The 144179-nt window shown below is 40.8% G+C and overlaps 1 protein-coding gene across 8 annotated transcripts; it reads right to left on the reverse strand.

Annotated features, from left to right (window-relative positions):
* Positions 1-24088: 24088 nt before the first annotated feature.
* VRK1 (VRK serine/threonine kinase 1) lies at positions 24089-119171 on the reverse strand. 8 transcript variants are annotated; one of them, XM_019952579.3, is made up of 15 exons: positions 119068-119169; positions 93392-93508; positions 91973-92143; positions 86353-86517; positions 81526-81581; positions 73471-73540; positions 72455-72542; positions 67878-67986; positions 67666-67758; positions 65126-65258; positions 64212-64332; positions 63858-63916; positions 59910-60088; positions 46867-46957; positions 41166-41607 (listed from the first exon to the last, which is right to left on the reverse strand). In XM_019952579.3, exons 4-15 carry the CDS (start codon positions 86510-86512, stop codon positions 41576-41578), a joined length of 1191 nt encoding a protein of 396 aa, XP_019808138.1. In that variant the 5' UTR covers positions 86513-86517; positions 91973-92143; positions 93392-93508; positions 119068-119169; the 3' UTR covers positions 41166-41575. The 8 variants fall into 8 exon arrangements, with proteins under 8 accessions (XP_033706540.1, XP_019808138.1, XP_019808134.1 ...); XM_019952575.3 differs by lacking the exon at positions 91973-92143; XM_033850648.2 differs by lacking the exons at positions 91973-92143; positions 119068-119169 and adding an exon at positions 112968-113062.
* Positions 119172-144179: the final 25008 nt, after the last annotated feature.

The raw sequence follows: 144179 nt of genomic DNA on the forward strand, positions 1-144179 counted from the left end.
AACTATGTGTGAAAGATATTTTGCGTAATTGAAATTTGGAACAGGTGTAGGAAGGAAAAAAGAGCCTTCCTGATGGAGGTGAAGGGAACTGCAATAAGATCTCTCGTTAAAATTAGAAAGCTATAGTAGGAAGGACTGGGGAGGGGCTCTGTCATGGAGGAATCCCACATATGAGAGCATCAAACACGATGGGCAGAGAAGTCGAGAGCTCCAAGGAAGATGTCCTCATGGCCCCAGGCACAGCATGGTCACTCCTGAAAGTATCTTCATTTGCTCCCTTGTCCGTGGCCCACCTGCCCCACTGGAAGGGGAGAATTAGGGGTCTTGTTCACCAGTGTGTCCCTATAGCCACGGCACCCCAAAGAGGGCCGGGTACATAGTAGGCACTCAATAAATGCCTGTTAAATAAGCAAGGAAGCCATGAATACATCTCTCGCTGGAGGGAAGCGGAAGGGGGAAGGAATTAGCATTAAATGAGCACTTACTGTGTGGGGCAGTTGCATGATTGGGTTCGTTCCTCACACACACTCTTGGGGTTTGGGGTTTGACTCCCAGTGCACAGGGGAGGATCCTGGGGCTGGAAAACACTAAGATCACACAGGTACAAAGCCGTGGAGACAAGAGCCTCCCTCAGGCCTGGGCTCCGTCCACTGCACCCCGGACCCGTCTCCTACAGCTAATACCAACACCCTGAATAAAGGGGGCGTGATGTCTGGGCGCCCGGAACATCATAAACCCCCCAAATGAACAGCACCGCCATGATCAAAGGAGCAGTCAGAAACAAAGCTGTTTTCAAAAAAGAAAAGGGGATCCGAGTAGCCAGGGGAGGCCGTTCGTCAGGGGAGCTCATTTTCCCGACAGCTGCATGGAAACTTGAACTTTGGCCTCTCAACCTGAACTTCGACTTGGCCTAATTCTATATCAAGCAACAACAGTTTGCCATCTGTCCTGGGTCTGGCCGGCAGAGGACCTCAAAGGGCAGATTTCATCTCCCCTCGCTTGGCCTTGACATTCAAATCCTGTCTGTTCTTACTTAAGAAACAATAACGGCATTTATGTCCCAGCCCCTCACAGATGGCTGGACAGCCACCTGCTCCCTCGTCTGCCCCTCCATCTGAGAGAGTCGGGAAGGGACGGTCACTTTCAACTGAGGATGAAGCTGACAAAAGCCCTCGTAGACAGAGAGCATTTTAATTAGGACGTGACAGATGAAACTCATGCACCTTTGCCCTAAGCGTCAACTGGAAAAGCCCCATGGAGAGAACATGGACTTGGGAATCAGGCTATTGCTGGACCCTGGCTCCCTCCATACTAGCTGTGTGACCCTAGACAAGATAATTTACTTCTCTGTTCAGCTGTCTTAGCTACAAAAATAACTCCTTCCCTGGAGTTACTGAAGATTTAATTTAATGGTATAATATATGTAAATCACCTCAGATCAGACACAGAAGGAGCTTCTTAAACAGTAGGTATTATTGTTAGTAGATTACTTAGGCTCTCAGCAAATGTGTCTTAAGCCAAAGAGGTCTCCAGAAACGCAGCTGTAAATCTTTTTCTTTGTTGAACTAAGCTCTTCCCAGAAATTGTCCAGAAAGTCAGTTCATCACAGGGTTGTGAGAGACCTTAGAAGCCAGTTGATCTGCCCACTTTACAGACAGGGAAACCAAGGACCAGAGAAAAGTGTTGGCCAGGACCACCCAGTGAGTCAATGGCAGAGCCAAGAGTGGAACCCCAGATCCCTGAGTTTTCCATCTTCACTTCCCCAGCTCTTTACATTCTGTATCAGTTACTGTTGCTGCATAACAAATATCTCCCAAATTTAGTGACTTAAAACAACAACTGTGTTCTTATCTGTATTCATTTGCTGGGCTGCCAAAGCAAAATGCCACAGACTGGGTGGCTTAAACGACAGAGATTTATTTTCTCATAGTTCTGGAGGATGGAAGTCCAAGATCAAGGTGTCAACAAGTTTGTTTTCTCCTGAGACCTCTCTCCTTGTCTTGCAGATGGCCACCTTCTCGCTGTGTCCCCTTGTGTTCTTTCCTCTGTGCACACACAGCCCTGGTGTCTCTTCCTCTTCTTATTAGGACACCAGTCATACTGGAATTAGGGCCCCACCCTTATGACCTCATTTAACCTTAATCACCTCTTTAAAGGCCTGATCTCCAAATACAATCGCATTCTAAGGTACTGGGGGTTAGGACTGTAGCATATAATTTGGAGGAGGTGGACACCATTTAGCCCATGGCAGTATCTTTCACGGTTTCTTCAGGTCAGGAGTTTGGGAGGGCCCAGAGGGCAGTTCTGCTAAGGGTTTCTCATGCTATAGCGGTCAGATGGTGGCTGAGATAGAATGTTGGGGACTGGAGTATGTGGGGACTGGTGGGCATTTCTTTCTCTTCACATAGTCTCAGGGATTCTCCAGGGGGACTAGTTAGGGGGACTAGTTAGGGTTTCCCCAGGCAGCAGGATGGTTTACATGGCAGCACAGGGCTCTGACTCAAGTGACCAGCCAACAAGCTGGCAGGTGTGCAGTCAGGCAGGGCATCACTTCCGCCCCCTTCTGTGGGTCACACGTCATGAGCTGTACCGGGTTGGAGAGTGTCCCCTCAAATCCATGTATGCCCAGAACCTCAGCATGTCACTTTATTTGGACATAGGGTCTTTGCAGGTGGTTAAAATGAGGTCCTACCGGAGTAGGGTGGGCTGTCAGTCCAGTATGATGGGTGTCTTTACAAGGAGAGGGGGATTCAGATCCAGAAACACGGAGGAGACTCAAGGGGAAAAGACCACGTGAAGACAGAGGCAGAGACTGGAAGAATACAGCCCCAAGGAACTCCAAGGATGGCCGGCCGCCACCAGAAACTAGGAAGAGGCAAAGAAGGAGTCTCCCCTAGAGCCTTCAGAGGGAGCGTGGCCCTGCCAACACCTTGAGCCGTTGATGTTCCTGAATAACCAACAGGGGAATAAATTCTTGTTGTTTTAAGCCACTCAGTTTGGGTAATTTGTTACGGCAGCCCCAGGAAACCAAAGACACAAGCCCACCCAGATTCAAAGGGAAGGGAATCCGACTCCACCTCTGGAGGGAAAGTGGTGAAGTTCTAGAAGATCACAGAACTTGTAGTGATCACTTCTCAACAGTACAATCTGCTCCAGACTCTGAGTCGATTAGATGACTGTGACTTAAGTCACAGGCCTCCAGACCCACCTGAGCCAATCCAAGCTCTCTGGGGTGGACCACTCCCAGCCTAAGGAGCTCCTGAACCATTAACATGGTGGCAAGAATAGAGGCTGGCTCAGGTGGGCAGAGAAGCTGGGGAGGAATGGCCTCTGGACCAGCATGAAACAAGCCAACTCCCCTTGAAGCCTGAAAAGGGAGAGTTACCAGGCGATGCCAGGAGCTTAAGGAAGATCTCATCTTTCCAGGGCTGGCTGGGGCTAAAGAGGAGGGTCTTTCTGATTCTAGAGGTGCTCTGCCCACCTGGAGCTGTTCCAGGCTGCCAGCCCAAGCTGCTGTCCTGCCCTCTTACCACCACGCCCTTCACTGGGTCCAGCAGGACCTGCATTTTGATCTCAAATGCCAACCTTTAGGTTTCGGTGACGAGGGAGACCTCCAGCTTCCTAGGGCTATGTGCTGGGACCAGTGCCCAGTGGTCTCAGCAGTAAATCCTAACCATTCAATCAGCTGGGATGCTGAGGGCTGCAATAAACCAAAGCTCTCCCTTGAGCTGCCTCGATCTCAAAGGAAATGTTTCACTTCCTAAACGTGTAAGACCAGAAGTGGGGCAAACTTCAGGCATACTGTATTCGTTAAGGAAACCCTAGTGCAAGCAAAAGCAAACTCACAAGTGATTAATGGCTCCAGGTACCATAGAGGTTTATTTCTTATTCATGTAAAGCCCAAAGCAGGATCCTGACTGGCAGGTGTCTCTTCTTCAAGGTGTGATTCAGGGACCCAGGGTCCTTCCATCCCCTGGCTTCTGTATCTTTAACATGTGGCCTCCATTATCACCACGCTCGACTGCATCACTCTTGCAGACAGGGAAAAAGTCATAAATGATAAATGATGAGCTCAAGGGTAGGGAGTTGCTTACTTCCTGTCTCCCCAACAAGAATGCAGGCTCCATGAGGGCAGAAAGTTGAGTCTGTTTTATGCTCTAATGTATCACCAGTGCCATGCAGTGCTTGGAACATTGCAGACCATCAATAAGTCTGTGTTGGACAAATGAATAAAAGGGCTACTAGGGCAATCAGGACTGCATGTCTCCTGACTCACACCCAGCAGGAGAAGGAGAAGGGATTTTAAAAATAATGTTCCTCCAGCCATGGAACATAGGTTTTCCTTTTCTGGCTCTTGAATCTGGCCAGGCCAGTTTAGGAGGCATGCTACCCCAAGACTAGGATCCACCACCCTCAGTGAGTTGGCTCTTGTTTTCAAGCTGATCCCTCATGGTTGCAAGATGGCTGCCATAGCCCCAAGCATTACAACTTCACACTATAGCATCCAAAGAAAGAAATAAAAAGGAGGACTCTAGCAAAAGGAGCTCCCCATATACACCTCTCTCTTCTTGTCAGAGAAGAAAATCTTTCCCAGAAGCTTTCCTGTGCCCCTCATAATCCAGAATAGGAAGACGTGACCTTCCCTAGCTGCAAGGGAGCTGGGAAAAGGGAATATCAGGATTTTTGAGCCTCCAGCATGGAATGTGGGCAAGGGTGAGGGGTAGACAGCCAGTAGGGTTTGCCACACAGCCTTAACGCAAGACCAGCTCAAAGTGGGGCCCTGTAGAAGCTGCATGGAGGAGGTATCCAGGCTATCCTGGGACAGGTGTCAGGCAAGGTCAGAACCAGCACAAGCCACACAACATTCCTAGTTAATTAACTGGGAAAGAGATGGGTTCTGTGCCCAAGTCTCCACCGCCCAGCCCAGCATCCTCCCCCTAGCTCCAGTAAGCCCTACTCACTCCATGGGAAGTGAGCAGGAAGGTCCTGGGAACAGCCCATGAGCAGGCTCAGAGGTACACCCCTCCCATAAGAAGAAGCACAAGAATGGAGATAAAACACTTTGCTGCTTTTGATCAAACCCTGAACACTGTAATGGCTCCAAGGCAGAAACGGCAAACATCACTGTTCACACACCTCATGGTATCCCTATGTCCTCCTGAAGCTGTTTTCCTCCTGTTTAATTTCTCCCTCTTGGGGCCACTGTAATATACAGTACAATATATTTTTTCCTGGAAAGGACAGCTATTCTGTCAGCATTACAAGGCACCTTCAATTCGAATTCAACTTGTAACCACAGCTGAGGACGATCTCACTTTTAGTCACTATTATGTGGAATGTTATTCATTACTTCTTAATTCCAGCAATATATTTTCTATTAATGTATATCTTTTGTGACTCTTTTTCTTTTAACACGATTGAATTCTTCTCTACCGCACTATTACGTGAGGAGAACACACGGGCTGAACTCCAGAGTGTCTTTGACTTCTTGGGAAAGAAGAAGCAAAACGGAATTGAATTGAGGCTCTTTTCCCCAGGCCTGTCCTCAGGACTGCCGAGACCCCGCTTCCTTCACCCCCTGACCTGCCTAATGAGTGCGGGGCTCCGAGGGGCCACAGGGCAGGGTTGGTCTTCCTGAGCGTCCCGAGCTTTGGGGCTCAGTGGGCCATGCAAGTACAAGTCTAAGACAGAGAGGAGTTTGGTGACCCTGGACACACCCTCATGGGAGGGATAGCCTGCTCTGGCCAAGGGAGCAGTTACAAGTGATGACAAGTGGAAGCTGCCTTGGCATGTGGGAGAGTCAGGCTGGGAGCAGAGCAGGAAAGCCACTGAGCCCAGGGAGCCCCCATGAGCCTCGGTGCTGGTCTCCTCAACGTGGGTTCATCCCCCAGGGCAGTGGGAAGGTTGCAGTCTCCCCTGGTCACCGTGCATGGCCACCTCTGAAGGGCAGGGCTCTCTACCTGGGAGTCTTGGCTGGTCTTCAGAAGAAGCAGAATCTGCCAACAGGGGACGCTGCTCTCAGGACCTGATAGTTTGGGAAGGAAGAAAGGCAAGAAATGCCTCCTAACCTCAAGGCCTGGCCAATGCCACCTCCTCCAGGAAGCCTTCCTTATCCCTCCACCCCATCCCTGTTGCTCCTCTCACACTATGCACTGGGGGTCTGTGCGTCTCTGCCACACCCAAGCTTTTCTCATTCATCAGTGAAAGCCCAGAGCCTAATTTCTACCCAATGCTCAGAAAATACTAGCTGACTTGATTGAGACAGCCAGGGACGCAGACACAGGTAAACGTAAAGTTCAACAGCGCTGGCCTTGGCAGCAGCAAGTGGGTCTGGTGAGGGCTCCTTCAATACACAGCTCCTTGAAGAACTGATTTAGTGATTTAGAGGAAGGCAAGGCACATCAAGGGCCAGGTCATGGCCAAGTGGTCATTTGGAAAGCTGAATCCCATCATTTCCCCATCACATGGAGAGTCTGTAATTAACCAGCTCCTGGAAGGCACCTTGCCATTTACAAAGAGCTCTGGGGGACAGGAAGGAAAAATACATTTGAAATGCTTATGCTAGCATTGGGTTAGTATCTAGAATGGGCACGAAACTCCTGCAAATCAGTAAGAAAAGGAGAGCAGACCTAATAGAAAAATGGACAAAAGAAAAGAAACTGCAACATACAGAGGAAGAAAACGAAAGAACCAACAAGTAGGTGAAGAGGTGCCCAGGCACATGAGTTTCAGGGAGATGCTGCTTAAAACGAATCTCGCACCGCACACACAGTAGACTGGAAACAGCCAGAAAGCCGAGTTATGCCAAGTGCTGGCAATGATGTGGGCAACGGCAACAATTATTCAATTTAGATTTCTGAGACTCAAACAATCCCACTTCTGGGTTTACAGCCCCAAGGAATTCTTACCCTGACCCAGAAGGGACCTTGAGGGCGTTCACTGCAGCATTACAATGTTATTACAATGTTTCACTGAAACAAAGGCTCACTGAACCTTGAGAAGGACCAGTGTTTTATGTATGTCCAAGAAAGGGAAAAAGATCTGCCAGTTAAACAAGGACAAAATGCTTTCTCATCACTTAGAATTTTTATACTCATGAAAAGGGCTCTTTTTAGACTTGTTTAGACATAACTCTTCTTAAAAATTATTTTTCACTCTTAGGCACACGTAAAAAGGAAAACATACATGAAACTAATTGAATGAAGTCTTCCTAGCCTCCTTCCTGTCCAGAGCTCACCTATGACTCAGAGTTCTCAGTACCTGTCTCTTTCCAAACTGCGTTGCTTTCAGAGAACTGATCACCAAGCGTTTCTTAAATGAGTGCTCTGCTATTTTCTCCAGACTCTCTTCAGGCTTCAGTCACCCTTGCACGAGCTCCAGCTCTGGTCCTGAGGATGTTTGTGAGGGGCGAGCAGTGGCAACTACATCACACTTGCCAATAGCGAGTGCAAGAGACCACCCGATTTCAGAGACTTTAACTAAAAACGTGCATCTGAGAATCCCTGAAACTTGGTATCTGTGGACTTGGCAGTCATCTGGGAATGATGGGAGAGATGAGGTGGAGACTAGGCAGCGGCTAGAAGCACCGGGCAGGATGCACACACATGACTGCTTGTGTAAATCAAAACAATAATTCTCACTAAACCTATTGGGATGGTTGTCTACTGGAGGGAAAGATAAAGAAAGAGGGGCATGGGGAGAAAGTGGAGGAAGTAACTAAGTAATTAACAACAGGAACAACAGTGACAAAAACAAGAGAGGGGTCTTGAAAATATCAAAGAAAATATCAAATATCACATGTTCTGTTCATTTAATCCTCACAACTCTGACCACCTCCAGTTGGTGAAACTGAGGTTCTCAGAGAGTGGGATGGAGAAACAGGTCCAGGAAGAGGAAAACTCCCATTTATTGGGCACCTATTGTATGCCAGGTGCTCATTTAATCTCCTAACCATCTGCCCAGGTAGGCATGAATGTCCACACTCTATAGATGCAGAAACCGAGGTTCAGAGAGGGAAGCTTTCTTGCTTGGGGACATACAGCTCATAGGGACCAGGCTGAGATTTGAGCCTGGAGATGAGACTCCAAAACTTATGTCTCTCCTCAAGTTGCCTATTTCACTGCATGCCCATTAAAGGCTCAGGGCAGGAGAGGGAGGCAGAAAAAATTCTGAGGAATTGGAGCCCAAGGCCACGTCTGCAGAGAGTAGAAGAGCTCTGCACATTGGAAGAGGACGGGGATGGGGAGCTCCAGCCAGCGGAGGAGACCAACCGCACATCACACTGTGAGACTACGAGGTCAGATGGCTTCACTCACAGGGGGTTAACCTGCAGACACATATGTGTGGCTGTAGCCACAGAGCAGGCTTGGTGGACAGACCACCGTGGGCGTCTCTGCCACATCCACACTCTGCCCGGAACTCCAGGCAAGTCTCAGAGTATCTGAGCCCCGTGCATCCTTGCTTCCAGCCGCCTTACACACACTTTTGCGCCCAGTCTTGGAGGCAGGTGGGGAGACTGGCACCCAAGGGACAGTTCCGATACAACGGGGTTAGTATTAAATTATGTGCAAGTTGAAAGTCAGGGGGGCTTCTTGGAAGAAGCAGTCTTTGAGATGGTGGGAAAGAAGAGTGACAGCAGCTTGCCAAGGGATGTTGACGGAGAGTGAACACCAAACCCAAAGGGCTGTGCCAGCACTGTCCTTGCACAGCCGCCCTGTGCCACAGGGAAGGTGCTGCCTGCATCGCACTGGTGAGAGATTTGAGTCTCAGAGACACACAAGGACTCACTCTGTGTACCTCTAAACCCTGCGCCCTTCCTGCTGTATCCCAACGCCCTGCAGATAGTCGAGGTAAAATAACCACTGGGGCACAGGTGCCCATCAAAAGGGAAGCAAGCTGGGGGGACCTCAAACAGCTGCCTGTAAGTGGAGCTGAAGGCTCCAATGGAGACAGTGGTCATGAGATGGGTTGGGGGGGTGGCAGGAGACTTTGTTCAAAGCTCTGACAAGTCCTCCCCGACCCCCGCACATAAAATGCAGCCCCCATCCCCATCTTAGCATCCTCATTCCATTTCCAGCCAGGGAGGGAGACAAATCCCAGCTCACACCATGCAATCACATTCCAGTCAGGCAGCTTCACTGGCCCCTGGCCTTTCTTTCCTTCCAACGTACTAGCTAGTTTACTTATTTACTTGTACTGTTTCTCTCGCAGGAGAAGGGATTTGGGTCTGCTCTCTTCTTTGCCACATCTCCTGGATCTAGAACAACGTTTGCATATAGGCAGCCTCAGTAAAAGCTTTATTGAATGAATGAAATCATGCCCGTCTTACACACATGCTAAGGTATTACGTAGTAGCTCCTTTCCCGAGGCCCCAGAGTGGCCAGTGGAGGGTCTGAGCAGGGCTGGGGCATGCTCAGATCTGCAGGAGTGGGCAATGGTTAGCAGCCAGGCTGCCAGGGTGTGACTCTTACCCCTGCAACAGGCCAGCCTTGTAATTTTGTGCAGGTCACTGAATCTTAGCTTCCTCATGTGCAAAATGGGGATGAAAATAATATGTCCTTCAGGGTGTTTTGTGAGCAAGAAATGAGTTAATACACGTGATGTTCACAACAGTGCCTGGCACTTAGTAAATGTTATAGAAGTGTTAGCTATGTACTTAGTAAATGTTATAGAAGTGTTAGCTATGTACTTAGTAAATGTTATAGAAGTGTTAGCTATGTATCAGTTAGTGTTTGCTGTGTAACAAACTACCCAAAGTAGTGACTTAAAACAGCAATCATTTATTTAACGCACAATTCTGTCCTTTGGCAATTTGGATGTTCCTCAACTGCAAGGTCCTTCTGCTGGTCTGACTGGGCTCACTGGTGTGTGTGCTGGCAATCAGTGACCTCACTCACATGTTGTGTAAAGGGTGACCTTGGTGTGTGTCTCACCTTCTGGCAGGCTTTTTCACGTGGTGTCTCAGGCTTTTTCATGTGGTGGCGGCCGTGGTGTTTCCAAGCTCCTGTTTGCATCATTTTGCTAATATCTTATTGGCCAAAGTATAGTCACCCCCATTTCAAGTAGAGGAAGAGACTGTACCTCTTGATGGGAGGGCAGGGATTTGTGGCTGTTCTTGAAATCCACCGCTGCCCTTACTTGTTCAGAAAGGCCAAAGGCATGGAAAGGGAACTCAGAAAACCTCTGCCAACGGCCAGATTTGATAGAAGACTGGGAGCCCTCAGGGGTGTGAGAAATGGGAAAGCAGCCTGTCCTACTCCTTAAACTTACCTCCCAGTCCTCCGTCATAAAAACCAGTTATTTTTAGTGGTAAGTGAGCTAATGCCAGAAATTGATTTCTGCTCTGTCTCAAATGGTCCTTAAACTTTGGGGGATGGAGATGGGAATGGGGATGGGGATGGAGTGCAGGCTCAGAGCAGACCCTCTTTCAGGGGTGGTCCGCCTCTGCCTGAGCCATCCTTCTGAGGGCGGCACTCTCATCCTCAGTCTGCACGATCCAGGCTGTAAAAGCCCAATCTCAGTGCCTTCTCAAACAATAATTTGAAATCAATGAATTCTGCTCTAACGTACTCCTCCCCCATGATTACTGAGCTCTAGACATGGGGAAACAGACATTTCTCCACTGAGCCCTCGGTCCGTGATTACCATTATTGCATAATTGGGGACATCAAAGGCAACAGAGGGCTGCAAGCTGCCAGGCCCAAGCTCCCGCTCAAATGACACCCTGAGCTCAGCTGCTGGGAGATGGGGAAATGTTGGTAATTGAGGCTAAAGACTGGTCTGTGTTGCTTTCTAATTTTCTACAGTTAGTTCTTTTTCATTCTGCAGTTGGATCCTTTTGGTAATTGACTTTCATATACTACTGGTTATGTATTGCACTTAAATGGGAGTGTTTCTGGCAGGGCTGAGCTGCATGATGGATCTAGAAGTGAATTTCATTAGGTGAGTCAGCTCTGCAGATCTGGCCACCCCCAACAGTGCCCGCCACACGCCAGTGCTCAAACAACACGAGCCACCAGATACGTTCACACAATTATCAGTGGACAGAAACCATGGCATGATCCACCTGTGCGTATAGCAACCATGCACATGATCACAGAATCCCCACGTCTTTTCTCTCACTTTACAAGATCCGGTGAGCTTAGAAGGACAAGAGATAAGTGAGGAAACTGAGACTCAGTTTCAAAGTTGGATCAGTCCTTCCCAATGCACTTTCTTGCATACCTACTCTATGTCAAGCAGGAAATACAGCCACGAATAAGGAAAGGTGTTCACAGCATGGGGGTGGGGTGGGGAGAGAGAACAAGCAAACAAATTGTAGTCATGCATCGGGAAAGTCTACATGACAGGGATTTATAGAAATGCAAGATGGGGCAGAGAGGAGAGTAACTCTCCACGGGCAGTGGGGAGGTAAAAGTCAAGTTAAGTCTTGAAGGATACCTAGGAATCAAGCTGGTGGAGAGGGAGTTAAGGCACCCCAGTTAGAGCAGCAAACAAATGTGCTGCCTATTTCAGGGAAGGGAAGAAATTCCCCAGGATGCACGTGCCACGAGCATGGCAGAGTGGACTGATCTCAAGTCCCTGGCCTTGACAACATCCACAGTTTTTGTGGGCGTCTGCTACCCAACTGTTTTGCAAATATGTCACCCACTTCCGTGTCTACATGGAACCTTTCATGACACCCTCTTGGGAAGCCACCTACTCATTTCATTGGGGCTGTCATCACTCCAACCTCATTTGGAGTCTTATTTTAGAATTGCCACTGGAGTCCATTTGTAAGCCATATAACGATTTTGTTTATATAGCAATACAATGTTTTTGATCCCAAGTGCTATATTCCTCAGCTCAACTATCCATTTTTTGCTAGATTTGGCTCCAAAGAATTTGGAACTATCTCCAAACATGAAATCCAGCCTCAAGAGTTGAGCATGGCCTCTGAACTGTGCATGCTCAAAGAAATGGGCAGGGGACCTGGTGCCCAAAGGCTGATGATTATGGGTGTCCATAAGTGTCTACATCATTCTGTGGGATTATTAAGCTGGCCCTGTCCCCACTCCCAACTTATTCACCCTTATCTAAACACACCCACTTTCACTTCCGATTCTTGTAGCTCAAGGTCAGCCAGAGGAACCAAAGACCCCAAGATTTGGATTGGGGGTTAAAGAGCTATAAGAGGTTATGCTTACTTTAGGAGAGAACATACCTATTAAGATACAAATAATACAGAATGTTTGTTTCCAAAAGTCTGATGAGTAATTAAAATCTACACCTCGTATGCAGACAATGCTGGGGAGGGTAGCAAAGCATTTTCCATTAAAAACGCTAGCAAAATCTGTTTCAAGGGCACACAGTCCTGAACCCAGATGCATGAACCCAGAGCCGTTTCTAGACCAACGTGAGAGTTGCAAGATTCCCCTCCTGTTGTCATGCATGGGGGCACCTCCCCACGCCAGGCTGGTGTGTGAGCCCCCAGCCCAGAACCACCACCCCAGGAGCATACTGCAGTTCTAGGACGCCCACCTTGGCTCTCGGAATTACATGCTGTGAACTATTGAAAATAAAACCCTGGGACCACACAGAGCATCGGAAAGAAGGACTGGCATTTCCAGGCTGGGAATTCCAGATCGAGGCGCCTGGGTGGGGTCTGTGGTCCCCGCTCCCGAGGGCAACCGGGGCGGCTGGCTGCCCTGCTTTCCACGGGGGCTGACGAGCAGGATGACGCCGTCATTCACCAGGAAAAGTTCACTTCCCAAAATACCACACGCTGCAGGTAAATGGAAGAAAGGTCAGAGTGATGTAGGTGTGCATGTTATAAACCATCTCGTACATAAAAATTGCCTAATTACTGGGAAGATACGGAAGAGCACATACTACTCTGAACAGCGAAGCTTCGGGGCTGTGCAGGAGGGGAGAGCATCTTGGGATGTTGAGAACTTTAGACTTCCTCCAGCCGCAGAGAAGATGCCAAAATTCTTTATGCCCCCACCCCACTCCCACATTATTACATATAAAGCAACCTCTGTACAAATAGCAGGGAAACGTCATGTATATTTGAATCTTTTGTATTCATTTCATACTTAAGTGATGTGATTAATCATTGCTTCTTACTCTTTGCTCTTGGATTTTCATTATGAAGATTCAAAAGGTATAAATTTCATATATTAGGTTTTGGAAGCATGTATAGCATGATACTTGGAGGAATTACATTTTGTTGACTTCTGTCTATTTCAATCAGATTTTGAAATAAAATGGGTGAACACAGTGTTCCCCATCTCCTTTTATTTTGCTGGGTACCCAATCTCTCTGTGACCCAACTCAGCAAATATGGGTTCTTTACCATTCAATGATCAAATCCCTTCTGAAGCAATACAATTCTTCTTTTAAAAATAACTTCATAATTCATTTATCCCACCAAAAAATCATTTATTAAGTGTCTCTTATGTTCTAGACATTGGGCATCGTTCCAGTATTTCTGTGAACTTTTTGGAAAAAGACAACATATAGATACGTAATTATAAAAACAGTTGTTTATAAATGTAAAGCAGGGAGCAAAGAGTAGGGACATCTAAGCCAGGTTGATGGGATCAGGGAAGGCTCCCTGGAGGAAGTGAAGCCAGACTCTTAAAGAATTAATAGGAATCAGTTAATTGCAAAAGACGAGAAAGGGCTTTGGGGGCAGCAGGAGTGTCCCATGCAAAGACACGGAGGTTAATGGCAGAGTAGAAGGACGTGCTCTCACTGCCTCTTGTGAGAACACCAGAATCACAACTAGCTGCTGGACAATCATCAACAGGAAGACACTGGAACTCACCAAAAAAGATACCCCACATCCAAAGACAAAGGAGAAGCCACAATGAGAGGGTAGGAGGGGCGCAATCACAGTAAAATCAAATCCCATAACTGCTTGGTGGGTGACTCACAGACTGGAGATCAATTATACCACAGAAGTCCACCCACTGGAGTGAAGGTTCTCAGCCCCACGTCAGACTTCCCAACTTAGAGGTCTGGCAATGGGAGGAGGAATTCCTAGAGAATCAGACTTTGAAGCCTAGTGGGATTTGATTGCAGGACTTTGACAGGACTGGGGGAAACAGAGACTCCACTCTTGGAGGGCACACACGAAGTAGTGTGTGCATCGGGACCCAGGGGAAGGAGCAGTGACCCCAGGGGAGACTGAACCAGACCTACCTGTTGGAGGGTCTCCTGCAGAGGCAAGAGGTGGCTGTGGCTCACTGTGGGAACAAGGACACTGGCAGCAGAAGTTCTGGGAAGTGCTCCTTGGCATGAGCCCTCCCAGAGTCTGTCATTAGCCCCACCAAAGAGCCCAGGTAGGCTCCAGTGTTGGGTCACCTCAGGCCAAACAACCAACAGGGAGGGAACCCAGACCCACCCATCAGCAGTCAAGCGGATTAAAGTTTTACTGAGCTCTGCCCACCAGAGCAACACTCAGCCCTACCCACCACCAGTACCTCCCATCAAGCCTCTTAGATAGCCTCATCCACAAGAGGGCAGACAGCAGAAGCAAGAAGAACTACAATCCTGCAGCCTGTGGAACAAAAACCACATTCACAGAAAGACAGACAAGATGAAAAGGCAGAGGGCTATGTACCAGATGAAGAAACAAGATAAAACCCCAGAAAAACAACTAAATGAAGTGGAGATAGGAAACCTTCCAGAAAAATAATTCAGAATAATGATAGTAAAGATGATCCAGGACCTTGGAAAAAGAATGGAGGCAAAGATCGAGAAGATGCAAGTAATGTTTACCAAACACCTAGAAGAATTAAAGAACAAACAGAGATGAACAATACAATAACTGAAATGAAAACTACACTAGAAGGAATCAATAGGAGAATAACTGAGGCAGAAGAATGCATAAGTGACCTGGAAGACAGAAAGGTGGAATTCACTGCTGCGGAACAGACTAAAGAAAAAAGAATGAAAAGAAATGAGGACAGCCTAAGAGACCTTAAACGCAACAACAGTCACATTATAGGGGTCCCAGAAGGAGAAGAGAGAGAGAAAGGACCCGAAAAAATATTTGTAGAGATTATAGTTGAAAACTTCCCTAACATGGGAAAGGAAATAGCCACCCAAGTCCAGGAAGCACAGCGAGTCCCATACAGGATAAACCCTAGGAGAAACACGCTGAGACACATAGTAATCAAACTGGCAAAAATTAAAGACAAAGAAAAATTATTGAAAGCAGCAAGGGAAAAACGACAAATAACATACAAGGGAACTCCCATAAGGTTAACAGCTGATTTCTCAGCAGAAACTCTACAAGCCAGAAGGGAGTGGCATGATATACTTAAAGTGATGAAAGGGAAGAACCTACAACCAAGATTACTCTACCCGGCAAGGATCTCATTCAGATTTGATGGAGAAATCAAAAGCTTTACAGACAAGCAAAAGCTAAGAGAATTCAGCACCACCAAACCAGCTCTACAACAAATGCTAAAGGAATTTCTCTAAGTGGGAAACACAAGAGAAGAAAAGGACCTACAAAAACAAACCCAAAACAATTAAGAAAATGGTCATAGGAACATACATATCAATAATTACCTTAAACGTGAATGGATTAAATGCTCCAACCAAAAGACACAGGCTTGCTGAATGGATACAAAAACAAGACCCATATATATGCCTGTCTACAAGAGACCCACTTCAGACCTAGGGACACATACAGATTGAAAGTGAGGGGATGGAAAAAGATATTCCATGCAAATGGAAATCAAAAGAAACCTGGAGTAGCAATATTCACATCAGATAAAATAGACTTTAAAATAAAGAATGTTACAAGAGACAAAGAAGGACACTACATAATGATCAAGGGATCAATCCAAGAAAAAGATATAACAATTATAAATATATATGCACCCAACATAGGAGCACCTCAATACATAAGGCAACTACTAACAGCTATAAAAGAGGAAATCGATAGTAACACAATAATAGTGGGGGAATTTAACACCTCAATTACACCAATGGACAGATCATCCAAAATGAAAACAAATAAGAAAACACAAGTTTTAAATGACAAAATAGACCAGATAGATTTAATTGATATTTATAGGACATTCCATCCAACAACAGCAGATTACACTTTCTTCTCAAGTGCGCACGGAACATTCTCCAGAATAGATCACCTCTTGGGTCACAAATCAAGCCTCAGTAAATTTAAGAAAATTAAAATCATATCAAGCATCTTTTCTGACCACAACGATATGAGATTAAAAATGAATTACAGGGAAAAAAACGTAAAAAACACAAACACATGAAGGCTAAACAACACGTTGCTAAATAACCAAGAGATCACTGAAGAAATCAAAGAGGAAATCAAAAAATACCTACAGACAAATGACAATGAAAACACGACGATCCAAAACCTATGGGATGCGGCAAAAGCAGTTCTAAGAGGGAAGTTTATAGCTATACAAGCCTACCTCAAGAAACAAGAAAAATCTCAAATAAACAATCTAACCTTACACCTAAAGGAACTAGAGAAAGAAGAACAAACAAAACCCAACGTTAGCAGAAGGAAAGAAATCATAAAGATCAGAGCAGAAATAAATGAAATAGAAACAAAGAAAACAATAGCAAAGATCAATAAAACTAAAAGCTGGTGCTTTGAGAAGATAAACAAAATTGATAAACCATTAGCCAGACTCATCAAGAAAAAGAGGGAGAGGACTCAAATCAATAAAATTAGAAATGAAAAAGGAGTAGTTACAACAGACACTGCAGAAATACAAAGCATCCTAAGAGACTACTACAAGCAACTCTATGCCACTAAAATGGACAACCTGGAAGAAATGGACAAATTCTTAGAAAGGCATAAGCTTCCAAGATTGAACCAGGAAGAAATAGAAGATATGAACAGACCAATCACAAGTAATGAAATTGAAACTGTGATTAAAATTCTTCCAACAAACTAAAGTCCAGGACCAGAATTCATAGGTGAATTCTATCAAACATTTAGAGAAGCACTAACACCCATCCTTCTCAAACTCTTCCAAAAAATTTCAGAGGAAGGAACACTCCCAAACTCATCCTATGAGGCCACCATACCCTGATACCAAAACCAGACAAAGATACTACAAAAAAGGAAAATTACAGACCAATATCACTGATGAATATAAATGCAAAAATCCTGAACAAAATACTAGCAAACAGAATCCAACAACACATTAAAAGGATCACACACCATGATCAAGTGGGATTTATCCCAGGGATGCAAGGATTCTTCAATATATGCAAATCAATCAATGTGATACACCATATTAACAAATTGAAGAATAAAAGCCATATGATCATCTCAATAGATGCAGGAAAAGCTTTTGACAAAATTCACCACCATTTATGATAAAAACTCTCCAGAAAGTGGGCATAGAGGGAAACTACCTCAACATAATAAAGGCCATATACTACAAACCCACAGCAAACATCATTCTCAATGGTGAAAAACTGAAAGCATTTCCTCTAATATCAGGAACAAGACAAGGATGTCCACTCTCACCACTATTATTCAACATAGTTTTGGAAGTCCTAGCCACAGCAATCAGAGAAGAAAAAGAAATAAAAGGAATACAAATTGGAAAAGAAGAAGTAAAACTGTAACTGTTTGCAGATGACATGGTACTATACATAGAGAATCCTAAGGATGCCACCAGAAAACTACTAGAGCTAATCAATGAATAGTAAAGTATCAGGATACAAAATTAATGCACAGAAATCTCTTCATTCCTATACACTAAGGATGAAAAATCTGAAAGAGAAATTAAGGAAACACTCCCATTTACCCCTGCAACAGAAAGAATAAAATACCTAGGAATAAACCTACCTAGGGAGACAAAAGACCTGTATGCAGAAAACTATAAGACACTGATGAAAGAAATTAAAGATGATACCAACAGATGGAGAGATATACCATGTTCTTGGATTGGAAGAATCAATATTGTGAAAATGACTATACTACCCAAAGCAATCTACAGATTCAATGCAATCCCTATCAAATTACCAATGGCATTTTTTACAGAACTAGAACAAAAAATCTTAAAATTTGTATGGAGACACAAAAGACCCCGAATAGCCAAAGCAGTCTTGAGGGGAAAAAACAGAGTGGGAGGAATCAGACTCCCTGACTTCAGACTATACTACAAAGCTACAGTAATTAAGACAATATGGTACTGGCACAAAAACAGAAACATAGATCAATGGAACAAGATAGAAAGCCCAGAGATAAACCCATGCATCTATGGTGAACTAATCTATGACAAAGGAGGCAAGGATATACAATGTAGAAAAGATAGTCTCTTCAATAAGTGGTGCTGGGGAAACTGGACAGCTACATGTAAAAGAATGAAATTAGAACACTCCCTAACACCATACACAAAAATAAACTCAAAATGGATTCGAGACCTAAATTTAAGACTGGACACTGTAAAACTCTTAGAGGAAAACATATGAAGAACACTCTTTGACATAAATCACAGCAAGATCTTTTTTGATCCGCCTCCTAGAGTAATGGAAATAAAAATAAACAAATGGGACCTAATGAAACTTAAAAGCTTTTGCACAGCAAAGGAAACCATAAACAAGACGAAAAGACAACCCTCAAAATGGGAGAAAATATTTGCAAATGAGTCAACGGACAAAGGATTAATCTCCAAAATATATAAACAGCTCATGCAGCTCAATATTAAAGAAACAAACAACCCAATCCAAAAATTGGTAGAAGACCTAAATAGACATTTCCTCAAAGAAGACATACAGATGGCCAAGAAGCACATGAAAAGCTGCTCAACATCACTAATTATTAGAGAAATGCAAATCAAAACTACAATGAGGTATCACCTCACACAAGTTAGAATGGGAATCACCAGAAAATCTACAAACAACAAATGCTGGAGAGGGTGTGGAGAAAAGGGAACCCTCTTGCACCGTTGGTGGGAATGTAAATTGATACAGTCACTATGGAGAACAGTATGGAGGTTCCTTAAAAAACTAAAAATAGAATGGGCTTCCCTGGTGGCGCAGTGGTTGAGAGTCTGCCTGCCGATGCAGGGGACACGGGTTCGTGCCCCGGTCCGGGAAGATCCCACGTGCCATGGAGCGGCTAGGCCCGTGACCCATGGCCGCTGAGTCTGCACGTCTGGAGCCTGTGCTCTGCAACGGGAGAGGCCACAACAGTGAGAGGCCCGCGTACTGCAAAAAAAAAAACAAAAAACAAAACTAAAAATATAATTACTATATAATCCAGCAATCCCACTACTGGGCATATACCCAGAGAAAACCATAATTCAAAAGGACACATGCACCCCAATGTTCATTGCAGCACTATTTACAATAGCCAGGTCATGGAAGCAACCTAAATGTCCATCGAGAGATGAATGGATAAAGAAGTTGTGGTACATATATACAATGGAATATTACCCAGCCATAAAAAGGAACAAAATTGGGTCATTTGTTGAGACGTGGATGGATTTAGAGACTGTCATACAAAGTGAAGTGAGTCAGAAAGAGAAAAACAAATATCGTATATTAACGCATGTATGTGGAAGCTAGAAAAATGGTACAGATGAACCGGTTTGCAGGGCAGAAGTTGAGACACAGATGTAGAGAACAAACGTATGTACACCAAGCGGGGAAAGCCGCGGGGGCATGGGGATGGTGGTATGATGAATTGGGCGATTGGGATTGACATGTATACACTGATGTGTATAAAACTGATGACTAATAAGAACCTGTTGTATAAAAAAATAAAATTAAAAAAATTTTTAAAAAGACACGGAGGTTAGATGGAGCAGCTCATTTGAAGAACTGCTAGCCATTTAAAATGCATGACATCACCATGAACTATGAGTGGGAAGCCCTTTCTGGTTAGTTTTTCCTGTGCAATAAATAGAGCTCCTTCTTGAGTCTTTTTTCTTCTTCCCCTCAGGGTGTGATGATGAATCAGTGTCAAAAGTCTATACCATTTTTTAGGAAATAGCCACTATTAGAGAGAATACATAAGCCAGGGTAACAGAGATTTCTAGGGAGATGGATGGGATTTAGAGGACAAAGGGAAATGGGAAGCTCTTGGAAGAAGGGCTGGTGAAATGAGAATCCAGAGGCCACAGGAAGCGACCCCCTGACCATCACAGGAAAAATGGCAGATGCAAAATCCACCATGAAAAGGAGCTGGGTTCTGCAATCCCATCTCCCCAACGTGTGAACACACACACACACACATACATCTAGGGGTCACCTGGGATGGCTCTTGGGTCATTTGTTCAGGTAGAGGGTTGATTAGACCAGCAAAAGTGATTGTGTGCTTGGGGAAGGAACCCCAGAAATGAGGGCTACTCTGTCAGAAAGGAACACTTGCAGAGCAGAGACTGAGTTGTATACATGTCAGGACTCACCAGGATCCTAGTCACAGTATCAAGGGTATCCCCAAGATCCTATCTGTCCACTCAGGAATGAAAGTGTCATGGCTATGGGTGAAGGGGACAACTTGACCTCTTGAGGACTTCTGGAAATGTTGACTCTATGTGATGCCCACCCACAGACCATGTCTTGCAAATACCAACCAAGGCTTTCCATTCACTGGAACTTCTTAACCTGGTGGTGACTTTGAGCTGTTTTCTTTTTTTTTTAAATAAATTTATTTATTTTATTTTTATTTATTTTTGGCTGTGTTGGGTCTTTGTTGCTGCGCATGAGCTTTCTCTAGGTGCGGCAAGCTACTCTTCGTTGCAATGCGCAGGCTTCTCATTGCGGTGGCTTCTCTTGTTGCAGAGCACGGGCTCTAGAGCGCAGGCTCAGTAGTTGTGGCGCAGGGGCTTAGTTGCTCCGCGGCATGTGGGATCTTCCCGGACTAGGGCTCGAACCCGTGTCCCCTGCATTGGCAGACAGATTCTTAACCACTGCGCCACCAGGGAAGCCCTGAACTGTTTTCTTAATTTCTAATATTCCCATTTACCCAAAGCAAAGGGAAGTATCACAACCAGAACTCTTCTGAAAGGTCAATCTAGCCAAGGGAAATTCCTTATCAAATGTTATCAATTATGCCTACACCCCACTCAAACCATCTCTCTCAGTGATGAGTGCTGGCGATGCTGCCTGCTGTGTGGATCACAGGAGAAACAGACGGCCTGGGTCTGGTGCAAATGAACTCATCATCCCGGGTGGGGAAATGGGCTTTCACATAGGAAACAGCAACACACAACACAATGCAGACAAGAGCCTGAGATGTGTGCTGAACTGGAGCCGTGGTCATCAGACCTTTACTGAAAGTTCACTTGATCACTGGTTCATTCAACTCTCCATTATCTGATGTTTGCCAAGCATCTTCCAGGTGCCAAGAACCATGGGGGATGCAAGGGTGAAGCAGAGTGAACTGCTTCTTGCTGATGAGGGGCAACAAGTGAGAAGACTTGCCCACCCCGCAGGATGGGGGCTTAGGACAGCTGCACCCCCCATGCTGTGGAAACTTAGAGGAAGGAGAGCACCAGCCCGCCCGCACCCCAGGCAACCCACGTCTAATGACAGGGTGACACGGGGAAGGGCATACAGGGGAGCACAAAGGTTTGGGCCTCAGCCCCTTTGGGACTACCCTGCAGGGTAGGCCAGCTTCCCGGAGCTGCTGGGACCTTTGTGTGACCGCAGCATTGTCTAACCTTACCCTCCGCCTCGCCTGGTTCCTTCACTCCCCACGGGCGCTGATGTGCTGGGGCTGATCCTGGGCACCTCTTCCCAAGTCTGCATCCAGTCACATCAGGGCGACAGCTGGAAATCGGCCATGGGGGTAAATTTACACCATGGGAATTAGCAAGCTGCAGATCACGATCCCTTCCCACCAGAAAGTTGTGGTTAAACTTGTACCTGCACATGTGCCCGACTGTCAGCCCCCACTCAGTGAACTTCCTGCAGCAAGACCCCAGTTCAGCTCAGGATCCCTTCCCCAGAGACCCGGCTTAAGTCACCAGGTGACCTTAGGTGGGGCAGCTGTGCAACCCAAACCTGACTCAACACAGGGACTTCAGGCATTTCACCTAATCACACTGAGCCTTCTTTCTGCTTCTCCAATGAGAGGCTCGGCCTAGATGGGTGCGTTTTAGGCTGTGTTACATGGAGCACGGGATGCCCAGTGTGTCTGCAAGGCGGTGGAAAGGACACCTAATCCCAGCGAGGCCTACCCCTAAGCCCCAGCGTCCCCATCTAGTAAATGGGGACGAGGCCCTCGGGTTGTTACAACAAATGGGAAGACCAGCGCCCAGCCCAGGAGCGTCTCCCTGCACAGGAATGAAAGGCTCCCGGACAGTGCTCCCATGAGGATGGAATTCGTTATTCTCCCAGAACCCAGTGGCTCAAAAACATGCCAAGTGAGATGAAATAGCCGAGGCCCCTTCTCTGCAATGCAGCCCACAGCATAGAGAGAAACGGTAACCAACCAGTCCAAACGCAAGACTTTCACTCCCAACTTTTTCTTCTCTGTTGCCACTGTAAACAGAAGACAGAATTCTAGGAGAGGCTTTTAATGGCCAAAGAGGTCAATAAAACCATCCCTTTAGAAACACTCTGGTTTGCTTCTCACTGTCAGGCTACTGGCTAGTGCAGTGGAAAGGCCTGTCTTGGGCTTTGGCATCACACTCTTGCTTCGGAGAGGGGATGCGTTTTACCCCATTTATACGCATCCAGCTACAGTTGAGGGTTCATTGTTACCTTGCAGCGTGTTTGCTGCTGTGGTTCTCTTCCTGTGGAGGGTAATCAAGAGGATTTCTAGTAACCCAAGACGCAGTATCAGGCCTTCCTTGGAAGCAGATGAAAGCCATTTGTCTTTGGCATTCCGTTGTGCACCTGATTCCCAAATGATGTGTTTGGGAAGATGGTCTGAGACGTTGCTTCCATGTGGCTGTTTGGCAGTGTGCCTTCCCAAGCTCTGTCTCACATAATTTGAAAATTAGCAGCAGTTGCATTTCAGGTGGGGTGTAGCAGAAACACAAGACACCCAGTTTCATTGGAACTTCAGATAAATAATGAATCATGTTTTTTGGAGAAGCACGTCCCAGGCAGTACTGGGGAGATATTTACACTAAGAAGTTATGTGTTATCTGAAATTCAAATATAACTGGGCATCTTGTATTTTATCATGTTAGGGAACTTTCAGAAATCAAAAAGAGTAAGAGAAATCTGTGAGGTTCAACTTGACACAGCTGCAGCCAGTTTTCTGATTCCAGGTTATGGAAGATGTGCTTCATGTCCATTGTCTCCCCTGGCCAACGCTAACTCCTTGTATGCAGTAGCTAGAGGAGGGCCATCTATAAGAGAAGGTGGAGCATGGCAACATTCTCATGACCTGAAATGAGAACCTCCTAACTTAGAAACATCATGAACTTTAGAGGTATTGCTGGAGTAGTAGGGAGAAAGCAGAGGAAAGAGTCCTCCAGACTCCACACACGTTGAACATGGCTTTGGCCATATGGAGTGTCTTCTAAGTGATTTTAATTACTGCCCTGTGAGCAATTCCCGCCACTCTGTCCATCATTGCCATGTTCTTCCGGAAACAGAGGGGAGCTATGAGTTAAGAACCTCTGCCCTTTTCTAAGTTGGTTTATTTCTGGATTTGGTGCTTGATTTCCAAACAAGGACAGTGTACCACGTTATACCTGAGAAGTCAGCAGTGGGGTAGGGGGTGGGAGGAAGGGGTAGAGGAGAGTGAGAGCCAGAGCTAGAGAGATGGAGAGGGAAAGAGAGACAGAGGGGGGAGTGCAGAGAGAGATCTGAAACTGTGTGTAGCACAGGACTTGCCCTCAGCTATGGACAGAAGATGCTTGATGGATTCCCACCTGTATTCCTGGACCAACCACCAGAAGAGATGGCGGGGGGGCATCCAAAAGCTTCTATACTTCTGTTGACTACAGAAGCAGTGCTATCGTGGCTCACTTCTGCCACCAAGCCTTGCACCCAAGGGAGTTAATGACTGAGGCCGTTCTTGCAGCCCATTGGTAATTATAAAATAACAAAATCACTTTCCATAAGCTACAAGGAAATTCAAGTCTCATTACTTAACATTGTTACCATTTAGGCCATGATCTGACACCAATAATTTGTTATTTTCCACTTCCTCCTGCTTAGGTATGAAAGCCATTCATGTCCCTCACCAAGTATTCCCAGTTCTTCTTCCCACTGCAACCTGGGTCATGGAACCTGGAAAAGAACAACAACAACAAAACTGTGGTTTTTAAGCCACTGAGATTTTAGAACTGTTTAGAGTTGTTTGTTACCTGGCCCACACTAACTGATACAATCAGGGTTGAAAATATTTTGGAGGTGTGAGGGCCAGGTTGCAATGGCTGAGCACAGCACCGAGTTACCCTCAGAGATTGTGGCCACAGGGTACAGTGGCAAAAAGGGTGGCTCGGGAGGCAGACAAGTTTGGGCTCATATCACGTTGTATAACTCATTAACTGTGTGACTTTAGGCAAGTCATTTGACCTCTAAGCATCAGATTCCTGGAAAATCAGAGCAGCCTGATTTTCACTATGGTCACTTGTCACAAGGTCACTATGAAGATGAAATGAGATAATACATATAAAAGAGCACCATGCCTAGAACATAGTAAGCACTCAATAAATTAATAGTAAAATTTTATATTTATTATTACAAGATGGAGGCTCTAGGATAGGAACCCCACAACGATATTATTTAACAATCTCTCTCTCTCTCTCTTTTTGGCTGCAACACACAGCTTGTGGGATCTTAGTTCCCTGAAGAGGGATCTAACCCAGGCCCCCTGAAGTGAAAGGGCCAAGTCCTAACCACTGGACCGCTAGAAAAGTCCCATATTTAGCAATCTCTGCTTGAAGCTTCCAGAGGCGAGGCGTTTACTGCCTCACTAGGGCTGCTGGCTCCCTTTGGATCTGAGAGCTATCAGTCGCTTCTCTGTGTGGTGCCGTCTCCCTTTAACTTCCACCTCATCTGGCCTGGTTCTGTCTTCTCCAGGGACTGCAGTGACTCTTATTCTTCTTCCACACGACAGATTTTCAAATATTTTAGACACCAACCTTCTCCACCACACTCCCCACACTCTTCTCCAAAATAAATCATCCCAGTTTTTTCAGTGTTTCCTGGTGTGACATGGTTTCTTAAGCATTCTCCACCCTTCCCACCCTCTTTGGAAGCACCTCACGTTGTCCAGGTCCATGCAAATGGGGCACCAAGATGTGGTCTGTTGTGTGCAGAGTGAATCAGCCGAGCAGCCTCGGTGTGGACATCACCTTCCTGGCCCAGAAGATGGTCATCAGCTCAAGCCTCCTTCCTTTCCCCATGACCTGCTGCTGGGCCATGTCTTCATCCTATTCTTGGGTAACTGATTTTTTTTCCCGAATATTAACACTTGGCGGATTAATTTCATTTCCCAGTTTTCCTCATCCTCTAGCCAGTCATTCATTCATTCAGCAAATATTTATCCCACATCAACCACGTGCCAGATGCTGCGCTTATTACTGAGGCTCAAAGACCAAGACAAGAGGTTCACAGGCTGCTGAGGGAGACTGATGATCAGAAAGACGACCAGACTCTCCTGACTCTTGCTATCATCCAAAGTATAAGCTGCTACGGCTAGTAAATTATTTCATCTGTAGACATGATAAGCAGGTTTCTATGTCTTTATATAAAAGACAATGGAAATGTGGACAGAAGGACTGAGCATGACAGCAGGACAGAAGGGACTCCTCTGGGGGACCTCTGCCAGCCAGCTATGACTCCACCTGATTATACAATGCCCACCTTTCTTTTTTTTTTTTTAACAGGAACATAAACATTTAATCATATATATACTACAGAGCTTTTTAGGATACCCATATATACAAATATTTACTTCAAATGTACCCTTTTCTTTTGGGAGTGTGAATAGGTAACACATTTCTTTTTCTTATATATGGCACGTATATATTTTTATGAATAACTAAACATATTCATAATCTTAGACCTAAATTGTATATATATATTTTTTAATTTTATTTATTTTTTATACAGCAGGTTCTTCTTAGTCATCCATTTTATACACATCAGTGTATACATGTCAATCCCAATTGCCCAATTCATCACACCACCATCCCCACCCCCCAACGGCTTACCCCCCTTGGTATACATACGTTTGTTCTCTACATCTGTGTCTCAACTTCTACCCTGCAAACCGGTTCATCTGTACCATTTTTCTAGGTTCCACATACATGCGTTAATATACGATATTTGTTTTTCTCTTTCTGACTCACTTCACTTTGTATGACAGTCTCTAGATCCATCCACGTCTCAACAAATGACCCAATTTTGTTCCTTTTTATGGCTGAGTAATATTCCATTGTACATATGTACCACAACTTCTTTATCCATTCGTCTGTCAATGGACATTTAGGTTGCTTCCATGACCTGGCTATTGTAAATAGTGCTACAATGAACATCAGGGTGCAAGTGTCTTTTTGAATTATGGTTTTCTCAGGGTATATGCCCAGTAGTGGGATTGCTGGGTCGTATGGTAATTCTATTTTTAGTTTTTTAAGGAACCTCCATACTGTTCTCCATAGTGGCTGTATCAATTTACATTCCCACCAACAATGCAAGAGGGTTCCCTTTTCTCCACACCCTCTCCAGCATTTGTTGTTTGCAGGTTTTCTGACGATGCCCATTCTAATTGGTGTGAGGTGATACCTCATTGTAGTTTTGATTTGCATTTCTCTAATAATTAGTGATGTTGAGCAGCTTTTCATGTGCTTCTTGAATGCCCACATTTCTGCACATTCTCCAGGACCCTTTGCCTTAAAATAAAGTTTCACTCTTTTTATTCCTTCTAACTATTGGCAAAGTAAATATACAAGGGAGGGAGGGAGGGAGGGAGGGGGAAAGAAGGAAGGAAGGGAGGGAGGGAAGGGAGGAAGGAGGAGGAAGGAAAACTCAAAAATTAAAAAAAAAAAGGTTTAGGTTAGCATCATTTGTTTAAATAACTAAATCCAGAATATGGTGACAAATATGACATTTGAAGATTTGCCCATTCCCGGTCACTGGCATTTTTTACTTTTTTCATGATTACTCAAAAATCGTTTCCACTACCCATGCCAGCACATTCTGGTGTCCCCTAGGGTGCAGGAGGTCAGTGCTTGGACACCTGGATTCATATGCCGTGTACAACTATTCCTCCCAACTCCACACTTCTCTTGAGCTTTGAGCATCCCTTAGAGAAGTATTTTTCCTTTAATAGTTCTGCTTGTCCTTTCATCTGCCAACACTTACACGGTGCCTGGCAGACAGTGGGTACCCACTGACCTAGCAGAGCAGAGGAAGCCCCTGAAGGGCTTCCCTGAGCAGCACAGGGCTCCAGGTTCCTCGGGGAACTGGAGAGAGAGCTGCAGGGGCTGAAAACAAGGTAGCCCACTTGGACCCTAGCCTTCCTTCCCCACTCAGCATGGCCTAAATCATTTAAAATCATCTCTAAAAATGTTTAAGGATAAAATGAAGGAAACATCCCCAAAACTGGGATGAAATACATAAAGAAAAAACAGGAGAGGTCCAACAAGTAACTGCTAAGAGGTCCAAAAACATAAAACAGAGAAATTGGAGGGAAGGACATAATCAAAGAATACTTCTCAGAACTGAGAAACAAAGTCTTCTGGTAGGAAAGGGGCACAGAGCCCAAGCCACATCATGTGAAAATCTGAAACAGCTTCCTCAGTGGTCACCGCTGGTTTCTACTCTTGTTCCTCTGCAGCCTGTTCTCCCAGAACAGCTCAGGTGGTCTTTTAAAAGGGGAAAGTGGAGCCTATCACTCCTCTGTGTGTAACTTTCCAAGCACTTCTCATTTCAAGTAGAATAAAATCCCGACTCCTTTCCATAGCCCTGTGTGATGTGGTATGGCTTCTGCTGAACTGTCCAACTTCATTTTTGCGTCTTTTGTCCACCACTCCAGCCACACTCTACCCCCTGCACCTCAGACGCACTGAGCTCAGGACCTTTACTCTTCCATTTGCCTCTATCTAGAACCGTCTTCTCCAGGTGGCCCCCTCCTTCTTGCCCTCCATGTCTCAGCTCTGACATCATCTCGTCAGAGGGATCTTCCCTGGTCACCCTGACTAACATAGCACCCGCTGTCCAACAGACTTTCTCCAAATTCATTTTTCTCTTGTATATTCTTCACTGTACTGTCATAATCTGAAATTATTGTAGTTATTTGTATATTTCTTATCTTTTTTTTCCCTACAAGATTATAAACTCTGGAAAACCTCATCTGTCTTATTCACGCAGAACCTTCAGAGTTTTGAACAGTGCCTGGAACAAACTGAATGTTCAATATTTGACAAATAATTGAGTTCCCAGTACAGCAAATGACAAGAAGCCTCGCCAAGGTATGAAATATTATAACGGCAAGGGGGGTAAAGAGAAGATCCTAAGAGTCTGAAAGAGAAAAGGGAATCAGAATTCATTGGAATTCCCCTAAGCAACACTAAATGCCAGGAGACAGTAGTGCAACATTTTAAAATATGGAAGGAAAAGACTTTTCAACCTAGGCTTCTATACCTAGCCAAACTATCAGATGTGAAGAGACATTAAAGGTATCTATTTTCAGACATGCAAGGATTAAAAAAATTAATAATAACCTCCATCACATGTTTTTAAAGAAGCTTCTGGAGGATGTACTAGTGCAAAGAGACAAAATCAAGAAAGAAACTATAGAAACCAGGAACAAGAGATTCAATACAACAAAGTGGTAGAGAAGTTCAGTATTACAATGAGGGGGAGCCCTAGGTGAAGAGCTCTGCAGGAACTCGGGGACTAACTAGTATTCAACGGAGCGAGAAGGAAGGCTCCAGGAGGCAGGCCTCTAATTAGAAAAAGAAAGAATTTGATAGATTTTTTTGATATGATTGAAATAAACAATACCTACCTAATTGAAATAATATAAACACTGACTACCAATTTATCTAAAAACACATAATTTTATTGAGATGATAGGAAAGAGTAGAAGAAAGCAAAGATCTCTCATTTTTTTAACCATAACAAGAACACAATACTTGAGTTTTAAAATTGATAACTAGTAAGTTCATTGATGTCACAAGATTCAAGATCAACACAAAAAACTTAATTACATTTCTTTATACTAACAATGAACCTGTGGAAACCAAAATTAAAAACACAACACCATTTACAATTGCTCCAGAGGAAATAAAATACTTAGGTATACATTTAACAAAATATGTAGAGGATCTGCATACTGAAACTTAAATACTGATGAAAGAAATCAAAGACCTAAATAAATGGACAGACATACTGTGTTCACAGGTAGGACGACTCAACATAGTAAAGATGTTGATCCTCCCAAAATTAATCAAAGTTTTAATGTCACTTCTATTAAAATTCCAGCAAATTTTTTTCATAGACATGAGTTTATTCTAAAATTTATTATAGAAAGGCAAAGGTTCTAGAATAATTAAAACAACCTTGGGCTTCCCTGGTGGCGCAGTGGTTGAGAGTCCGCCTGCCGGTGCAGGGGACACGGGTTTGTGCCCCGGTCCAGGAGGATCCCACATGCTGCGGAGCGGCTGGGCCTGTGAGCCGTGGCCGCTGGGCCTGCGCGTCCAGAGCCTGTGCTCCATGGCGGGAGAGGCCACAACAGTGAGAGGCCCGTGTACCACAAAAAAAAAAAAAAAAAAAAAAAATCTTAAAAATGCACAAAGTGGGAGGAATCATTCTACCTAACATTAAGGCTTACTATATCTTACAATAATCAAAACAGCACATTGTATTGACAGAAGGATGAACACAGAGATCAATGGAACAGAAAAGAAAATCCACAGATACACCCACTTAAAATATGTCCAACTAATTTTTGACAAAGGTGCAAAAGCAATTCAACAGAGGAGGGGCAGTCTTTTCAAGAAATGGTTCTGGAACAACTGGATATCTATAGGCAAAAAAACTGAATCTTGACTTAAAACTCAGACTTTACACAAAAATTAACTCAGAATGGATGACAGACAAATGTGAAACACAAAAATAAAACTTTAGGGAAAAGTAGAAAATCTAGGGCTAGGCTGAGTTCTTAGACTTGATACCAAAAGCACAATCCATACAAGGCAAAATCCACAGTGGATGGGTGTTATAGAATGTTTGCATTCCCCCAAATTCATTATGTTCAATTCATACCCTCAATATGATGGCATTAGGAGGTGGGACCTTGGGAAGGTAGTTAGGGTTAGATGAAGTCATGAGGATGGAGCCCTCATAAATAGGATTAGTGCCCTTATAAGAGTACAAGGAAACTCACTTCCCCTCTCTGCTCTCCTCAATGTGAGGATAGAAGCAGCTGGTAGTCTGCAACCCAGAAGAGGGCCTTCATCAGAACCAGACCATGCTGGCACTCTGACCTCAGACTTCTAATCTATTTCTCCAGAACTCTGAGAAATAAGCCACCCAGTCTATGGTATCTTTATTATAAGCAGCCCAAGCTAAGACAATGGAGATCTCTTAAGTTTAGCATTCATAATTCAACTCTCTGGGCAAAAGAAACTTCTCTATGGAAATGGACTAGTCCAAGCAGAAAAAACCTTAGGATAATCACATGGTAGTGCATTGCTTCAAATCCTCTCTCATTCCAGCCCAAGCTGCAGTGACAGACTCCACACAGGCTTCCACCAGCTCGTGAGTGTAACCTGATGGCCTCTCTTATATTTCCTTCTTTGGGATTTGTATGAGATGCCTGCCAGGAAGAGCGGACCTTCCACATGTGCAACTCAGAAGTGTGGGAAGCTTCACACCCAAAGGAAGAGAGATGGGTTGGAGATTGTGAGATGCATTGCAATGGGCTCTTTGGAAGGTTCTGCAGGATGTGAGTGTCAGTCACTCTCAGGCGTAGCCAACTTGATGATGCATCCCTGTAACTGTGCTCCCTCCTTCCCTGTTTCCATTCCCTTGTCCCTCACCTCTGCTCCCTGGGACCACATTCACAAATAAATTACCTTCACATAAGCCTTCATCTCAGGTGCAGTTTTCTGAAGGTCTCAGGGTAAGGATGGGGTTCTTCTAAAAATGGCCGATTCAAGTCGCTCTCCATGGAAGCCCCAAAATGCCAGCTCTAAGCCCCTCCCCCTCACACACATAGACTCGGAACTCCCATTCACCTTTTAATGGCTTGCACTTATATATAAATAGAGAGCCAAGGAAGTGCCAGACATTCGAAGAAACCATCTAAAATAAAGTACAGGAACTTCCCTGGTGGTGCAGTGGTTGAGAATCCGCCTGCAAATGCAGGGCACACGGGTTCGAGCCCTGGTCCAGGAAGATCCTACATGCTGTTGAGCAACTAAGCCCATGTGCCACAACTACTGAACCTGTGCTCTAGAGCCCATGAGTCACAACTACTGAGCCTGAGTGCCACAACTACTGAAGCCCGCATGCCTAGAGCCTGAGCTCTGCAACGAGAAGCCACCGCAATGAGAAACCCACACACCACAAGGAAGAGTAAGCTGCACTCACCGCAACTAGAGAAAGTCCTTGCGCAGCAACAAAGACCCAACAACAAAGACCCAATGTAGCCATAAATTAATTAAATAGATAAAAATAAAATAAAGGACAAAGATCCAAACAAGAAGGGGGAGTGGGAATGCAATTTGTAGAAACAGAGACTATGTAGGAACAAAAAAGCTTCCAAATACTCTAATGAAAATCCTCAGCCATATAAGGAGATCCTGCACGCACGAGAAAGGACACTTGGAGAACAAAAAGCTCTTGGAAATTAAAAATATGACAGCAGAAATTTTTAAAAATCCTAAGAGTTAGAAGAAAATATTGAGGAAACCTCCCAGGAAGTAGAGGGAAAAAGACAAAAGAGACAGAAAGTAAGTGGGGGGAGAAGGAAGAAAGCTTAGAAGATCAGCCTATGATTCCCAATATCTGAACAGAAGCTCCAGAAAGAGAGAACAGAGTAGCTTCAAGTGCGCTCAACAGCAACTCTGGAACTAGAAGGTTATCAGAGTAATGCCTTCGAAACGTTGAAGAAAAATTATTTCCAATCCATAATTCTGTACAAGTCAAACTATCAGCCAAGAGGAAAGGTAGAACAAAGACATCCTCAGACATGCAAGAATTCAAAAAACTTACCTCCCACACACCTTTTTCTCAGGGAACTAATGGAGGATGTGCTCCTCCCGATAAGAGGGGTAAACCAAGGAGAAACACACTGGGCCAGGTAACAGGTGATCCAACACGAAAGAGATGCAAAGAGGAAACCCCAGGGTCAGCGGGGAAGAAGCGACCCAGGAAGACTGCTGCGCAGGTGGGTGAAGCTTTGAAAACCTGGGCCCCAGGCCTGCACTGGGTTCTAGAGCCAGCCACTTGCCTTCAGCATAGACAGGCAAAGCTGCAGTCTCTTCTACTGATGGAATCACTAAGAGATCTTCGAAAAGGATAATATAAAACCGACTGAATAATGAGATGATATACGCCCATTGTGAGCAGTTACATTAAAATAGGTGTTTGACCTCATAGCTTGGCTAGAGCCTTTATCCCAATAAATTGCAATATAGAAAAAATAAGAGTTTGCATTCTTTCTTTCCCCTTCCCCATCCCGCCCCCCTCCATTAATGGATATGCAGATTGTGGCTTTGGAAGGCTATCCAAACCTGTAACAGTTTTTATTTCTGGGGCGGGAACCTAGGGCTACGGAAAAGGAAAGGTTCTTAATTTTTTTGTCATGGATTCTTTCAGTTTTTCATGAAACAAAAACAGGATTATCTTCTATCCAGATTCCTTGGTGGTCCATAATCTTAAATTTAAGACTTCACCATTTACCTTTTTTGAATGAAAGTACTTTTATATATTCTTGATGCTGGAAGTTAATTTTTAGCATATATATTTAATATACATAATAGGTTCCCATATGTGATATGGTATGCTATTTTAAAATTTCTGCCAATTACTTTCTTTTTTCCCATCATCCTCTCTAGTTTTTTTTTTTGCAGTTGATGTAAAATACTATATGTTACAGGTGTACAATATAATCACTATTTACCTTTGTTCCTACTGATTTTTGTATCATGTACCATACATGTATTACCTATGAGTATCTCCTAAAAATTAGTTTAAAATAAAGTATGGGTAGGTGAGGTCTAACATATATTGTAGACATTATCACTTAAAGCCCACAAAGGCCATCCATCAACAGCTAGAGGGTCCCCTGAAAAACCACGGTAGGGCTGTTCCTGCCTTCAGTCTTCATGGGAGAAACCACCAACCCTGACCTCTTAAGAGAGTCTGTGACCCGATTTTCACAGCCAGTTCTATCTTTATCAAAGGCCAACTCGTTACCTATACATTTTTAATAGTATATTAATTTCACTGCATATCATCTAACACTGGATAAAATGATCTTGACCTCTTCCATCAGCTTCTGACAGAGGACAAAAACCACCAGAGAGGCCCTCCAGCATTTCTGGTCCTTTGTTAAGACAGGTGAAGCTCTTCATCTCTGTCAAGGAGGCCACACTCTCACTGATGGCAACCCAGCCATTTAGCCAAAGGCTAGAGAAGCAAATCCAGACAAAAGATCATATGTGAATGTGAGCTACTAAACATATTTAAAATGGAAATATAATTATAACGAACCCTTGGGTTTCACTAGAATTTGTCTGCCAGGTGGCCTTCGGTAGGGAGGATAGCACCACCAAAGCTTACAGCTTGACAGCAGTTCTGAGTAAGAGAAAAGCTAACCAGAAGAATGGCCAGACACTGGGGCATGGAAAGTATTCCAACCTGCCGCTTACTGCTTTAAAAATTAAGATTAAACTACAATTCCTAATATCTTCTGAATGGGGAAATAGAAAAAGCCACCATTTGGAGTTTAAGAAAAAAAAAAAAAGCCTGTATATTTTTGAGGCAGATAAACTCTTCATTTTAAAAGAGGACATCGGCAAATTCAACAGACTGGGGGTGGAGACGTTCTTCAGAGGCACTCAGCTGAGTCAGGGTGACAGGACCTATTTGCCTAGTAGTTTCTCTCCACATCTTCATTCCCAGGGTCCTGATGATTCAGAGAAAAAACCTCAACTGAACGTGCCTGCACCAGTCTAATTTCTTTTGACAGCCTGCTTCACAAATTCTAAAAAATTTTGAAATCAAGGATCTTTGAAAATGGAAAACAGACCCACTGTCCCAATATGGAGGGAGTGGGCACTCAATGAAGAAAGTAAAGTCTTGGCAAACCAATTTGCAAAGGGTTGGGGTGGGTGTGTGTGTCAGAGTTAGAAATGATCTGAATTAAAAACCACGAACAATGGGGACTATCAGTTAGGCACGAGGTCTGAGCCTATGTGCTGGCTCGTCTACAAATTTTTTTTTTTTTAACGTCTGGCAGAATGTTTTACAGACTTAAACCCAGCAAGACTACAATTCCACCAGAAGGTGCCTCAGATGGTTTTGCTAATAATTTTGATCAGCTGAAATGGAGAAAAACATCATTTCAATTATTCACTTTTCAAACCCGTCAACTTTAAGTTGGAATATTAAATGCCCCTCTTCCTCCCTGTACCGCCATCAACCAAATAAAACCAAACCCCAAAGAACCCTCACGGAGAGGAAAAGGCAGTTGGCAGTGACAGTTTTGGATATGTTCATGTACTAAAAATCTTGTTGATGTTAATTTCTTGCCCCTCAGGAAGTTGAGTTCAGCTTATGTGTAACTTTGGGGAGAGAAAGTTCCTTTAGAGAACTAGGGGGGAGGCTGGCATTGCTCCTGCTGCAAAGATGCAAGTGCGAACCACCATATATTGGCTTTTGTTTTAATAGCCTTTTAACCAACTTTGTTAATGGACTGAGTGCAATTTAGATATGGAACTTGGCTAAAACGTAGCTTCAACTGGCTATTAAAATTTAAGAGCCAACTAAGATAGCTAATTACAAAAAAGCTCCAGTGATAATGCTAAGCAGAATTAGTAATAGCAAATGACAGTCTGTCTGGTCTTATTCCCATAGGGAAAGAAACTCTTAACTGAAGTCAACCAGACACTGTGCAGCCAACCTAATTGCATTATTGGTATTATGGGATACAAATCCGGCAGCTCGCTGGGACAAAACAGAGAGGGAAGTCTCGAGGCAGAAAGCAACTGACCCTCTTTTCCATATCAGTTACAGCAGGTTCCGGGAAATTTTATTTTTATTCACAGTTGATGGGGAAGTGTTCTTTCCTGAGGAAACTCCCTGTAAAACCCTAGGGAGGAGTGAGGACGACAGGAAACAGACTCCAAAAAGCAGTTCAAAAGGAAAAGATCCTTCACCGACACAGGATGAGATTCTCCTGTTAGATATTTAGGTCTGAAAAAGACAACAATAAATATCAGACTGCTAAAAAGTTGAGCTTGTGGGGGGAAAATGTTTTACTTCTTTGCTTCATTACAGATACCCTCATTATGGCATCAGTGGAAGTGCAGGCTAGCTCTCCTGTGAAGATTTATCATGTGTGGTGGCCACTTTGAATTGGAGGTGCCGGAGTCTTTAACATTCCCTAGTCAAGTGTCTCCCTGCTGTGCCTGTAAATGTCAGTCCAGTTTTTTCACGGCTGTGCGCACAGATTAGAAACAGCAGGAGAGCTGGGGAGTATGACTACACCAGTCAGGACACTTGTCTTCGTGGCACTGCTCAAGTGATTCTTGGAATGCAGGACCCTGCTGTTTTCTAATATTTACACACAACTGGAGTCATCAAGAGCAGTAAATGCAGTCTAAAGGCATCTTGCTTCTTTTGTTAGGGACTATACATTCAAATAGGGATATCAACAACAATACCACCAAAAAAAAAACCCCGCGGTTTTAAAAAGTTTCATATTCCTCCCCCCACCTCCAATTTTGCTGCTAAAAGACCAACCAGGTATTCTCATGACTGTTCATTTAGCTCTTCTGTGTACATCACACAGTTCATTGGGAACAGCAGGGGTTCCGGATTCCTGACCTCAAATTGTGATTCTGCAGGCTGTGGCTCCTCTGACCTCCACAGGAACAGACAGGGCCTTGGGAACCATTTTGATATAATTTCAGCCACCTCTGCTTTCTGAACACTTTGCATGACAAATCAAAGACTTATTTTGGGCCTGTAGCACCTGGAATACAGATGACTTCTTTTTCAAAAGCATAGTTAGGAAGTTTAACAAAAGGTGTGTCGGTGGGAAGCCCACTGTGACTGCATGTGTATCTTAAGAAATGTCTAAATGATCCTTCCTATTTTTTTTTTTCTTTTTTTTGCGGTACGCGGGCCTCTCACTGCTGTGGCCTCTCCCGTTGTGGAGCACAGGCTCAGCGGCCATGGCTCACGGGCCCAGCCGCTCCGCAGCACGCGGGATCCTCCTGGACCAGGGCACGAACCCGCGTCCCCTGCATCGGCAGGTGGACTCTCAACCACTGCGCCACCAGGGAAGCCCTAAATGATCCTTCTTTAAATTATAAATTATAGGGTAAGTTACATATTTGTCTTAAGCTCTTAAACATCTGCCAAGGACTTTTACAGGAGAAATTTGAGGGGTGCTAGTCACCTTATTAAACCTATACAGTGATGTTTGTCAATTATTTCTCAATAAAACTGGAAAAAAAAAAACTTCAGGGGGCTGGTAGGAGGTGATGGGGTGTTACACAGAGACCACATCACACACCTTTGCAACCAGTGTTAAGCAGGTTAGGATGTGCACAATACTTCTCCGGCTGGACTGACTCATGCGTCAGCCCCAAAATGTTCTACAAGAGTTAATGAAATAAAGGAAGACAAAAAAACAAAAGCTCTTTTTTGGCGGGTTGGGGGGGGAGAACTAAAATGTTTAGAACATGAAAGTTTTCTTAAGGATCTTAAAGGCACATTCCTCTATCTAGAAAAGTTCAAGACGGAAACCATGACTCTCTTGGCCAGGCAATCTAACAGAATCAACATGTACTTCCAATTGTAACCTTCCCTGGATACATACTGCCCTAGAACTCTCCAGCGTTCAGGCTTAGCAGACCCTTCAGTCGTTCAGAACTCTTTTAAGTTCATATCCGACCCTTATAAGGAAAGTGTGAGGTATCTCTCACATCTGAGAATTATACCGAGAAGGCGCACCATGAACTTCTGTACTGTGCTTTTTATGTCAAGGTCAGAAAAAATATTAAATACAGCAATTTTTTAGTTATTAAACAATCTGTAGTCCAGGTGTTATAAGGTCTTCATTTACATAACTGTGATCACTTTTCACTTGCTTCTAAAAGATACCAGAAGCAGAAAGACAACCTACAGAAAAATGGAAACAGATTTCAGACTACTGTCCCACTTCCTCCCCAGCCCCCCACCCAAGGCGGGATCCGTGCCTTTAATATTCCTTCCTGCCTCTGTACTCCAGGCACAAAGATTACCTTATAGACCAACTCCACTGATAACTCAGACCCTTAAAAAACGGTTGACTTAACCAAGCCAAAAAGAGGAAAGAGTGTTTTGAAGATCCTCTGCAGTGGTTCATAAATAAAACTGTACTTGCTTAACGGAGAAATTTTACAGGTAACTTCATGACGAGTCAAAATTACAAAAATTCAGGAACACTACTCATAAGTTGCAAAATACTACTGCTATAATAAAACTCACCAACATATGAATAACACATTCTTAGTACAATGAAAATAGTAAGCATTTTATTTGTAAAGTAACACCCAAGTGATAAAGAGAGCTGCCTAAACCATCTGGTCAGCAGTATACTGCACAGAATCACTTCTTCAGTGTCTCTTGTATTCTTTATACCAGTAGAGGTTAATGAATCAGGGGTATATACAGAATAAACTGTGGAACTTTAAAAGACACACACACACAAAAGTTCACCAATGCAACTATTACAACTAGGAAAAATTATGTAAGCATGAAACAGGACTGAAAAATAACACAGCCAAAGGACAAGCGTTTGATTTTTGTGGTGGTGGTGAGATCATAAATGAATTTTCTCTTTCATTTTGATTTCTGTTAATGGGGTTTGGGCAGTAAATAAGAATTAATAAGTTAAATGGCACTAATTAAATCAGTGTGGTGCTGGCATAAGAACAGACAGACAGATCAATGAAATTGAACTGACAGAAACAGACCCTGGTATAAGAACTTAATCTGTAATAAAACAGGCAACACAAACCAGGATGGAAAGGGGGTGAGGAAGAGAATTTATTTAACGAATGGTAATGGAGCTACTGGTTAGCTATTTGGAGAAAAGTCCACTGTGATCCTTACTTCATGGCATACATACACCACATTAAATTTCACATGGAGTAAAAATTCAGAAGCATTAAAACACAAATCCTAGAAAAAACCCTGGTAAATATTTCTGATATCAGGATGGGAAATATTTTAAAACAGTAGCAGAAATGACAGTGAAAGAGATCAACAGATTAAAGCGATAAGAATTAAATCGTCAACAAAAAATAAACTGGAAGAAGTCAGCAACAAACATGACAGAGGTTAAGATCATTACTATATAAACAGTACAAACACACACATCAAAAAGCAAATAGAATGATTTGTTTAAAAATAAAAAATTGCTCAGGTTCACTAGCAATTAAAAAAAATTTACCTTATCAAATTATAAAAATTAGTAGCACTCAAGGTTGACAAAAATGTAAGTTGAGCACTGATTTCTGGGTAAAGTGTTAACTGACGGAGTTTTACAAAGCAAGTTGATAATGTGCACCAATAACCTTCCATTTTCATAGTCTTTCACCCAATGGTTCCCTTTTGAAAATCTAAGGAAATATTTGTACATGTAGACAAAGACTTACGCCCAATTTTATTCAAGAATATTGTTTATAATATCCCAATACTGAAAACAACTTAAACCTCCAACATTAGGGAAATGGTCATGAAATTATCACGAATCCATAAGAAAAAATATTATAGAAACATAAAAACTATATTTATGAAGTATTTGTAATAAGATGGAAAGTATTTAATGTTCACTTTAAAGAGCAGAATATAAAGCTTTTATAAAGTATGATATTTAAAGATAAAAATGCATAGAGAAGGCTGGAAAAAAACGTGTCAAAATGTTAACAGTGGTTGTCTGTGGGTGGTAGTAATATGGCTAGTGTGTCTTTTGACACTTTTCTGTATATTCTAAATTTTCTACAGTGATCAAGTACTATTAATACACTTTGATGACCAGATGAATATAGTTTTAAAGGATAAACAAGCACATACACACACGCACACAAATACATATAATGTATTTATATTTCCACCACTAATTCATTGCTATGCAACTTAGCTCTTGATATGCACATTTAAGTTAGTAATTCAAAGAAATAATTGGGGTTTTGTTGCCCTGGCCTATTAGGTTTGATTTGTCTTAAAAGATCACTATTGAAGAACACCCAGAAGATATTTTACATCAGGGCTTAGATGGTTATCAAAGATTTACCAGCTGCTGTCTAGAAAATATAGCACACATGTAGCTCCCATTGTCTGAAGGACAGGAGCCTGCACAGGGGTGGGTCCTCAACAGACTAGAAACCCTCAGCTCACTAAGGACATAAGAAAATGGCAGAGAAGGCAGGACACATGGGGCCAGGAACACGTCCATAAGGATGTTGGATTGTGAAGGGAGAATAAAGAAAGGCAAACCCACTGGATGCAGGGATTGGAAAGAAAACAAAAACAACACAAGATAAAAAACAGTAAGTATGGAACTGAAAAAGGCAAGGGAAAAAGCATAACTCTGGCGGACAAGGAGGTTATTAAACCACTTCTTTGAAATAAGGGGGGGTAAGAAAAACCAGAGTAAGGTAGGGAACAGAACAGCAGAACAAGGGGATAAGGGGATGCAGCCGATGAATCAAACTGGCTACTATGGCTATTAGTTTTTCATTTCTGCAGCCCTGCCAATAGAGCAACATTTGAGAAAATGCCAGCACTTATTAAAAACAATATGTGAGGAAATGTTTGTTTTCTTAATATTTAACCAACAGGTTTTGCTATGTTTTTGTGTTTTGAAAAATAAAAAAGGCTAAGGCACATACACAAAAACACACCACACACATTTTATCCTATTTTAAGCATCAATGTGTTTGAAACAGAACTTGAGAGTTGATTTAGATGTTACAAATAAACTTGGGACCATAACACTGATGAGGACTAAAATCCAACATTCTACAGAAAACAGGAGGAGGCTCTGCCCAAAATCTAGTTCTCTATTCTGTAAAGTCACAGAGCCCTAGAACTTCAGGAGGCATTTAAAAGATTAACCTTCAAAGGAAAGTCGGCAGATCTGCTTTGCGTTTTTCAGTATCCGACCACTGCAGTGATAAATGCTTCGTGTGACAACTAAATACCACATCAGAGAGCCAAAAGGTAAAGTGTGTTGGTTCAGAGTTGCTCAGAATTGGTACAACCCTGACAGTTTCTGACATGTCTACATCCACCTGTACTATTATTTACTTAGTATTTTCTTCAAATCAACTTGCTTTTCTAAAAACTGAAATACCTACTTTAGGCTTGTCCTAAGCAATAGAGAAATCACCAGTTTAACGTGCTATTTATATTCTAAATACATATTAAATAAATGCTTACATATTTAAATAAAAGTGTACCTATACACCATCTAAAAACATTGTACAGGCTACAAGTGGTAAGGTGTACAACCCCTAGAAAATCCAATCCAATCCCAATTTCTCTAACAAAGTAAATCTTGAAATTGTTCATGTTGAAATTCCAAGCTTTTGTTCCCAAGGCAACTATATATTCTATATCTTAAAATTTCTAATCACTAAAACTCTAAAGTGCTTGGTTTACTGTACAAATATTATACCATACCAAAAAATAAACTTGGAAGAAAAATAATCTCTTGTGAATGAATAAGCCATATATATATTTGACAGTATTTCCTTAAAGGAAGCCAGTCTAAAACAATCTTTGATCTGGCCACCACTTGATAATTGCCTGTTTTCTTACCATACAGCTTGCATACTTATGTAATTCTCAAGTAATCTTTCAAATACATGTATTTCATCTCTCAGATAAACTTACTACTCCATTTCTTCTTTCATAATCTTTTCTCTTCTTTGTACCTCTCATTTCCTAGAGCAGTGCTTAACAAATGCTTGTGGAACTGAGCAAAATCAATACAAAACAAATCTTATGCCCACAACAAATTTGTATCAAGCAAAAAGAGACCTTTATTTTAAGTTGTGTATTTCCTTAAAAGTAAGGATTTTGCCAAACATTTTATACACTGTAGGAAATATACAACGATTAGAAAAGTGCATGTCATAGTAATATTTCTTATATGTACCCCAGAACCTCAAACACACAGCATGGGACAGCTTCAAGGGTATAACCTTAATACTGTGAAATTTTATAAATTAGGCTTTAGTAAATTCTACAAGGTATTTAATAAAAAAAAGTCTGCTTTTCAAAGACATAGGTACTTCATTGTTTCCCCCACTCCACAAGACTCACATGAAAATAAAACACTTAATACAGAAAAAGAGGAAAAGTCAAATGAAAGAAGGAAAGAGTCAAATGAAAGGAAGAAAAGAAAAACTGGTTCACAGTATTTGATTTACTTCTGGACTCTCTTCCTGGTTCTCGAACCTTGAAGAGAAAACAAAGAGATTTAAATCACTAGTCATTAACTTACAAAAGCAAAAGAACAGAAATATAAGTATTTCCATATATGGTTATTAATATTTAAAAATCTAATTGACTATGATGATTTGTGGAGACGAAACTGATACACAAGTTATAACTGTTAATACCCTAAAAATCTTAGGAAATTGTGTTAATTTTTTTAGTGTGTCAAAAAATATGCTAACAAAGCCGACCTTCTAGTTTGAAGTTACACAGAATGCATCCACTGGTAAAAACATACCCCATTTACACTGGTCCTGAACTATTTCTCCCCCAAATTTTTATTGTACAATTAAAAACATTATCTCCTAATGTAAACTATAGCAACAAGATAGGTACTCCATAAGCAACAAGGACCTACTGTATAGCACAGGGAAGTCTGCTCAATATTATGGGAAAAATATTTGAAAAAGAATAGATATCTGTATGTGTATATATACAGATCACTTTTCTGTACACCTGAAACTAACACAACGTTGTTAATCAATTACACTCCAATATAAAATAAAAGTTAAAACAAAAAAAGATAGGTATTCCTTGGGGGGAAGCACTGAGGATATGCATATTATGGAAAGCAAGGCATTTTTCTAACTGTGTTGCTTTTTAAAGCCTGCTCCCTCTACTCTTTAGGCAGAAGAGCACTGGGCTAATCCAAATGCAAAGTCTTGTCCACGAGGGATTAAACAGACCCCAGCTAAGTCGCCTTCTAGAAAAGTATCACATCTGATACTGGCCTAAGTGCCTTATGACAGTTCCTCTCCAACTATTCCTGCGCTGGAAGAATGCAGTGCTTCTCTACCGGGAGCATGTGGATCCGCCTCCCCAAGGAGACTTTGTCTCCCACCCCACCCCAGGCCACCTCCACCGCGAGCACAGCAGAGTCAGAAGGACAAGCTTAGGCCCGATCACAACGGCCTGTGCTGGCAAGAGGAGTGTGCCTTCCATGGCCTCAGGCTTCCCTCTGCCAGGAGAGAGCGATGGTACCAGCGTGAGGGCAGCGTGGGGCCCACGATCAATCAATAAACACACTAAACAGCAAAGAGATCAGTACTTCTCTTCTGAAACATACAAAACATTCTTTGAATCTAGGACAAAATATCTACCACACATGTCTAATCATAAACAGTTTCTAAAGGCTTTCTGACTACAGGTTTATTTAGGTACTTAATTGGAAGATCAGTTTGTTATTTTTCCAAGTTCTAGTTTTTATTCAACTGCCATACATTTCAATTCATGCAAACTTCAAAGTTATACGAGTATCTTCTTTTCTCTGCATGGCCTACACTATGGTGGGTTTAAACTCTTTGAGTTTTTTCTTCAATTTTTGTGATATAGCCTTCTTTTAAAAATATCCCATGGTAGATTTTTAGGTTTTTACTTCAACAATTTTGAAATTAATTTTCCATAGAAAACTGAGAATGCTGTGATTGTCTGAAATTGGAATAACAGGATATCGCAAGATCAAGGTCCATAATCAATACTATAGTACATCTCCCTTTCAATAAAATTCGAATCTATAGTCACATTAAAAAGGACACTAGGGCTTCCCTGGTGGCGCAGTGGTTGAGAGTCCTTCTGCCGATGCAGGGGACGCAGGTTCGTGCCCCGGTCCGGGAAGATCCCACATGCCGCGGAGCGGCTGGGCCCGTGAGCCATGGCCGCTGAGCCTGCGCGTCCGGAGCCTGTGCTCCGCAACGGGAGAGGCCACAACAGTGAGAGGCCCGCGTATCGCGAAAAAAAAAAGGACACTAAGGTCAACGATTATTGCTATATTCTCATTAATGTCCTAATTTGACATTTTACTCTTAGATTAAATTCCGTTACTGCTTATCCCCATTCAATCTAGATTTAAAGTTTTTCACTGCAACTAAGAATGCCATCACCACCTGCAACTTATTATATAATCATATTATGCAACTTAGAGACTTTATCAGTTCAGTATTTTTCCTAATAATCAATTCTGACTGTTGCAGAAAAAAATCTATTTCTCCTCCCATCCCATATATACTCATTTTCATAATACTTTACTAGTGGTAAAAGGCCCAATCATAAGACTAATGTGTAAAACTTAATACTTGAAAAATAAAATATACAAGGTTGGGATACTCTTCTATGATTTTATAATGCAGAAGGAAAAAAACAGTGGGAAATTTCTTTGTAGGGTACCTTAAAAATATCTCTTTCTTGACTAGACCGCAACTATTCAAGGGGTAAACATAAGTCATGCTTTCCTCAAAGAATCCTCAAGAATGGTCCAAAATCCAAGGTACTTCAAAAACACCACCAAGAGTAGGCTGTTGAGTTCTGTCTGTTGTATGAACGGTAGGGACAAAGTATACTGGCCATAAATATCATGGCTGTATTAACTAATTTTTAGTACAGCTCTGAAATATTGGTCTGGTTTTGAAATGCCAGAATATGTGTAGTTTTTAAACGTTTATCATTTTGTGGGGAAAAAAATTACTTGGAGCAAATTACCAAATTTTCTCAATTGGTAAAAATCATGCCTTGCATAAAACTACAAGGATTAGAGGCCTCTGTTCTTCTTGAAAACGACCCCGTCACCCCTCTCTTTCTTTGAGAAAACCTACACAAGACACATTAGAAAGCTTTCAGAATGTGTTCTTACACAATAGACGCCCAGCTAGTCAAAATGAGTTTAGGTGTATCGAGAAAATTATACACTTTTTTTTTTTTTTTTTTTTGGCGGTACGGGGGCCTCTCACTGTTGTGGCCTCTCCCGTTGCGGAGCACAGGCTCCAGACGCGCAGGCTCAGCGGCCATGGCTCACAGGCCCAGCCGCTCCTTGGCATGTGGGATCTTCCCAGACCGGGGCACGAACCCACGTCCCCTGCATCGGCAGGCGGACTCTCAACCACCGCGCCACCAGAGAAGCCCTACACGTTTTTTAAATGGTCTAAATAGATATTAAAGGAAAGTTGTCCCCATTTTGCTAGGCACAGCATTCTGAGAGATCACACCGTGAGAAAAATCTCTTACCATATGTAAACCATAAATCGTGTTTGAAAATAAAATTGTTAATGAAGAAACTGACATTTCTAAAGCAGCTGTTAGAGGTGACCATTCTTGAAACATGTTTCTGATGCAAAATCTTAAAGCTCTAAAACACAGAATTCATTGAATTATATATTTCTTTAAAAAACTTCAAATGTAATAATGTGCCTTCTCATTCAGGTTACTTTAAACTGATGAATACATAAACATACATTTTCATGAACCCTTGGATTGCTTTAGTTTTCTTTGCTAGAAGCAATAACATTTTACTATCTCAGGTAATATTTCTCTCATTTATGAATATTTAGATAGTAAAATACCTTAACTAGCCTTATACTTTAGGGGGGGGAAAAGAATTACAATTGGAACAGTATTTAATTAAAGCAATTTAGAGTTTATATGAATAAAAGAATTTGATTATTTTTTATCTTCATTTTTTAATATCAAAAAGAAATCTGGATTATTCTCCTTAAATTAGTGATGGGGTCTACTCTCTTCTTTTGTCATTAATAAATAAAACAAAAGTACTAATATATTTTCTCACAGTAAAAACCATCAGTATAAGGACCTTAAATTAAAATTTTAGGTATAAGAAACATTTTTCGTAATTACAGTCAAATTTAAAATCACGTATGTATCAAAACAAATACCTCTGATGCTCACTAAGCAAAGTTCGGATAACAAATGACCTCTAGGCATGAGGAGACGCATGAGTCTTCCCTATGCACAGCTAGGAACTGGCTTTGGTCTAAATGGGTATCAACCTTACTATAACAACGTAAGCCCTTTCCTAAGCTAAAATCTCCTGTTTTAAAATGTAAGGGATTTGAGTAAGAATATTACTCTATCTTCATAAACGCTCCTTAACTTTGCTCCCACTCACTGCCACAGCCGCTGCTGCCGCCTCTGGCTGAGACATGCTTTGATGTGCTGCTCCTTGGGACTCCCCACCTCCTAGTAACAGAATGAACAAGACAGGGGAGAAAGGGGAAAAAAAACAAAAACAGGAGGGAATGGAAGATGGCAGCAGAAAAGTAAGAGGGACTATTTCAAAACCTTTAGCTTCCAGAGTGACGTTATACACTCGCTCTTCAATTATCCCAAGGATTCTCTTGGGTAAATTCAGATAAACCTAAGGACGTACTATCCATAATATATAATGAAGAAAATGTTAATAAAAGCAGGGTGAAGATGATTCTCTTTGAAAGTCAATTTTTGCCTTCCACAAACATGCATGGCTATCACTGTCAAAGGGAAGGTAAAAATACATCACTGGCCTAACTCTACTGGGCACTTACACTTTGATGAAATTTTTACCAAAAATAAGCCTCTTCTATTAGAAATCAGAAATATTTCAGGACCAATAAACTAATAAATAAATAAAAGGCAGACAGATAGAAGAGATATCTGGCGGGGGGTGGAAGTGGTACTGTAGCCAGCTCTGAATCTCTCCTCACTGAGGCAAGTAAACCATCTCTCACGAAACCTGGAACACATTTTCCCATCTTCTGAGCCCCACAGGTGTGCCTACACACCACAGACTGGCCATTTATTAACCAGACCAAAGTCCAACCTAGTCTTGCCCTTTGCAGATGCTGCCTTTGCTAATGTCACTTCTGGAACTACTCCATACTAAAAGTGCCTTCAGCACCAGTACATAAGCCATTGAAGAAATGACTTTACCTTGCTTTTTGCTTCAAGACCTTTGGGAAGTGATGATTCGAGGCTTTAATTCCTTGCATCCCAACTTGCTGAGAGAAAAGAAGAGTTGGCAGACTCTGCAGTAAGCCACGTACTAACCACCTGACTCCTGACATTCCCTCTCACGCCTAGAGTTCGGCGGTAAGTGTGGAGAACCGGAGAGATAGTAGCCTGAGAGGTAAGAGTTCTGGTCTCTACGTCTAACTCTTTCACAACAGTTCTGTCATTTAAATGCTCTGTGTCTTGGGCTCCATATCTGCAAAATGAGAGTAACTCCTGGTCTCAACTTCATGATTATTATAGACATGATTATAGTAAATAACACAATGTGAACAAAGGACATTGTGATACATACTGTATAAATATTAGATCTTCTCCTACATTTTTTAAATTATAAAATGAGAATGTTATGACCCAAATAGTTAACCCCTTATTCAGTGGGAGGAAATGAAATTTGTGTTTATTATATATAAGAAAAGAGCTAAGAGGCAAGACTGTTCAACTTACGGGTTTGTGTGGCCTCTTCTGTCTGTGTATCTGAGCATTCCATATCTTCAACGCCAGGTTGTGTGCTCTGCTCTATTTCTTTCTTTCTCTTCTTACGTATAAAAAATTAAACAAAAAAAAAAAAAAGAAAAAGATGTGGCATGATGGTCAATTAAGAAAATATACAGGGCTTCCCAGGTGGCGCAGTGGTTGAGAGTCCGCCTGCCAATGTAGGGGACATGGGTTCGTGTCCCGGTCCGGGAAGATCCCACGTGCCGCAGAGCGCCTGGGCCCGTGAGCCATGGCCACTGAGCCTGCACATCCGGAGCCTGTGCTCCGCAACGGGAGAAGCCACAACAGTGAGAGGCCCATGTACCGCAAAAAAAAAAAAAAAAGAAAATATACAAACTTATCAGATATTAGCATATATATATGAATCTATACAGGTGTGGGTATGTCAAAACATACAGGAAGAATACACACAACTTCCTGGTGGGGGTCACCTAAGGAAAGGGGTGGGGGGTGAAAGAAAAGGGGATTAAGGAAACCTTCAACTATACAGTTAGTCTGGAAGTGGGTATATTTCTTATATCCACCTCTAACTTTTTATGCCTCATATAATTTATTATTGAAAGCCATGTTTTAACCATCAGGACTGATCATACAGAAACTCTCTTTGAAAGCTGATACTTGCTCAGGCCAATGATACTTATTTGCCCCATTTTACGCTGTATGTGTGGGGTGGGGTAAATGTACTTGATAAATAGTAAAATATGTGCCTGGCCCATGTATCGCATCAGTGGTTATGCCCTCTAAACTGATGGGGAAATTCTGTGGATCAATAATGGCAAACTTCCAATAAATGTTTTATAATTTAAAGTTTAAGAGGGCCATAAACCTTACTGTAAAAGAAGAGTCTTAAAAGTACAAAGCGCTCCTAAAATCTCAAAAACAGGTTGGATTTTCCACCACTCTCTCAGGCCTTTCCTATTTTCTACATATTTTTCTAGTTGAGTGTTACTTAGGAGTTAATGCCTACGTTCTGTCACCATTCATTCTTCCCAAATGTTCATACAATTTCTTTTTCTTACTTTCTATCACTACATTTCCTAACTAGCTCAGTCCTGTGTAAAGTTTTAAAATACTTAACATCTCTATACGTAGGTATAACTATAGAAGGACATTAGTAAGGAATTGAAAACTTTGCACTTTTCATGCAACTTTGTCCCATGTAATCTCAAATTTAAATGTGTTAAAATCTACATCAGAATTCATTACTTCTCTAGGTTGCCTAAAATAAGTCTGTAGCATTCAGGAAATCATCTGATACTTCCCAAATTTCACAGATTCACGACACATCAGAATGTCCTCTTATATATTTTCCTAACAATATTAAGTTAAACTTTGCCTAAGAATTTTCCTCACTTCAGGCCATTTTGTGTACAGCTATAAAAGGGTATAATGTCTGCTGACAGGACATTGTTCTTTTGCCTAATGGCAACCATGGGTTCTGTTCCAAAGAGAACTACATGGGAAAGCACAACTCTACTCAAGCCGCGTTATGTTAAAACCTCCGAATGGTCAGAACTGTTATTATCTATGTATTACAGTTAATCCCACTGTTTCAAAATATTCTTAACGGTGGCTGTGGAAAGATTAAACCTCAGAGATTCCCATCATGGTCCTGAAGAAAATGCTTCACATATATAAACATAACATCTTGACTAAACCTTAAAAAACTTTCAAAGGCATTCATTTAGCAGATTTGTACATGGAGGTATTACTTCTCAAAAATAGCTGGAAGAGTGGCTGTAACTTCATATAACTGATGAGAGAAGGGGAGAGTGCCTTACATCTTTCTTTTCCAAAGTGTTGCTTCATGATTACTATCTAAACCCTGCTGGGCTGAACAGATTGGTTCGATAATTACATACAATAACTGCAGTGGGCAGGTAACCCTCAGCTGGCACAGGGCAGCTCCCCTGTGAGAACTTCCATATGCAAACTGCACTGATGGAGTGCATTAGGTACATCTTTCCTGCCGGTGCACAGGCCTGATTAACGCCAGCCAAGACTCCAAGGTTAGCATGTCAGCAGATTTGTGATGCATTAGGCAGGAATAAACACAGACACTTTTGTTCGTTCGGACCAAAATTAAGGAGGAATATTTCAGTACTATATTGCTTTCCATACAGGAGAGAATGCATTTTCCAGCTTTAGGAGGGCAGATTTTAAATGCTCATTATAAAGGGAGCGATCCAATATGTTCTACCTAAGAGCCTAGTGCATTCATCTTGTTTTCAAGCTTATTTAATAAAAAGGAGCTTTCTTAATCTCCGTGCAGGTAAATTACATAGGAATGAAAATCAGACAGTATTCAACCAACAAAAGAAACACCTGTATTTCAGCAGTATGTACTGGGGAAAGCACTGAATTTCATTAATCCACACTTCAACTGGGTATCTCTTGCCCAACTTTTCTGACAATGTATATATCAATAGTGTGGATAGAAAGGACCAACAGTCTACAGACTAAGATCAATTAACAACAACCTTCAAGTTAAATATCTAAGTCTGTTATTCATTGCATAAGGCGATGAGTAAAATTCCAAACAATTTGCTGCCAGCTTCTTTCTACTGATATCACCAAATGCTTCATTTTGTTATTTGACAACTTTTTAGGCTTCAAATAGTACATAGTTTGGTTCTCTTTAAACAGAAAATGGCTTCACAAAGTGCATTAATCTCTGATTTTGTCATATGCCATACCAGGTCTCACAGGTGCCTTTATTTACATTTATAAATGAAATCAAAATATTGCATGACACACAAGAATAATTCATAAAGTTAGGACAGAGTTTTCTTTTAATTCAGCATGGCTAAAATATCTTTAAAAACTAGGTTTATTTTAAAGGGCATTAGTGTATATATTACACATTGTATTTTTGCAGTGCTCAGACTGCTAGGCTAAAACTTAGTTAAATTAGCAGCTTCTCACTTCCAATTTAGAAACAGGAAGACAAATCAGCGAGATGCATCGGACTGATAATTTACTAACCATCTAAACAATGACTGGAGATTAGTTATAGACTTAAAGCTGTTTTAATGGAAAAGAGAATAAAAGTCTTCAGAGACAAAAACCAAACACAATTCTTCACATCCCAACTCAAACATCCAAAGATACCCTCTAAATGCTTTCAACAGCATCTGAGAGAAGCCAATCAGATTCATGCTTGCATCAAAGGAGATGGGTACTGAAGAACTGTTGTTGGTTTTTTCCCCCTTATTACAAAAGTCATGAATGTTCATTATAGAAACTTAGAAGGTACAGCCTAAAATGTTTAAATGGTACTGCACGTGTGTGTGTCAAAGAACAAAGAACTCTAAACACAAACATGAGACTGCAATACGCAGTTAATCTTATTGGACTCATTTGATTAAGGCCACTGAAATCATCATGCAAATGTACACCCTTTAAAAATTACTATTACATTCCTTAATAGTAAGCAAAAATAGAGTATGTTACTCAGTGTTAACTAAAAAGAAAAAGGACATATCTTCTATGAAGGTAAAGAAACGTATGTGCTACACCACAATATTTACAAAACCAGTGGATTTTAGTTAAACTGCCCTATGTAGACAGAAAAAACTGAGGCTGGGGACAAAAGAAAGCTGGGAGAAGCTGCTCAGTGTTTCTAGCTGGTGGTGGTGAGAAGACAAGAGCTAAGGGTTCTTGGTTCTTATTAGAACTTCTTTCCACAGAACCACGCTGCCCCCCACGGGACTTTTCGGTGTGAAGTGGCAGTTTCCAGCCGTGGTGCTTTCGTTGTAACCGATCCCTTCCTAGAGAGCTAGCGCAAACATACATACGTGTGTACTTGGCAAGCCCAGGGTCACACTCTACTTTTCGTCTCTCCCACCCTGGACACTCCTGGAGGGCAACGACTGGGGTTTTCCCCACACGCTATTATGTACCTTACACATACACAAATATCTAGGGGTCTGCACCTGCTGAGCAACTAGTCCACTACTATTGTAGTAATAAAGAGCTGACTACGTGTTTTACCAAAAGCCCCTCAAAAACTGTGTAATGTTTAAATGGACATTAAGTAATTACAGAAATGTTTTGAGAAAAAGCAGGAAAAGGTCAGACACAACTGAAAAGAGAACAGATGAAAAGATGGGAAGTGGGTCCGAAAGTGAGTAAGTGACTTAAATGAGAGATGAATTTGAAGAATGTTCTAAAAAACTGTTATGATACACTGAAGTGATTTATTATTTTAAACAAGTTTCCATGGTAAGGGCTGCGATAAGAATAACGCACACTACAATTTCCTTCCACAGTAACCCTGATTCTATCGGAACAGAGGTAGGAATCCCATCATGTATTTTCTAAGCACCTACTGTGTGCTGGGCACTGATTCAGGCTTCATTCTCATGGAGAAAAACAGACACTAACAAATCGTTAAAGCAAAAGAGTAATTTTAGCTTTTATAAAAACATTAAGCACACACAAGTTACATTTCTAAAACTATTTGCATTTATGTAAGCCCTATAAGAAGTCATTTCAGAGTTCCGTAAATGAGTCTTTTTGAGTAAGTGACCAATGTAATCCCACACACATGGGATTTCACTCTGTGAAATATCAATCCATCTGTAAATGTAACACAGGCATGAGTGCATGGCCAAACCCTGATTTTGTTTTTTGTTTAAATTTAGATATCTCTCCTGTCCACATATTTAATTATCTATTCTGAAGGTAGTTAATAATTAACATATTACTCGAGCAATTTTATCATTTATTAGCAGGTCTGGGGGTTTAGCAAAAAAAAAAGCATGACTAACAAAATGTGGAATACCTGTGTCCTTCACTAGTTCAAGCTTTCCCACTCTTATGCCATGAAGAATGAAGAATTTGCTGTAATTATCTGAAAATGGTGCACCAAAGATTATTGCTAACTCATGAGTTAGCAAATGATACCGATGCATTTGTATACTCTGTCAGAATAAATAAACAAATGAAAACACTGCACCTAGGTGGCAAGCAGAATTGACTGCTTGCTCCATGGGCAGCACACTTTTAGCAAAAGCACTGCTTTCACAAAGTACGCGTATTTGTCTACTTGCTTATCTGAAGCGAATGTGTGTCCCTTCTGAAGTTGGGCCTACTGAGGATCTAGAAACAAGCTGCTTCACAGCCCTACCATCACCCATCCTCCTAGAAAAAACACAGCCACTGAGGAGATAATGAGCTGAAAGAAAAGTTGAACCTGGTCACATGATCTTCCGGAGCACTACATGACTGAGAACTGACTCTCATCGAATTTTCATGTAATAATGGCAATCACAAACTGGAACGGTCTCCCAACAGCACTTCTGAAAACAGTAAATCCACCTTCCAAAGTTGGCAACAATGGCCTTTCGTGACTCTAATATCATTCATATCACAAGGACCACGAAACTTCCAATACGATCAAACCTATAGTCACTTAACAACTGAGAGATGTTTCCAGAGATTCAATAAACAAAGGTCTAAAGACTAATGGGTCACTGCATTCTCTTCTATGTTGGAATTAATATGACACTTCTTCATGCTTATTTTCCTCTGAAGGTTCCATGACCTGCACCATTAATATCAAACTTTTTAGCAAAGTTAAGGTATTTCAAGGGCAACTTATGGGGAGAGGCAAATGGGTAGCTAGTTATGGTTTATTTGTCTTTAATATTTTATACCTAAAATCACTAGGAGATTTTTAAGTGCCTTGAGCTCCTCTGAGGAAAAAAGCTATGTAAATGCGTAATAATAATTAATGGTTGCATGGCCCTGGACAAGTCATCTAACCTCTTCTGAATTTCACTTTCATCATTTGTAAGCAGATGTATCTCATTCAGTGCTGTAAAGTATATGTAAAATAATTTAATATTGACAGATTACAAAATACTATCAATACATAAATGTTCAATGATAACCTAAAGTTTAAAGGGTTGATATTCTATTACCAGCACTGAGCACCATCAAGTCCCCTGGAGAATTTTCAAACTTAAGAATTAAAAGCACAAGACTCTGAAGCTATAACACTGCAAAATGAAGAGGCCAATATTTATAAAACTACATATTTCAATGAAAACGAAACCCTATGTATGTACTAGTGGGGAATTAAATGCTCTCAAGCCACACTTGAGCAAGTTTCTTACAAAGTAAACCAAGCTACATTAGAGTTCCTATTAAAAACAGACTGCCTGACCTCCCCCCAATAAGGCTATGTCCACAAAATACATACTTCCTAAACTCATAGGGAGAAAACAGCGAACACAGAATTCTCTGGCACTCAGAAGTCCTCTGCTTAATGTCAACTACCTATGGTCCTTTAGTATCAATCAACAGCTTCAATGAAAAAAGTTAACTTCAAACTCATTAATGTGATTTATCCATTTTTAATATGAGTAAGTTATGGAGCTGCATTTTGGAACCTTTATTTCACAGTAATTACCATCTTGTCTTTGTTGCAAAATCAACTTTTACCAATTCCCCATCATTTACTATTCAAAACAATCAATTTGAACACACATACTCACCAAGTGAATGTAAGCCAGTCTTCATTCACATCTGCCCAATATACTCTATTTCATAAACTGAATTTTTAAGGATGTATGATCTTAGTTCAAAAGATTCAAATGAAAATGTTCTGCTATTTTCTTGACATCAAGAAACCAGAAAGACTTGAGAAAATGTAAAGTCAGTGAAACAACAGCATTAACAATAATATTGCAGTTAACATTTACTGATTACTTATTATGTGTTCAGCACTGTTCTAAGCACTTTCTAAATCTCATTTAACCCACACAACAATCTTATGAGCAAGACAGATAACATTATTTCCACAGAAAGACAGCTTTAAAAAAATGTATCCCTTATTAAACAGAAACTCACACAAATGTTTAACATAATTCCTAAAAACTAGTCATGATATCAAAGAAAAAGGGAATCCTGCTCTAATACTGTCCTTTGTGATCTAAGTTTTGAACATATCTTATAAGCATATCTTTTTGTTATGTCAAAAATAAATTCCCCTGGGTACCATTCAAGGCATTTATATGACGCCAAATTTCCTTCTATATCTCTTACAATAAAGATCGCAACATGGCATGTGTGAATAATTGCCTACATACATACATTGGTCATGTGGCTGATAAGTACTATTATTTAAAGTCTTTTAGACTTAAATGCCCAATATCTGCTTTGCCTATTTGCAAAAGGGTTGTTTTCTACATAGAAGCTAGAATTCCAAGGTAACTCAAATTTTGGTTTGCAGTGGTTCTCAACGATGTCTGTACAACGTAATCACCTAAAAATCCTGAGGCTCAGGTCCACCCCCAAAGTTTCTGATTTAATTGGTCTGGGGTGCAATCCAGACAATGGGATTTATAAAAGCTCCCAGGTGATTTTAATGTGCAGCCAAGGATGCCGCCCCTGCCTTTCATCTACATTAGAATCACCTGAGGCACTTGTGGTACGGTGCCCTCCCAGATCATAACATGCAAAAAATAGCTGAAGACTCCACTCTGAAAGAAAACACAGTCCTCCCCTCAAAAAGAAAATTTTATAAAATGCATTGGAGGCTTAAAAAAAAGATTTAAAAAATTGAGGAAATGAGAAATGATAATTTTTAAAAACCCAGAATAAACAAGGAAATGCAGAGCTAATAAATAGAAAAATAATCATTATAGAACTTACAAGTATACTAGAAACACTGAAAAAGAGCAGACTGAGCTGACAACTAAATGACATGAAGGAAACGTGTGGGATGATTACAGATGATAAAAAGAAATTGACTAAGAATTAAGCAGTTAGACATGGAAGATGTATATGATCTCTATATAGTCAGAGACAACTACAAACATCACTGAGATAAATGAAAGAACCTATATAAATATAGGGGTATACCATATTCATGGAACAGAAAAGAATACTGTGAAGATGTCAGTTTTTCCCAAAATGACAGTCAGTACAATCTCAATCAAAATCCCAGAAGAATTTTTGTGGAAATTAATAAGCTGATTCTAAAATTTATATGTCAAGTCAAAGAGCCAAAAACAGCAAAGACAATCTTAAAGAAGAATAAAGTTGGAGAACTTATACTATCAAATATCATTATGAAGCCAGTAGTTCAAACAGTGTGGCACTGACCCAAACACAGATGAGCAGGCCAATGGCACAGAACAGAGTGTCCAGAAACAGACCCGAACACATATGGTTACCTGAAAACCAGTCACATGCTGTGGGGACATTATAATCTTTTCAATAAATAGTTCAGATCAACTAGATATCCACAGGGGGTAAATAAACACCGACTCACACCATGCGCAAAATCAATTTCTGTTAAACTGTAGACCTAAATGAAAAAGATAAAATTTCTTGACAAAAGATTGTCTTCATGATCTTGAGGTAGACAAAATGTTCCTAAAATAGAATAAACAAAGCACTAGCCATAAACAAACAAAAACCTAATAAATTATGATTAATTAAAGCGAAGAACTTCTGTTCATCAAAAGATACCATACTAAGAGAGTGAAAAGATAAACCACAAGCTGTAAAAAAAATATGTGCAATACATATATTGCATATATATACAAAGTGCTTAACTCTGCAAATCAAAGGAAAGCAGACAACCCCAATTTTTTTTAATGGACAAAAGACTTGAAATGCACCTCACAAAAAAAGGATAATCAAGACTGACAGGCGGGCTTCCCTGGTGGCACAGTGGTTGAGAGTCCGCCTGCAGATGCAGGGGACATGGGTTCGTGCCCCGGTCCGGGAAGATCCCACATGCTGCGGAGCAGCTAGGCCTGTGAGTCATGGCCGCTGAGCCTGCGCGTCCGGAGCCTGTGCTCCGTAATGGGAGAGGCCACAACAGTGAGAGGCCCGCGTACCGCAGTAAAAAAAAAAAAAAAAAAAAGACTGACAGGCTATGGAAAGGTGTTCAAAATCAATATTCTCAAGGAGATCAAATTAAAACCATAAAGAAATACTAGTAAACATCTACCAAAATAGATAAAGTTAAACATAATGCAATAGCTAGTGTCAGTGAGCAACTGGAACTCTCATAAGCTGCTGTGGGAGAGTAAACTGGGCAAATTGCTTGGCGGTATCTACTAAAGCTACTAAGCATACGTAAACCCTACGCCCCAGGAATTCTACTATGTATACACCAAACTTGAAATAATTATATATGTTTCCCAAAAGAATTTATAAGAGTGTTCTTAACAGCATTATTGCAATCACCAAAAACTGGAAACAGTGCAAACATCCATCCACCAAGAGCAGAAGGGATAAATGAATCATGATATAGTCATATAATGGAGTACTACACAAGAATAAAAAAACAAAAGACTTTTGTTACTTGTGACAGCAAGGAAATTCAGAAATGCAAGGCAGAAATAGAGACACAGATGTAGAGAACAAATGTATGGACACCAAGGGGGGAAAGTGGCGGGGGAGGGGGTGGTGGAGTGATGAATTGGGAGACTGGGATTGACATGTATACATCAATATTTATAAAATAGATAACTAATAAGAACCTCCTGTTTAAAAAAATAAAATTCAGAAAGAAAAAAAGAAATACAAATGAATGAAAGACAGACACAAAAGTGTATAAAACGTATGGTGCTACTACTATGTTTTTCTTTAATAGCAAAACTAATTTATGGTGTTAGAAGTCATAAAATTGATTACTCTTACTGAAGGGGTAATAGCTGGGAGTAGGGTATGAGAAAGGTTTCTGGGGTTTCTGCAATGATCCATATTTTGATTTGGGTGACGTCTAAATGCATACGTTCACTTTGTAAAGTTCAAATTCCACAATTATTTGTGCACTTTTCTGTACATATGTCATAATCTCACTCAAAAATTTAGGGAAAAAATTACTTGACAAAATCCAACCAAATAAGACAAGATTCAAAATAAAGAACTCAATAATGGGGTATCTAAGGAAAGAAATTCTTAGTAAACACTGAGTCCACTTAGATACAGAACTAAGGCTAAACTACCATTAAAAAACAGAAAGAAATGTATCAACTGCAACAATTTAAATTTACATAATTAAAATACAGTTTCTATCATTCTATAACACAAAAACAGCTAGATAGATCTTCACCAAATTTAGATGGTATATTTGGGGGCAATCTGACCTTAACTATAGGCTACATGGTATAAATTTAATACTACATTAGGTGTGATCATCTCAAAGAGATAGAAAGTTGTCCACCAGAGGAGCTGCAGGCCACTGATGTGCATTGGAAGACCTTTCTCTGCTCTTGTTCAACTCTTTGTACCATGTTCCAGGCTGAGTGCCAGCAGGAATTTATTTATTATTTACTTAATAATGATTTTTAAGGGCATGGTGATACTTAGTGTCTTTCTACTTCAGATTTATGTCATCCCCAAATTCTGTGCTTTAAATACTCCTCTTAGGTTATTGAGACTAAAACCAGTTCAAAGTGGATACATTCATATTTCAGGATAGTTTCCCAATTTACTATACCATAATCAAGCACGGCTGTAAAAAAATGGATAGAAGGCTTGCTTCATTCCACTGTCGATCAATTCTTATAGGTTTTTTACCGTATCTCTTAGGAATATAAAGAGAAATATATATTGAATTGATTAAACTTATCCCTTTCAGAGATATGAGTGTCCTAAATACAAAGAACATATACTTTTATTTTAAAGTTTTAAAAAATTAAGACAGAGGAAAAGAAGGAGCAAGTATGCAATTACAAGGATTAATACAGTTTCTATGATGAAGCATTACATTCAGCTCTGAACTTCCTAGTAACCAGAGCAAAAAAGAATCTCAACTACATACTCCTTCCTAAAAAAGAGAAGGAATACTAATTTCTCAAAGAAGAGAGCTTTCTCTTGTGGGAGCCCCCAGACTGAAAAGCTGGATGGAGCTCTGCTCTTATCTGTTTTAGCTGTGGCGTATTTACAATTTATTTGAAGAAAATGTTCTGATGCTTTAAAAAGAAAAAGAAAGAAAGCTTAAAAAAAAAAAAACCTGCTCTGGTCCAACTCTTTCACTTTACAAACAAAAAACAAAAGGCCAACAAAATTAACAACTCACCTACAGTTACATGGTTATCAAGGAGCTTCATGATCTTACCTAATCTTAACTTTTATTAGTTTCTTTTTAATACAAAAACAATCCTATATCAGCTCTGAGGGGAAAAAAAGCAGCAAACTAATGAAGGAAATCTAACAGTTCAGCTTTTTATTCATTTCCTCCCCCTAAATGAAGCTTTATACATGTAGGGGATGATCTAACAAGAAATTTCCAGCTTTCTGAACTACCCAAGGACACAAGAGAATTATAAGGTCACAGATGTTAGCTCTGCAGCAGACTGACCTACTCAGCTGTAAAGTCAGCCAACACGCAGACACCAAATTTTCTCTAGCATGTAGGTACAAACAACAGTGATTTGCAAAGGAAAGGGGAATGGTACTGGACAAGTTCTTACCTCAACAGAGATCTTTACTTTTCAATCAGCAAAATTTTAGAGAAAAACACTACAGAAGCCAGCTATAAATATTAACGTACAAAAATCTGTCCTGAGCAAGGAGATGCATGCTGTATGTTTATACGTGTATGCAAACTGTAAGTTTACCACCTTACTCAAAAATTCCACTCAGCCTTCCATTTATCCTCTTCACTTAAAGCTGGATATGGCTTTCCACACGGTTGTTGACCACAAAAACACAAAAATGGAGCAGATGAAATTAAGACAAAACTTATGAAAGCAAAAAGATGTAAATATAGATGCATATGTATAATTTCAGATTCTGTGATGAAATTACAAAGACATCTACTATTAGCCAAAAAAGTCAAATTCATGATCCAATGTCAAAATTCCTATCTCCTTTGTAAGTTCTTTTAATATGCTGCTTCTTATTTTAAAGGGAGAAAATCTGTTTTTAACTCTTTATCTCATAGTTTGGAATATAAGATTTCCAAAGGAATCTACTGGAATTTACAGAGTTAACAACAATTAAAACAGTCAATAATGTAAAAAAATATTTTTCTTCTAAAAGCAGTTTTCCTTTCCCATGTAAAAGCAACTAGCACATTTTAGTAAACAATTTCAGATTGAAAAGGAAATTAAGGGCTTCCCTGGTGGCGCAGTGGTTGAGAGTCCGCCTGCCGATGCAGGGGACGCGGGTTCATGCCCCGGTCCAGGAAGATCTCACATGTTGCGGAGCGGCTGGGCCCGTGAGCCATGGCCGCTGAGCCTGCGTGTCCGGAGCCTGTGCTCCGCAACGGGAGAGGCCACAACAGTGAGAGGCCCGTGTACCGCAAAAAAAAAAAAAAAAAAAAAAAAAGGAAATTAAGTTGATCAATAATTATTAAAAATAACCAATAAGCTGATGTATACCTGCAAAATCTAAATTTTAAAGTGATACCAGGAGTTATTTACATGCCTGTGCAATATTTCTACCATAAAGTTTATTATTTAACATTTCTTTCCAAAAAATTAATTCCCTTATATACAGATACACAGCTTTACATAATGACATTTCTGTAAAGAGCAAAATAATGTTCAAATGGGAAACACAACACGACAACAAACAAGGAAACTTTCAAATGGTAATTTTTCAAAACCAATTTTCAAATAGTAAATACTTGGACCACACCAATGAACAAGGGAAAAGTGAAAGACAAGATCAACCCTAAGGGGTGACGTGGGAGAAAAGAACACACAGACTATGAATTGAGTGCCCCGCCCAAATCCCTCTGCCAGACATTAGTATCCTGAGTTAGAATCTCTTTAGGAATTTCCTAACTTGCTACTGGACATAAGAAATACATAAATATTCATTTTTCTACCACCCTCTACGTATTTTTCCATATCATAAAGAGTTTGCTTTTACATAATGATGAAAAATATTTAATTGCATAGCAATCTGTTATTATTTTCTTTCATGAGCTACTGGTTCTCTTACCTAAAATTAATACTTGTTGCAATTATAGTCACAGGACGCCCAAAGGAAAATTCAGTAACAAAACTCACCTTTGTTATTGTTTTTGCTTTCAAACTTCCATTCTCCACAACACTGAGGTCCAGCTTGCTGTCATCCTTACTTCCTATAGCTTTCAGTCCTTGCAAAAGAATATCTCGTAACTTTTGATAAAGAGGTTTTTCAGCATAATCCAGTAATTTCACTGTTTCCATGTACTTAGCAATTTCATCTGAAAGAATAACACAATTATTTTGTAATTTTTTGTCATAAATACAACATACTTTTCTAAGAAAATGATACACGGTTATACTAAAATTAGAATGCAAATGTATAGCTTGTTAAACATGTTTTTTTCAAACCTTCTTCAAAGGAAAGTATGCTTTTGAATTCAAGAATTGTCAGATAAGTCAAATAAAAAACGTATTTTGAGAAACAACGTAAAAAACATTTTTTAATCGTGAGATAGTAAGACAGAAGACATGCTTAACATTTAAATATATACAAAAAATAATTGCTGTAGTTTTAAAGCTATTTTTTTAAAAAGACCTAGAATAAAGATTATAAAGTAAAATGTGCTTAAGTATACAATAAATATCACAGCCAGTATTTTTTTTTGCCACAGAAGCCATTAGTTCTACAGAAGACAGCTGTATTCTTTGCGTAAATAAGAAATAAAACATATGAAAAACAGGTTGAAAAAAAGAAAAAGAAGCAAGGCCTGGTTTTCCCATAAGAGAAAAATCGACTTCTGAATGATGAAAGGTTTACTGTACACTGAGGCAGAACCAAACCCATAAAAAGAAATCTTACTAGTCAAGATCAACACTTTTCAACATCCATCTAAAAATCCATCTTTAGGCTAATGACTCATACATGTTATATCCCCAGCCCAGCCTTTCCACTGCTCTCCAGACTTGTATATCCACTGATTTCCACTGACTCATATCAAATCCCAACAAATGCAAATCCAAACTCCCGACCAACCCCTAAAACCTGTTCTCCCTGTGGTTTTCCCTGTCTTGGTTACTGAAAATTCCATCCTTCTAGCACCTCAAGCCAAGAATCCTCTTCCCACACCCCACATCCAATAAATCAAGAGATCATGTCAGTGCTACACACACACACGTACATACACATTCATTCATTCAGGTATTCATTAAGCACCCACCACATGCCAGGCATGTTTCTAAATACCTGGGTACATAAGAAAAAAGAAAAAAAAAATCCCTCCCTTCAACTTTCTTAATCTGAAAAAGGGGATCTATAGAAAACCTAAAGCAAACATTACCAAGTATGGTAAAATACTGAACACTTCCCTGATGAGAGAAGGAAATGGCAAGGAAGTCCACTTGCCCAGTTCCCATTCTGCCTGAAAGTCCTGTAGTTTTTAGCCAGTACAGTAAGGCAAGAAAAGAAACAGAAGGCATCACGAGTGGAATGGAAGATGTAAAACAGTTTATTCATGAACATGACAGTGGATGCAGAAAATCCTAAGGAATCTATAAGAAAACTTCTAGAACCAATATGTAAATTTAACAAGGTCACAGGATATAAGGTAAATATTTAGAAATCTATTTTACTTCTATATACTACCAACAAGCAATTAGAAAAATAAATTTTAATAAAAATATATCACTTAACAATAGCATCAAATACCTAATAACAATTATAATGAAAGATGGGCAAGATTTTTTCCAGATTAAAACTATAAAACACAGGTAACACAGAAACTGAGACCAAATTAAACAGAAGACATAAAGTATCAATAGTATAAAGATGCCAATGCTCCCCAGTTAGTCCAGAGTCCATGCAATCCCACTCAGAATTCCAGCAAATTGCAGAGGGACAGGATGTGTGCAGAACGGACAAGGTGATTCTAAAATGTACACAGATATACAAATGATCAAGCAAAACAGAAAGTCAAGTATAAAGAAGAAACAGTGCTAGAGGACTTAAACTACCATGTATCAAGACTTAAGATAAAGCTACAGTAATTAAGACAGTGGGGCCCAAGAAGAGAAAAAAGGAACAATGAAAGAGCCCAGAAACAGACTCACAAATCCACACCTGATTTAATACAAAGGCGGCATCACAGGGAAAGGCTGGTCTTTTCAAGAAAGGCTGCTGTTAACTCTGTTAACTATGCAAGGTGATAGATGTGTTAAATTATGTCAATCTTGGTAATCATTCTCCAATGTGTATGTACAGACAGGCACACCTCAGAGACATTGCAGGTTCAGTTCCAGACCACCGCAATAAAGTATCACAATAAAGCAAGTCACTTTAATTTTTTTTGTTCCCCAGTGCATATAAAAGTTATGTTTACACTATACTGTAGGCTATTAAGTGTGAAATAACATGATGTCTAAGAAAATGTAGGTACCTTAATTAAAAAAACACTTTATTGCTAAAAAAATGCCAACAATCGTCTGAGTTTCAGCGAGTCATAATTTTTTTGCAATGGTAACATCAAAGATCACTGATCACAAATCACCATAATAAATAGAATAATAATGAAACAGTTCGAAATATTGTGAGAATTACCCAAATGTGACACAGATAGGAAGTGAGCAAATGCTGCTGGAAAAATGGCACCAACAGACGCTCGACCCAGGGCTGTCACAAACCTTCAATGTGTAAAAAACACAGTATCGACCAAGTGCAATAAAGTGAACAGCTATAAAACGAGGTATGCCTGTATATCAAATCATCATGTTATACAATTATATTTTCAGTTATTCCTCAATAAAGTTAAAAAGTAAATAAAAACATCCAAAAAATGCAACAGTGGGAATTAATTTCACAAATGCAATACTGAGTGAAAGACAAAGAACTCCAATAGAAACCAGAACATTAAAAATCCCTGCCCTCATGAAAGTATCTATTTTGTTCACGCTATGATTCCATTTCTATATAGTTCAAAAACAAATCCTTAGTGTTGGAAGTTAGGCTAGTGATTCATTAGGCCAGTGGGAGAGGCTCGTGATTGGCAGGAGGCACCAGGGCGTGTTTCTGAAAAAGCCTATAACATTCTATTTCTAGATGTGGTTGGTAGGTTGCAAGTTTAAAAGGCATAAGGTCAGGGTGGACCTCCTGAAAAGGAGATAACTGAGCAAAGGCTTGAAAAGACTTCTAAATATATCCACACCGACCACTCCTCACTACCTGCACTGCTACTTCCCTTGCTTGGATTATTGCAGTAGCCTCCTACCAGCTCCTGTTTATACCCAGCCTTGCTTCCCTAGCAGTCGATCTTCACAACAGGAGGTGGAGAGAGTTCCCTTAAAGACAGACAATTCACGTCCCTCTCCTCCAAACCTCACATGCTCCTGCTCAAAGTAAAAGCCAAAGCCCTATGATGGCTTAAAAGCAGGCATCCCTCAAGTACACCAGGCACTCACGTTCCTTCTGCCTGGAAACGCTCTTCTCCAGACTTCCCCAGAGCTCGCTCCCTATCTCCTTCCTACAACTATTCAATTGTCACCTCCTCAGTGAGGCCATCCCTGGCCACCCTATTTACAATTCCAATCCACCTCCTCACTTCACTCCCCAACCCATCCCCACACCCCCTAACTCTACTCGCTGCTTTCTTCTTTCTGCCACAGTACTAACCATGCAATATACTGTGAAATTCACTCGTTTGTTTACTGTCTACCTTTCCCAACTAGAGCTTCATGAGGATAGGAAGTTTTATTTAATTTGTTCACTGGTGTATCCCTAGTGCCTAGAATGGTCCTTCTCACACAATAAAGCCTCAATAAAAAAAATAGTTGAATTACTGAATGAAATTCGGTTCCATTACTGAAAGCACTGAATGATAACTGAAGAAGGCCCACCTGTGGAAAGGTAAGTACCTGTTTCAGGAGAGCAGGCTGCAGTGGAATGATTACACTTAACAATGCCTAAGCTCCTACATTAAGGGATATTCCACAGACCTCAAGACTTTTTTTCTTGCAGAAAACAAGATTCCTAGGAACATTCAAGAAGTCTTTTCTTACCTGGCTTGTTCTTCTCAGGAAAACATTTGTCCATCAAACCTGCAATATTTTCTCTGTATCTGTTAAAAATTAAAGGCTGAGTCACTGTTTGAAACTTGATGCCATGGAAAGTTATTAATATTTAAAAACAGTAAAAAGCACATTAAGCAGCATTGTGCTACATCCTAAATACGCTTACGGACATTCTTCTAAAATAAATTCAACGAAAGACCAAGGAATCTCACTGTTTAACAAGTACTTTCTTATTTCTACACCAGTATCAGTTAAAACTATAGTCCCCATCAAGAAGTTCTGACTAAACATCTGCCTTATCATGATTTTGCCCCAAATAATTTATTATCAGTTTTCCTTTACCTAATTTTGGAATCTCTAACATAGTTGGGATCTTTCAAATTATCCTCCCAAGGAAGATGGCCACTAAGCCACTGGATCATGCAATAACCAAGGATTTCCAGGTCACCACGTCTTGATGGGGCTGTGAAACAAAAGAAGCAGACTCAGCACACTGAAACAATGTTTAAGGTAGAATTTCAGGTATATCTAAAGGAATAAGGTAAAAGGGTCAACTCTACAGTCTTGTTTTTCATCATCAAATCTTGACTCCATTTTGAAAAAAGCACCAAATACTGGGCAGTGTAAAAGAAATAATTTACCTCCAACTAATAATTTACTTTAAAACCCAAATTGGCAAACTCTACAGTTTCACACTGAGACTATTAGCCTAGGAAATAAATTATAAAACAATGACACGTTAAACAGTGCCCTTGGAAAATGTGAAGATATTAAAAACGCTGTAAGCTATCAAGAAGCCCAGAGAACTGGGGATCTTAGCTCCTCCACAGTGTTGGGTACAGAAGAAAAAGAAACGGAGCGCTGCAGAAACAGGCCAACTTAATAGGTGACAAAATAAAAGTCCACCTGTTACAAAGTTGTAGCTGCATAAGAACCTTACAGACTTTTAGGGGGAAAACCCCCCAACATTCCAATTAAGCTAAATAAAAGCAAAAGAAAGCCTTATTGCAGCTGACTGAACTACCTCCTCTACTGAAACCCTGGTGATCTTTGAAGGGTGGGAGGAAGACAGGGAGGAGACACAGGTGCCCTCACATTGCACAAAGGTAGGAGCCTAAGCTCTCCCTTCTTCCCCCATCCTATCCTGCCTCTTCAATTCTGATTTACTTGTCTAAGTGTTTACTGCAGAACAACTGTGTAGGAATTCAGTTGAAAGCACTGGCAATGTATCTCTTGTTCAGGTGCCACTGACGTACCCACACCATTGTGCGCATCGATGCTGGTGAATTCAATCGTGCCATCGTGACATCTTTTGGGGTCTTCTTTGTATTCTTTATGAATTCCTTCTGGGCAGTACCGATAAGCAAGGCCATAATCTACCAAGTACACCTGTAAATGTCCAAACACCAAGACAAATTAAAGGCAAAATGACTACACATATACTCCCTTTAAAGCCCAGAAACAGAATACTGTCACTTGAGGGTAGATTCATCCACAAGGCCATACTATAGCACCCCAAACAAGTTAGATCCAACACGCAAACAACAGCAAGCACTTAATTCTGAAAGACTTTTTAAAGAAAAACGTTAAATGACCATGTAGCTATAGTGCAGATATCACCCGACTTCTTTAGACAAGTATGTGTTACACCTGTAAATAATCTTGTCTCCTCAATTTGAGCAAGGATAATAAATCTTACACTTTTCCTTCCAGCATCTAAAACAAAACTGAGCACAGAGTAAACCATCAATACTTGTTGCAACACAACTGCTACACGCTGACTGTAAGACTCCAAACTTAGTTGACACATGTTAGTTATTCCCCTCTGTCTTCACTTCTAAAATAACCAAATATCAATTCACTTCATAAAGATATTTCACAGATTATAATAATGACCTGAAGACCTTTCAGATGAGGCTCTTAGCTACATTTAAATATTAAAGTCTTCATAATTAGAAATTTTAGTATTATATATACACATATCTATGGGAATGTATGTGTATACCTGATTAGCATACAAAGCTAATAAATTTGGCTTTCCTCTATTCCAGAGCCACATATTACATCTCTAATTCTGGGTGACTGTCTCACAGATGTACGTATCTGGTCACAGGAGGGAACTGAAGTAAAAATTTGGGGCTGGATCTAACACATACATCTAATACTAGAAAAATTATCCCATCCAAACATATGCCCAAAGGATAACCAAGCTGCAAAAATACTTCCATCTAAACAAAAGGCAGCATGTTTCAGTCAACTGCAAATGGAAATAAATTATATCTGTATTTATTACACAAGTGCCGTCTACTTCAACTAACAGCATCCTTCCCATTCAAGTCTCTAAGCTATGCTTTGTTTGTCGGCTTGCTTGCTTGCTTATTTTTAACCTAAACACATCTACAACAAGTTGCCTGGAAATTCTGTGATTGCCTTTAGGATTTCTCCATTAGCCTGCTCTAGACCAGAAACTTTTTTCTGTTCTGCATATACAGATTCCTTAGAGCTACTGTAACAGAGATGGGGAAGGGGAGGCAAATATAAGAGATGACAGGAAAACAAAGGGGAGCCAAAGGAAAAAGGGAAAATAAGCAAGAGGAAGTCAAAGTTAGGTCTGAGACAAAGAAGAATAAAGTACGGCATATCGACATACACAGTTAAAATGCTTCAATATTCCTTTCTTATACAAGATCAAGTAAGAAGTGAGAACACACATGAAATGGATTAAATACAGTGGCCCAACTATGTCAACGAAACCTTACTTTTACCAAAATCATGGAATCAGCTTCAAGAAAATTACAAATCCCTCTACTCCAACTAAACTGACCCAAATAAAGGTATAATAACATTAGCTTTTCTCCTTTCCTTAAAAAGTGAAAATAAATGCACATTTGAGGGCTTCCCAGGTGGCACAGTGGTTGAGAGTCCGCCTGCCGATGCAGGGGACACGGGTTCGTGCCCCGATCCGGGAAGATCCCACAAGCTGCGGAGCAGCTGGGCCCGTGAGCCATGGCCGCTGAGCCTGCGCGTCTGGAGCCTGTGCTCCACAACGGGAGAGGCCACAACGGTGAGGGGCCCACGTACCGAAAAAAAAAAAAAATGCACATTTGAATTCCAAACCCTACAAAATTTAGACAGCTAGGACATTTCTGTAAATCAACTGATTTCAATAATCAACATGTTAAAGACCAAATTCTCCAAGTAACAGAACACTTACATTTGATGGATTTCCTGAACAAAGGAAATTTAAAAAATGACAAAGCAGAAAGGCAAACATAATTCATTGGTGCACTATATAATTTTAAGCTTCCACCCTCAGATAGCTATTTGAAATTCATTTTGTATCACAAGTACTTCTTCTGAATATTATTTAGGGCAAAGTAGCCAACTTGATAAAGTGCCAACAAATCGCATCAAAAATGTAGAATGTTAACCAGATAAAAGTGTCAAGAAGAAATATTATTATTACCATATCTACTTGAAAAAGTAAAACTTCTGCATGGGTTCAAAAGTTCATAGCGGGCTTCCCTGGTGGTGCAGTGGTTGAGAGTCCGCCTGCCGATGCAGGGGACACGGGTTCGTGCCCCGGTCCGGGAAGATCCCACATGCCACGGAGTGGCTGGGCCCATGAGCCATGGCCGCTGGGCCTGCGCGTCTGGAGACTGTGCTCCGCAACAGAAGAGGCCACAACAGTGAGAGGCCCACGTACCGCAAAAAAAAAAAAAAAAAAGTTCATAGCAACCATATTTGTTTTCAAACAACAGGTTTTAAACAGTAAAAATTAAAGTTACAAAACTACCTGGTCAGGATTCTTGTAGCTGAGAAGAAGATTTGAGGCCTTGATATCTCCGTGTACGTACTCATGCTCGTGAATATATTCCAGAATATCCAGCTATAAAAGCATCATATAGAATAAATTAATGCAGTACCTAACACCAACCAGCAGAGGACCGAGCTTCAACACAACTAGCCTTTACTGGATTAAAAACGAGAAGAATGTAGCTCACATACAATTCTTAAGCTTAGCTGCAAGACAGTTTTCCGAGAAAACCTTTTGGCATTTGCTTCATATATTTTCTGAAGGTCACTCCCAAAGCGATCCATTATCATAAACCTGTAACTAAAGACAAACAAGAAAAGTCAATGAACAAAATGTAACTCAGGAAAACCTATTTTGCACTGAGTACTCTCCTTTCAAAGTAATTTTTTTCAAGGCAATGTTTACTAAGAAAGTAGAAAGACAAGACAAGGAAAGAAAGAAGGAAGGAAAGACAAACATTTGAAACAAGTTCTTCCAACTAGAAATCTCAAGAGCTGTGAGAGCTTTCCTGTCTTGACTTTTACTTTATGGGCTTCCTGGTCTCAGCAAGCTACATGAGACAATATTCAATGTAAGAAAACACCCACAGAGAAAAGACGACAGACACTTCAAGGTAAAGATAAAATAATCTGAGTAAGATTGATGTCACTAATTTTTGTCATAGTTAATGTTAATTTATGTTTCTGTATATTAGCTTCCCGCCTGTGACTGTTCTCTATTTTTTTTTTTTTTTGCGGTATGCGGGCCTCTCACTGTTGTGGCCTCTCCCGTTGCGGAGCACAGGCTCTGGACGCGAAGGCTCAGTGGCCCTGGCTCACGGGCCCAGCCGCTCCGCGGCATGTGGGATCTTCCCGGGCTGGGGCATGAACCCGTGTCCCCTGCATCGGCAGGCGGACTCTCAACCACTGCGCCACCAGGGAAGCCCTGTTCTCTATTTTTAAGGCACATTTTAGCAGTATTAACATTATGTTAAAATCAGGACTGTCAAGAGATGCTGTAACAGTAGCTAAATGCAATAAAACTGCTTAAATGGTATAAAAGAATTGTATACTAAGTACTCAACAAATAAGATTTGGGGAACAGTAAATATCCTGGAACAACATGAAGATTTTTGGTTTTGCCACAAACCAACTCTGTCACCTTGGCCAAGTCACGTTTCTTCTTTGGGCCCCAATTTCCATAGGTGTCAAACGAGAGGTAGGGCCTCATGCTTTCTAAGGTCTTTTCCAGCACCCAAATTCTAAGATTCAATAACCATGTGTTATATTTCAGTGTGTACTGAAAAACATCACCTAGTTGCAGTAACATGGTTCACCTTTTGCTCTGTAGACCACTTTTATCTTTATAGAGTTTTCCAGATTCTGAATTGTCTAGTTAAACCATTCAATAAATCAATAAAAGCCAAGAACACACTCAAAATGTATCAAAATATCTTCTAATGGGGATAAGATTAATAACCATCATAACAACAACAGCTGGCATTTGCTGAAGCCTTGGTATGAGAACAGCACTATTCTAAGCACTTTAGATGTATCAGTGCATTTAAACCTCACATCACCCTTATGAGGTAGGAGGTCCCATGAGCCCCATTTTACAGCAGAAGAAAACTGATCATTAGTAGTTTGTCTTCTAGGAAGTGGTGGATCCATGCTTCTGACCACCACACCAAACACATCGAAATAAATGAACATAAGTAGGACCCAAAAACCCCATTTATATATTTTAGGTTTCTAAGATAAAAATACAATATGAAAAGTTCAGTAAGGAAGGAAGAGCTAACATTTAGAAGACAACACGCGAAATAGAAAATTCAAGATTCTACCTATTTTTGAAGTAGAAGAGAATTAGAGATCTGTCTAAACATCTTTTAATAAAATAATTAATGTCTATAGCGGTAAATTGATTTGTCCAAAGTCACAGAATTAGTCAGTGGCAAAATGTCTTCATTCTTGTACGATTTTCAGTACCCTGACCTCTAAAATATTAGAGGGAACAGTAATTTTGACTTCCTGATTTCCTCTGTACAACAGGTTTTGAGAGGTTGAGGGATGAGACCAAGGACAAATGCACACATGTGATTTTACAAATAAGTGATGTGGTTGTGTAATTATTATGAAATAATATGTAGGTAACAAGAATACAATCTCTGCTGTTACTCTGAAAGGGAGCTAAAGCACACTTGGTTAATTGAACCAGAGATCTATTAATATATTACATGAAGTAGACCTTTGTTTTTATTCACAGATCACTCCACCACTGCTCTCAACAATCCCTTAATCGCCTCACCACGTCTAAATTATACACATCAAGTGAAGCATGATTCTGAATACTGCATATAAATTTTCACCACATTCTTCTGCAAGGATATGTCTACCACTGAGTACTAAAAGGAAAGCTACTTTTAAGTAACTTTTCTGAAGTAAAACCTTCGATGTATACTTTCCTGGGGACTTGGATAAAACAATGCAAATAATGGGAATATATAAATCAGTATAAATGATTTAATAATGATAGCAGCTAACATTTTTATGAGCCTAACACTGTTCTAAGCGCTTATATTCATATCACTTCAGATGAGTTAGAGGGGAAAGTAAGGATTTCTGGCAGGGGAGGGGGGCTGGAAGGACAATCTTACTTTCTATTTTTTTACTTTTGTAAGAACTTAAATGAGGGAATTCCCTGGCAGTCCAGTGGTCAGGTCTTGGCACTTTCACTCATGGGGCCCCAGGTTCAATCCCTGGTCGGGGAACTAAGATCCCACAAGATGTGCAGCACAGCCAAAAAAAAAAAGAACTAAGAGAACTAAAATGATTATTTTTAAGAGCTTCAACCTAAGAAGTAAATCAATATCTTGTAGGTGATCAATGTTCCCGTTTAGGAAATACTTCTAGGCACTCTGTGTTACAGAAGACACAGGCTGAGTTGTAAGGTCACCACAAGTCAATGGTGAGTCAGCTGTACCTCGAGGGTGTCTGTCCCTTTGTTCAAACACGTGCCACGTGCAGTAGCTTCCAACTACCTACTGCACACAGGCCCCAAAGAGCCCTTTCCTCCCCATCTTCATTACCTACCTCAGCCTCTTTCTCCAAGTTATTTCCTTCTTTCTCATGTGTGTGCAAGTCCCCCCTTTCTTTGTTAAAGAAAGATGGCCAATTATGCATAAAATAATGTCATGTCTGAAAAAAAAATTCATTAAAAAAAAAAGAAAGATGGCCAAGAGGCCAGCCAGCAGGCCAGAAGCCTATTATGACCCTATGTTCATGTTACTCCCGACTTGAGATGCTATTCCTTCTCTACAGTGATTTTTTAAACCAGCAGTTCTTAATATTTAAGGGATTAAAAACCCCTTTGAGAGTAAAAGCTAACACACATATTCTAAGAGCTTTGCATTTAATACCCCTTACTATGTGGATAGGTGTTACTCTATTTCACAGATGAGGAAACTGAGGCAAAAAGAAGTAACTTACCCAGTCACACACATTTTAAGGGGCAAAACACAGATTTGAAACCAAGTGTCTGCCTCTAGAATCCTTACTCTTAACTTAATCCTTGCTCTATACTATTTCTCCAGAAAATTTCTAAAAACTGTAGAAACTTGTCCCAGCAAAACCACATATAACAAAATGTTCTCTCGTCATTCCAGCGAGTTCCCACACTCCCTCAGAGGTGCCTGGGTTCCAGGATAAGAACTTCCTGGTGAACAACGCTGGCTGCCCCCCCAGCAGCTCCTCTGCTCTCCCTCTTCTCTGACAGAGCACCACTCTGGTTCAGGCTTTCCCCCCACTCATCATTGTGATCACTCTGCCCTTGCCAGTGGCTGGTTTAAGAATGAGCAGCGATAAAACTCTGACCAAGAAAACATGGGGGGAAGTCTGCCGCGAGACCCCTGGGAAAGGTTTCCCTGCCAGGAAAGTGAAACTCACAAGAAGCAATCCCATTTTCTGCTGTTGGGTACTATGTCTGCAGGTGAAGCCTAGAAATGGGCAGCCACCTTGAGACCATACAATGGAGAATTAATAGACAACAAAGCCAAGAGGGCAAAAGGGCAAGATAAAGGAAGCTGGGCACTTGACAATTACTTAAGAGAGCTGAGTCAGTTTTATCTTTACCTGCAGCTGAAAGCATCCTAACCAATATACCCCAGTTCCAACTAAATCTACTCTTCAAATCTCAGCTACCAGCATTGCTGAATGATGCTCCATTCATTCATTTAAATATTTTTAAAGTGTCAATTATGCATCAAAAGCATTGGAGGTTTTCTCCAACTCAACTCTGCCAGCAATATTCTCTCCATTCTGAACTCCTAAGACATGTTAAGAGTCAGAATCACACAAGTTGGCACTGAACTGGCGTCTGGTTGTCTCATACAGCTTTGTTTTTTCTCTTCAGCTAGACTGAAACCTCACAAAGGTGGGCAGATTATGTATCTAACAGAAAATGCCAAATTGAAGGCTGTGGGCTCCCTTTTACATAAATAACAAGGAATTTTCTGTTTGTTTGCTTATTCATTTTTAAGGGAAAAAAATAATGCAGGCAAGTTGGCTTTGTTCCTACTTGTCAGCTGGGTTCCAGGCAGCTGCTTCCACTCGGTACAAGTCCCCCAGACGAGAGAGAACACCTTGTTCGTCTCTGTTGAATACATTCCACACAACCCAGGTGAAGGCCAAGCAGTACTGTAGGTAGGTGCTCAGTACATAATTGTTGACTAAACAACTGAACTGCGAATGCTCAAAAAGGGAGGAGAAACACAAAACATGCATATTTTTACCTTTTTCCATTTTTTTCATGTAGACCAGACCCCCAATACTTAGGGACACCCAGGTACTTCAGTTTATGGGTACGAATCCATTTCTGAACTACAAATTAAAACACATGCTTGTGATTTCAATTTTGTTATACATCAGCAATTTTTCTCAGAAAAATCAAGAAGAGAACGCCTAAGATATACATGCAATAAGATTTCACCTTTATTCATAAAAAAAGAAAGTGAACAATACATTGTACCCAACAAATGAACAGTACTTTACAATCAAATCATTTTTATTAACCCACAAAATTGTGTTATCCTGTCCTAAACATTGTCTTTAAAATGAAAAACCTGCAGAAAACATTTTTTAAAAAGTCAAACCACATGCAATTACAATTAATATCTCCAATTATGTAAATGTTTACTTGTTTCCACAGAAAGACTTACTTTTTACACCTATCTAAATGTTTTTTTACCTCATTCTAAAATCCTCAACCAGGAAACCAAGTTCGAGGAGAGAGAGAAGCCCCTCGAGAGATTCCCAAGCCTGATACCATCCTACCAGGAGATTCCGTGGATTTTTAGAGGGGACGGAAGGTGAGAAGGGGACTGGAGGACAGGAGGACAAGGATAGCTAGAAGAGGTCCTGCTCTCTCCCTTGATAGTCTTCTAGTTCATAAGTGATGGAATCCCTGCAGGTTATGGTCTCCAGAATTTAGAAAAACACTCAAAAAAAGATTTGGAGACCCTTGAGGCATACTCATGGATTAGGGTTAATTCTCAACTTTTAACAATATTTCCTAAATCATATATTATTTATAAACTCTATATTATCAATATAAGTGAAATCTTATCATAATACACCTGTTAAGAGATCAAAATTCTTTCATACAAATCTCATTTAAATAGAATTTATCTGTGAAGTAAAAAGTAACAAAACATCATAATATAAGATCCAATGTTCTAGTCTTGGCTTAAACAAAACAAAACCAGTGGTCATTTTAAAAGCGCAAACGTATGTGTACTGTATTTCTTACTTTGTTCTGGTTTGGCAGCTCGCTGGTAGAACTTTAATTCAGTAAAAAGAGGTCCATTGTCACTGGGTTCCTTAAAACAAAAGAGTTCATTAGCACAAGCAGTAGTTAAAATTACTGAGTAATTTTCAATGAACCTTCAAAAAAGATTAATAAATCAATTTTCTTTCCAAACAATACGATTTTGATACTTTAGTTTATAAAATACATTTAAGATTAAGTAAAACTCTTCAAAAATATTTCAGATAGTCTCAGAAGAGTCCGTAAGTCTTATATTTCTCTCAAGTTCCATTTCTACATGTGATAAACTATACAAAATCAGATATACAGCTCAGTCTTTGCAGAAGTTTAAGAAAAACTGTTAACCTTATTTTCATCATTATTAAGCTTTCTCTTAAGTAAAGATCAGCAACCATGTTAACTGTTTCACCAAAGGGCTACAAGATATTTCTGAGATTTACTGAATAATAAAATTTCAATACCTGATTTAATCAATTAGTGGCAAAATCCCATTCCTTTCCTGTTTCTCGTTACAATTTTATCTATTATCAAAACTGGCAGAAAACCAACCTTATCACAAAGAAGAGTGTTCTGGAACTCCCAGAGCAAACAAGCACTGTCCATGTAACTGTATCCTTTCCTGACACGGATTCTCATGATTTTCAAACTAAGGAGCCCTACAATTTACTTCCCACATGATAATTTAAAGTCAAGAGGAAAATAAGGCTCAATAAGAATTGTTTTCCATCAACTTTACTAAACTACACTTGTTTCATATTCTTAAGGGATATTAACAGTTAAAATTATTTGCAAAGACTCTTATATTCACAAAAAGCTATTTGACAAGTGAGAAATATCAGCCTGTTGGGAGTTCTGCCTTGTTAAATAAATCTGGAGTGGTGAGAAAGATCTTATAATTTTGTGGACTTTTTATACAGCAAACTTTGTCTAAAACTGATTAATACTTGTTTGATATTTTATGCTGATATTATCTTGTTTATTGAGAATCTGAGGAAAATTTTGAAAAGTAGCAAAAACTCCAAATAAGGAAGCTAACATTTCTAAACTAATTTGGGGGCGGCTTTCCTTTTAGGAAGTACGGGAAGAAAGTTATTCTGGACAGAATATCGGTGTAACTGGAGTTCCAGGGTCAGTGATGCATTAGAAGTGATAAATGAGGTCTACTACCTTAACTGAGAGAAAATTTGTGAAAATATGTAGGCTTCTGCTACTGGAGATGCCTTTTGCAAATACATAAAATATGTTCACCTTTTTTTATTCAAGATACTCTCACTCTCATAGAAGTGAATTTTGCTCCTTAAGGTGTAAACAGAACTACTCTAAACGCACAGTTCTAATACCTCAGATTTCTTACAGTTCAGAAAAATAGGAATCCCTAGTTAAAGTACTTATAGGAAGATTGATTAGGCAATATGCAAAGAGTCAGGCCGCAGCCAGTTAAGAATACTGGACAGCAAAAGAGCAACGTATATAGCCCTGGGATCAGAACCTGAAAATAAGCTAGCCTTGTCTGTTACAAGTAAGTATACTTTACAGCCCAGCCTTGGAAGAGAATGGTATACAAGGGTTTGGCATGTCATTACCCCTTAAGAAGTAAAAACTAACCAATCTACTAAGGTATGCCAAATCTCTAATTTGTGGACTCATTACCTGGAGTTTCACCATAACCTGTGGTTCCTTTCCTTGCAGCAGTGGGAGCTAGACAGACACTTGTGAATGTTTAGAGCCCATGGCTGAGAACAGGCCTTCAGCAGGAGTAACAAACTCAGTGTAAGAATGAAAAAAGAAATGGAAATTCAGGAAAGGAATTTTGGTAAAGTTACTCTCCAAAGGCTAACTTTTAGAGTAGCTCATTAACACAATTCAGGTCTGAAAGGGGTTTTCTTAAGACTAATCCTGGCTTATTACCATCAGTATAAAAGTCTGATTTATTCAGTTTCAATCTATGTCATATCAACTTTAATTCTCAAGCTTTCCTTCAGGCAATAATTTATTAAACTTATAGTAATGAGAATCAACCTATATAAATCAGGCTATTATATTGAAAGCCCCATTACAATGAAGGCTCTTTGAGCTCATTTCATACTTTTTCTAATCCAATAAGATTCCATTATAACAAAATAAAGGAGCTACTTCCTTGGCATTGCACTCGAGCCAAAGCTAGCTATTTCTGTTAAAGAAAATACCTTAACTCATAACTAAAATTTTATTAACATATTTCAAATCTAAAATACTTTGCCAACTCTGTAATAGCCAAGATTTAGAAAAGAAATTGGGACTGACATTTTAACTGGAATATCACTAAACGTTTCTTTAAGACTTCTAAGTGTCAAAATGAAGATGACAACAGAAAAAAGATTAAAACGTGATATATTTCAATGGCACCATCTAAAAGCAACTGGCTGCCATTTAAAAATGAAGCTGTATAAAGTTTCTCCTTCCTACCAAAGAATTATGAGACATGAATTAAAAATTCAGGTCACTTCTCATAACATCAATGAGGGAAATTAAACATCAGTCTGCAAACTTTTTTCCAGAGAACTTCGGAACACAGATTTCTATCAGTACATGTTGGAAAAGGACTATGATATAAAGAACTGTTAGAATATAAGATCCAAAAGCCTGGCCTCCAATTCTGCTAGTAGCTCACTGGCATGACTGCAAAGGGTGATTGAAAGAACTAATTTATTATACAATCCATTAACCAGAAATCACAAGAGGAAATTTTTCTCCTTGCATTATCCAATATTATAATGATCAATTTACCATTTCTCTCTGCACATTTACTTTCCTGAACTAAAATACAGATAGTGTCTCCCAGTTATCCAGAGGCAGAGAATACAAGTTTGCCATCTCTTGTGACCCAGCACCACGACTCCAAGGCTGCTCCCGTAAAGCAGTAAGGATTAAGGCCCTAAACAAAACCAGACACAGTCATTCGGGAGGAGAGAAAATGTACTTAGTATGTACCGAAACACCTATCTTAAATATGTTAGTCTTAACTTCATTTCAAGACCAAATGTAAGAAATGTGTGGGTTAATATTTGGAGCTCTTTAACAAAGCAGATATCCGTATTAGAAGCAACCAAATGTTCTAACAAGTCTTCCACATTAACATGGAAGCCCTACCAGAAGCACAGGGTACTTGGTGCCGCTACTGAATAAAAGGATCCCCACACAAAGGTAAACATAAGCATGCGCACAGGAGTCCACTGAAAATAATTAAGGTGCTCTGTGCAACAGACTCTACCAGTGGTTCTCAACCTTGATGCACAAAAGAATCCCTTTAATGAGACTTTACTAAAAATACCAATAACCAGGCCCTGTACCAAGAGATTCTAATTATCCTGTAGAACCAGAGCTGAGAACCACTGTTTGATTTGATATGCTATTACACTATTAAGTCTAATTTCACATTAAAAATCAATTTGCCGGGGCTTCCCTGGTGGCGCAGTGGTTGAGAGTCCGCCTGCCGATGCAGGGGACGCGGGTTCGTGCCCCGGTCCGGGAGGATCACACACGCCGCGGAGCGGCTGGGCCCGTGAGCTATGGCCGCTGAGCCTGCGCATCCGGAGCCTGTGCTCCGCAATGGGAGAGGCCACAACAGTGAGAGGCCCGCGTACCACAAAAAAAAAAAAAAAATCAATTTGCCTTTGATTATTTCTTAAATAACATTTGCTGAGTTTTTTTCTTTCTCTAAAGATAAAATACGTGCTCACTTTAGAAAATATGAAAATATTTTGATATATTTTCTCCATATATAGCTATTTTATAAAATTACCTCTATACCATAAATAATTTTGTATCTTGCTTTTTTTTGGTAATTAATTATGAAATTTCCCCAAAGAGTAGTACATGTTCTTTGAAAACATGATATTTAATAGCTTCTGAGGTTAAAATGGCAAGTGTTTGTAAATAGTTCTGATTTTAATACTGGAAAGAAGTGATAATCATTTTATATATTTGGTGAACCATTTTGACTTTTAATACTACAAAGCTCTGAGAATATAAGAACTGCAGAATAGTAATGGACAGAGCTATGGCAATGCCTATCAGAAGCGAAGGTAAATCATGCATACAGGCCTGCACTAAAAGGCATAGACAAGAGGCAGAAGTAGGTGGCATCAGGAAGTTGTAAGGTGGTAAGCAATTATGCTTAAAAAGTTTTCAAAAGGATAACATAGGCATTAAGGGTGGCATAAAGAAAACAAAATTTAAAACAAGGTCCTTATCATCAAAAACTTAAAATCCAGGGCTTCCCTGGTGGCGCAGTGGTTGAGAGTCCGCCTGCTGATGCAGGGGACACGGGTTCGTGCCCCGGTCCGGGACGACCCCACATGCCGCGGAGCGGCTGGGCCTGTGAGCCATGGCCGCTGAGCCTGCGCGTCCGGGGCCTGTGCTCCGCAACGGGAGAGGCCACAACAGTGAGAGGCCCGCATACTGCAAAAAAACAAAACAAAACAAAACAAAACAAAAACCTTAAAATCCAGTTAGGGAGATAAAATAAACACATAAACTAAAACAAGTAGTGGCCTGAAAGGATATTAGCAAGTGAAATTGTAAAATAAATGGAAATAGAATGAGTGCTACAGAGGTTTAAAGGAATTCAGAAAAGACAGGTATTAGGGAAGAAACAAGCAAACAGCAGTCACTAAACGGTCCCTTAGAGAGGAAAGAAAAAGTCAACATTGTTTTGTTTATGGCATTCTTCCAGGATCACAAACCACAACCTTGAAAATGTTACTGAAATACTAAATGCAAAAGAGAAATCAACTGAATATTTATCATTGTCCTAATTACAAAGAGAAGGAGTAATATAGGCTAATGGAAACAGAACTAAATTAAGAGATGGGAGACACAGAGTACTGAACTAGGGTTGGTAACAACTGGTTTTAAACTTAGAAATGTAAAGTAATTTGCTACCTTAAGCAGTTAGGAAATACTTGTTTCTACCCATTCTCTTTCATAACTCTGTAAGTGAAAAAGATCGTAGAAGTAAAGCTACATACATTGAATAACAAATAAAACACTTAGGATTACTCATAATGAAGAAGAATATTGTCATTCTAAATAGAACACAATTTAAAGAAGCTCAGGTTATACAGAAGAAAAAAGACATGGTGACACAGCAGCCCCACCTATGAGGCACGGCTCAGGCACACTTTCCTTCCACGACACAGAAATGACCAGTGCAGGGGAAGAAGCTGCCGTGTGGTCAGAGGGAGCTGTGTTTTCTGAACCTCATGAAGGTGAGAAGTCATAAGGGGACTTGCTTTCTCCTCACAATGGACACTATTTAAAGATCCTAAAAAGAAACTAATCTTACCCATAGATTTTAATATTTTAATATTGTCATATCAAAGACAAATGCAGATAATATTCCATGCAAATTCCATGCAAATGACCCAATTTAATAGTAAGAACTTTTGTTCCTCTGATATAGCAGCAAACTAAATATTTCAAAAGGAATGTTATTCACTACTTCATGAAAAGGCATGAAGAAAAGTGAAATAGCAGGAGAAACAAACCAATAACCCGCCCCCCTAAAGTTACCAGCGTTACTTCTACCTACAGGCATGTGGAATAGCCGGCATCCAATTAGCCCTCCTACTGTAAACAAATACAAAAATTGGACAAAATATAGGAAATCACTATTCTCATACATTAGACAAAATAGGCAGTATAGGACTGTGACTTCTAAAGACAAGAAACAAGCAAAGTGAGCCCCATGACAGGACACTTACGATGCTGTGTGGCCAGAAGGGGAGACCAAACCCAGTGCACCAAAAACCCTGACACCAACACCAAACAATGAGATGGGAAATGTTTTAATCTTCAGAATATTAGAAAAAAACTAAAGACCAATATCCCTCATGAACAAAAAATAACAATCCTTAACAAAATATTAGCAAATCAATTCCAGCATTATGTAAAAAGCATAATACATCATAACTAAGTGGAGTGTATGTTAAGAATACAAAGTTAGTTCACCGCTCAGGTATCAATCAATATAACTGCCACATTAACAGAATAAAGGAAGAACATCCTATGATCCACCTCAGTAGATGCAGAAAAAGTATTCAGAAAGTAAACAGGCAAACTACAAACTGGGAGAAACGATTTACAACATATATATCTAAGAAAGAACTTGTATCCAGAACAACTCTCTTACTACCAAATTATAAAAAGCAAAACAACCTAGTTATTAAAAAAAAAAGGGGGGGGGGGTTGGCCACAAAAGACTGAAGAGGCACTCCACAAAGGAAAATATATGAATGGCCAATAAGCATGATGAAAAAGTGCTCAAAATCAGTCATTAAGTAAATATAAACTAAAACTATGAGACACTACTGTACTTTTGATATCATGGCTAAAACAAACACACCCGACAGCTCCAAGTGTTGAGGGGAACACGGAGCACCCAGAACTCTCATACGTTATGTAAAATGGTAAAAACCACTTTGGAAATCTGTCTGGTACTTCTTATAAATTTATAAGGTATTGATCCAAGAAAAACAAAAATACTTGTACAAGAATGTTTATAGAAGCTCTATTCATAACAGCCAAAAACTGGAAACAATCCATATGTCTATCAACAGGAGATGGAAAACAAACTCTAGTATGTCTATGATATAATATTACTGAGCAGTAGAACTGACCAAGCAATTGAAATGCCAACAATATAAATGAGCCTTCAAAACACTATGTTGAATGTAAGTAATCAGAGACAAAACAGTAATGTACTGTATAAATACCATTTATATGACATTCTAGAACAGGAGTAACTAACCCACAGCAAAACAAAAACAAAAAAAAACATAAAAAACCTCAGACAAACCGTTTCCTCCAAGGGTGTGGGAAATTAGGGGTTTGACCAGAAAAAGACAAAAGTAGTATTTTGGGGATGATGGAAATGCTCTATATTTTAATAGGGGTTGGGGTATACAGGTATATGCATTTGTCAAAAGTATTCAAATTGTGTTTATTTATTTCCTTGGAAAAACTATGCCTGAATAAAAAGTTGGTGAAAACAATCACTAAAACAATTCAGGCCCAAAAGAGTTATTAACTCATAAGAGATCAAATATATTCTTTTTTAAAAAGAGAGTAAAATAAAACAAATCAAACCAAAAGACCTTGGGGTGATTCTAATTCGAAAATCTGTAGCCTTTAGGAAAATAAAGCAGGGTGAGGGGACTTATGTGGTAATTTGCCCAAATAACAGACCCTGTTACCTCTTCTATTTAACAAAAACATGTTCTTCACATGTATTAAAGAACTTTGAAAGAGGGGACTTACAAATGTTGGCAAGCAAGAAGATGCATACTACCTTGCATCCTAACAAAAAAATAGTAGTTAAATTAACTACTAAAAATAGTAGTTAAAAAACATTAAAATGTTTAAATAGTAGTTAAAATATTTAGTGCACCAATATATAAATTGACCTGGCTATTCAGAGTATGCCTACGTTAGACAGGATACTGTCTACCTTCACTCATTACAAACTAATTTCAACGTCAGTATAGCAAAAAGAAGTTTCAAAGTGGCCACAAATAAATAATTTCATTTACTAAAATGAAAGGAGAGGAAAGATAATTGGAAATAAAAAGAAAAAATTGACCAAATGTAAGTTCAGAAGCAAATGCAAGATAAAATACAATAAAATTTCATTAAAGTAGTACAGTCTTGCAGGATATAAATATAAAAAGCATCTCATCTGTTGTAAATATAGCTGAAATAAAAAGAATGAGCTGAATATTTTTATTCCACATCTGCAAAACTCCAGGCTTTCATTCATTTTTTTCCACAGATACTAGTGCCACTCTAACTCAAAAGAGAGGGGAGAGAATTTTTGAACTCAAATTATTTAAAACTATAAAGCTACTTTTGTGTCTCATTTAGTATTTATGAAACATTACTAAAAATGTAGTAACTTATGGTTTAATTAATTCTAGTTATCAAAAAGAATGTTTTACAAAATAAATACTACAACTAAATCAACAGCAAAGAAAACAATCAGCTGAAATATTTCCTTACCACTTTTACAACACAGGGTGCATCGCTGCCCACCGATTTTGAAGAATTCACATCAGCTGTTTGAAAAAGTGACATATGTAATATCAGAACAAGAAGTCGCATTATTATAAATAGCCTGTTACTAACCCTTTATTAGTATTTAGATCTGTGTATCTATAACCTCTTAATAGAATAAATTTCAGTTCCCAAATGTGTGTCTCAGGATATCATTACTGTATATTTCATCAATTTTAAAATTTTTCACGATTTAATATGTCTGAAATTGGAAGGCATCTTACAATTGCTATCTTCAACATGATCAATTAAGTATGAAAAACTGAGTTAAAGACTTCTTTAATTCAAAAGTACTCATGGCCTTTGATATGCTAATGTATGCTGTGAATTCCCAAAAGGATGATGACTGATACAATTTCTTAAATTTAACAAACTAGGGAATCCTTTTAAGGAGCATTAGGAAGGTAAGAAAAGAGGGAGCTAAAGCTCTAAAAAACATTTGTTTGGGAGAAAAAAATTCATCAAGATCAACAGTTCAGGATACTGGCACGAGAACTTTGAACTGCCATCCAGAATAATTTTAATGTGGTATCATTTTACTTCATGCAAATAAAGGAGCACAGTTGCCCTGAAATGCTGAGTTAGGAATATAAGGTTGCCCATATTCATTAAACACATATTTTTTACCAGATACCTACTACATGCCCGTTTCCAGGAAATGGATTTAGCAGTAAACAGGAAAAAACAATCTCTACCCTTATGAAACTAACATTTCAGTGGTAGGATACAGACAACAATTAAAATATAAAGTATGTTTGATGGGAGTAAGTGCTAGAGAGGAAAAATTAAGCAGGAAGGGAAGGTAGAGAGTGTTGCAAGTTAGTAAGAGAAACCTCACTGACAGGGTGTCATTGAAGCACTGGTCTGAAGACTGTGAGGGAATAAGCCACGTAAATATCTGCGAGAACATTCCAGGCCGACCAGCACAAAGGCCCTGATGTAGCTGGAGAAGAGTAAGTGAGGTGGAAAGTAACAGGGGTCAGAGATCAGAAAAGCAGCAGAGAACAAATACAATGAAATGGATAGGTGACCTAAAGCTGTTGCTATGATTGAGATGGCGAGTCACTGGAAGGTTTTAAGAGAGGAATGGTAAGCTCAGACTTTGATTTTCTAAAGAATTCTCCAGGCGGCTTTGTGGAGAATGGAGGGTGGAGGGCAAGGGCAGAAGCAGGGAGATCAGTTAGGCTACTACAACACTCTGGGTGAGAAATGGTGGTGGCTTGAACCAGAGTGGTAGCAGACAAGGCGGTGATAAGTGGTCAGATTGTGGATGTATTTTTAAAGGAGAGCCAACAAGAATTGCTCATGAATTAGTTATAGAGGATAAGAGGGGAAAAAAGAGATAAGGATGACTCCAAGTTTTTGGCCTGAGCAACTGGAAAGAAAAAGTTGCTACTTACTAAGACAGAGAAAATTGCAGGAGGAGCTGGTGCTTTGGGGTGCCTTAAGTTTGAGATGCTTATTAAACATCCAAGTTCAGGTGTTAAATAGGCAGCTGACATACAAGTCTTGAGTTCAGAAAAGTGGTCCAAGTTGGAGAAAGAAATTTGAGAGTCATCAAGATAGAAATGCTATTCATTTAAAGCCATGAAAATGGAAGAACCCCTAGGGAATGAGTGCAGACAGAGAAAAGAAGAAATCCTAGGACTGAGCCCTAAGGCATTCTCACATTAGAAGCTGAAGAGATGAAGAGGGACAGGCAAAGGAAACCAAGAAACCACCAATCAGCTGGGAAGCAGCAGTATTGTGAAAAGGCTGAAGCTAAAATACTTCAGACTACAGAGGGAACACCAAGTCATAAAAATGGCTAAATGGGCAAATGAATAAGCCTGAGCTCCTTAAGGAACAGCCCCAAGGAACACATCACTTAGATACTGAATTAATAATAAAGCAAGGTTAAATTTTTTAAAATCAGCATTTAGTGCACAAAATATTAAAATAAGTATAGCATCCCAATAATACTGCACAATTCGAATGAGAAAAGGGGCAAAAGGGAAGTTCAATAGTTCATTCAAACAACACATACTGCAAAATATGCCAGGCACTAGGAAAACAATAAAAAGAAGAACTGTCTCACTGCCAAGGAGGACATGTTTATCCTGGAAGAAAGAAAAGTAATTCAGGGCAGCATGGAAAGTACTATGAAAGGGTTAACAGAGGGGTATTATACACAGATAGCACCTGCCCTAAGCTCAGCTTTGGAAAAATGAAGCAAAAGAAGAATCACACACAAAGATCAAGAGGCAAAGGGCAGCATGATAGTCAAAGAACAGATTTTTGAGGAAATAAAAGGGATGAAGAGAAAAGTTACATAGGGACCAAACTACGTGAAGGGTCTGGTATGCCATTCTCAAAGTTTGATACTTTATCCTAAGGGCACTGGGGAGCCATTAAAGAAGTTTAAAATAGACTAGATCACTCAAGCCACAGTGTGAATAATAGGATGCAAGGGGGCAAGGCTGAGCAGAGAAAATTCACAGCCATAGTGAGAATCCAGACAAGACATGAAAATGACCTGCACTAAGGCAGTATCAGCAGAGATAGAGAGAAATCAATGGATCTGAGAAGTCAGTTAAAGCAACAGGACCAGATGAAGTACTGGGAACACGAGTGAAGCAATACTTGAGAATGCCTTCCCAGTCTGGCTTGAGAGGTGTCATTCATTCAGATACTCCTCTCCTGATCATAAGAGAATCACGAGATGAAAGAGGATGATATAAATTTTAGACATGCCTGTGGGTCATCCAAATAGAGATTCCTTATAGGCCACTCACTGGCTATGGGCTTGGACTCAGGGGATCACGTCCTTAGCCACAGATAAAAGATCTGGAAATCAGCAGTAAAGAGACAGTAACATAAGCCAAGAGACTCGATGAGATCACTCGGAGAGACTAGACAGAAGGAAAAGTGAGCCAAGGAAGGAAAGCTGGAGAACACAGAAGTACTTACCAAGATGACTTAGCATAGCCAGAGCGGTAGGAGAAAAACAGAGGTGAAAGTATTGTTATCATGAAAGGCAATGGAAGCAACTTTTATGTGAAAGAAAGATGAACAGTATCAAATGCTGCAGAAAGTATCTAAACAAAATTCAGAAGCAACCTTTCAGCAGAAAATTATCATTAGAAATTGCTGATGATCTTGAATACGGCTGTTTTGGTGTCAGTGGGCAGAGAGATAAAGTGGAGGCAGCAGTATTAAAGCAAATCCCTTCTCCAGGTTGATCGATCCAGGTTTTAAAAAGCAAAGTTTTGCCACAGAAATGTGTCAAACCATTAGATTTAAAAAATATTATTAGGTGGCACTTTCTGATGATAAATACAAACACAAATAAAACAGCTAGCACACATGCAAAGCAAGCTGCAAATCTGCCAAAGGTTACAAAAGCAAACTAACTAATAATACAAAATGAAGAATTTGCTTGCTTTAAGACAAGTTCCCATCCCTAATACAGGATGTCCTAAGTCCACACATTCTGTGGTAGGGAGAGCTTATATTATCTGCCATCTCTAAATCACAAGGTCAAAAATATATACCTGGCTAATATAGCCCTAACCTTTCATGATTTATGAGGGCTTTCGGCTTAAGTCAGATAGCCTTGTTCACTGGAATGGGTTTGGTTCCAAACAAAACTAAAGAATCAACAACTATTTCCCCAAAGACAGGTGCCACTAACCTAGAGAGATTATAAAATACAGTAAAGCGCTGGTTTTTAAACTATGTTTCATGAACATACCTCTAGAGACTGCAGCTAACCAACTACAGCCCATTGGTCCCGGTTGAGTCAGACACCTCTTGAGTAAGAGCTGCTGCTCTTTCATCTATGTCAGTGGTTCTCAAACTTTCCCAGGCATTTGAATCCCCTGGAGGGCTTGTTCAATCACATTTCCTACAGGTGGGGATTTGTAGGTCTGGGGTGGGACCCGAAAAAGTACAGCTCTACTAAGTTTTCACGTGACGCTAATCTAGTATTAATATTAGTATTCTGAGTTAAGATGTTGCTTGAAAATAAAAAAGCGTTCACTGCTAAAAATAAAATTTTATAAACCGCATGGCAGAAATCAAACAATTAAATCAAGATTAGAGGTGGAGTAAGAATATATAACGGAAAAGTTAGAAAGAAATATCAAAAGCAATCATGAAATGCACTGTATCACTACTAACATTCCTGGTGAAGCAGACAGCTTTAGAAGTCATCATGTAAAATATTTTTTAAATCAACCAATTAGTTAACTTACAGAATCCCAGGGTTCCACAATGGGTCCCCCCAGATTTCAGGGTAAGTATGCTAATTAAATAGCACATTTCAGGCCTAATATGCAACTTCTAGGTCATTCTCCTAAATTCCACTATGATGACTATTAGGGTTGCATCAAAAGAGAAGGTAAATCCACACCTATTAAAGATCTGAAAATCTCCAAATTAAACCAAAACAAAGGGAATACATCCTAATTGGGTGGAGGTGGGGAAAGAAAGCTATGGCTTTCTTTGGGTCTCAAAGGAGATTAATATTATATAGAATATCTTAAAAATCTAAAGCCATATGCTCACTAATGACAATATTACAGATATTTTATCCTGTTTCTACTGTGATTAAATCAACTGTCTTCTCCACTCCCAGGTCACAGATGCATTTTTGCCTAATTATACAATATTTTGTTGACTGTAGATTATTAGAAACATCCTGTAAAAGTTTGCAACTAAGAAACTATCAATATTTTGATAACAAAGCATATACATCTTCGGACTGACAATTAGAAGTAGTCATACACTTACCAAGATATATACAACCAAAGCCACCTTGGCCAATGGATGATCCTAGTTTCCATTCCTTTTTGTTCATGTCAGTGATTATCTCCCCGGCTGCAAAATGTTCTGCAAGACGTCTCTTTGCAGGGCCCTGTCTTCCAGCTTGAGCTGCTTTTACACGAGGCATTTTCACTATAATACAAAACAAAGCAACATTCAATACTATAATCCTAGAAGTGCTAAAAACCTTTTCACTAAGGAAAGCTTCTGTGCAACAAAGATGCTATTCAAATTCCTACTTACTCCAAAACTTAAATAAAGGACATCTGTTAATTATAATTTATACGTGCTCAATCCTTTTGATTATCTCTTAACTTAGGAGAGGAAGCAATAAATAAAATGATCCATGCAATTACTTTCAAGAAAATATTTAAAGTTCCAGTGGTATAACATCATCTATGACTAAAAATGCTATTTAGCAACAACAAAAGAATTGCTCTATGAAGCTGAGGGGGAAAGGTACATCCAATTAGAATGCATACTCTATACAAATGCAATGAGGAGTTTACAAAGGTCAATGTTGATGGGATAAGAACACAATAGACACTGAAAACACAAGACAGTTAACATGAGAGGAAAGGGAAAGAGTATTTATGGCAAGACAGTAGATGCTTTACACATAGGCTTCCATCCATCCTCACGACTCCATGAAGATTACATTATCACCCCCATTTTACAGATGACAAAATTAAGGCTCAGCCAAGTTAAGCAACCTGTCCAAGGTCACATACCTACTAAGTGGCTGAACAATAGAAATCTGCACTGAGGATTCCCTGGCTCCAAAGCCTCACCAACATGACCCACAATTACAAAAGTCACCATAATGAAGGAGTGACCAGGAGAAATTACGGCTGTTTAGTCATTTGGGTTCACAGAAAAGGCAAAGCTGGTGATATCCAGCATTTGTATGTTTCCCTTCTCAGCAACTATCCTTTTGGAGATGAATTCCTATTTACTTTACTTACTAACAGACAAGCTTAGCATAGCATTCATGGAGAGCAGTGTTTCACTGCGAAAAGAGCACAGGTCTATAACGAAAAGACCTAGATTCGAGTGTAGGTATGAGGCCAGTTTTGGGTGATCTTGAACAAGTCACTTCTCTCTGGGCTTTAAGTGCCCTTAGACATAACTTACTTCACTGAGTGAAGGAAGGGTGGGTCAGGAATGGTGACCAGCAAGGCTAGCAAGCTGTAGAGTAAGGGCCAAGTTCTTGGGCAAGGGTATGAACCCAGTGGCCCAGAAAAAAAGGAAGTAACACACTTAAGACTGAAGAAAAGAAAGCATGAACCAGACTGTGTGTATGTGTGGTGTGTGTGATTTCAAACTCTCAGACTAATCTATTTTAATCTATTAATTGAAAAAGATTTAAAACAAATAGTTTTTAGGATCCTATAGTTCCCTAAAACTGTATTAGAGATACAGTAAAGAGGGTGATAAGAGTTGTAAGGTAGTCTGCAACATTTGAAATGGCTATTCAGCTGAAAGATGTCTGTTAAGATCCGACAATTTACATAAGTAGTTTGGTTTTGAGCCTAGATATTCTAAATACATACGTACTACATTAGATTGGAAATTGTTTTAGCAAATATCCACCCATATCACTCCACATACACAAACTCCGTTTATGCAAATGCTCTTTATTAATTTATTGGGAATTTTTAAATTTAACTTTTTCCTACAGAATACTGATGCATCTTCATTGTCTAAATCTTCTCTAAGTTAACAAAAGAATCTTCAAAATGAGTGTGTCCGTTATTTCTTCATATCAACTAATTCTCTTAATATGTTTGTAATCATTATAAAACTTTCCTGAATGGAATTTCAGGTGTAACCATGACAGCCCAGACTCAAAACACCAAAAAAGGTGACTTTTAGAGCTACAGTAGATTGCGTAAAAGAAATAACTAAGCCACACAGTACTTCCAAATACTAAAATGAATGCCTTCTAAATTTTATCCAGCTTTATCAAATCATCAGAGTAATGTCCTATTTGATGAGTTCCTTATTGTAAGAAGGAACTGTCTTCCTTATTAAGACAGTTTAAATGCTTTAATTCAAAAAGACTTTCCTGAACTTACAAAAAAAAAAGTGAAACCCCAAAGTGAAAGATCACACCACATACTAATCAACCCAGAATGACCAACACTAAGACGCAGCCTAGTCTAGTAAAATTACTGAACTTAATAGTAAAAGAAAATATTCTTTGTGCATGCAGGCCAAAAAACGATAGTTTATAAGGAAAGTAAAATCATATTGTCATCACTTTGACAGCGACATTTTATGACAGAAAAAAAAAAAGGAAGTAACATACTTAAGACTCAAGGAAAGAAAACCTGAACCAAAGAGTCTATACTCAGTTAAATTTCAAATCTAAAGACTTCAAAGTGTTATCAACACGGAAATGGGAAAAGGGAATAAGAATCTACTAGAGAACAAGCCTCAGATATCTAAAATCACTAAAGAAAAGCCACTATAAGAGCTGACAGTGAGCAGTAAATACTTATTTGTAGAACTGAGTTTCAACAAGGGTTATAAAGGAGAGGCTAGAATAGATAATGGGTATATGTTCTGACAATGTGGACATAGTACAATCGCAAAAAATGGGAAAACATGCAAAAAAAATCAACTTTTCAGTAATCATATTGTGGTGATACTTAGTTTTGTTAACTACAGCTATTGTGGTCACAGATGTGGAATAACGCAAATGAATAATTATGTGATGTTTTAATTCTATCATCACTGTGTCCTTAAAAATCAGGATTCAAATATGGAAGAAAAAGGATGCAGCTGAAAGAAGAGGTAGGATTATATTTGAAGTATTTTTTTAATTCAGAAGGTACGTTATCTTTTACAGAAACTATATACACACACACCTTTGTATTTCCTAGCCCCATTCACAAAAAAAAGCTTAGAAACAATAAACAACCCAATAGCAATGAGCATCCCTAGTACACAAACGGTATTCCTGAAATACCATTTCCTGTTGAAAGAAACCAGGTTCCTTGAAGAAATGACTGATTCCAGGTCTGGAGCTGGAAATGTACAAGATAAACCTGGAACACCTCGTCATTTCTAGATGTCAAGGAAGCTATCAAAAACTACTAGAGTTATGTCAAATATGTCTAAGGAGTCAACTTGAAAGATGTTCCCACTACCAAAGATGAGCCAATTTGAGTCAATAAATATAACCATAATGGACTGAAACACACAAAATGGGTAAAACCAAGAGTTCATAATAGTAAGAAAACTTAAGTGGTCATCTCTAGAGGATAACAGGAAACCACTCAATTTTGAAAACCAGTAAATAAAGGGAAAGAATCCAGCATCTATCCTTTCTTTCTTACATGAATTGTACCACTGGGTAACCAAATAGAAGATGAAGAGAAATTTCTCCTTACAGAAAAATTTCAGCTAATAAGTGAATAAGAATGGTTTTAGCTTAACACTAATTCCACCTCCTAATGCATTAATGGATCCAGACATTGCGCAACGACAGCTACTAACATCAAAATATGAGATATCCAGACAGTATATGCCTCCTGATAAAAAAACACGCCACTACCCATAAAGTAATCCTGCGAAGTAAGAAATAAAAAATAAACGGACCCTGAATATGATTTAGCCTATCAAGTCACTGGATATGAAGGGAACAGAAGAATATGATAAACTAACACAGGAATGCAATCGGCAAAATCCTAACTGCGGGAAGCCCTACAGTGCATATAACACCATTTCTTCAACAAATAAAGGGGGGGAAAGAAGAGATGAGGGAGAAGAAAACTAGATTTAAAAAGACTTCAAACAGGGCTTCCCTGGTGGCGCAGTGGTTGAGAGTCCGCCTGCCGATGCAGGGGACACGGGTTCGTGCCCCGGTCCGGGAGGATCCCACATGCCACGGAGCGGCTGGGCCCGTGAGCCATGGCTGCTGAGCCTGCACGTCCGGAGCCTGTGCTCCGCAACGGGAGAGGCCACGACAGTGAGAGGCCCGCGTACCGCAAAAAAAAAAAGACTTAAAAACAACATATCTAACAAAATCTGGCAAATCTAAACCACAGTGTTTAGGGATGCATATCTGAGTGCTAAAACTATAAAGAAAACGATTACCATAAAAGCTAGAACTTACTTTGGGGGAGCATAAGAAAGTTGTGATTAAGATGGGGCACATGGTGGGCTCAGTAATATCCCTTGACATAGGTGGTGGTTATAAAAGAACCTTCTAATTCATTTGGTCTATATTTGTTTAATAAGATTTTCTGTATTGTGAAATATTTTATGGTTTTTAAACATTAAAAAATTACTGCTCCTATAATTAACAATCTCCAAAGGATCAAAACTGGAAATCTTTTCATACTCCATGAGCTTGTCCAATCACACACATCCAAAAAAAAAAAAGAAAGAAAAGTCTCCAAAGTAAAATCTGTACTTCATTTCCTGTGAACTATTAAGAGCCTTTTGCTTTTTTATTTATAGGCACTTCTTATATATTCTATATATATTAAAGAAATTAGCTCTTTACATTGCAAATACTTCTTCCAATTTATTTATCTTTTAATACTGTTTATTTTTAGCTTTTGGGTTTTATGTCATCCTTAAAAGACCTCTCCCAGTCAAATTTCTTTTTTCAAACATCTCCATGTTTTCCTTTAGTTATTTTACGGTTTCATAAAATTTCTTGGTAAATTTTTTATCTGTCTACACTTATACTGGTATAAGACACGAGGTCGGAATCCAGTTTTTTTTCCTTTTAGTCAGCCTTCCATACACATTAGGGAGATCCACAAGTGTTTGAGGAACTTAAATATATCAAACCAACCCAAGTAAACTAAGTACAGAAAAAGTTCATATAAACTTGTACAATGTAAGTCCTAGATTACGTTTCTTTGGAATGGAATGGAATGGACTGTTGGTTTACTAATTACTACTTGAAACTAACTTTATGCTTGGGTTAAAACTTCCCTCACACTTCTATCTACTCCACATGAACGTGAAGAAGTCATTGAAATATACTCTGCTGCTCTGGTAGAAAGGGGCCGCTACAACACAAAATTTTCTTTAAAATGCCCCTAAATGAAACTCCCTTCCTCCCTTTGCACAAGTGGCTTCTTGTGGAAAAAAGATGCGGAGGCCTCCCTTCTGCCAGCCCTACAATTTTAGGCTGGCCACAGACAACCGACAGCTCAGAGGCTGGCTTCTGCTGGATGCAAGGGGGTGGCAATGGCAGTGGATTAATAAATAAGCATTTGGTCAATAACTCATCTTTTAAAATGTAGAGAGACACAAAAGACTTAAACAAATGCAGCTGGAACACCACACAGTTATGCAGGGCAACTTAACATGATAACCACCCTTTAAAAAAACATACTACCTAATTAAGGTTATGATTCTTAGAGTGTGCTGCTGGATTCTATTTACTAATATTTTATTTAGGAACAAAATTGATATTCATAAGTAAGACTGGTCTGTAGTTTGCTTTTTTCTAACATATTTATTTGTTTTGATATCAACATTATGCTCACTTCATAAAAACACTTTTGAAGTTTTTCTTCTCTTACCACAATATAAAGAGTTTACACAGCACTGGAATTACCTATCCCCTAGAAGTTGTGAAGATCTCAAGCCCGAAAGGCTGACGCACTGAGCGCTGGTAAGGGGGTGGAGCAAGTGGAGTTCTCACACATGGGCCAGTGCTTCAGCCATTCTGAAATCTGTTCTGCAGCAGCTGCTACCTGACCCAACAATTCCTCTTCTATGTATATACCTGAGAGAAATGAAAACATGTCCACCAAAAGGATAACAGCACCTTTACTCAAAATAGCGACACACTGGAAACCCACATGTCCATCAACAGGAAAATGGACATAATAAAATAGATGAACCTCCCAATGCTAAGTTCAAAAAAAGAAGCCAGACACAAGACGAGACACTCATGATTCCATTGCACTAATCTGTGACGAAAGAAGTCAAACAGCAGAAACCACTGGGAGGAGGAAATGACTATGAGTTGGAAGAAGAAGGTTTCTGGGGATCTGGTCGTGTTCCATACCCCAGTCTGGGTGATATCTGAACTGTATGTTCACGTCATTAAAATTAATCAAGTTATACACTTATGATTTATTTCATTCTATTTTTTCAGTTATGTAAAATTAACACGGTAAATTACACAAACATTAAGTGTTGTAACAGGGTCCAATCAGGAGAAAAAGAAAATGCACAAGTAACTTAAACAAGAACGCTTAATATAAAAAACTATTAATTTCTAAAAGGTGGTTGACTACTAAAAGGAGAACTCTAAGGAATAGAAAAGGGAGGGAGCAGATACTATCTACAAGGTTAAGGGAGAGAACACAGAAATGCACTCTTCACTGGAAAGGCTGTAGCTACAGCCCACCGGGTGGCAGAGTTCTCTAGGGTGCCAGCTGGTCCATAGGAATCCACCCGCTGGGGTCCTGGTAGAAGCAAGATACTGCCTACCAGGGTCCTAAAGAAAAGTCACAGAGTAAGCATGCTGGCATCCATACCTTAAGAGAGGAAAAAAAAAAAAAAAGCACACTACAACAGCAAGAGAAGCCCCTTCCCCACTCTGCCTGGCAGTGTCTGTCCCTCACCCTCTACTGACTAACCTAACCTTGTGCTGAAGAAGAAAACATGTTTACAGGGTCTAGTTCAAGTATCACCAACAGAGCAAAAACAAGTGTATTTGGAGTTGAGAAGCAATAAATTGATAACCTGCACAAATGTATACACAGGTTGACAAACGTTTGCACATGCATACACACTTGAGAACCAACCACACTGATCAAGATACAGAACATTTCATCATGCCATCAAGTGTCCTAGGGCCCTTTTCTGCCAACACCCATTCCTGTTCTTCCCAACAAAGGCCAGTGGTTGTGCCCCTCGGGGTGGGCCACTTCCTTTGGAGAACCCTGCTCTGCCAGTTTTGTCTGAGATGGGTCTCAGACCTGAGAGGGCCACCTTTCAACATCCTCCCACAACCCCATCTGACCTTCACTGCACTTGGCAGCCCCTCTTATTTTCTGGTTCAGAGTAAAAGAAGTCTCCGAGTTTCAGAGAATATGAAATCGATGTGTCTCAAATCTCCTTGTTCCTTTTCAGAGGATTTCTGAAAAGAAGAAAGGAGAATTATTTAAAACCAGAAGTCCTTGCTCAAAAACTATAATAAATAACATGACCATAAACATTTACCTCAGTAAAGAACTTAAAATACTCATTGGAATTAAACAATTGCTTTAGTACATTATAGGTTTCTCCTAATAATGAAACCAATACCTACATTAAGGTTTCTATTAAAGAATAAAACGGAGGGCACAAACCTCTACCAAATTAAATCTTTCTGCATAATTTCTGCCCACCTGGAGCAAAGCAGGTTATGACGGCCAATCCAACAGAGAGATTTCAAAGAAAAGAAAGTTTACCGTCACTGACCATTACATAAACTGACCACTTCTTTTCTCACTGATATTAAATGAAATTCAGATGCAAGTGAAAAGCACATGAAAATGCAAATCAACACTGCCCTTTACTGAAATCACTTGCTGGTATATCCCATATTAGCATATTCACCAAAATTTAATTGTAAACAGAGTAATTATGGTACTGAAGTTATTAAATACACAAAGCAAGCTTGGAACTATACATATTCAAATAGAATTTCAGTGGCAGATCAACTTTTATATCTGAAACAATACCCTAATTAATAGTCAGCTCTGGTAATAAAATGGTCCTCTGTTTTTCAGATAACATTCCAAAAAAAGTTCTGCTGTGAATATTAAAAGTTTTGTGAAAAGAGTCTTAAAATTCCAATAGCTATATTTATCACAATATGGTACTGTATTTAGACAACTGGCATTTTCCAAGTCCTGGATTCAAGTTTGGAATATTTTTTTTAATCTTCTGCTGAGGAGAGAAAAAAGCTTGAATGAATCAAATAATTCCACTTACACTTAATGAGCTCTATGAATTCATCATACCCAAACTGGGAAATTACAATGCTGTATAAATCCTGTCACATACTGGATGACTAGTCATAAATTTTCCCTAAAACAGGTATGCACGTAAGTTCCTTTGAGGGGGTCATATATTTTTATGAAATTTTCTTTAAAGTCATAAGCTTCTCTGATGTTTTAAAACTGTATAGAGACACAGTGATTCAAGGATAATTTTCACCATGCCATTAACATGGTACCAGCATATTCTCAGCTCCACTCTTTGTAGTATAAAGCACTTTCTCACCCTCCCCTATCTACACTTGGTGAAATCTTTTCCATATGCAAAGATCTAGCTCTTTTTTTTTTTAACATCTTTATTGGAGTATAATTGCTTTACAATGGTGTATTAGCTTCTGCTTTATAACGAAGTGAATCAGTTATACATATACATATGTCCTCCTATCTCTTCCCTCTTGCATCTCTCTCCCTCCCACCCTCCCTATCCCACCCCTCTAGGTTGTCACAAAGCACCGAGCTGATCTCACTGTGCTATGTGGCTGCTTCCCCAAAAAAAATAGTCATGAAGAACCTAGGGGCAAGATGGGAATAAAGATGCAGACCTACTAGAGAATGGACTTGAGGATACGGGGAGAGGGAAGGGTAAGCTGGGACAAAGTGAGAGAGTGGCACGGACATATATACACTACCAAACGTAAGATCTAGCTCTTCTGCAGTCAGATATGACCTCTGAAGCTTCAGCACTGTTCTTACCTCTTACTGCATTTGATAAATGTTCCCTTAAGTTTATGAACTCACTAGGTAAGAGAGCTGTCTTACAATACACTGCACTTGGTAGGATTTCAATAAATGCGTAAAATTATACAGCAGAAAGGTTAAGTTTCTTTTCCTCAAGTACCTGACATCTAACTTTATCCTTAATATATAATGCCATTCCTTTTAAAAGCCCAGCAATTGAAATCCATGTTGAACCCTATTTATTCTCCTCAAAACTGTAATTCCCCCTCATAACTCTCAACAGATGACCTCATCTGCTGCTTTAGAGAAAAAAGCCACAAACTTCAAGTGGAAATTCCTTTTATCTTTCCAAGACTCAAACCTACAAACCACCTGCACCCACTTCAGGCCTAACTTTACATCCATCCTATCCTCCTTCTGTGATCACAATTTATGGAAGCCCTCCTCCTCCATCAAACATCAGCTCCTTCTTCACCTGCATCCCATCCCCTCCGACGTCCTGACATAAACTATTAATTAACACCTCTGTCAAATGTTCAACATCTCCCTCAACTAGATCCTTCCCATCAGCTTTTAAATATGCTCATGGCTTGCCCATTGGGGGGGAAAAAATGTTTTTTAACCCCCCTGCACTATCATCCTAACTCTCTCCTCCCTTTCAGCACAAAACCTGTACTTATGAACACGTCCTTTCTCCTCACCCTCCCCACAACTCACTCCATCCGGACTCTCCCTTCACAAGCCCACTCAAACTACTCTTGCTCAGGGCACTGAACCCGATGACTTGAGGAATCATCTCATTTGTTCCGCTCATTACCCAGCAGTGCTCAACACTGTTGTTAATTCTTTCTTTCTTGAAACGTTCTTTCCTTTTGCTTTCACAACACAACACTCTACTGGTTTTCACTCTACTGTTTCCGGCCACTCACAGTCTAGGTATTTTGGGAGACACAACAGTGAGTAACACCTCATTCTTTCAAGGATTTTGTTCCACTTTTTGATGTATAGTTTTCCAGGATTGTATCATGCTAAAAAAGCAGACCACTGTACATGGTCTTACACCAAATACATCAAAATACAAATCCTATAAGAATAAATTACATAAAATAAAAACATGCCATTAAATAAAATTAAGACCTCTGGAAATAAAATTAATAGCTTTAAAATTAAGATGGAGGCATATACAAAAAATATAATTGATTGATATGAATATTCTTTAAGCTAACAGATCTGAAAAGAGTTGATAGTGTCGAAGAGATATCTGCACACCCATGTTCAGAGCAGCACTATTCACAACCACCAAAATGCGGAAGCAACCTAGGTGTCCGCCCACAGGCAAATGGATAAACAAAATGTGGTACAGATGTACAACACAGTATTATGCAGCCTTAAAAAAGGAAGGAAATTCTGACTCATAACATGGAGGTACAAATACAAGTGGTATTATTTCAAAGACTGTTCTTATACATGCTAATTACATAAATCTACTTGTTTTCACAGCAGTAAATAAAGGTTAACTGTGAATTATGTGAACTTATGAAGAAGAGTAATGATTTGTTCATACATTCACTCAACAAACATTTATTGATAATCTGCCACAGGCCAAGCACTTGTTCTAGGCACCTGTTATACTTCAAGGAACAAAACAAAGGTCCTACCATTTGACACTTATATTCTAGAAAAGACAGATAATAAAAGCTAACATAACGGGTAAGTTTTAGAGAATGGGTAATATTTTAGAGAATGTAGATGCTATGTTTCAAAAAAGAATAAAGTAGAGCAGGTTGGGGGGAGGGGATAGAGGACGGGGAGTGCAAGGTGACCGGGGGCAGCGTGCAGTATTAACGGAGAGGTCATGGTCAGCCCCACTGAGGAGGTGAGATCCGAGCAAAGATGGGAAGGAGGCCACGTGGGTATCTGGGGCAGATATCCTAGGCAGAGGGATGAGTGGTGCAAAGACCCTAAGTTAGGAGCCTGTCCCGCAACCAGAGAAGAGTAAGGATGCCAGTGTGACTGATGTGGACTGAGCAAGGGGAAAGAAGGAGGAGAAGTCAGAGAGGGAACACGGGAGCAACAGATCGAATGGAGCCCCGGGAGCCACCGTAAGGACTCTGACTTTAGCAAAAGGGTAAACATAATATTTGGAACGGGTTTATACTTGCATTTTAATTCACAGTCCTTCAAATGAGTCAAAATGAAGTCAAAATGAATCAAAATGAAAATCATACTCTGAACACTCAAGAAGAATTCTCCCACTGACCAATTTCTCACCAAAATTTTTACTTTTTTTTTATATTTCTGGTTAACATGTATTATTCCATCCTCAAAATCCATTTCATCTGTAGGCTAAACTTGATATCATGATTACCAAAATCTTAAGTGCCATTGTCACTAAAGTCACCTCAAGGTAGGAATGGTTTTATAATGGATCAACTTCCATTTCTCAAAAGTACGGGACAGGACTAGGCCCTATTCTCCCTTTAACTTAAACTAAGTTATTTGGTAGTGCTACTTGAGTAGATGGTTGCAACTTTTTGACAAGAAATATAAAACTTTTACCATTCTATGCCTCCTTTAAAATTTAAAATAAAAATAACACTCAAGGGCTTCCCTGGTGGCGCAGTGGTTGAGAGTCCGCCTGCTGATGCTGGGGACACGGGTTCGTGCCCTGGGCCGGGAAGATCCCACATGCCGCGGAGCGGCTGGGCCCGTGAGCCATGGCCGCTGGGCCTGCGCGTCTGGAGCCTGTGCTCCGCAACGGGAGAGGCCACAACAGTGAGAGGCCCGCGTACCGCAAAAAAAAAATAATAAATAATAGTAATACTCAAACCCACAGAATTCTATATTATTACAAGTCATAGTGTCTGCTTCATTAACTCATTTACTCAACAAATATTTATTGTGCCAGGAACTGTCTAGAAGATGGGAATAAAGCAGTGAACAAATCAGACAAAAATCTCTGCCCTCGTTGAGCTAATATTTTGTTTAGGAGAGACAGATAATTTTTTTCAAAATTAAAACATGAGCTACATCCAATGGTAATAAGTGCTAAAGGAAAAAAATAAAGCAGGGACATGGCGGGGGGTGGGGGGGCAGAGATGAAACCGAAAAGATGATCTGGTAAAGCGTCACAAGAAAGTGACATTTAAGCAAAGACCTGTAAATAAAGTGAGTGAAGTCAGCCATGCAGTGATCTAGAGGAAGAGCACCCCACACTGAGGGAGCAGCGAGTGCAAAGGCCGAAGGCCAGGACATGCCCAGCCTGTCCCAGCAGCAGCAAGGTGGCTGGTGCATCTGGCAGAGAATGAGCTCAGGGAGAACACTAGCTGGTGTCAGAGACATAAAAGGGCAAGGTGTGGCCATCACGTCCAACATGGAGGCCCCTGTAAGGACACTGACTTTGAATCTAAGTCAGATGGGAAATCACGGGAAGGTCTGGAGCAGAGAAGTGGCATGCTCTGACTTAGGTTTTCGAAAGATCACTCTGGTTGATGCGTCACAGACTGGAAGGGGGCAAGGCAGAACACCTACCAGTTATTACAATGGCGTTGCTACTGGAATAACCGCTGACTGCATTCATCCTTACTGAATAGTAAGGATGTCAACTTTTTACAAACTGACCTGATTTTAAGCAGCTAAAGAGAGGGGTACAGAAGAATGTAAGAGGTTTTTTAACTTTATACAAGCTACCCACCCCCAGAAAAACAAGTCTACAGTACCAAGTAGAAACAATCAATATTAGTGACAGATGGTCTAGGAAACATGCTAATCATCTCATATTCTAGATTTTCTAAGTTCTACCTTTATGGCAATTTAGTTCACCAGGAAATTAAACATTTGAACTCATTTATTCCAAAGGCATTTATAAAACACCTCCAGAATATGTGCTGGAAACTGTGCTAGGGACTGGAAATATAAAACCAAATAAAATGCAACCTTTGGCTTCAAGAAGCTGCACTTAGCTTCATGCAAAAACACCATCACACAGTTATGATTTAATATTACACCATCAGCTTCAAACAAGGATCAATAAAAAGCCCTCCAGGTAAAGAATGTTTCTGAATCCTTTGATAAAACTATTTATTAAAGACAGTGAGCAGTTGTACACATCAACTCTATTAGTTTCAGGGTGGGAAAAAAGTGCCTCTTCCAGTGATGCAACTTTTTAAGATATTAAGAGCTATGAAACTCCTGTTTCCCCTTTTTCAGTGGGTGCCTGGAAGTTCAGAGCAAAAGTATAAACTCAATTACATAACTATCCATTGTCAGAGGCAGTAATTCTCAATCCTGGCTATACATCATGGTTACCAGTGGAACTCTGAAACAGTAAAGGCCCTACTCCACAAGAGCCCCAGCATCTTCTATTTTAATCCTGCACAGAGGGTTGTGATGCACAGACTGGACCACTGGTCTAGATATAGTCATCCCTCATTATCCTCAGGGGACTGGTTCCTAGATCCCCTTGGATACCAAAATCCACTCAAGTCCCTTATATAAAATGGCATAGTATTTGCATATATTCTACGCACATCCTTCCATATACTTTAAATACTATCTAGATTACTTATAATACCTAACACAATGTAAATGCTATGTAAATAATTGTCCATGTGGCAAATACAAGTTTTGCTTTGGGGAATTTTCTGGAAATTTTTTCTCAAGTATTTTTTTTTTTTTTTTTTTGCCGTACGCGGGCCTCTCACTGTTGTGGCCTCTCCCGTTGCGTAGCACAGGCTCCAGACGCGCAGGCTCAGTGGCCATGGCTCACGGGCCCAGCCGCTCCGCGGCATGTGGGATCGTCCCGTACCGGGGCACGAACCCGTGTCCCCTGCATCGGCAGGCGGACTCTCAACCACTGCGCCACCAGGGAAGCCCTCAAGTATTTCTGATCTGCAGTCAGCTGAATTCACAGTTGATTGAACCTGTGGATGCAGAACCCACAGATATAGAGGCCAACTGTATTCTGGTACATCTTCCTTTCTTCATTAAGTCATTCATTTTCAATGTAAGGGCTCTATTACATACAACTCTATTGTATTAGAGGATTTTAGAAGTTGGGTAAAAAATATAAAATAGTGAATGAACGATTCAGAAGGAGCCTCCCCAAAAAACACCCTTTTCCCATCCCATCATATCCCAGGCCAAAAACATTTATCCATATTTCAAACTTATTTGAAACTAAGAAGTAATTACAGGGCTTCCCTGGTGGCAGAGTGGTTAAGAATCCACCTGCCAATGCAGGGGACATGGGTTCGAGCCCTGGTCCGGGAAGATCCCACTTGCCGCGGAGCAACTAAGTCTGTGCGCCACAACCACTGAGCCTGTGCTCTAGAGCCCGCGAGCCACAACTACTGAGCCCACGTGCCACAACTACTGAAGCCCGCGTGCCTAGAGCTCGTGCTCTGCAACAAGAGAAGCCACTGCAATGAGAAGCCCACACACCGCAACAAACAGTAGCCCCCGCTCGTCACAACTAGAGAAAAGCCTGCACGCAGCAACGAAGACCCAACGCAGCCAAAATTAAATAAATTAAATAAATAAATTTTAAAAAAAGAATTACATATTTTGGTATAAATGGCTTCCTGCCAATCTGCAGTAAGTCAAAGAATAAAATCAAATAGGAGATAATCAGTCAGTAAAGAACTTCATCACCTCTTTTGCTAAATTACATTGTGAACAATTTGAAAGCAATACATCTAAGGACAGTCCTCTTACAAATGAGCCAGTTAATCAGAAGTTGATTAATGCATTGGTTTAGTGCTAAGAAATCATATGCAAAGTAAAATACAGAATCTTGAGTTTTTATAGCCACTTCACAACAATACACAGGGTCTTCTTCATATATTTACTTTTGTCCCCACAAATCCTACAGTTGAGACAGAACTATAAGGATGACCACAGGAATAAAAGTAGAGTTACTACCAATACCATTTAACACAAACAACTGAGACACAGGAAGGTTAACTCAGTTCTGTTAGGGACACCCAATCAGTCCCCTGGTTTCACTCAGAGAACCAGGCATATCAATAAAAGTATGAAAAACATTCACAGCTGTATGGTACCCTTAGTAACACTAACAAAATAAGAGTCAAATGTAACACAATGAGAATTTAGAAGTGAACCTCCAGAGATAATGATCCCATCAATTCATAGATTTATTTCTGAAAAACATTAAGCTAAACTCAAACTGTGATACAATCTTTAGAAGCAATTGTCACACTAGTCATGTTTTCACACTTAAGCTGGAAAGAACTAGGTGAAGACTCAAACTTCTAACTTGGAAAAATAAAGTGGATATCTTCACAGGAGAAAAATTTCTTCCTAGTCAGATTTTTTAAACTTGTATTAAAAAAATGATTAACATTAGATTATAAAAAGTTTTGGTATAGTGAATAAAATGTTTAAAATACAGTATCAAATGTACTTCTTCAACTTTTATTTCCTTTAAATGATTTCCAAAAGTTCTAAAAGAGGAAGACTAACTGCAGAATTAATTTTTAACTGAGAACACATAGTATGGTACAATTTCAAACACAATCCCGAGATACCTCACTGCCACCACTTGCCCCCAAAAAGGAACGATGTCATGAAGTTTTTGCTGTGCACTTCTTCTGACTTTTGATGCAGTGATTAAAACATCCATCCATGGAGTCCTAACAGGTCTCCACGAACCAACCATGAATAAGACACTACAGTAATATTTAGAAAACTTCCTGCTCTGTCCAGGCAAAGGCATCAAATCTAAGAGAAGAACAAGCTTGAAGATGCCAACCTCAAAGGGAGGTGGGTGCCTAGCTCCTTGACCCATAAGCCCTACAAAAAGAGCTGAAAGGAACGCTTTTTTTTTTTTTAATTAAATTTATTTATTTTTGGCTGCGCTGGGTCTTTGTTGCTGCCGTGCAGGCTTTCTCTAGTTGCGATGAGCGGAGGCTACTCTTCATTGCGGTGCACAGGCTTCTCATTGCAGTGGCTTCTCTTGTTGCGGAGCATGGGCTCTAGGCACGCGAGCTCAGTAGTTGTGGCCTGCAGGCTCTAGAGCGCAGGCTCACTAGTTGTGGCGCACAGGCTTAGTTGCTCCGCGGCATGTGGGATCTTCCTGGACCAGGGCTCGAACCCGTGTCCCCTGCACTGGCAGGCGGATTCTTAACCACTGCACCACCAGGGAAGTCCCAGAACACTTCTTTATGTAAAGCAATCACAGGAACTTTTCTAAAATTAGAAATTTTGAACTATATTGCTAATATTTTTTATAACATTTAGCACACTTTGCCAATCCTGTAAATGACAGCTTTCCCATTAGTTCTCCTATTTTGGGGGCGGGGGGGCGGGTTGCAAAATTAACTACCAAACGTTGCTCGTGGTTAATTCTCCGGGTGTTCTGTATTAAATCTCTGCAAGATAGCTGCTGAACAACATCTTTCCTTATATATTCTTGCAGCAGGGCTCAAAGGAAGACTATTTCTAAATACTCTAAAGGAAATTAGGATGACCAAATAATCAAAGTAAATCAGAAGAGTACTATAGACATAAAAAATTCTGCATGAAAACAAAAGAACTTTGCAGAATCTCAGAAACAAGAAGGGTTTTCTAAGCAACACATAAAATAAAACACATAAGGCCTAAAGAAAACTGATAAATTTGACAAAAATTCTCCACAGGTTAAAAAATACCATAAACAAATTCAAAAGACAAATAAAAAATACGTACAAGACCTATGACAAAAGGCTAATTTTCTCAGTACATATTCAAGAATCCTTTAAATTATAAGAAACAAAAGACAGAAGCCCAACAGAAAAATGGGAAAGTGACATAGAGAGGCAAATTCATGGAAAAAGAAATAAAAATGACCTAAAAAAAAAACCTTATTAGAGGAATTTTCAAATGCATACAAAGTAGAGATGTGATATAATGAACTCCCATGTACACGTCACCCAGCTTCAACAATTATCCACACATCGCCAGTTTGTTTCCTCTGTATAAACAATCCACTAGCCCCTCCCAAGACTAGTTTAAAGCTCACCTCAAACATCATATAATTTCATATGTAAATTTTTCTAACAGGGACTTTTTAAAAATACACTCACCATATATCATTGTCACACCTAATAAAATTAACAATTCCTTAATATCACCTAATAAGTGTTCAAATCGCCCCAACTTTTTTTTTTTTAAAAAAGTCTTAGAGTTGATTTTTTAGTCACTGTAACTGGCTGATGTGTCTTTGAATCTCTTTAACAGACAAGTGCCACCTCTCTCTTTAATTTTTTTTCCTTCCCCTTGTCATTTGTCCTGTAAAATTTCCCACACTTTGAATTTTGCTGATTATCTTAAAATTGTCACGTAACCTTTTCTCCTATATTTTTTGTTATTGCAGTTGCTCAAAGTGTCCTATCTCTGGTGTCTGCCTTTCAGCAATAGACCACCAGGAACAAACCTGTAGTTAAATAAATTGGGAGAACACACACCACAGGAACAGTGGGGCATCTCATAAGAGAATGTTGTAAAGAATCTATGATAGGATTTGGGCTTTGGTTGGGTAATTTGGGGGAGGGCTAGGGAAGCAGGAATTTCTCTAGTTTCTTTTGGATGTGGTTAGAAAGTGGGGTAATTCTATGCCGGGTATCTCAATAAATCTTATCTGAGGGGAGACTAGAACCAAGATAAAGCAGTAATTGGTAAAGAAGCTGCGGTCACTCATTCTGGCCAAGTATTTTGTGGGTGGCAGCAACCTTGCTCTTGTTTGTGCTCTGTCTCATTTTTCCGTGCTCTCGGAGAAACTTTGAGGCATTCTGTGAGATTGTTTATGTTTAAATGGAGAACAGCGTGGTCTAGCGGTGACACCAGGCCAGCTTCTGAGTGCCAGGGCCGCTCTTCTCTTTTTTCTTTTGCACTAGACAATGAAGCCCTTCAAGTTGACCACCGTGTCCCTCTTACTCGACCCCAATAGTGCTGGGTATTTTCCTTGCCTCACAACCATTGACAGGTAAGTTAACAGGGCCAAGATTCAAAAAATATGTATGGCAAGTGTAATTTTTGCAAAAATGCCTTTTTTGCTAATTAACTTCGAAGTACTGAGAGCGTGCATACTGCAGAATCATTTGCAAAATGAAACGTCTTAAAGTGGTAAAATATTTGCCTTAATGACTAATAATGTAAATGTCATAAAAAGAGTATAAAAGACAAAACAGAAACATATTCAATGTTACTATAAATACACAGCCTAACTATTAAATAAAAAGAAGGATGACTTCCAGTGATCAAGAGGACAAAATAATGAAATAAATAACTGATGTAAAGCTCTTCAGAAAAAAGTTTTTAGTTCTTGTTTTACTAATACAAAACGTTGACAAAAATTCAGTTGAAAAACCTTGATGTGATAAACTACTGCAGAATATATGAAAAAATAGTTAAGAAAATAATGTATAAAAATAGTACCATTATGAGACTACAAAAGGATCTATTCCAATAACGAGCAGATGTACATTTTCCCGTCTAAGGTATTCCACAGTTACATATTTTGCCAATGGAGGCTGTTGCCAAGAGAATGCAAAAGGGCTTGAGAGCACTCTCAACCCTCCTGCTCATTATAGAAAGAATGAATGGTCCCTGAACAAAACGGAAAAAAAAAAAAGGAAGGAAAAACATGTTTCTAGTTGAAAATAAATCAAAGTGAACATTAAAAGGTTAATGAACTCGATAATAAAAAGGCAACCCAATTTAAAAACGGACAAAGGATCTGAACAGACACTTCTCAAAACAGATAAACAACTGGCCGATAAGCACACAAAAATATGCTCGACCTCACTGGTCATTAAGAGAAATAGAGATCAAAACCGCAAAGAGATACCACTTCACACACACTACCATGGGTATAAACAAAAAGACAGAAAATCACAAGTACTGGTGAAGATTTGGAGAGATCTTCATTGCTACTGAAAATGCAAAATGGTGCAGCCACTTTGGAAAACAGTTTGGCAGTTCCTAAAGAAAAGTTAAACACAGAGTTACCACATGACCCAGCGATTCCACTGGTACGTATATACTCAAGAGAAATGAAAACATATGTCCACACAAAAACTTGTGCATAAATGTTCACAGATAGCAGCATTACTCATAATAGTCCAAAAGTGGAAACAACTCAAATGTCCTTCAAAGGATGAATGGATAAATAAAATGTGACATACCCATACGCTGGGATTTTAGTCAGCAATAAAAAGAAATGAAGCACTGATTCATGCTACAACATGGATGAACCTTAAAAACATACTAAGTGAAAGAAGCTAGTCACAAAAGACCACATATTGTATGACTCCAATTATGTAAAATTTCGAGAATAGGTAAATTTATAGAGACAAAAGCAGATAAGTGGTTTCTTAGGGCTCTGGGGGCCGGGCGGCAGTGGGTGATGGCAGAAAATGGAGAGTGACTGCTACTTGGTAGGGGAGTTCTCTTAGGGTTGATGAAAATATTCTAAAATTAGATTATGGTTACAGTCCTGTGAAAATACAAACACTGAACAATACCTTTTAAATGAGTGAATTGTATGATAACTGAACTGTATCTCAATGAAGCTTACTTTTTAAAAAAAGATTAATGAGAGGGAAAATGTGATACCAATGACAAAGGAAGGAACAATAGCTATCCTGAAGTTATGACATTCTGTGTAAAGAAACTATACCTTCTGAAAGAAGGGTAGATATCACCCCAACGCAGGCTACTAAGAACACAGAGGAGCCAGCAAAGGGTACACTTTGTTATGTCACCAGTGTGGTTCACTGACTACTCCATTGAAGAGCACAAGTATAGTATGCAGCTATTCGGAGGATATGCCACCTTCCAGAGCACACATGCAACATGAGAGAGAGAATTCACTGAGACCAGAACTCATTTGATCATGAATGACTTCTGCTGATTCCTGAAACTCTGCATTGTTATCTGTGATTCTCAGAAGTTCAAGTAGGAAACTGAGGGAAAGGACAAGCGAAATGAATAGTATATGTATATGACATTCAAAAATGGAATTGGCGTCCTGAGCCATGGCTTACTAAAACAGAATGATGAGCTCCTGGCAAGGGACAGAGAATAACAACAAGATCAGAAGAACAGGTGCGGGGGCGAGGACTTACCACCGTGATCAAGAAAGCTCTTTCCTCAGTAGCTTAGATGACAATCTAGATGGCATACTCATCGTAACTGGTGATAACATAAAGCTGGGAGATATCAAGAACACATCAGGTAACAGAAACGAGTTCCAAGAATATTCTGATAGGCCTAAATAAAACTGTAAACTAGGGAGAATAATCTAGCAAACTACAGCCAGGATGAAAATCAGAAAACATTTCATTCAAATCCTTCATTTTGCAGGTGAAGCTGAGGCCACAAGGGTTTAATAACATGCCCAAATTCAGAAGGTGCATTAAAGGTAGATTAAGGCTGAGAATACAGGAACCCTAACTCCCAGACTGGTGTTCACCTGACCCAATGCTACCTGCTACTACTCATATAGATTAGCATATAGGGAAAAAGAGAACCTTGACCCTTACCTCACAACACACAAAAATCAACTCCTGAAAACTGAGACCTAAATGTGAAAGGTAAGATGATAAAACGTCTTGAAGATAACATAGGAAAATATCTTCATGACCACAGAGTAGCAAAAACTTTTTAAACAAGACACAGAAAACACTAGCCATAAAGGAAAAGATGGGTAAACTGAAATTGATTAAAATTTAGAATTTCAGTTCATCAACAAGACACAAGAGTGAAATGGCAAGTCATAGATGGAAAGGGATTTTTACAATTCATATTTTCAACAAAGGATTCATATCCAGAATATACAAAACTCCAACATTTCAATAAGAAAAAAGACAACCCAGTTTGTTAAAAATTGGTAAAAGCCTTGGAACAGGCACTTTACAACACAGGATACCTAAAAGGCTAATAGCATATGAAAAGGTGCTCAAGTCACTAGTTATCAGGGAAATGCCAATTAAACCACAATGAAATCAACACAACCACAGAATGGTTAAAAAAATTTTTTTAATGTTTAAATGACAGTACCAAGTGGAAGTGAAGTTGCAGAGCAATGGGAACTCTCAGTTTGCTGGTAGGAGTATGAATTGGTACAATCATTTTGGACAACTGTTTGGGAGTAACTACCTATTAAAGCTAAAGATACATATGCCCTATGACTAGCAACTCTACTCTTAGATCTACACTCAACTAAAATGAATATACATATGAAGCAAGAAATATGAACAAGAATGTTTACAACAGCATTATTCATCAATTGCTCCAAAGTAGAAACTATTCAAATATCCATCTACAACAGAATGGATCAATTGTGGTCTATAATTTGAGGTAGTTTTAAAAAATGGTCACAAATTTTCTGACACACCTTCCATAAAGATGTGAGGTCTAAGTTCCCTCCCCTTGAATCCAGGCAGGGTTGTGTCTATTTCAACCAACAGAGTATAGTGGAAGTGATGTTATGTGACTTCCAAGGATAAGTCACTCTCAGGAAGCTTCCTCTGGGAACCCAGCCAACGTGTTTGAAGAGCCAAAGCCTCGTGGAGAATCTGCAACCAGGGCACACCCGCCTTTATAGCAACCACCATACTAGTGATAAGGTGATAAAACTTAGTCCCAAAACAGAAGAGGAAGAATATGCACTGAAGAAAATAAATATAACACCAACCTAAGCCCCTACACATGCAATGTCCAATTTAAGCTTGGTTTCTTATTACAAGGGCCCAGAATGAGGATGCAGGAGCTCATCTCCAAATTGCTGTGATTTTATCCAATACCAGAGAGACAGTGCTCACTGGATATTTCCTAAATCTCCTCTCCTTCTCAAAGGAATCTCTGCTTCTGGAAACAAACATTGACCTTCCTCTTGTTATATATGATCATCAACCCCACTACAGCCTTTTCAGCAGCAAAATCTGAACACTATCCAAAGAGTACACCACGGACTCAAAAGTTGCAAAGAAAGTTTCAAGTAGAAGTTTCTGACTCCATTCAAACTGTTTTAGATATACCGCTGGAAAAATAGCCACTTTCAAAAAAAAAAAAAACAACAAATTAGGTGCTCTGATCAACAATCCCAGATGAGGATTTCTCTGGTGGCGCAGTGGTTAAGAGTCCGCCTGCCAATGCAGGTGACACGGGTTCAAGCCCTGGTCCGGGAAGATCCCACATGCTGTGGAGCAACTAAGCCCATGCGTCACAACTACTGAGCCTGTGCTCTAGAGCCCGCAAGCCACAACTACTGAGCCCACGTGCCGCAACTACTGAAGCCTGCTCGCCTAGAGCCCGTGCTCCACAAGAGAAGCCACCGCAATGAGAAGCCCGTGCAGCAACGAAGAGCCAACGCAGTCAAAAATAAATAAATAAATTTATAAAAAATAAAAAATTAATATGGTTGTTGTTTAACCCCAACTAAGTTTGGAGTGCTGTGTTATGTAGTAATCGATAACCAAAACTAATGTATTATGCAATAACAGATAACCAGAACTACCGAGCTATTAAAAAAAAAAACACAACATACTATATATGCAACAACATGGATGAATCTCAGATACAATGTTGAATAAAAGAAGCCTGGTTAAAAGGAGTACGTAATATAATTCCATGTACATATAAGTTCAAAACCAGGCAAAACTAAGCTATAGTTATAGAAGTCAGAAGAGTGGTTACCAGGGTGGGAATAATTACTAGAAAGGGACACAACAGAGACTTCTGGAGTGCTAGAATAGCAAATGTCTTGATCTTGGTGGTAATTATAGTGTGTTCACTATGTTAAAAAAAAAAGAAAAAAAATCATTGAGCTAGCTAAGATTTATGCACTCTTCCCACCATGTATTGTTTTGAATCAGCAGAACTTGGTAACCTAACAGTTAAGGGTATGAAGGCAAAATAAAGAATGACTCTAAGTTTTCAAGCATAATTGACTAGGTAATGCCATTAACTGAACAGTTAAACCATGGGGCAAATAAAAACAGAAGCAGAAAGCAGAGACAATGTCCTATTCATTTTGTATTCAAGTACCTACCCCAGTACTCAATACACAGTCACTCTGGCTTCCAAGATACTCTTCTCATTTCTATCCTACCTTTCTGCCCACCCCTTCTTGGTCTCCTTTGTTGCCTCCTTTGTGTCCAGCTGCCTCTTAATATTGGGATTCCTCAGCCTTCCGTCCCCAATTCCCCTTTCACAGACGTGCACACGCACAAACGCACACACCTTTCTCCTGTATTTTCAATTTCAGTTGACAGCATCATCATCACCTACTTGTTCTTTTGAACTAGAAACTTCAGAGTTGACCAAGAATTGGGATTGCAGTTAGCTAAATTAAAAAAGAGAAATTTAACAGGATAAACGTAAGTCCTCATGCTTGAGCACCAAAACCAATGCATAAAAACAGAATGAAGAAGATATGGCTTAAACAGATCTAGGGGTTTAATTCAACTCTAGGTTCAACCATGATGTGGTTATCAAAAAGATATAGCTGATAATAAAAATGTAGTATGTAGAAGAAAGGCAATATTTTTTCCTAGCCTAATAGAAGAAAAGTGTTGTGTCTAAAACCAGAGATGCAACTCAATTTTTTACTAATCAAGCCCTGCCTGGAGTACTGTATTCAATTTTAAGCAGTACAGTTTAAACAGGGGATTAAATCAAAGGAAAGTCACCAATGTGGTGAAGTGACATGAAATCATGCCTTGCAAGGAACAGTTAATGAACTAGATGGAGGTGTTTCAACTCAAAAAGACTGAGGAGACTAGATGACGGTCTTTGAGCATTTGAAAAACCATTACGTGGAACAGGAATTCAGCTTGTCCTACATGTCTCCGAAAGACAGAATTGGGTGGGAGAAAGAAGAAAGTAGACTTCCACTCAATCTAAGAAAGAACTTACTAACAGTCAAAACTTTATGAAAAACAGGGACAATTTTGCCTCCCTGGCCAGGGATGCTAAACACCCAACAATTCAGAGAACAATCCCCTACAACAAAGAACGACCCATCTAAATGTCACCAGTCACATGGTTGAAAAACCCTGTTCTAAAAGTAGTGAGCTCCCTGCCATCGGAGGCATTCCATTATAGACCAGACAATGTGATGATATCCAATACATGACTTTCGAGAATGGTGGGAAATGAGTGGAATAAAGATTTTGTTTCGATAACTCTCCAGAGAAAAATACCCTCAGGCATGTTACAGTGATGATGATATGGTGATGATGATAAACACTTACTGAACACATACAGTGGACCAGACATGATACCAAGTGATTCATTGTACATATTTCACAGGTCATTCTCAAAACCACCTATGAAATAGCTACTATTTCACCTTGATGTGATGGTAAAATTAGGTTGCCCTGATATCATACAGCTGTCAATCTTGGAATTCAGATCTACCTGACTCCAACTATGTACATCACTGTCCCAACCATAAATACTCATGACTTCAAAGCTTTCGTACTCTAGAAAACAAATGAAACAGCACGTATTCTAGAAGTATCGGGACAATGTCTGAACAGGTTTGTACTCACTGCAAACCTAGCTGGCTGGGAGAAAGAGGAAAGGATTATTTGAAGTAGTCCAGTGATGAAGGAGAGATCAATTATACTGACTGTCCCCAACTGCCTACTTTTGTAAGAGCCAAGAAGCTCTTATATACCCATGGAATCTCAGTCAGAAGCTGAGATTAATGATGACATCCCTTTATCCATAGGCGTGAAAGCTCAGGATGGACAGACGTTTGAACATCCCCGACTGGGAATCCTGCCCTTAACAAATACACTAGATGCAGATACATGGTTTCTTGGCTGCCTCTACGCAAGCCCATCTGTCAGGATGGCAGTGTGCCTGCTCACATGTTGGTCAAACTGTCACTAGGGCATAGGTGCCAAGCAATGATAGTTTTAAATGGGCAGCTTGCATAGCACTGTAAGAGCTTGCTCTTCTGCAGGGAAAAAAAAAACCAAAAACAAAAAACTCCGCTTTAATACTGAAGGGTTGCAATCACAAGTAAAACAGTCTTGGTCAATCTGAACATTTCAGTGGAAAAAAAGATCCAGACTTGTGGAAAAGAATCAGACTAAGGAAATTAAATCAAACAGAAAAAGTGCTTTGAAGGCAAATAAGTGATTGCACTAAAGCTTTTCACATTGCCAACCTTTCATTAATACACGTCACGGTAATCTCTTATGCAGTAAAATCCTCTGCTCAACAAGTCATCATTGATGTTTTATAAAAATGGAATGATATGGCTTTCCATGTTCTAATTAAAAAGTAGAAATGCATATGGATATTTAGCAGTTTGACATTAAATAAGTTCTATTTGTTAAGTGGCTATTTTTTAAATGACAGAAGTTTAATCCACATCCAAGATAATCTTTTAAATGCACAAAAGAAGGCAGAAACCAAATGAGTTTCCCAAAGGTGAACAGAAAAAGAAATATAATTTCTTCGGGGAAAGAATCAAGAACGGGAAGTGGATGTTAAAACAGAAACTGAGTATTTTGGGTCACAAATTAATAAATTAGGACTCGGGGGCTGTCACGTATCACATCCCCCTGACTATAAGCAAAATGTCCCTAAACTACATCTAGGTTCCTATTCTATCTCTAAAGATCCTTTGGATCACTGGCATGAAGTATCTAACATTCTTATTGCTTGGAAATTCTTCCCTCAGACTAAAACTCTAATGCTGCAGTTTGAGCTGTGTGTCCTTGTTCAGTCCTCGGTGATTTTGAAGAACAGCTGGTCATCATCATTCTCCATGTGGTTCTTCATATACAAGTATCAGGACATACTGATTAAATAACCCCTAAGTCTCCTCTTAGCCATGATAAATAAAAGTGATTCCATTAACTTTTCCTCACTGGACCAATTTATCAACTCTTTACGTTTTTATCATTTCAGTTGCTCACCCCTTGGACCCTTTTTAGGTCTGATAAGAAATGTCACCCACATCAACAATGAGCCAACATGTACAATTTACTAAAAGAAGCATTAAAATGAAGGAGTTTGAAAGTCCAGCAGAGTTCCCAGTATCCATCACTGAGGACAGTGGCAAAAGTCTGAAATCTACTATTATTCTTCTAGGAAATACAAAGGACATTGTTATAAAGTGACACCACTGTTTTGGCTTTGTGGTAGACGTCTGTAACACAAAGTACTAAGTCAAGTTCAGGGTCCTGGCTATAACCTGTTCTTCCTACCAACATATTACTGTACTGCTATAGGTGCCCCTAAAACAACTTCTCTTGAAGACCATCTCTCCCATATCATTTTTCCTGCTCAAGAACCCACAGTACATTCTAGTGGCCAATGAAACTGATTATAAACTGGCCAGCAGTTTTCTAGACTCATGAACCAACTATCCTCCCCTTCACTCCCATGACTCCCCAGAACAGCCAGTTCTTACCTATTTTCTCTAGGACCTAACTTTGCTCATGCTATTCTCTAAAATGTGTTCCCACTTCCTCTCAAATCTATACATAAATTTTTTTCAAGACTTAAGGCATGAGTCTCCATACCTTCATACACCTTCATAAATCTGTATTAATTTTCATCCTTACTTGCTTACTCATTTCCTCCTATCTTCATTTTGTATGCAGTTTACAGTGTACAGCCAGCTGATTTTTGATAAAGGTTAAAAAAAATGATTCAATGGAGAAAGGGTAGTCTTTTCAACAAATGGTTTGTCACAGTTGGACATCCATAGACAAAAGAAAAAAAAAAAAAAAAAAGAACCAAGACCTAAACGTCAAACCCTCTGCAAAAATTAACCCAAAACGAATTCATTGATCAAAATGTAAGACATAAAATTGTAAAACAGAAGAAAACTTGGAACATCTACTTGACCTGGGGTTTGGTAAAGCGTTCTGAGACATGCATGACACCAAAAACGATCCATACATTGGTAAGTTGAACTTCATCAAAATTAAAAACTTTTGTGCTGCAGGAGACACTGTAAGAGAATGGAAAAACAAGCCACAGACTGAGAGACTATATATGCAAATCACACATCTGGCAAAGGACTTGTATTCAGAATATATAAAGGATACTCTAACCTCAACAATAAGAAAACAAATTAGAAAATGGGCAAAAGATTTCAACAGACAAATCACCAAATGAGATATGAATGTGTGGGAGTGCAAAAAAATTTTTCCACTACTCTTCTAGGTTCTTTTGGCTGGTATATTAATTAAATTGACATATGACAGATTAGCAGGAGAAAAACAAATTTAATTACCTCCATAAAAATATGGGACCCAAGGGTAAGTTGGGCAGTTGAGGCTAATATACCATCCTGAGCTAAGGAAGGGGACAGGGGCCTGGGACTTCAAAGGGGAGGAAGGTAATTCAGACAATAAAATCAGATGTTTTGTTATTAGATGCCAAACAGAGAGGGCTTTCAGATAAAAGTTAGCTCTGGTAATAGCTCTCTCTGAGCCAGGCTCCCTATCCAAATTCATTTGGCAGTTGAAGTGGAGGTAAAAAGCTCTTGAGTCTTGGGTCTCCACTGTCTTTGGCTTAAGGTAATCTGCATGCCATAACGGCACATTTGGGGGAGGCTTTTTCTGAAACCCTTCAAATGGCAAATAAGCACATGTAAAGATGTTCAACATCATTAGCCATTAGGAAAATGCAAATTAAAGCCATTATGGAATACCAATACACACCTATTAAAATGGCTAACATAAAAAATACTGCTAACACCAAATGCTGGTAAAGATGTGGAGAAATTGATCTCTCCTGTAGTGATGATAAGACTGTAAAATGGTACACCTCTGGGAAAGTTTGCAGTTTAAACACACACTTACCCCTACAACCCAACAGTTGCACTGGAGTATTTATCCTAGAAAAGTGAAAACTTATATTCATACTAAAACCGGTACATGAGTGCTCATAGCAGCTTTATCTGTAATAGCCAAAAACTAGACAAACCACAACCTTCAATGGATGAATATTATGTGGCAAAGCCATACAAAGGATGAACATAATACAATGATCAAAACTAGGAAACTGACATCGATAGTGTTAGTAATAAAAGTACTTACTCAAATTTTAGTTTTTACACTGTGTGTGTGTGTGTGTGTGTGTGTGTGTGTGTGTGAGTGCACGTACACACACGTGTATGGTCCTGTGACATTTCATCACCTATAAAGATTCTTATAACCGTCACAATAAACAGGACATACAACTGTTCAATCACCCCAAAGAAACTGCCTCATGCTCCCCCTCTATAGTCACACCATACCCCAAGCCCTCACCTTAGCAAAACTGATCTCTTCTCCATTTCTATAATTTTATCATTTTGAGAATACTATATAATGGAATTCTAATCACACAACCTTTTGAGGTTGGCTTTTTTCACTCAGTACTATGCCCTTAAGCTCTATCCAAATTGTTGCTTGTGTCAATAGTTTGCTCCTTTTTGTTAGGAGTAGTGCTCCATTATATGGCTATACCACATTTTATTTGACCATTTACCCACCGAAGGACGCGTTGGGTTGTCTCTGAGTTTTGGCTATTATAAACAAAGCCGCTAGGAACATTCACATACAGGTCTTTGTATGAACATAAGGTTCTATTTTCCGAGGATAAAGGCCCAGGGGTGCAACTGCTGGGTCATGTGTTTGACGTATATTTAACTTTTTAAGACACTGCCAAACGAATTCCCAGAGTGGCTGTACCATTTCACATGGGCAGCAACACATGAAAGTCACAATTTCTACAATGCTTTCTAAAAGCCTGTAAAACAAGTAAGATTAAGCCTCTTAAATGTTATAATCTGACCTTAGTATTTTTTAAATGGATTTTTAAAACTTTTTTCCTGATTCCCACAAAAAGACTTCTTCTTTATTACCGCTAATGAAGAATGTATAATCAGATATAATCTGTATGTTGACAGCTCTGTTGCTGTATTATATAATAAGCTGCAATAAGAAGTGGAACAAAAGCAACATTGCCAACAGAAACAGCAAGTTTGTTTCTCTGTGTTCCTGACGCAGTCTATGAAGACTAAAGGCCTAACAGCACTTTCTAACACACAGTGTGATCACAATCCATTTATACACAGTATCAACAACGGCAGTTTGTTCAGCTGTTACTTGGTAAGACAATTTGAGGAAAGCAACTAATCTGAAATAAAGCTGTAGTTATCTTAGCTATAAGATTCCTAACTTCATGACTTTTTTAAAAATTGTGGATATAATTGACAATTAGATAGATAATGGAGTCTCTCTGGGATTCCTGAAACAAGGAGCTAGATCTGAAGCAGACATATCTATCCCAAATGTAAACAGCAATAAGTCTGCCAGTCTGCAGAGAAAACAAAATAAATGCACAGAAAGAAACTAAAAACCCGTGAAAAGAGTGGGATGGTGCTGCCCTTGTGCCCACTGACTTTCCAGTTCTCATCAGTCCCTTTCACGACCAACTATGTAATTCTGGATATTGAGCTCCAAGACAAATGTGTCCTTACAATATGACAGAACGTTGTCAAATCTCAAATTAATAACCTTGCAACTTAATTACATGACTTCCATCTAGTGTATCTTCCCACTTAATATATGTGGCTTATTGATAAACATTTTAGTATGTTTAATATTCATCCTAAATATTGGCCAGTGTGGACAGCATCTATAGAATTTTCAAATCTGAGAGTACTGGCTTCTATCCCTTGGAGAGAGAGGAATTATTGCAAAGAATCATCAAAATCCATGTACCTACACTAAGACTAAATAAATAATACAATTCAAACCAAGCTGACAAAAATGTTGTGGCTAATAAAATTCCCTTTTTTTTTTTTTTTTTTGGCCTCACCGCACAGCATGCAGAACTTCCCTGACCAGGGATCGAACCTGTGCCCCCTGCATTGGAAACATGGAGTCTTAACCACTGGACCACCAGGGAAGTCCCTAAAATTCTTAATAAATTTACTCACCGATGTTACTAGAAGTAGTTTCTTGTCATTAGTGTATACTGGTGAATATTAAAAATCAAATTCTAATTATGGGGGGAAGGGCAGACTTAATACCCCTCCCGACTCTCTAGAGAGCTTTTCTTTCATCAAGTGTCCATATGTCATCCAGAAAAGAAGAGCAGAATGTGCTTGAGTTTGAGTGCAAAGATTTAAGATGACATTGGGAGAGATGGAGCAGGAATAATTGGGCAAGTGCATGAAATTATTTCCAAACAACCACCTCAAAATGTTAGGTACTTAAATATCATTCAGAAGCTAAGGGGACAAGATATTAAAGGGCACAGCCCTCTTTATAGCTTTATAATGGCACGTACGAACATATTCACAGGAATTCGGGTCAAAAGGGCCAAACATGCCCTAGAGTATAAACACATCTTGGTTACACCACCTAGCTAAATGCTTTGTCAGGATTCTATCACCTTTCTAAATTAATACTACACCCTTATTCCATATTTTCTACATTTTATCACTAAGAGTATAGTTTTCCAAACGTGCCATACACATTTGACTCCTTGTGTGGTGGTGGCTAGACAACCAAAGTCAAAAAGAATGACCTCTATTAATCTAAAAGAACACTTGCTTCGACAAAACACGATAGCAAGAAGAGACTCTGCACCCAGCACAATTCCTGACATACAGTAGCCACATGACATCTGGTGAATAAATGAGTCCACCTCTGCTACTCTGAAAAATAACCTTGGCAAACATGTAAAACGTCCTACCAGTCTGAAAAATATTCTCCAGGCCTATTCAGTTACCCATCATTCTTAAAACCCATCAAGACCAATTTCCATGAAAGCCTCACTCACACACAGAGGCAGCATTTACTTTCCATTAGGTTCAGTGCCTGATACATGGAGATATCAACATTTGCACACTTGCATAAATTCAGGAGTCATCCTTCTTCTTCATTTGATATAAGGTAAATTTTTAAGCTTTGCCTCATTTCCAGTAAGTTTTATTTATCAAATCAAAAATACTTTCAAAGTTTCATTTTTTAAATCAAAATTCTATTCATAGCACATTATATCTTCTTAGGGATGGTTTTAAGGGGAAAAAAACATAGCTGTCAAAATAAAAATCTTGTTTTTCTTTCCTAGACATCTGGGACATTCACTTATGTATTTATTATTATTTCACATTAGTTCTCAAATTTAAAAAAAAAAGCTGGCTTATTTAAGAAATTTAATTTTAGGATCTGTCAACATTTTGAATGCACTACTGTTATTTTTAAAATATACACTTGCATCCTGGAATAAAACTTAGCATAAGCTTTCCATATAACCATTTCCTGGGCACTAACTAACTTACTATATGCCAGGTTCTGTGCTTGACACATTCCTCCATTTTCTCATTTGTTTAACAAATATCCTCTCGCGTTTTTTGCAGCGCTGAACATTAAGAAGCCATTACACTCTAAACCTGATATTTGCACTAGATACTAGTACTAAACGGACAGTAATGCTTAACACAAGTTTACTGTCATTGGATTCAAGTTGTGTTACCATATTAACTCAGAATCTGATCAGCAATGATGAGATGCACAGAGAATAGCACCTGTGGCAGCTTCGGCAGAAGCTAGCGTTAAGTGACAACTTAAGTTGCATTCCCTTCCACAGGTAGCTGATCAACATCACCTTACCCACCCAGAAATTTAATTCCAATTGCTACAGGCCATTTTGAACAGCACAAACATAATTTGAATAAGATGATTATATAAAGAACCCCTGCCCCCCCTCTGAAACTACTTTAAAATTGTAGATTAAATTCTCCCCAGAAGTAACACACTCAGCATGTCATGGAAAATAAGGGGCCTTTATTCTTAACTCTTAAAAACAAATGCTGCCCTACATTTTTTAAAACTCTTGCAAATTTCAGACTCCACAGATGGGCAACTGCAGTTTAAAAAAAAGAAAAGAAAAAATAATAATTAATGAGACTCTTTGACAGTTCCCTGAAACCGCCACCCTCCCAAGAGCAAAACTGGTATTTCCAAGTTGTTCCAAGAAGGCGAGACGGGGGAGGGAAAGGAAGAGTCAATACAAAGCATCGGGGGGAAAAATGGGTGACTTGATAGAAAACAAGTTAGAAAAATGGGTGGCCTCAGTAGGAACCCAGTGGCTGCTTCCCCTTCCTCTCTCTCTCAACCCAGCGACGCTGGTGCTGTTCGTCGAATTTAAATAAATCACCTATGAGTTTTAAGACCGGAGCCAAAAATTATTTCGACAGAAGGAAAAACTATTTGCTGCCCTTGAATACAGCTGCATCAGCAAAGGGAGCCAGCCTGCAGCTACGGAGAGACAACAAAGGACAACCGTCAGAAGGATGCGAAAATCCCTCGTATAACTCCCCACGGAGCTCCACCGCCTTGAACCCTGCGGTTAAGTGCAAGCTCTCACCCGGCCTCAGTCGGATTCTGCCAGGTTAGAAAGGCCTGGAACGCTATCCTCCGGGGAGCGGGCTCCTTCCCCCAACTCGGATCTCAAGACCAACGTCACCTCTCCTGAGATGCCCTCCCTCAACCCCACCACTGTGGCCCACAGTCGCCTGTCCTCATTTTAAGGGAGCTTTTCAGCATCTGCAAAATGTCATATTTGCTTCCATTCGGTTTCCTCTGAAAAGGGTGAGCTCCAAGACGGCGTAGGGAGCCCGGCGGTCTAGGCTGGCCTACAGAGGTCATCTCCCAGACCCAGCCCGAGCAACCAGGAGGCGGTGCAAGTATGACCAGCCTACATGCCGTCCAGAACCCGGAACTGAACCTGGGGGACCAGCCTGGCCGGTGCAGGCAGCCCAGGGCCGCAGCGGGGCCTGAGGGAGCCCCGGCGGGAGAGGACGCCAGCGGCGCGCCGTCCGCAGCCCACTGCGCCGCCCAAGGTCACGGCCGCCCCGCGCCGGCCCAGTCCCCGGCCTCCCCCTCCACGGCGCCCTCTCGGCGCTGGCGCTCTCGGACCGCTCGGCGCATGGCCGCCCTACCCCGAGCTGCAGACCCGTCGCCTTCCGCTCAATACGAACTTCCCGCCGGTTTCGCCGACTCGCAACTCTTCAGCTGCTCCGGCCCCTTCACACCCCGCAGTATGCGGCCTTCCCATTGGCTCAGGCGAGCGTGAGAGGCGGGGCGAGCGGGAACGCGCGGAGCGGGGCGGAGCCCGAGATGGCCCCGCCCCCTCCCCAGAACCGCCTGGAGCCGCGGGCCGGCGCTACCACTGCATGCTGGGAAATGGAGTCTTTTACTGGCAAAGCGAGATCCCGGTCCCTCTGCCCCCGTGGGCTTCTGGGAAATGTGGTCTACAGCCTCGGAGTCCGTCCTTCTGGTCAGATGCTGTACCCGGCAAAGCTGTAGGAATTGAAATAATTGTTGCCAGTGTTCGCAGTAGCTTTATTTATTAAATTATAATAATAAGTGTGTTGACAAAGAGTTGGATGTGAAAGAAGTCCTACGTTCTCCTTTGGCCGAGTGTCCCCTCTGCCTACAGGCGCTTGCGTTTTCCCACCTTCTGGTCCACACCCTGAAGCTCATCCCACAGCAGCTTGGTTCAGTATGCTGTGGCCTGGCTCTGGAAGCAAACAGCTCGCGATCAGATCCTAGCTCTTCCACTCTGTAGCTTTGTGACCTAAATGACTTAACCTCTGTGAGTCTCATTTTCCTGTTTCTGTCGTGATTAAATGAGTGCCTTGTACGTAGAGACAGTGCTTTGTATGTAGTAGATGCTAAATAAATCGTAGAGTATTAATATTATTCTGTCCATTCACAGCCATGAGTCTAAATCCTACCTGTCTGTCAAAGCCTATGTCAATGCCTACCTAACCTTCTGTAGTATTCCATCTGTAATTCTCTTATGTCACAGTTTGCTTTGTAATTCTAATCAGTTGTCCACGCCTCCATTACCCACGAGACTGTAAGCTTATTGAGGGCTGGGATGCTGTTCTAGGTCAGAATCACCAAAGCCATAGGCAGAGGGAGATTTACAATGAAACTACAGTAATGAAGTTTAAGCACAGGTCTCTTCCAAAGCCTTCTGTTAATAGCTTTGGAGTTTTTTTATTTGCCAAGGTAAGATATTTTTGTATGATTTTCTTTGAGTGGACCCCAAAATTGTGTGAACTCTGTCCATTGGACAGTGCAGTATTGTGCCTGATGACCCACATTTGCACCTCCAGATACCCCCACGTGCTCCAGATGCTCCTCCAGCCTGCCCTCAACCCCAGGAGGCTGAGCTGTACAAACCACTTCCAGGTTCCTGTGCCCCTGGCTTCTGGTGGATTTGGCCAGTAGAGAACCCCACAGAGAAGCGGAAGGGAAGAGAGTAGTTGCTGAAGGTAAGGATTTTCCTGGATCCTTGTTGGCAAGGTCACCTCCCGTTGGCTGGGGCCCTCGGCTGAAGGCCACTGCTGCCTGGCCCTCCCCTCCAGCTTGCAATGACAGCTCCCTCCCTTCGTGCCTCAGACCTGCAACTGATAACACCACAGCTGCTGCTGAGACAAGGTTACTGCCCCATCCCCGTGGTTCCCACCCTCACACTTTGGCAATACTCTCATTACAAATAAACTCTCTTCAAATAAACCCTGTTTCAAACATGTCGTCTGCTTCTTGTTGAGACCCTGATGGAAACACATGCACAAGGTGAGCACCCGATGATTAATTGTCGGCAAAGAGGTCTCAAGGTTCACACATCTCACAGGTGTGGATTCCCCAGCAAGAATCTGTGGCCAGAATCCATTGAGAGAAAGATATTCTTCACACACACACACACACTAAGAAGACTTGGAACAAGACTTATCTGTCGCATAGTGACCATGTTCCCCTAACTTCACCATACACGTGCAGAAGAAATGTCCCTGACTCCACACTGGGTTGACAGTTGGCTGGCTTTGAAAGACACTTAAATCAGCAACAGTGTCTGGAGTTTTCCAAGGTGAGAATGGAATGTATTGATTCTGGAACTCATGGCTCCCTCATCCTAAATCAGATGACTTACTGTTAAACGATGCTTAAATGCAACCATGTCCCAAGGCAATTGCCAACTTCTCTGGCACCATGCACACGTGCTGAGATGTCCTACCAGTGCAGAGCATGGCAGGACATTATTCCAAGCTGCTGTCACAGAGACTGTGTATCTGAGGTGCTGTAGGTGGGGATACAGCGCTGGGACACAGGAGGCCCTCGATGAATGTTTATGAGTTGATAGCTTGGTATCAACATCAGGATTCTGCAGAAGATTGACCCGTGAGGACTTGCTGGGGCTGGGCTTTAGAATTTAAGAATTGAACTTGGGAGGAAATATTCACGAGTATAGTCCTGCCATATATTCAAAAATATCTATACAGTCCAAACAAATGTTTACTGAGCACTTACTGTGAGCCAGGGATTGGGCTAACCTCTGGGAAATCTGGGGGTTCTGGTTTAACGAATGTTTAAAGAGGCCTTGCTATGTATTACACACTGTGCTTTTTCACATACGATATCTCAGTTCTTAAACAGGAAAAAAATTCAAAAAGTTTAAATGATTCCAGGCCCTCAAATCTACTTCCAAATGTTGTTTTTACTGGCTCGCTATGCACAGCCTCAGTACGTGAGGATACTTAGAGCGTAATAATGTCAATACTGTGATAGAGATTTGTGCAAGAGGCTGGCATAGTCAGGTAAAGGGATTCTGTGACAAAGGACTATCATGGATAAAGCAGTGTGGACCATGACTGGGTTCAGCCCAATTAATAAATATTGTTCCTGCTGCCCATCAAGGGCAGACCAGCTGAGGATCTATGCGTGGGATCTGTATTGATCTGCCACATAGGCCCCGGAGTGTCCTCTTTTACTTCCAGGAACTCTCCAACCCGAGTATAAAGGCACAGAATGGGAACCGTAATACAGGGCACTTTGGAAAAGGGAGAGGAGGTTGGTAGTAGCTAGACCATGGCAGAAACTCAGTCTGGGAAACTCAAACAAGCACGATAGTCACTAGGAAGCGACACTGCCCAGGCGGTCTTCAGCAGACGCTGGATCTACCAGTGAGTCAGTTCATGAGTCCTTGTCCTTTTCATGTGTAGAATGGGCGCAGTCATCCTGGGCCAACAAGTTCTGCGCCTCCCAAGGCTGATGGGAGGTAGATGAGGTCGTGTCTGAGAAGGGCTTTGATCCTCCTGGAACAAAGCTGCTCAGTGTACGCATCCTAACAACAACCCAAGGAATTATTACCTCTTGGGAGGAGGGGAGAGAGAGAGGAAGGAGGAACAGAATATGTTCAGAAGTCTTCCGAGTACGCTGATCCTGGTTCCTACTCATCCATTCCCTTTTGATGTCTCATCTCATTCCAGGGGCCCAGAGCCCCTATTTCCACTTTAGCAAGGGCTTTTGAGCACTTATTATGTGCTAGTCACAGTGTCCTTACGGATTCATAATCCAGTGGGAGAGCCAGACGTGTTCACAAATTCTAGTAACTATGATTTTTATGAGCATTTATTTATTATGTGTTGGGAAAACCATTTCATGTAACCCTGAGAGGTGGGTAATATAATCCCCAGTGTCCAGATGAGGATACAAAATCCCAGAGAAGTGAAATGATTTGCTCAAGGTCGTACTGCTAGTGGTGGCCGATAGAGCTGGCTGACTGCAAATCCATCCTGATATCAATCACAGCTGCTGACTTGGAAAATGTAATGAGATAATACGGTAGCACTTAGACTCCATGCAGTAAGAATGCAGGAAGCAGAACAAATTGTTCTGCCAGGCCTCATAGACAAGGTAACACTGACCTAGTTACTCTGCTGAACTTATCTAGTGGCTTCCACAATAGTAGAGATAGGTTCTTTTGGATTTAATGATACAATAATTAATGATTATAGATTGTTCTGAGGTCAGAAGTGGATGAAAGAGGTTTTAAAGTCCTAGGCAAATGTTTCCTGCTTGTCCTTTTCTTTGTCCTGATGATGATGATGACGATGGTGATGATGACAGCTTTCATTTATTAAGTTTTAAGCACTTTTCAGGAATTTACTAATAATTTGCAAACAACATTTCAAGAAATCTTCACAATAACCCTTGGCATTTGATATTATCCCTCTCCTGACTACAGAGATAAGGAAATTGAAGCTCAGAGAAGGTAAGTAACTGATCCAAGTCACATAGCTACTAAGTGATACATTTGGGCTTTAAGTCAAGGTTTAGGCTAATTCAGAAGACCAAACACTTAACCACTCTCCATGCAGTGCACCAACCCTTCATTTCATGTGTTTATATCTCCTGAGCATGTTTTCAGGATGCCACGGTTATTTGTCTTCCCCAAGATTTGAGAGATTAATGGTACAGAAAAATTTAATGTGCGAGCCTCCAAGAATGACTGAAATGTTTCACAGTGTGCTGGTGAAACTCCCTGAGCTGAGGACGATGTGAGCTGCCAGCGGATGGGTTGCTTTCTGCCCACTTGTCGAGAGGAGTGGCAGATACGGTCTACTGACACTCACACACATTTCTACTGCCTTCTACTGTCATTTCCTGCTGCAGAGGCTACAAAGCTAAAACCTGCATTTGCCAGGCACCCTAATGCTTAGGACTCTGGATGCAAATTAGGTTCCACCAGTGAGATTCCTCAAGGAAGATTTGGAGGCAAAGTGAGGTGTCAACACAGTAATGAAGTCTTGGGATTTTTCTGCAGCAGTGTTCCCAGTGCCATTTGTCTAATGCCATCAGTGTCAGAAAGCAGTTGTGTTGGTGGCAGCAGGAGCTTCCTGATCCCTGGGTGGCACGTACAGTTGTGAGTTTGTGTAGTAAAGAATTTAACCTTGCCCAAAAAGGGCTCTGGTCTTCGTTCTCAGCAAGGTGATCTCCAAGACCTTGGAATGTCAGATAGGAGTGTCTTTGTTTCCAACAATATGACACAGGGTAGACGCTGGCCGTGCTAGAAGGACCAACAATGCAATTTACGATGGGTGCTTTGGGCCACACAGTATAAGTCAAACTCCACAGGGACTGGAGACTGAGATCAGCATGTGGGCGATGAACCATACTTTTGCAGTGGAGTCCCAGTAAAAACGCTAGACACTGAGGCTTAAGTGACTGGTTGGCAATTACTCCACATGTATTGTCACAGACTGATGCTGGGAAAGTAGCACTGTCCTAACTCCATGGGCAGAGGAGCTCCACATTCTAAGCCCTCCTGGCCTCTGCTTCTGCCCTTGCAATTTTAATCTGCATCCTTTCCCCATAATAAAATATATCCATGGGTATAACAGCTTTCAGTGAGTTCTGTGAGTTCTTCTAGCAAGTTGTCAAAACTGAGGGTGGTTTGGGGAACCCTCTACTAAATCTGCAATTGGTGTCAGAAGTGAGAGTGGTGGTCTGTGTTCCCTCTAACTGTGCAAGTGACGAGAATTCCTAACCTCTCTAGTCCCAACGGCAGTCTCCTCATTTCTTCCCCCTTTTGATTGTGGCAGAGCTAGTGGCTTCCTAGGTAAGGCAGTTCTGTGTTGCTCTCACTAGTGCCTGCTAGTCTAGCCCTTCAGTGACTTTACAAGTACCTAACTCCCTATATTAAATCCCTTTGTACTTAAAATAGCTAGAACGGTCATTGTGTCCTGCATTAAACTTCAGCTAATACAGGAGAGGACCTGGCCTTGCTAAATGACATAGCAATTCGAACATGCAAGCTTTTTCACATTTTAATGTCTCTGAAATCAGAGTATGTCTTACAACCAATGCCAGTTGTAATTGGTGGTGATTTTATTTTTTCTTTATTAGTAGCACATAAAATAATGGGGCATCTTACAACTGATGGAGTCTTAGAATTTATTAAATTCTAGGATACCTGGTGCTTGCTTCCTCAGAACTTCTCTCTGGATCATCTCTCCCCTTCATTCCACTCCCCACATTGCACACTGGATCTGACCCTCTCAAACACCCAAGGATGTGGAGCCTTCCTCCTTTTTCCCACTCCACACTTTTTGAAAGTGAAGACAAACGTCCTTAGAGAAAGAGGGAAGCAGTGTGGTAATGTGAGAGGAGGAGACAGACCTGAGTCTGGAACCTCCCTCTGCCATTTAATTGCTGTGTGACCTTGGATAAATTATTAACCTCACTGAGCTTCCGCCCTCATCAGTAAAGGCTAGCAGTTGTTGGGATTGAATGTATCTCATGTGTGAAATTCCTGGCCCCTGGTAGGCACTCAGTAAAGGTTTTGCCTCCCCCTTCCGTTCATCCCTTTCTTATTTTCCTCCTTCCAAACACCATGAGGTCCACTTCTCATGTCACTCCGTCTCCAGGAGCCAAGCTACAAGCAGCTGTCATCATGTATTGTCAGTGGTTTGCCATAGACCCAGGTCAAATACACATACGTGTTCACAACCAGCTGCCAGGTTGTGAACTACGAAAAGAAGGAGAGCTTCTCCAAAAACAAAAGCAAATTGTTGCTTTTATCTTTGCAACCATCCAACTCGTGTTATGTTTTGATTTCAGGGCTGCTCCAAGATTCTGGGACAAAAGACACTATATATAAGCATTATTATGAGACTCAAAGGGGCTCTGAGCAAAACAGAATCCTTTTATCACAAGAGAATTGGAGAGAATTGTTGCCAAATATAGTCACTGTGTGGAAGATGCATTTTCCCTTTATTCCACACATCCTCACGGTCACTAACTCCTTGCTTTAACTAAACCCATCCTCACGGTCACTAACTCCTTGCTTTAACTAAACCCATAGCCTATCAATTAGTCTATAGGCAAATATTTTAAAATAATAGCAACCAACATATTTTGGCAGTTACCATGGGCCAGACATGGTCCCAAGTACTTTACATCTAGAATCTCCTTTGGTTTTCCCGGCCGCTCTATGAGGTAGGTACCATCATTAGCTCATTTTACAGGTGAGGAAATTAAGTCTTAGGGAACTTAGGCAACTTGCCCAAAATCATATAGCCAGTAAGTGGTGGAGGCAGGATTTGAACTCAGCTCTATGAAGTCAATGATTATGGTCTTCCTTGATGTCAAAAGGAATGTGGGATGTTACACAATGAAGAATGCATATGGCCCCAGATCTTCAGAAATCTGGGATCTGATCATGACATAAGTGTCGAGCTCAAGTGTAGATTAACAGAATTCCTAGAAAATAGCAAAAGGGGACTGGAATGAAAAAGCAAATCTATTATGGGAAGGCTTGAGAGGAAAGCAAATTTAATCCTCATTATCAACCCCGAAAGGCAGGTCTGATTATCGTTACCTAACAGGTGAGAACAGGAGATTTAACTGTGGTTGTGACTGTTAGTGACAGAATGCGGTTTTATACCCAGGACTGTCTGACTCCAAAGCCATGATAACTCCACACTGCCTACTAAAACTAGATCAGTGGACGTTTTTTACCCTCTTTTTCTGCCTATTTGTCTCTGGTGAATACCTTGAGAGAGAATGAATAATCAGGCTGTTGATAAATTATACGCACGTCAAGCAAATAAGTCAATTGTTTTGCCTCTAACAGGTGTGTCTTGATTGCAAACCATTAGTGACCATTAATAAAAGAAACCCAGGTTGTAATTTCCCAGGATTTGCATTTCACACCAGGGAGCTGAGCTCAGCCAATATTTTCATAAGCTAACACCTGCAGCAGAGGCAGAAAGCATGACCTGAGGTAACATTTATCTTTGAGAATTAAAATGTAAGCCACAGGACAATTTGTGAACTTGATCATTCTTTCCCCTGACTGTCATTGGTCTTAGCTTAGCATAGAGATAAGGCCTCAGGTGTTTAAAAAATCTGTTAAGCAGCTTTGAGAGGATTCAGGACCTAGTGCAGAGCCCTTCGAGGCATCCGCTAGTTTAAACTGAAGTTTATTCATTTACTGTTTAACAAAGGTTTACTGAACACCTACTAAGGCCTGGGCGCTGCGCTAGGTTCTCAGGATAGGGATAAACAAGACAAAATTTCTGTTCCACCGTTGCCCATTCTCTCTCCTTAAAGCACTTTCTCCTCCTGGCCTCTATAACACTATTCTGCCCAAGGTTCTCTTTCCTTTTCTGAATGCTCCTTTGCGGTGCTTCCTGCCAGCACTTCTTCTTTGGCTCCAACTTCTAGGTCTTCAAGGCCCTTTTCTCTACCTTTATGTTCACATCTACACAGATTTCAGAGGGTGGAGAGAAAAGCTTGGGAATCATCAGCATATAGTCAGCTTGTTGTTAGAAATGAGAATGGATTATCCAAGAGACAGATGAACTAACCCAAGGACCAAGTGTGGACTAAAAAAAGAAATCAGAGCATTCTGGTGGTGATGGTGGAATTGCTTATTCATACTCACCTCCCACAGGACAGTAGCCAGCAGCAGGCAGAAACTGAAGGGGATTTGACCCTTGAAAACAGGGAGCCACCCTGCAGGAGATCCATGTTTATCTGACTTTTCCACTGAGGACGCTCCCCAGTCCACAGGCCACAGGGTGGCTAGAACTCAAAAAGAAAGCCACAGTCCTTTTAGCCTGAAGAGTCAGAGGGTGGAGTCTGAACAAACTGGAAATTGGGGAGGGGCCGAGGATCTCAGAATGGAGAGCGCCACAGGGCAGCCCTAAAGCTTCTATATAAACACCCCTAAAATCTTTGGCTGATCAATGGATCGCACCTGCATGAGCAAAACTCCAAGGCTGCCCAAAAGGGAAACAATCATTGGAAGGTTAGAAGAGCAGGCGGAGATTTCAGCTGCTAACCGCTGCAAGGGAGTTTGGAGTCTGAGCCCTACCAAGTCAGAGGAGGTTGGTTAATTTCTAGTTAATTTCAGGCTGTCCAATGAAACCCAAAATGTACCAGGCCTGAAGAAGAGGGCTATGTCTAAGGATTAGGGAACTAAGAAAGGGAGACCCAACAATGTCAGTAGCTTATTTTAGGCATACAGGTAATGAGTGGCAGTGCTGGGATTCAAATCCAAGGGCTCTGCCTCCAGAGCCCATGCCCTCAACCACCGCATTCAGATTCGCCTCTCTCAGCACCCTGCATCCTTCGTTTAAAGCACTCACCACCAAAGTCAACAACCAACGTCATTGCACATTCAGCTGTTTGTCTCCTGCACTAGAAAGATTCCTAAGAGCAGAGGGCTTGCACAGTGCCTGGTACACAGTCCAATAAAAATTTGTTGAATGAACAAATGAATCATTTGGGATGGCTGACTCACCAAAGCCTAGGCGTGTATAATTTATTAATATATTTTCTATTAGTAAACGTATATCATTAAATATGCATTCCTGCCATATAACTTCACCCCGTTATGATCCTGGATGGAATTAAATCACCAGTAATCACTCCAGTTTGTAGTTGGGTTTCTTTGTACATATCTGTTACTGACTGTTTTTAAGCACGATCAGGAATTTCTAAGTGTAATATGAATGACTCAGTATTTTGATTAATCAGCTCAGTAGGGGAAATTTCCATGGTTAATCAGACTGAACATAAAGATAGGGCACATGCTGAGAATGAATAGAGGGGAGGGGAAAGACAGAGAGAGAGAAAGACAGAGATGAGAATTTTCTTGTAGTCAGAAAGGCAGTTTTGGGCTTCCCTGGTGGTGCAGTGGTTGAGAGTCCACCTGCCGATGCAGGGGACGCGGGTTCGTGCCCCGGTCCGGGAAGATCCCACATGCCGCGGAGCGGCTGGGCCCGTGAGCCATGGCCTCTGAGCCTCCGCGTCCGGAGCCTGTGCTCTGCAACGGGAGAGGCCACAACAGTGAGAGGTCCACGTACGGCAAAAAAAAAAAAAAAAGAAAGGCAGTTTGAGTCAACACCACAGAACTTACAAAGTTTCTGTTTTCTCATAAACTTTGGTTGGTAGCTGTATTAGTTTCCTGTGGCTGCCACAACAAATTGCCACAAATTGTGACTTAAAAGAACAGAAATGTATTCGCTCATAGGTCTGAAGACCAGAAGTCCAAAATCGAAGTGTCAGCAGGGTCAGAAACTAGGGGAGAATCTTTCCTTGCCTCTTCCAGCTTCTGGTGGCTCCAGGCATTTCTTTTTTTTTGTTTATTTTGTTTTGTTTTGCGGTACGTGGGCCTCTCACTGTTGTGGCCTCTCCTGTTGCAGAGCACAGGCTCCGGACACGCAGGCTCAGCGGCCATGGCTCATGGGCCCAGCCGCTCCGCGGCATGTGGGATCTTCCCGGACCGGGGCACGAACCCGCGTCCCCTGCATCGGCAGGCGGACTCTCAACCACTGCGCCACCAGGGAAGCCCTCCAGGCACTTCTTGGTGCTCCTTGGCTTGTGGCAGCATCACTCTAATCTCTGCCTCTGTCTTCACGTGGCCTTCTTCTCTGTGTGCATCAAGTTTCCCTCTCCTTTCTCTTTTAAGGACACCAGTCATTGGATTTAGGCCCCACCCTAAATGATCTCATCTCAAAATCTTCAACTTGATTACAGCTGCAAAGACCCTATTTCCAAATAATGTTACATTCGCAGGTATGGGGGTTAGGACTTGGACATATCTTGTTGGGGACAGGATTCAGCCCACAACACCAGAGATAGCAACGTCACTGTTGTAATTTCCTCTCATACGATACAGAGAGGGGGCTGTGTCGACAATTTCCCATTGACCCCAGGTGTTGCTGGGCATGTCCCCTGCTGTCACGTGCCCTTCCAAATTGGAGCCTGCTCTGGCCCAAGCACAACCACTCTGAACGATCCCCACTCTCCAGAGATGGAAACAGAGGCTGAAAACGTTAGACCAGCTGCTCAAGGTCACACACACGGAGGAGTCAAGATCTGAACCCAGGTGTGTCTTCTCCAGAGCCAGACATGTGGCCATCCCACACTGCCTGAAACACTCCCATTATTAGAGAGCCACTGTACTCTTTAAACTCCTTTGTTAAAATACAAACTCTTCCTGAGGGGGGTTAGCCAAGCCTTCACAGAGACCCTGATTTTGGAGGAATGTATTAGATGACCTTCTAGAACACAAGAGATCCCAGGGGTATCTATGGGGAGAGAAGCAATAAGGAGGAACTTGATATCAGGGTAAATTCACACATTGAGAAATCAGTGCCCAGAGAGGTTAAGTGATCTGACCAAGAGTACACAGCAAATCAGTAGCATAATCAGAAATCACACCTGAGGTTCCTGACTCTGCATAAGGAAACTTGGAAGGTATCAGTCACCCTGAAATATCCTAAATTGGCTGGGCCAAAGGGTTGCTGTCAGCGGAAGCAAGTATAAACAGCAAAGCCCTAACCAGACATTGAGAAGAGGCTCCCTTGGGTCAACCCTTCCCAGGAGGCCTCCCTAGCTGCATAGTTCAAAGAGGAGAGTTCAAGAGCATGGAGCTGAGGGTAAGAGACCTGAATTTTTGTGGTAGGCCTGCTACTGAAGACTCGAGAGACCTTGAGTAAGTCACTTCTCCCCTCTGAGCCTCCGTCGCTTTAACTTGAAGGAAAAACATTGGATTTAATCATCACAAAAGTGCCTCTGGCACGAAGCATTTATTATTCATAAGCTTCTAGAGTTTGAGCAAGCCTCAGGGCCAGCTAGAACTAGTTCTAACCCCAAATGGATATCTGTTGTTTCCTCTGCCCGACATCCTCTCCCCCTTCCTCTATCAGCAGCTTCCCACAATTCCAAAGGGAACCATCCTCTATAACTTTGACTTCACAGTTGGAAGGCGCTGACACCACTCCTTGCTTCTGCTCTAGGTTGTCATGTAACCCAGGCCTGGCCAATTAGTGTAGCTGTACCTGAAAACTGTGATTGGCTCAGGAATAGACACGTGATCCAATCCTAGCCTAATGAGATTCAATCCAGGGGTTTTGGTTGGAAATTCTGGAAGAAAGAAGTTCTCCTCCTACTGACTTGGCCAAGCCGCCAGAATGTGAACCTGGGGCAAAGGGAGGGAGTATGACTGACCCCAATGTCAAGAGACAGAGGGGAGCCAAGTCCTGGTAACATTGCTGGATACACCCATGCCTGAACCTAGAACACTCCTGAGATTCGTAGTGACGTGAGCCAAAACAGTCACTGTTTTTTTTTTTTTGCTTAAGCCACTTTGAGTTATCACTTGCAACTAAAAGTTTCCTGATTGATTCAAAAGCTCTCATTTTAAGGATGAGGGAATGGAAACCAAGAGTGGGAATATGGCTTTTCCATGTAATCTGACAGCAGGAAGCACCTTGGAGCCCATCAAGTCCAATTCTTACTATTTACGGGTAAGGAAACTGGTGTCCAAAATGAGATGCAACTTCTTATGTGTATACAACACACACACACACAGAGCAGTGTGAGTTGTCTTATTGCAGTGCTGAGAAACTCTGTTTATCATCAAACATTTCATACATCCTATTACACGTGAGAGAATAATTATCTAGCCTGGTGCCGTGAAATGCTTTTTCCCATAATGGAATTTTACTCTGGAAGTGTATTTTGGTATTAAAAGGTTCCACTTTATAATGTCGATGGTTCAATCTGTGATCTAAAAGGCACTTAAATGCTTTGAACAAGAGGCATAAAAAGCTTTTATTGCGAAAGCCTTGCTGGATCTACCAATTTTGCCATTGATCCTTTTCCCCAGAAGGCTTCTCTGGAAGCAGCCCAGGCAACAGCTAATCCCACGGTGGGGCTGGACCTCCAGCTAGTGAGTAAGACATGTTTCAGAGGGCTGCACTTTCCATACACCCATTTGCAGATATTGAAACCGTTTCTGGTTGGACTGCAACAAGCCTCTTCAGGCATGTGACTCAAGCAAAGACATCCAAGCCATCCAGAATTTAGAATTAAGCCCAAGGAGCTTAATTCTAACTCCCTTTGTTACTCCCAGTGTGTGTCCTTGGTTGTACTTCAACAAAGTACAACCCTGGTTGTACTTCATCTGTGACGTAAGTTCCATAATATTAGTTCCCAGTGTTCTTGAGAGCGGCTGACTTATTACAGTTACCAAGAAGCCTGATACATGGAGGTGCTCGGTGAACACAGGTTCCCTGTCCCTGGTTGACCAGATTCTTCAATAACTGAGGGATTTGGGTCCCACTGAGAGCAGTGGAGCAGTGGAAGAAGCCCACACTTAGAGCACAGAGACCACTGATCTCTCGGCTTTACCCTGGGCAAGCCATTCACTTCTTGAACTCTCCACTTCCTCGTTGTAAAGGGACATTTGAATACGTCACAGAACTGTCATGGTAAGATGTTCCACATCGCTACGCATCAGGGAAATGCAGATCAAAACCACAATGAGATATCACCTCACACTTGTCAGAATGGCTATCCTCAAAAAGAACACAAATAACGAGTATTGGTGAGGTTGTGGAGAAAGAGGAACCCTCCTACACCATTGGTGGGAATGTAAGTTGGTGCAGCCACTATGGAGAACAGTATGGAGGTTGCTCAAAAAACTAAAAATAGAATTACCAAATGATCCAGCAATCCCACTCCTGGGTATATATCTGAAAAAACGAATTTGAAGAGATACCTGCACCCCAATATTCATAGCAACATTATTTACAATTGCCAAGATATGTAAGCAACCTAAGTGTCCATCAACAGATGAATGGATAAAGAAGAAGTGGTCTATATACATAATGGAATACTACTCAGCCATAAAAAGAAGAAAATGTTGCCATTTACAGCAACATGAATGGACTTAGAGAGTATTATGCTAAGAGAAATAAGTCAGACAAGAGAAAGACAAATACTGTATATCACTTATATGTGGAATCTAGAAAATACAACAAACTAGTGAACATAACAAAAAAAGAAGAAGACTTACAGACACAGAGAACAAACCAGTGGTTACCAGTGGGGAGGGGGGAGGAAGAGTACAGAGGTAGGGGATTAAGAAGTACAAACTATTGTGTATAAAATAAGCTACAAGGATATATTGAACAGCATGGGGACTATAGCCAATATTTTATAATAACCATAAATGAAGTATAACCTTTAAAAATTATGAACCACTATATTGTACACCTATAACTTTTATAATATAGTTCATCACTATACTTCAATTTTTTAAAACAGGGGAAAAAAAGAACGGTCACGGTCACTTATGTTGTGCTTGAACCCATATGATTGTCTCCATCCCCAATTCCATGTGACCTCGCAGCTCAGTCACCTGCCGTGGAAAAGAGCATATCATGGGCACCTCTTGGTAACTGACAATTGCCAATAGCTGGGTCCTGGGACATTTGGTCCCCTGCCGGGTGGTCAGGAGCTAAATGCAGGAGTATCCTCTGAAAAGGGCTGTGGCAGAGCATCAATGGGAAGCTGGGATAATAAAACAAACTTCCCAGAGTGTGTACCATGGACCAATGGTCCTAGTAGGGTTCCAGAGTAAAGTAAGTTTGGGAAACATGGCATCCTGTACTTTCTGTTAGGAGGTTTTCAATGCCCATCAGCACATTTTATTCAATCTTGGGCTTCCCAAACTTATTCCACCACTGAACATCTTTCCCACAAGCAGCATCTATCCTCATTCCACGCCACTAGTGGGAGGCAGAACACACCTGGAAAGCAGGGCTCCAAGATTCCAGAGGCTGAAACAGACTTTTCAGCTATTTCTTAGCTCTGATACTTCATATGCTATCACTCTGAACTTCTAACATGAAGCCATTCCTCAGGCCACACCATCCACCTGTTCTCAAAGCATTAATTCCTACACCCATTCCACATTCACAGAATGCACACTGCTTCCAGGTCCTCTCCCAGGCAAAGACAACCCCCTCAGAAATACGGCTCCTGATTGCAAGGAGCTCATCGTCTAAAAGGGAGGAAGGACGCCTGAACAGATGGTTACCATGCAGAGTGACAAGGTGCATAAGATAAAGGTGCACCTTGTAGGGTGGGATGGGGTGGGGCGGATGTCAGAGAAGCTTCGTCTGAAAGATGAGTTGCTGCCAGAGGAAATCGACCGAGGAGCAGGCATGGTACGGAGGCAGCACATGCAAAGGCCCTGTAGGAAGACAAGGGGATTTCTGGAATTACAAGTACACTTGGCCCTTTGTATCTGCAGGTTCCAAGATGATTGAATTCGTGGATCTAGAACCCATGGATATGGAGGGCCGACTGCACTAGGCCATTATATAAAAGGGCCTTGAGCACGTGAGGATTTGGTATTCACAGTGAGCGTGGGGGCCTAGGACCAATTCCCCCTGTGGATATGGAAGGACCAGTGTAATTAAATCAGGATGGAGAACAGGGGTTGAGGGAGAGGAGTAGAAAGGTAAGTAGAAACCAGGTCATGCAGAACTTACAGAGCCATGAGTGCCAAGAGCTTAGGTATCCTTCAGAGGCGATTGAGGAGCTCCGTACTTGTGAGTGTGTGTGTGCGTGTGTGTGCATGTGTGCGTGGGTGTGTGCAAGGGGCAGGAGAATGACGTGGTTAGATCTGTGGTTAAGAAAGGTAGTTCTGAGACCCCGAGGAGAAGGGCTTGCAGAGACCACCTGGAGCTTTGGTCAACGGCTGACAGGCAGGATGAGTTTTAAAGCTTAAATGTGGCTGCAAATTCTGTCAATCTTCCGACAGAGAGGTGGAGTTTGTTTCCCTTCCTCTTGAATCAGGACTGGCCTTAGTGACTTGCTCGGCCAATACAATGTGGGAGAAGGGACACCGTGAATTCTAAGTCTAGGTAATAAGAACCCTTGGAGTTTCCGCCTAGCCCTGGAATATTCACTCTGGAAGGGGGCCCGCTGTTCAGTTCACCTAGGACCACCATGCCGTAAGGAAGCCCAAGCTAGCCACTTGGAGGTATGTACTGAGAGCAAGATGCCTAGCCAGCCAGCCCCAGCTGTTCTAGTCATCCCAGCCCAGTCATCAGACACGTGAGTGCAAATGTCCTCTTGGATAATACAGTCCTAGCAAACACAAGGTGGAGAAGCATCAGGGAACACAGCCAACAGCCAGGACCAAGCCCCCAGAGATGCAGACTTGGTGGAGCGGCTCAGCGACCTCTGACTGTTCAAGTCATCTGAGCTGAGGCCAACGCATCGTGCAGCAGAGATGTCTCACGTTCCTGCCCCCCTTCCTAAACTCACAAAATTGCGCATATAATGAAATGGCTGTTGTCTTATGCCACTAAATTTTGGGGGGGGTTAGTGCCCAGCGAGAGATACACAGAACGCTGGACAAGCTCAGAGCGTCAGATGGAGTAAAAAAAATAACCCGTGAAAAGATAGGAAGCAGTGTGTGCGCACACACGTGTACACACACACACACACTTTTCAGGCTCGTCTCCTGGTTCACAGTTCATTCTCACCCTGTCTCCTGCCCCAGCAGGTGTCACTTCATTTAGCCACAATTCTGAAGTCACAGGAACAGTGGCCCATTTGAGGAAGAACACAGCATAAATATGAAGAACAGGTGGGTTTCGTTAATTAATGAGAACTTCACGCAACTCCAGGAGCCAAGCAATAACGCCATGTCAGTTGGTCTTTCGTTCCCACGGCAAGATCATCTCTGTGGCGAGTCTTTATGTTCCTGAGTTAAATCCAAGACCTCACGGCAAAGGCAGCAAAAACCTCCCTTTGAGGAAGGCATTCGGGGAATTTCAAGCCATTCATCTCCTCCCAGGGCTCAGAGTCTGCCTGATACAGCTAAAGGTGAAGCTTGGCCTCCCCTTCTCTTTCTGACTGGATGTGCCGGGGCTGAGAGGCCTTGGGGAGGGGAGCCCATTCCCCAGACGGAGAAAGAGAGTCCTGGAGGCCTAGTGTGAACATCCTCACCAGGCCACTCCTGGAGAGGCCCGGGCCCTGCTCGGGGAGGGGAGACTGGCACTCAGATCCTGGTTCTGAATCTAAGAGTCTCTGCAACGTGTGGCTATCTGTCTCAGGGTGGGTGTGGGGTCATAGTGACCTTGCAAACTAGTCTGTTAGGTCTGGGAGAAGGAACCTTGAGACCAGCTTTCTAAACAGTTGCTATGGGTTGAATTGGTCTCCCCAAAATTCATGTTTAAGTCCTAACTCCCCGTACCTGGAAAGATGGCCGTATTTGGAAATGGGCTCATTGTAGACGGAATTTAAGTTAAGATGAGGTCCTACTGGAGCAGGGTGGGCCTCTGCTCCAGTGTGACTCGTGTCCTTATAAAAAGGGGAAATTTGGGGCTTCCCTGGTGGTGCAGTGGTTGAGAGTCCACCTGCCGATGCAGGGGACACGGGTTCGTGTCCCGGTCCGGGAAGATCCCACATGCCAAGGAGCGGCTGGGCCCGTGAGCCATGGCCGCTGAGGCTGCGTGTCCGGAGCCTGTGCTCCGCAACGGGAGAGACCATAACAGTGAGAGGCCCGCGTACCGCTAAAAAAAAACAGGGGGAAATTTGGACACAAACATGCACATGGGGAGAACATCATGTGAAGAGTGGAGTTCTGTGACCACAGCCAAGGAACACCCAGCAGCCGGGAGAGAAGCTTGGAACCTATAATTCCCTAGAGGCTTCAGAGAGAGCACGGCCCTTCTGACACCTTGACTCCAGACTTCTGGCCTCCAGAACCGTGACAACAACTTTCTGTTGTAAACCACCCAGTTTGTGGTACTTTGCTACGGCAGCTGTAGGAAGGTAAGACAAGAGGTCATTTGTTTAACAAACATGCATCCATCAAGATCCTTCTATATCCTGGGCCTTATGCACAGAGGTGAGTAAGACACAGTCTTTCCTTGCACTCAAGAGCCTTCTTGAGAGAAAAACTCATTACAAAGCAATGTGCTAAGTTCAAAACAATGAGTGCAACAGTGCGGAGAAGAGGCTCCTAACCCAGTCCAGGCAATCAGGGAAGGCTTCTGAGAAGAAGTGGCATCTAAGATTTGGGTGATCCCCGGGGCTGTGAGGGACCAGGTTCCCATTTGATAAGTGCCACGGTTGTGTCTCACCCGGAGGATTTGGGCACTTGACTCCTTCTCTCCACTTAAGATAAAACCCCAAACGGCTGGATGTGGCCAAGATAAGAATCCTTTTTCCACATAGGGGTTCTTGTTAGCATAAGAACAGCTAAAACCATTGGAGAAAGTCAGTGAAGACTTCCTGTGTCTTCACAATTCTGTATGAATTCCATGGGGCAGGGAAGGGTTGTAATTTCATGGACTCCAAACCCAGCAGGGTCCAGATAAGAGCCTGGCACCTGGTAGGTTCCCTGAAAGTGCTCATTGAATGGAAAGGAGACGGGACTATACCCCAGCCCAGCCCATGCCTGGGGTCACACTGACAGCTGTGACCACCTGCTCCTTCACATCTGGCAGTGGACCTACTCATCAAGTCCACCCATCTGTGGCCAATGCCATGGGTAGGAGGTGAAAGGAAGGAAGTCGCATCATAAAAAAACGGCAGCCAAGGGCATCTGATTGGACGTCTGACCCAAGGTGAGCTAATAAATTCCTCCCTCCAAGGGTTTTGAATTGAAAGATGGGGAAAAGAGATGATGAAAGAGAGACAGGTGGACACCAAGAGAGCCTGAGACAGAGAGTGAGACAGAAAGAGAAAGAGAGATGGAGAGAGAATTTAAATGGTCTCTGTCCTTGGTACTATCCCCTGAGGCTGGCAAAGTTCACCTGTAGGAGACAGGAGATGGGGATTCCTTTTATCTCTACCTCCAATCCCATTGGCTCCTCTAAGGAAGACTATGAAGAATGCCTACCACCAGGTGCCTTGGTGGGTTATTTGATAATAACACAACGAAAACCAAGAGAAATCTTGGCAAACTTTAAGGAAAATACAGTTAATTGCCACTGACATTCTCCCTTTAGTTTCCCAAGCAGGCCCTGGGTTTAATCACATGCATTATTTTAATCAGCCTGCCAATCACATTTTGAAATCTTTCATTTTTAACATAATTACAGTAGAATACCCACAACCCATCAATAATATGGATAAGGCAAGATTGATATTGTGTTTCCAAATGGGGCCTGACAAAGCCATCACTGCTTTTGTTCAGAGGAAGAAAGGTAGGCTGGCTAGCATCTCCCTCTGCCGTCAGGACTGGGTTGAGCGTACCTGTCTAGCTCGTCACTCACAAGAGGCTAGAAAACCTCACTCGTCGGAACTGTAATTGGGAATTTTCAGTTATTCAAGCCTCACACGTGTGATTCTCATTGAGTAACAAATTCAAACGAGCGCTCAAACCAGGGGCCTTTTTGCATCAGTACAGTCTGGTATTGTGAAATGGAGGCCTATTACGGATCTCTGTTTTATGTTAATTTGCCTCATTTTACTTATTAGTTCCTTGCTGTAGATCAGTTTATCCGCATCCACTACTCTCAACAGATAAAACATGAGCACTAGAAACTGTAAACTTTGAACCTGTGACTTTTCCAGGTAATTCGCTCATATGACCACCTTCCCCCTCGCCCACCTTTTGGGTCTTGTCTTTTCAAGGTAGAGCCTTGCCTTTATTCCCAACAATGAGTGTTAGAAGCTCTGGACAAATTGGCAGACAAATTGTTAAAAGAAGGACTTTTTTTTTTTTTTTTTTTTGCATACAGAGTTCTGTTCCTTCAGGAGAGGGAACCTGATCCACTTGGCTAAAGCACTGAAGATGGGAGAATAGAAGGACATTCAGGTCTTAGGAGAGCGCGTTCTCACTCAGACCTCTTTATTAGAAGCATCCTTCCTTAAGAACATACATTGGGTGTGTTTGACCAACCAAAGGGGGTGTGAAATAGCTTAAAAGCAAATCCTGGGGGTCTAGGACAGAGGTTCAGGGTGTCAGCAGTATGGCTCCCAAGCAAGAAGACCTCGAATATTTTCACACAGCACTGACCACCCACCCTGGGACTTGAACCCTTTTCAGCAAGGCCAGGGCGCCGGCAAACCTCCCCTTGGGCCCACACCCTGACCTCAGACTTCTAGCCTCTAGAACTGTGGAAGAATGCATGTCATTTAAGTCTCTCCATCTGTGGTGCTGTGTTACCACAGCAGTCCTAGGGAACCAGTACAATCTTTATGCGACGTGACCTCTCCCTTTCCTGCCTGGGCTCCAGCCACTTGGTTCTCCCAGCTGCGTCCACCTCAGGGGCTTAGCACTGGCTGTTCCTTCTGTCTGGGATGTTCTTCCTTCAGGTCTCAGTTTAAGTGTTATCTTAGTGATGAGGGCTTTCCTGACTACACTTTTTAAAATATAGCAACACCTGCCCCCCACACTGCCCCCCCTCCTCTTCCCTTCTGCTTTGTTCTGCTTCCTGCTTTATTTTTCTCTAGGATAACGTTTACCACTCTGACACACTGTATCATTTGCTTATTTATCTGCTCCTTGCCTGTCTAGCCCCTCCTCCCATAAAATGTAATCTCCTTGAGGGCAAGGACTTTGCATCTTCTGTTTACGAGTCTAGCAGTCTTGGACCATAGTAGCTACTCAAGTAATATTTGGCAAGTAAATGAATATATAAAATACTTACTGTAAAAGAAAGAAGAAACCCTGACAGAAAATAGACAAAGTATGTGAATTGTCAAAGGCAATTCACCAAAGAAATAGAAATGATCCATAAATATATGAAAGATACACATTACTATTATATAACTAATAAAAAGTAAAACAACAATGGAACATCATTTTTCACCTAAAAGCTTAAACACTTTTTTTTAAGATTAAACTTTTTGTGTGTATTTTGTGTCGATGAGGGAGCAAGAAGAGGCATTCTTGTCTCCTGTTAGCTGGAGCATCAGTGGTAAGACTAATAGAGGACCCCTGTGGACGTATCTACCAAAACTCTCACGTATGTAGCCTTTAACTAAGCAGTTCCACTTCTAGCACTCCATCCTAGAGAAATAGGTGCGCATGTGCACAGAAACATACTTCATAAGCATGTCCACAGTAGCACTGGAAACAGCCTGCCTGTCTGTCAACATGGGAGGGTAAATGACTGTAGCTCTGTACTATTGGAATAGTATGTAGAGGGTGAAAAGAATAAGATAAACTGGAGTTGCTCACAGAGCAGATTTTCAAGAAAGATGCAAAAACGGGGTCACAGAATCGTACACGAATATGGTCCCATTTATGTTTTTAGAAATGTTAAATATTTTCACGTGTATTGTATATGTTTATAAATAATTGTAAAAAGGGCCAGAGAGGTAAGTGGGAAATTGAACAGATGGTTATCTGGGGAGGGTAGTGGTAGTGAGAGGGCATGGATGGAGAGTTAAAAATTGTACTTGCTAGTTTAGCAGCCCTGGACAAATACTTCACTTACGCGTGATTACACAGCTAATCCACGTGGGATCTGGGACAAAACTCCAGGTCCCTGGATTCTTAGTCCAAGGAGTTTTCCCTGTTCCACAATGCCTCCCCAGAATATCAACTTGAACAGCAGTGTTGATGAAAAAGCTAAGTGAGATGCCACACCCTTCCTGCAAAACCTGTAATAGGATAGGTAAGAAGCATCAGATGCTAAATACAACAAGTTATATTTTCTGTACACCAAATGAATTCTTTGAAATAACTATTGGGTATCTTCAAGGCTGTCCATGCAACATTCCTGAACCTGACATTTGAAACACAGGCCCCTTTATTGGCAGTTACTTCTTTCACTGGAGACCATGTTTCAGTGGACAGGATTTGGACATCTGAGCCACAAAGACATCAGTTTAAGTGTCTGTTCCACCATTTATTAAGGCTTTCTGAGCTTCAACTCCTTGTTTACAAAATGGGGATTATCATGAAGATAAAACAAGAAAATAATTGGAAAATGCATAGCACCGTGCGTGGCATATAGTTGTCATTCAGTAAATACATTTCTTCCCTTCTGCTTCATTCAGCTATAATTGGGAGTTTCATGCATCTATCTATTACAAGAGAAGGAAAGATTTCTTTCATAAGGCACATTGCATTTCTGTGCTGAGGCAAAGCTTTACAGGAAAATAATGGAATAGGGGCCTTCTGATTGGAAGAAACCTAACAGATTAGTTTGTTCAACAACCTATCTAGGTCCTGAAGTCTCTCTTGAATGCTTCGAATGCCAGAGAAAGCATCATCCTCTAGGAGGATCTGCTCTTCCATCCACCAACCCATCCATCTATCCATCCATCCATCCACCTCATCCATCCATCCGTCCATCCATCCACAGTACATTCCACAAACACTTATTGAGCAAGTATTATGGACCAGGCATGGTGGTAGACACTGGAGCTTTTGAACTGAACATACCACAGTTGGGCTGTCAAGGAACTCAAGAGTCTAGTGTGTGTAAACAGATGACAATTAACACACTGTGACAAGTGCTATCATAGACTCCTCTTTATTTATTTATTATTATTTTTTTAAAGAATCAATTTTATTTATTTATTTATTTTTGGCTGCGTTGGGTCTTCAATGCTGTGCACAGGCTTTCTCTAGTTGCAGCAAGCGGGGGGCTACTCTTCATTGCGGTGCACGGGCTTCTCACTGTGGTGGCTTCTCTTGTTGTGGAGCACAGGCTCTAGGTGCACGGGCTTTGGTAGTTGCAGCACGTGGGCTCAGTAGTTGTGGCTCGCGGGCTGTAGAGCGCAGGCTCAGTAGTTGTAGCACATGGGCTTAGTTGCTCCGCGGCATGTGGAATCTTCCCGGAACAGGGCTCGAACCTGTGTCCCCTGCATTGGCAGATGGATTTTTAACCGCTGTGCCACCAGGGAAGTCCCTAGACTCCTCTTTAAATTGCTGTGGGAGAATGGAAATAATAACTTCTGGGGGTATCAGAGAAAGTTCCCAGCAGGGATGGCATTTTATTCAGAAGCTGAAGAATGTCTAAGAGATATTTCCTAAGCAAAGAAGAGAGAAAAGACATTACAGACAGAGGGAACAGAAAACTGATTACAGAAAGGTACATACACGATATGCTCAGAAGATTGCAAATAGTGGGGCGTGGGAAGGGTGCATGGTAGGGAGGAGAGTGGGCCGGGGGAAGAGCGTCAGACAGTGGGCCCAGAAAGGGGACAGGAGGCGAAACTCTGCAAAGCTCTGCAATCCCCGCTGAAGTTAAAGTTCTGATGAGTAGGATAGTTACTCTCTAGAATTCTCCTTAAGAAAATATGCAGAGAATCCCCATGACGTTCTTACATTAATCTGTGCTGCCGGCTTGGCTTTAGAAGCAGCTCTGCAGAATATATTTTTTAAAGTTTCATTATGCTACTGTACATCAAAATAGACCAATATAAATTATAATATGGTCATGCCAATAGGACTCGCAAACACAATATTTTAAGTTTATATTGCATTCCAAGACCCATAAAAATTATTCCGAATGGCTGTTTGCTTTTTGAAGCCAAATGAAAAGGTATTTGCAATTTGATTATTAACAAATCAAATCACTGATACCATATTGGATTCGGTACATCTCAAACTGACTGAGAGCGAAAAATCCTCAGTGGTCAATTAGGTAGCATGGCTGGTTTATAGTTTCCTGTGAGTCATTGAGAATAAGCACCACAGCCAGCTCCGATTTTCTTTTGATTTATTTTAACCATTTCCCTGATCTGAGGATTTCTCTCTAGGCCTCTGCCACGCATTGGAGCTTTTCTCTGACTGAGGCTGATATGGGTATAACTAGATGGATAGTTGACTGAGTAAACAGAGCAATGTGTAGATAGGTAGGTGAATGAATGAATGAATCAAAGAACGCATCATCGTGTGGATCAATGAATGCATACCTCTTTAATGCACACCAGTCTTTTAAAAATATTATATATATATTATTGAAGTATGAAATGTTGTGTTAATTTCTGCTGTACAGCAAAGTGATTCAGTTATACATATATTTACATTCTTTTTCATATTCTTTTCCATTATGACTACTCACAGGATATTGAATCTAGTTCCCTGTGCTATACAGTAGGCCCTTGTTGCTTATTCATTCTATATATAATAGTTTGCATCTGCTAATCCCAAATTCCCATTCCATCCCTCCCCCAACCCTCCTCCCCCTTGACAACCACAAGTCTGTTCTCTATGTCTGTGATTCTTTTCGTAGATAAGTTCATTTGTGTCATATTTTACATTCCACAAATAAGTGATATCACATGGTATTTGTCTTGCTCTGTCTGACTTACTTCACTTAGTGTGATCATCTCTACGTCCATCCGTGTTGCTGTAAATGGCTTATTTCATTCTTTTTTATGGCTGAGTAGTATTCCACTGTGTATATATGTACCACATCTTCTTTATCCATTCATCTGTCGATGGACACAGGTTATTTCCATGTCTTGGCTACTGTGGATAGTGCTACTATGAGCATAGGGGTACATGTATCATTTCGAATTATAGTTTTGTCTGGATATATGCCCAGGAGTGGGAGTGCTGGATCTTATGGCAGCTCTATTTTTAGTGTTTTGAGGAACCTCTATACTGTTTTCCATAGCGGCTGTATCAACTTACGTTCCCACCAACAGTGTAGGAGGGCTCCCTTTTCTCCACACACTCTCCAGCGTTTGTTATTTGTAGGCTTTTTAATGATGGCCATTCTGACTGCACACCAGACTTCTGAGGAGTAGAACCTCCAGAGCTGAGCTGCTTCCATCATGGTAAGAGTGCTGGCATTCTCACCTCCAGGATTTTGCCTTTTAAAAAATATATATTGTAAAATACAATATAATTAAAATGTAAAATACCTTTTCTTTAGGTGTGTTCAGGGCCTTTTGAGAGCAATGGCTAGAGAGAAAACAACCTATCTGCCCCCAAGTAAAAGGGATCATCCTGGATTAGGGTCCCCTGTGCCGTGTCTCTGATCTCTCAGAGGGTTCGGGAGAAAAAACCCTCCTTCCAGCAAAGGCACCTCAGCCTTGCAGCAGCAGGGTGCGTTTCTGTCTTTGAGAAAGTCTCTTCACACTTACTTCAAGCAGAGACCTCGATTTCAGGGACTCCTTAGCTGACCCAAACTCTGCAAATGCACAGAAATACATGACCTGGGAAACGCAGGGCAAAGGTCTCTGTGGGCGGAGTGTCTGGGGACCTAACCTCCTGCTTCCGGATCTGGAAGACTTGTGTTCGGTTCCTTTCCTCGCCGTGGACAGGATTTGGGTTTGGGGAGCCACAGCTTGTCCTGCTTTGTTCAGCTTTGAAGTTGCCTGTAGGTTGCTACCAGTGCTGATGGCCAGCTCTTCAAGACGGACCCTGGGGACAGCTCTCCCAGGCTTCCTGCCACAACGTTCCTCATCCTAAACCTCACAGTAGATTAGACAGGACAAGAATTGTATCTTGAGTTTTTCT

This window comes from Tursiops truncatus, chromosome 2 (genome assembly GCF_011762595.2).
Source record: "Tursiops truncatus isolate mTurTru1 chromosome 2, mTurTru1.mat.Y, whole genome shotgun sequence".
NCBI lineage: Eukaryota > Metazoa > Chordata > Mammalia > Artiodactyla > Delphinidae > Tursiops > Tursiops truncatus.

What these genes read in the sequence shown, in the direction of transcription:
- VRK1 (XM_033850645.2), bottom strand. Translation starts at nt 113,019, where the DNA reads ATGGATCGTTTTTGGTGTCATGCATGTCTCAGAACGCTTTACCAAACC. An exon ending in AACGCTTTACCAAACCCCAG is followed by an intron (nt 86,518 to 112,967) that starts GTCAAGTAGATG and finishes TTTGTATTATAG; the next exon opens with TGAAAATGCCTCGTGTAAAA. An exon ending in AGCTGCCAAACCAGAACAAA is followed by an intron (nt 72,543 to 73,470) that starts GTAAGAAATACA and finishes TTTAATTTGTAG; the next exon opens with TTCAGAAATGGATTCGTACC.